At 39.3% G+C, this 144,179-nt stretch overlaps 2 protein-coding genes across 8 annotated transcripts; both read left to right on the top strand.

The window, feature by feature from the left end:
- Nucleotides 1-41,165: 41,165 nt before the first annotated feature.
- Nucleotides 41,166-97,913, top strand: LOC120538880 (erlin-2-like). Of its 6 annotated transcripts, none has more exons than XM_039768460.1 (13): nucleotides 41,166-41,287; nucleotides 50,292-50,375; nucleotides 51,269-51,393; nucleotides 62,568-62,649; nucleotides 63,099-63,145; nucleotides 67,338-67,399; nucleotides 70,107-70,232; nucleotides 72,875-72,948; nucleotides 77,108-77,166; nucleotides 77,610-77,701; nucleotides 86,531-86,620; nucleotides 87,977-88,056; nucleotides 95,772-97,913. In XM_039768460.1, exons 3-13 carry the CDS (start codon nucleotides 51,287-51,289, stop codon nucleotides 95,925-95,927), a joined length of 975 nt encoding a protein of 324 aa, XP_039624394.1. In that variant the 5' UTR covers nucleotides 41,166-41,287; nucleotides 50,292-50,375; nucleotides 51,269-51,286; the 3' UTR covers nucleotides 95,928-97,913. The 6 variants fall into 6 exon arrangements, with proteins under 6 accessions (XP_039624394.1, XP_039624390.1, XP_039624391.1 ...); XM_039768456.1 differs by having other exon boundaries at nucleotides 50,292-50,352; nucleotides 51,266-51,393; XM_039768457.1 differs by having other exon boundaries at nucleotides 50,292-50,352.
- Nucleotides 97,914-109,913: 12,000 nt separating this feature from the next.
- LOC120538881 (cholesterol 25-hydroxylase-like protein) lies at nucleotides 109,914-129,179 on the top strand. 2 transcript variants are annotated; one of them, XM_039768462.1, is made up of 3 exons: nucleotides 109,914-110,107; nucleotides 114,217-114,863; nucleotides 128,112-129,179. In XM_039768462.1, exons 2-3 carry the CDS (start codon nucleotides 114,442-114,444, stop codon nucleotides 128,485-128,487), a joined length of 798 nt encoding a protein of 265 aa, XP_039624396.1. In that variant the 5' UTR covers nucleotides 109,914-110,107; nucleotides 114,217-114,441; the 3' UTR covers nucleotides 128,488-129,179. The 2 variants fall into 2 exon arrangements, with proteins under 2 accessions (XP_039624396.1, XP_039624397.1); XM_039768463.1 differs by having other exon boundaries at nucleotides 114,221-114,863.
- The last annotated feature ends 15,000 nt before the right edge of the window (nucleotides 129,180-144,179 follow it).

Below are 144,179 nucleotides of genomic sequence, written 5' to 3' on the forward strand. Positions count from 1 at the left end.
CCAGGTACCTTATTGCTGGGCTCTAGTTATGTTAATCCATTTTGAACTACTTTGTTCACCTATCTGTTTAAATTAATCTATACATCGATGTGTATTTATTATGTAAATAGTCATTTGTCTAATTGCATTTACCTATGAACTTGTTACAACATTCTGAGCCTGCACTCAGTGAAGATCACTATACAAAAATAAATTGAATTGATTTGAATTCATCTGTGCTTTTTGTCTTCCTCTTTCATTGTCAACTGGCCAACTCTTTTGATACCTGGATATACTGTATGGACCACCTGGGGGGTGTACCAGCCACCCTACCCAACACAGACAGACACGGACACAAGTGCAGGTGCAACATACCTTAATTTTTCATGTGGGAACAGCTTCCACTAGTTTCCCACCCTTACAGCACACTTCTTCCTTCTTTCCAACTCACAGTCCTTTCTTGTCGCCGCTGCCACCACCACCACAACCATTTCTCCTCCTCCTCGTCCTCCAGCAAGCTTCGTCCTATTCCACCCGACTTTGGCCACTGGAGTAGTGGCTGCTGACCCCTTTTTTAAGGCACTCAGAAGTGCTCCATGTGCTTGTTGACCGGCTTCCGGCAGCACTTCTGGGTGTGGTGGAAGTGTTGCAACACAGGGCTCCAACCAAGTCCAAGTGCCCCCTGGCAGTGGCCAGGGAAAGGTAATGCCCAGAACACAGTCTCTCCTCCGGTCCTTCGGATACAGGGGCATCCCAGCAGGGCAAAGGTTAGGGCCATCCATCACAACTGTTTAGATGACTTCTGTTACATTTTAAACAAAGTTTATGTATCGGTTCATTGCTTTTCTTTTAAAACTATACAAAGTCTGCCTGTGTCCTGTTATGTTCACACTATATTCTATATTGTTTTCTATCAATTATAGCTCAGTTATGTATTTAAATACATTCATGCATTCATGGGGCTTGAGAGTGGTGACATGTTGCATGTTTATTGGATATGGAAGAAAAAATTTTACTCTGCTCTGTACTCATGACAATTCTATAACAGCTACTACAACTACGATACTGCCATAACGATCTTTTTGAGATCCCTATTTATGTATTTAGTTTTCTCCCCTTGCTGAAAGTATTGTAGAATATTGCTGTTCTGGCCTTATTCTTGACATCACGCCTTTTTTAGGTGAAGAGTGCAAGTTACCCTTGCAGCAAAATGATTTCCTCCACTTGACCTCCTATTTGTCTACTCTTATTTGAAGCTCATTCCCTTTCTACAAACTTACACAACTTGTGTCTTTTTCACATTTATCTTCGTGTCATACTTTTTGCCTTCAGCGCTTACTGTGTTCATTAGTCATTGTCATCTCTCCTCATAGCTAATCACCATGGCCGTGTGCCTTATAATTTTGTCCCTCATTGGCGCCTCTCTGATTCTCATTCCATCCCTGACATTTTGCATCTGTTCAATCACCATTGTAACTCATGTATATAAACCTTTAAAAAAATCAAAAAGAGCTTATAAAGTGCACTTCTAATACTTTTATTCTATTTTATTTTATTACTTTTATTCTTCTAATACTTTTGTGGTGGCTCTGAGGCTAGGGATCTGCATTTGCAATCGGAAGGTTGCCGGTTTGAATCCCGCAAATGCCAAAAGGGACTCTGCTCTCTTGGGCCCTTCAGCAAGGCCCTTAACCTGCAATTGCTGAGTGCTTTGAGTAGTGAGAAAAGCGCTATATAAATGCAAAGAATTATTATTTTAAACTTTTTGGCCACTTTATTACATTGCAGTGCCTATAAAGAGTTTCATACCCTAGTACGTTTTCACATGTTATTATTATAGATCACAGTGGATTTAATTTTAGTCTTTTAATGCTTATCAACAGAAAAAGAATATTTAATATCAAAGTGAAAACAGATCTGCAAAAGTGGTCTAAATTATTTACAAATGTAAAACAAAATAATAATTATTTAATGTTATAAAAAAGGGTGAATATGAACTCAGTCTACAGTCAACCTTTGCAATTTGCAGGTATTGGGGCACAGCAACTCTACAAATATGAAAATCCATGAATATGTTGAACAACACAGACAGAGACACACACACACACACACACACACACACACTATGAGAGATTGAAAGATAGATTCACCTTAATATTCCCAAGATCATCTCCTTCACCGGTATCCCTAGATTTTTGAAGAAATGTAAAACCATTTGGTGCTGCTTCAGCTAAGGGAATGCTGTCAGGTTTACTGAGCCATGTTTCAGTAAGAAGACACAAATCAGATTTAACAGAATAACAGGTAGGATAAACAACATCTTATAATTTAAGATCACAAGGCAGTGCCCTGATCAGTTCATCTGGCAATTTTGCTGCTATATTTTTAGATAAAATAAAAGATCCTTTCTGGTTAGGGTGAAGACCATCTCTCTTGAAAAATCCAGGCTTTGGTGTAAAAAGAAATGCAGTTCCTTTTTAATAAAACTAATTGCTGCAAAGCAATATCATTAATGTCAACATGTAGCGATTAGGTAGACACTTCATCATCTGCCGGGAAGGCCAATTTAGTCTCAGTGTCAGATACCTTTGCTTTAGGAGGAATTTTACTTAAACTGATGGGTTAACATAATTTGGAATTTTAATATTGCACATTAAGGAGTCACCAGTAATGAACTGATTCAAGCCTTCACAGACAGGCTGCTGAGTGCTGTGTATCTATTCTGGGTCCAAAATGGTGACCTGTGGTATTGGTGGCTCCTGCTAAATTTTGACTTTGACTTTTTAGACCCACATTTCACTGATACCCACTTAGTATGGCCTGGGGAGAATGAAGCTGAATCAGAAATGGCTCAATTGTCAATTTAATTTTTGGTTTCCCTAATCACTATCAAGTTCCTAACACAGATTGATGTACCTTATAAACTGGCCACTGAATACATATGCATTGTTGAATGTTTTACAGAGGATACAGTAATCCATTGAACCATACACAGATACTGATCAACCTTCTCAGAAAAAAAAATCCTAAATTATACAGCTGATGACATAAAGCTAGCTTAAATATCACAATGTAAGCATTTAATAACAAAAACACTTAAAAATGTTAAGATCCTGGACAATGTCACTCTTTCATGCCAAATATGAGATAAAATAATGTTTGTGAGACTTAAACTGAACACTGCGACAGAAAAGTTGCAACCACAGGCAATGGTCCAATTAATATGAGATATTACACTGGGGAGACATACAAATGATTAGATTTAATTGTCTGTTATGCCTTAAATAGCCACTGGAGGGCCACTCATCGGGCTTGCTATTAAAAGACAAAAAGAAGATGAGGTCAGATGATGGTGACCTCAGGATACTTTTAATGCTTTTATGTCATAACAACAATGCCTATACACTAGGATAATCAGTCATATGAATGAATTTGATAGGGGTGAATCATTGACTATCATGAGGACAGGTGGCCGGTTTGACATATCACAGTATATTTTGGTAAGCAGATGTGACAGCAAGTTGAAGCTGGATATGATGTTTCTGTGAATTGTCTTATGTCCGTCAAGAAGCTTTGAGGGTGTCCAAAGAAGTAAAAACACATGAAGAACAGCAGATCATGTGACAGACCATTGCATAATCGTGATCAAAGCTATGTACCTTCTGTAGACCTGTGGTATGCCAGATGAATCTGGATGGAACCAGGGATTTCCAGTCTCAGGCTGCAGGTTTTTGCCCCGGCCACTTTCACAATCAGTGTGTAATTTTACCTCTGATTGACTTAATTATTTACTTAGCTGCTCCTTTTTTCCTTCTCAAATTCTGCATTTGTAAAAGCACTGTAGTGTAAGATTTACATCCATGTGTAATTTAGACATCTTAGTATTTTTGCCCTAGTTTTAAGTTCTTATCTTTTTTTCATTTTCTTGCCGATTCAACTTTATCTAAAGAATTTGCTTTCTTAATTATATCCTAATAATGACAATAAAAAAATGAACAAATTAAAAAAACAGGGTAAACAGTACAGAATTATAAAACTTTACACCTTAAATGCAAATTTTGTAATATAATAAGTCTGAGTGTTACATGAAATAATTCTGTGCTTTTAATCTTGTTTATTAAGAATTTAATCATCATCAATGCCATCATTATAATTTTCATTACACTTTTGCAGGTGGTCTGTTTACTTAAGACGTTGTCACACACGTGTGCATGGGAGCCAGCCACAGGGACCAAAAGAAGGGAATTCCACGCCTGGCCAGGGGGTGCCAGGGTGCATTCAACCCTCTTATTTTGTCCCTGCAGACCAGACATGGGAAATCCTACCTGAATACGAAGACATCACGTCTGCCTCGGCTCTGAGGATGACATCACTTCCTGTCCCAGCCCCGAGGATGACATCACTTCTGCAAACCTCCCTATAAAACCCCTCTCCCTTCAACTGTTGATCAGCTCTGTTTGGGCTCTGCCATGGATGGCAAACTGTCCAGCTCCATGCCTACAATAGAGCCTACCGTCCTCACCAGTTTGTCCAGGCATGAGGCGTCCCTCTTTTTTATGCTGCATCCCCAGCACACCACCGCGTAGAAGAGGGCGCTCGCCACAACCATCTGGTAGAACATCTGCAGCATCTTATTGCTGATGTTGAAGGACGCCAGCCTTCTAAGGAAGTATAGCCGGCTCTGTCCTCTCTTGCACAGAGCAACAGTATTGGCAGTCCAGTCCAATTTATCATCCAGCTGCACTCCCAGGTATTTATAGGTCTGTACCTTCTGCACACAGTCACCTCTGATGATCACGGGGTCCATGAGGGGCTTGGGTCTCCTAAAATCCACCACCAGTTCCTTGGTCTTGCTGGTGTTCAGTTGTAGGTGGTTTGAGTCGCACCATTTAACAAAGTCCTTGATTAGGTTCCTACACTCCTCCTGCCCACTCCTGATGCAGCCCACGATAGCAGTGTTGTCAGCAAACTTTTGCACGTGGCAGGACTCCGAGTTGTATTGGAAGTCTGATGTATATTGGCTGAACAGGACCAGAGAAAGTACAGTCCCCTGCGGCGCCCCTGTGCTGCTGACCACAATGTCAGACCTGCAGTTACCGAGATGCACATACTGGGGTCTGTCTGTGAGATAGTCCACGATCCATGCCACCAGGTATGAATCTACTCCCATCTCTGTCAGCTTGTCCCTTAAGGTGCAGAGGTTGGATTGTGTTGAAGGCGCTAGAGAAGTCCAGAAACATAATTCTGTGTTTATGGCACTCCATGCAAACTCATGCGAGAACACATTGAACCAGAGGCCAGTCAACAAACCAAAAGAGAAAAGCTAGATTATTACCCAGGTTGTATTATCATTTTTCCCACCCTCATTTGAACTGTCCTTATATTTTGGGTATATTATCTATAATACATAAATAAATGTATAACCTTTTCTCCTACTTGTTCTGGTATTCTGTCCTGTTGCCTGAAGTCTTAAATATAAAATGTAGTACATTTAAAGCTATAGCAGGCATTTGGGGGCATTTTATTAAGGACTACATAATAAAGAGTATAAAGGGAAGAATAGGGTCATCCTAGGACTCTACCCTGACAAAACAGGATTTTAAAAAGCACTTCATTGAAAATGATTAACAGGAAGCACTATTGGTCACCTTTCATTTAAAAATATTTCCTTTTGTACGCACCATGGGACCCAACTTTGTGTCCTGACATTTCTTTTACATTCCACTTCAGGGCAATTAGTGGAAAATTTTGTTCACCCTGAAATAAAGTGGTATCTGCATATATAAAGAGATCTGAAGAATCAATGCCATTTTGAAAGGTTAGGAAATGATGGATCGCTGCTTATCTTCTGCAGTACACATAAATTATTTAAATTGTCACATCTTTAACAGATAGATAGATAGATAGATAGATAGATAGATAGATAGATAGATAGATAGATAGATAGATAGATAGATAGATAGATAGATAGATAGATAGATAGATAGATAGAACTTTATTTGTCCTCAGAGGGAAACTTGGCTTCTTACAGAACCTCTTTAAATAAATAAATACATACAACAACAACAACGTTTATTTATATAGCACATTTTCATACAAATAATGCAGCTCAAAGTGCTTTTCATGATTAAGAAAGAGAAAAAAGACAAAATAAATAAGAATTAAAATAAGGAAACACTAATTAACATACAATAAAAGTAAGGTCTGATGGCCAGGGAGGACAGAACAAACAAAAAATCTCCAGACAGCTGGAGAAAATAAAATCTGCAGGGGTTCCAGGCCACGAGACCACCCAGTCCCCTCTAGGCATTCTACCTCACAGAAATGACCTCAATCAGTCCTCATGGTATTCAGGGTTCTCATGGAAGAACTTGATGATGATTGTCATGTGGACTTCTGGCCTTTAATCCATCAATGTAGGGACATCAATACCTTAACAACATTCAATGAGGACACGTTTAGCATTGTCACCATCTTCAACATTGTCAGCCATGCGAATCTTACATTTTAGCTAACATTAGTTAGTCTGTTAGCTGGCTAAATTAACCTGATCACAATCCATTATCAAAAACATTAACCATCACTCACAGTAAGCAGATGTGTGATGCTTTGTTAAACGGTGCTGTCAAAGTGACACAATTTTTATGGTTTTGCATTTTTTCATGAATTTACCAGGAACAACCTTGTGAGTTTTGCTCTGGCACTTCTGTGGTGTTTCTTGGAGGTGTAAAATCAGCACACGGTTCTATTTTGAGCCAACTCTGACCCTGCTGTGTTGGTGGTATATGGTCCTTCACGTTTGCCACGTTTGCTTCGCAGTGGCCAGTTGTACATCTTGGTTTGACATGCAAGTAAGAATTTCACTGTACTTTTTACATGTGGCAATTGTGACCTGTAGGGAGCGTAGCAGAGCCCCAGACACCCAGACACAACTAGACCACACGGTCACGGTTTCAAAAAAAGACTAATTTTATTTAGCAAAGTGCCTTTTACAGGTTCTTCTTCCAGTCAGCACAATCAATCCCAGTCACAATTCCTTTCATTTTTCTCTGTTCTCCTCCACACAAGCCTTGTTCACAACCTCCTGACTCCAACTCCCTGCTTGAGGTGAGGCGGCTTTTTTATGTTCGATCCGGTGGTATTTCCAGGACCACAGCATTGCACAGCAGAAGCTCCATAAAACAGGAAGTGCCATCTGGTAGCACCCAAAATCTCCAACAGGGCTGCCTAAACTAAGTGTGAAAACCTTTACCATGTCAGAGGAGCACCATCACCTATCATATTAGGGGATGAACTGTAACCTGATAGACAGCTTCCCCCAGTCCATCCATTATTTCTCCTCCTCAACTGGAAAAAGAAATGAAGACCATCTCAGCCAAGTTGCACCTCAATCTACAGCCGGGGTTCCCTGAGTGGGAGATGACATTTCATGGGGTGTGTCAAAGAGAAAGGCCGTGTCGTGATTCGCCAAAATTGAGAGAGGTGCGTTGTTCGACTTTCAGTTGGTGTATTGCAGTTATGCCGTCATTTGTAGCTCATTTATTAGTTTGTGTTCCTATTCTATCATAACAAAAGAATTGAGCACTGCACCCGCAATTGTCATCTGTGAATGAGCTGCAGAAATGCATGGTTTCATGAGTTCCTTGCTACGGGTGGATCATTCATAAAGGCAAATACTTTTTCAAGAGAATGGAATTTGGAGTTTGCAATGGAGGTATAGTATTGATTTCTGTGTAAAAGTCACTGATTTCGAGACTTGATTGGCGTTATTTTTGCAAATTGGATGTAACACCTGCTGCTTACACTCAGCCCATCTCTCCTGTTGGTGGTCCTGGATGTAGCGCAGCAGTATCAACTGTGCAGCACATCTGTTTTTAAACTGCAGTGCAGGTGTTATTAGGGACAAAGCTCATTGACTGTGATTCATTGCTTAGTGGCGCACTGGCACACATTGCTTCATCCCTCAACTGTTGATTACGAATTAAAGTACTCATCCCACTCATGTTCACTCTGACGATTCATTAATGTACAGCTATATACAGCTCTAACATCATTGTTAAGTTTTCTGACGACACAACAATGGTGTGTGGAGTTATGATGATTGGTGGACTGGTGCTACAATCTGTCTCTTAATATGGACAAGACAAAAGAGATGATTGTTGACTTCAGGAATGCCCATGCTGTCTACACCCCACTGTACATTGAGGTCTCTGCAGTGGAATTGGTCAAGAGCACCAAATTCCTTAGTGTACATCTGACAGCTGACCTTGCATCGGCAATCACAACCAAGAAGGCAGAGAAATGTCTACACTTCTTTTGATGACTGAGGAAAGCAAGCTTACCTATCTCCATTGGTACCATATTCTACAGGGGCATCATCAAGAGCATTCTGACCAGCTACATCACCATCTGGTTTGGGAACTGCAGTGTCTCTGACCACAAGATCCTACAATGAATAGAGCACACAGGAGAAAAGACCACTGAGACCTCTTTAACCTTCATTAAAGATGTGTTCATCAAATGCCGTATCCAAAAAGGATTGTGAAAGACCGCTCCTACCCCTCCCATGGTCTCTTTGTATTACTTCCACATGGCAGAAGATACTGCAGAATTTGAACAAGTTCTGCCAGTGTTTCTACCATTTGGCTTTCTGGACTCTGAACTCCATTCTGCCCTTTAACACTCAGACCTGATCCTAGTAGTCTGTCTATTTACAGTAAATCTATTACTACTGTTGTCTCTATTATTAGTTGTTGGTTACTGCTAAATTATTTATTAATGTCTATTTACATTTTTTACTATTAATTTATCTATTGCTTAATCACAAAGTGGCCCCTGAAAAAACTGTTAAGAAATCCTCCAGCACTATTATACTGTACATTGGAAGACCCAAAGAGTGTCTTATTTAAAGAGAACATGAGAGGATGGAGAAAAACTAAACTGATATTCCGCTATGAAATATTAGGCAAAAATAACTGAATATAACAACACAGTCCACCTTAACAGGCAGTCCAATTACTCTAAAATTATAAATGAAGATGCTAATAATCCAAGAGTTTTATTTCCAACTATTGATCTTCTTCTAAACCCAGCTCACTCAATGGAATTCCTCCTAAAAAACTACTAGTGAAACTTGTGAGGCTCTTACTATATTTCTTAAACACAAAATAAATGATATTAGACATAATATAGTACATCCCCCAAAGATAATTCTGTTGAACGCCAATATGTCCTTTTAAGCGAGTTACATTTTTTCACTGAAGTAGATCTACCCAAACTACGTAGAATAGTTTCTCAATTTAAGCTCTTCACCTGTGCCCTTGATCCAGCACCAACAGGCTTTTTCAAAAATAGTCTCCAATGTGCTAATTGATAGTGTACTTGACATAGTGAACTCATCATTAGATGCGGGGGTCTTTCTTGACTGTCTTAACTGCAGTTGTTAAACTTCTGCTCAAGAAAAATAATCTCAACTCCTCTGCCTTTGACAACTTTAGACCAATTTCTAACCTGCCTTTCTTAAGTAAAATTCTGGAAAAGGCCATAATTAAACAGCTAAATGATTATTTGATTAAACATTCTGTTCTTGACAAGTTTCAGTCAGGTTTTAGAACAAACCCTAGTACAGAAAATGCACTGACTAAAGTACTAAATGATTTGTGGCTTAATGCGGTATCTATTCTTGTTCTCTTAGACTTGAGTGCAGCATTTGACACCATAGACCACACCATTCTTATAAATCACCTTAGACAATGGGTGGGCTTCTCCAACAGCATCTTAAATTGGTTTGAGTCTTACTTAACAGATAGACTGTCCCCAAAAGGCGCTCATATCGTCAGCGAAGACATCTCTCTACACTATATAAAAGAAAAAGGCAGGTTTTCTTTCTTTACATCTTTTTTCCTTTTATCCCAAACCAAAGCCTTTCTCTCTTAACACAGAGGACAAAAAAATAATTTTCTTTAATTGCTGGTAATGCCGGTAAGGCACATTACCAGAGGCAGAAATTTGGACGTTCACATAGAAAATGTAATTTCTATACCACAGCCCTCATGTAGCGCCTTTCAAAAGGGATCTACTATTGAGAGATCATCCATATACATTTTAGCAGCTGTTAGTACTACTGTTGTGTTACACAGTCTTTAAAATGTAGTTTACCCGAAACCACTCCAGTAATGCTCAATGTAGCTTTACTTCTTAAAACGTTAATGTTTTACTGTTTAATAACTTATAGACTACATTTTATTATTTTTCCATTGCACTCAGTGACCAAAGCTATACACACACATATAGACACATACATACATATATACACATATATATACCTGTATGTATGTATGTATGTGTATGTACAGTACAGGCCAAAAGTTTGGACACACCTTCTCATTCAATGTGTTTTCATTATTTTCATGACCATTTACATTGGTAGATTCTCACTGAAGGCATCAAAACTATGAATGAACACATGTGGAGTTATCCATCCATCCATTTTCTAACCCGCTGAATCCGAATACAGGGTCACGGGGGTCTGCTGGAGCCAATCCCAGCCAGCACAGGGCACAAGGCAGGAACCAATCCTGGGCAGGGTGCCAACCCACCGCAGGACACACACAAACACACCAAGCACACCCCAGGGCCAATTTTAGAATCGCCAATCCACCTAACCTGCATGTCTTTGGATCGTGGAGAAACGGAGTGCCGGAGGAAACCCGCGAGACACGGGAGAACATGCAAACTCCACGCAGGGAGGACCCGGGAAGCGAACCCGGGTCTCCTAACTGCGAGGCAGCAGCGCTACCACTGCGCCACCGTGCCGCCATGTGGAGTTATGTACTTAACAAAAAAAGGTGAAATAACTGAAAATATGTTTTATATTCTAGTTTATTCAAAATAGCCACCCTTTGCTCTGATTACTGCTTTGCACACTCTTGGCATTCTCTCGATGAGCTTCAACAGGTAGTCACCTAAAATGGTTTTCCAACAGTCTTGAAGGAGTTCCCAGAGGTGTTTAGCACTTGTTGGCCCCTTTGCCTTCACTCTGCTATTTTGAAGAAACTAGAATATAAAACATGTTTTCAGTTATTTCACCTTTTTTGTTAAGTACATAACTCCACATGTGTTCATTCATAGTTTTGGTGCCTTCAGTGAGAATCTACCAATGTAAATGGTCATGAAAATAAGGAAAACACATTGAATTAAAGTATCTATCTATCTATCTATCTATTAGAAGGTGTGTCCAAACTTTTGGCCTGTACTATATATATATATATATATATATATATATACACACACACACACCTATCTACATTATATATACACACACATACATACACACACACACATATATATAATTTGTGTGTGTGTATGTATGTATGTATGTATGTGTATATATATGATGTAGATAGGTATGTATATATATATGTGTATATGTAGATATGTATTGTGGTAGATAGGGGGCGCTCTGGTGGCCTGGGGGTATTGGCTGGGATGATAAGCCGGCCAAATATCACAGTACTCCTCCCCCAGCGGAAAACCGTGGTTTTCCACGATGTGTCCCCCGAGGGACATCTCCCCCCAAGGTGATCCAAAGACCAGGTCACAATTGGTACTCCCGTACAAACCTAGGAGGAACAGAATAAGTATAAGCAGTAGGACATCCTGCCCTCCAAGGACAACCTTTCCACTCGTGGCCCAGTCTACGGCATTTGTAGCACAGCCGCGGTCCCCTTGGTAGTCTCTCTCGTTGGGACACGAAACACCTGTGCATTTCTGGCTCCGCCCTTGTCTCCGCTGGGGAGAATTTCCCCGGCCGCCTTTGCTCTCTCATGGCCCTTTTCCACATTGTCAGGAGACCTCTGTTCTATTTTATAAGCCTCCTGTTTCCTCTGGGGCTTATATACAGTCTGGGTCTCTCTATTACAAGAAGAGAGCCCTTTTACTGTTTGCACCCCTTTACTTTTATTAATAATTGGTGGCGGCGTCTTTAGGGCTGCCTTGCTCCGGGAGTCAGCACTATCTAGCTGTTCCGGATCAATTAGCCATTCCGCCGACCACTCAGTTAACGTACCGATCTCGCTTGTAGGGCACATAGTGTACTGGCACCCGCTATTTATTAAAAGCGGGCCCGGTTTACACTGCGTCCCTCTTGTTTTATTTACGGTACGGGTTTCACATACCTGTACCGCCACATCAAGATATATGGGAGGCTCTCCACCAAACTGCCGCATGTAATCCCTCAGCTTCTCCAACGGCGCTTTGGCTGCCGCTCCCAATTCCCCGACGATCTTCTCAATGGTCGTCAGGACCTGTAAAAAACTTGCTACGGGCTCGATTAGTTTTTTGAGCTCCTGTACATCCACAGATTGAATTACTTCGACTGGCAGAAGACTTACTTCCTCGTCTGTCTTTCTTGCCGGCCGGGAGCCAATGAGCACGCCCGCTTCTTGCACGTGCTCTGACGGGTCTCGTGGAGGCTTCTGGGACTTGGAGTTCTCTTCATAGGTTGAGGATCGGGCCGCTTCTTTTAGCAGGCTGTGGTCTGTCTTATTTATTATTTTTGTGACCTCCCGATCAGCCATTTCCCGACCCTCCTTACCTTTTCGTGGGGTGAGCGGTGCCTCGCTCGCCTCCCCCTTCCCCTTCGGAATGTCCGAGTCCTTCCCTTCGGGCTCGAAGGCGCAAACAGCGGGACGCGGACCTTCTCCTTCCCAGAATGCACTGGGTTTGCCGCTTTGTCCCTCATCGGCTGCCATCATGCGGAAGACATCTCGTAGGTGCTCCGGCTTCGACAGGAGTGTGCCATCGTCTTTGGGGCAGTTTCCTTTTTCCCGCGGAGCCTCCAGGGGATCATCTCTGAGGTACATGCACAGAACAAAGTGAGTAATTAGAAATGGATTATCCATAACGTTTCCGGCATGTACCTCAGAGTAATTGCGGGTCCCTGGAGGTTTCTCCTGACTTATAAGGCCGCTCCTTGACTCCTCCCGAGCGTCGGCCATTACACCTAAGGCACTACCGCTGGCATTGTCGCTTTGCTTGCCCTTCTTCTTCCCCATTTTGGACTCGGCTTTCTTTATGAGTTCCGACGATGCTGTGGTGATTACTGACGCCGTAGTCTGTTCAGGGTTCGTTTCCCACAGAAATTTTTGTTTCAGGTCCTCTCAAAAAAAACAATGCTAGAGAATCCTGCCGACTACGCCACTGTGGTAGATAGGGGGCACTCTCGCTCCCTTGAACCCCTGTCCACGACTCCAGAAACCAGGTAAAAGTCCAATCTTTGACTTTATTTAATCTCCACAGAGCACAAAGCACACTCTCCTCCACAATACTCATATACTAAACATAAATACACAATAAACCAATCCTCCAGCTCCCAGACGCGTTACCACCCTTCCACCCAGCTCAGCTCGCCGTCTGGAAGCTCCCACAGTCCTTTTATAATCCCTGACCCAGAAGTGTTCTCAATCCCCAGTCCATGTGATCCTCAATCACTTCTGGATCTTGTAAAAGTTCTTTTCTTCACCCCGGAAGCCCGTTGCTCTTCCTATGACGAGCTTCCGGGTCATAGGGCACAAATGAGTCCTCGGTCCTCCCTGCAGCACCCTCTTGTGGCCCCTGAGGTATCCAGCGGGGCTGAGAATAAAAACTACACCGTCCATGATTCCCTGCTGGTCTTCAGGGCACCTCCATACTGCAGGGAGGGCTCCATCTGGCGGCCTGGGGGTATTGACCGGGATGATAAGCCGGCCAAATATCACAGTATATATATGAGGATATGTATGTGTATATATATATATGTATATATGTATGTATATATATATATATATATGTAGACTCAAACTGATTATAACAGCAGCAATCGAAGCTGTGCGAAAACACTAAAAAGGAGGCGTGTCAGACGTCGTGGTACATTTTCTGATGCAGCTAGACGAAAACAACTTTGTGACGCTGCGGCCAAATACACAAAAAATTACTTTGACAATCATGTTACGATATTTTCAAAATGTTTCCTTTTCTTTTTCTTTACTTCTTTAACACACTACTTCTCCGCTGCGAAGCGCGGGTATTTTGCTAGTGATTTATAAAGCATTAAATAATCTCGCTCCATCCTATATTTTGAAATGCCAGTCCCCCTACACTCCAAGTTGTAACCTTAGATCTTTGAATGGTGGTTTGGTTCACAGAATCCAGCAGCAGTATACTGATTTGTTTGCATCTTCAGAAAGTTCACATGAGAAACACAGCCCTAAAAGAGAGAAGAAGGAGTTGACTACTAACAGATAAGAAAAACTTTTTCACACTCTGTCTTTGGAAATTGTAACACAGCTGTCAATGACACAAATACACCTCTGCCTGAGTTTATCATAAAATTTCAGAATTTGTAGTCAGTAGTGTACATTTTATTAGATGATCACTTTTTTGTTGTCCTGTCTTCATTTGAGCATGTAGTGGTGCTACTGGGGATTGAAACATCAATTCCCAGCAGTCCCTGCAGTTGCTCTTATTGGTTATCTACTTAGGGTGCAGGGGCTGTTGGGTACAAGGAGGACGGCACAACATTTAAAAAGGGGCTAGTGTTACCAAAAAGAGAGAAGTATTTTGTGTTTCGTGTCTAAAGTTCCTGTCTGCCTACCTTCCATTGTGATACCTGTGCTTTCTCATTTTTGTCCTGGATTGTTTCTGGGGCGGGGTCTGGATTATCTACTGTCTGCCTGTAATGTGAGGACTGTATGTAGATTTACGGCCATCCTGTGAAGAAAGGAGCACTCCTGAACCATCCACTCATCTTCACCATTTCAGGAACTACTGGTAGGACTATCTTTACAATCCCCTTCAATGTGCGGATCTCTGGACTATTTACCTTTATCTTTACATTACATCCATTGCCATTTTTCCATGGACTTTAATGTGTGTGGTTATTGTTGTGGTTTGTTTTCGTGTTGATTGTACATCGCCGTAAGGGGAACTGGGGTGGAATTGTTGTTTTCATTTATTATCAATTTGTTCTTTATTTGCTGTTTTATTACCAGTGGCTTTTTGTCTCTGCTTGTGACTGCGTGATGGTCTGGTGGAGGCTGGGTGCGTCCCTGGAATTGCCACTAAAAAAATAAATAAATTGCTGTCTCTTCAACGGTGTGAATCTTAGCAGCACCGGACCGCTACAAGCAGAATTCACTAATATAGTAGCCTATATAACTTGAGTGGCTGCCTGCTTCTGTGTAGTTACTGTATGTGTGTGAAGTAATCATATGAGTGACAGTTAAGGGCGTGTATTTTTATTGTACAAATATAGTGACCTCTTCTGGTGTCGGTGTAGCTGCAGGACAAGGGAGGTTTGACTCTCCTAGAGATTGCTCAGTGTGTTTTACTAAAAGACACTCATTTTAAAGAAGACTAGGGGGCTTTGCCTCCTGCTCGGTTTACTTGTCAACCCCCGGGCCTGCACTACACGCTAGCCTCTTTACTGTTCAGCTGCTCACATATGGGGATGCGAATGTACAATTTAAACAGATTGTTATTTTCATGGGAATTGTTACATATGCATTATAGAACTATTTTACATTACCAGGAGTAATTAACCATATTAAAAAATAGTAAAATGTAATAATTTGAAAGTAAATTATGTTTCATGTTGCGTTAGAGTTATTGTTGCATAATACGATTTTGTTCTGTTTGGCTTTGAAATTAACACGCAAATACTTTTTAAACTTACACTTTTACTGCAAAACTTCAGTAAAACAATCTTTTGACTTAAAATTTCATCAATATCGCATTGAATTTTGATTCAGTGTTTGGACTTTCATCGTGACAAAGCAACGTATAACTGCCTGTGATTGAATTTAATTTCTTTCTGTCTATTAAATAAAACAACTTTTTCGAATGTTTGGCTCTTAGATTTGTTAATTGTCTTTGTAAAAGCTATTCTAATGGGAAACTGTTAATGTTTTAATACGAATGGCATATCAGGATCTCCTTTGTTGTCTAATGTTATCCCCTAAAGATGTACTAAATCACCTTTCTTGGATACATCCTTCTTTCTACAGTAATTCGTGCGGTAGTGTTAACGGTTGTAGATATTCTTCAGGATATTGTAAGTTAATGCTTTCATCATCCGCATGATCACCACCAACTTTTTCAGCATAGTCTATTGATACACATTTAACCAATTTGTAGTGTAACCGATCAACATTTTTGGCGTTAATTCATTTGATTTTATCGTTTCTCGGTGCTTGGATTGCCTGTGTACTCATTTTTACTGATAACCCTTTGTGATGAAATTCTTCAATAAGATTTGGACATAATACGTCTTCTTTAATTGGGAACATAAAGTGAGGAAAACATTAAAATTTATAAGAGCTGATAGAACAAATACTGTGTCTGTCAAAAGCAATCACATGAATGAGAGGTGAGAGTACCGTGTGCGTGGTTGAATATGGTTGAGAGGAGGGTGTGACTTGAAAAAATCTCATGGCCAAAGTCTCATCTCGCAGGTCTTGAAAAAAGTCTCATCAGATGGGATTCATTTTTGGGGCCTATTTAAATTAATTGTAACAAAGTGTTCACATTATGAAAATGTACTTTACAAAGGGGTTTTAGCAATGGACTGACTCCCTTGTAAAGTCGGGGCAACCTGAATGCCTTTCCTGTTAGTGTCCACTCCACTGAATTAAGATAAAATTATTAAGATGTCTGCTCAAACTGAAAGTCTATGCTTCAAGTTGCAGGTTCTTGGCTCATATGTTAACGATGATACTATGACACACACAAGAAGAAAGTAGCTTAAATAATTTTAAGTTTGTAAGCACGTTGTTGTTGATATGTAAAACACAGAGAACATACATTTATGATTTTAATGTTTAAGTACACTTAATTTCAGATATTTAGAAACTTCTACTTGAGTAATTTTCTCATGGCCAAATTTTACTTTCACTTGAGTCACTTTTCAGAAAGATATCTCTAGTGTTAAATGCTGTGCCACTGTTTAATTTAGTGATTCAAAATTTTCATAATACTGGTGCATTATATTTACACATACATTCCAACAAAAGACTGTAACAAGTATGGTCCCCTTTAAGAAACGACCAAGTAAAACATCATTTCAAAAATGTATATTGTTCATCTATTTTCTGAAGAGTTGCAGGCTTGCAGTGGCAGAAATCTATTTTGGGAGCACGAGGTGTAAGGATAAAACAATCCTATGAATCTATTGCTTTCAGTTTATTTTTTATACAGTGCTCTTCACCAACTGTAGGCCAAAAGCACCATAAGAATGTCACAGGTAAAATACAATTACAAACCATACAAATGACTAATTACATAATGCAGACCATTGGTGTGGGCTGCTCAACTCTGAAGACCAAGTAAGGAGATAACTGAAGAAGCTACACACACTCAAGGGGGAGTCAGTCCTCCAGTTCACAAGGCCTGTGGTGACCAACTTTGCGGTGTCCTCTGTCAGCTGTTCAGTCTGTCCCTAAGGCTTCAGAAAGTGCTGCTGCATTGGGAAACATCCTGCATTGTTCCAGTTTCAAAGACCAGTGGCACTTACGTCTCACATCATGAAGAACTTTAAGAGACTGGTCCTGTACTATAAGAGCCCTCCTGTGCTAGACCACCTGGGCCCTCTGCAGTTTACCTATCAGACAAAGATTGGAGTGGAGGATGCAATTATCCACCTGCTCCACAAGGCTTATTCTCACCTGGACAAAGCTGACAGCACTGAAACAATTATGATTTTGAGTTATCCAATGCCTTTAATACCATCTAGCCATCTCTGTTAAGGGGTAACTTCAGAGATATGGAGGTGGATGAGCCCATGGTGTCCTGGGTAATGGACTACCTGTTGGGCAGACCAATGTTTGCAAGGCCCATGGACTGTGTTTCTGATATGGATGTGAACAACACTGGAGCACCACAAGGAACAGTCCTGTCTTCTTATCTCTCCAGTCTGTATACCTCAGACAATAAATACTGTATAACACCAGGCCATGTCACTTGCAGAAATTCTCAGATGAGGTGTACTGATAAGGAGGGTGAAACAAAGTATAGGAGTCAGGCGGAGAACTTTATTTTTTAGTGTAAAGAGAACTGTCTGCATCTTAGCATCAGCAAAACCAAGCAACTGGTTATTGACTAAACAGCCTCTATGTCCAGTCACTATTCTGAAAGTGGATGTACAGGTGGTCAACTCCTAAAAGTGCTTGGGGGTCCACATTAACGATAGGTTGGACTGGTCAGAGGAAAAATATAAGAAAGGACAGAACAGTTTCTTTTTCCTTAGGAGATTGCATTTATTTAAAGTGAGTAGTGACAACCTTCATATCTTCTACACTCTGTGATGGCCAGTGTGATTTTCTACACTGTGGTGTGCTGGGCCGGTAACATCACTTCAAGGGAGGCCCACTGAATCAACATACTAATGAAAAAGGCAGGCTCAGTTACAGGACACACTCTGGAACTCCTGGAGGTCTTAGCAAAGGAGAGGATTAAAACAAAACTAAGTGCCATTATGAACAATACTGCACATCTTGTCTGTGACACACTAACACTGACATCTTTCAGCCAACAAATTATTCAGCAGAAGTTTGTGAAGAAACACTACTGGAGGTCTGTCACACCAACAACAATATGGCTGTATAATGCCTCACTGAGACTGTAAGTGACAAATCAGAGGTTTTTGTTCTTTTGAAATTTTCAACCTTTTTAGTCATTCTGGTGTATGTTCAGACTATAGAGTTGTGTGTGTATATTAATTAATAAATGACAGTCAAGGACATCAGTGGAAATTAAGGGGACGTGTTTTTAAAACTGAAGTTAGGAAGCACTTCTTTACAGAAAGAGTTGTGGGACTCTGGAATAAACTACTGAGAGATGTGCTGTAGTTGCAGCAGAAACCTTGACAACCTTTAAGAAGAATCTGGATGAGATGATGGGACACCTTAGCTATTAGCTAAACCAACAGGCTTGATGAACTGATTGTTCTCCTCTCATTTGTCAAATTTCTGATGTTCTTTGTAATCTATCTTGTTATGTATTTATTTATTTAAAAAGCTTATGTAAAAAGCCAAATTTCCCTTTGGGGACAAATACATTTCTATCTATCTATCTATCTATCTATCTATCTATCTATCTATCTATCTATCTATCTATCTATCTATCTATCTATCTATCTATCTATCTATCTATCTATCTATCTATCTATCTATCTATCTATCTATCTACTCTGACAGAGTAGTTGAAACACACAGTAAAATACATTTCAAATTGAATGATGTGAATGGATTCTAACAATACATCTAAATGAAATCGTGTTAGTGTCACCAATCAATCTAACATCCATATCTTAGGAATGTGAGTGGCAGACCAGAGCTCCTGGAGAACACACACATTCCATGGAGAAACTGCCTGGGCTGAAATTTGGACCCAGACTCTGGAATATGAAGAGAGCAGAGCTACCCATTAATATATGTAATAGCTAAAGACGCTTCATTTTTTGACTGCAGTTCAGGTGCTCTTGGTTTTTCACTCTTGGTGAATAAAAAGACTCAGTTCAAACTGTGAATCACATCTGACGCTGTCAATTCATCTGCCGCATGTGTCCAGGGAGTGAGGGTGGAGAAAGCAGCGGCCTGCTTTTGGAAGTGTGTATTTATGATTCGCCCCAGAGTCCCGTTGCTGACCCGACCTGTCAAAGGTGATTAATGAATGCCACAAATCAGAGCTGCCTCTGTTGCCAGCTTCACACCACTGTGTTCTCTCTTCAAGCTCCTAACTAGAACTGACAAATAAGCCTGGCTTAGCCAATAGTAAGAACCTCTTCAGCCTGATATGCGCAAACAGAAGGGCAGGAAGAACCAGAGACAGAGCAGGAAGCCACAGATTTGGAGAAACTTCTATTACTTGTTAAAAAAATAAGATGAAAATTGTGCCTCACCAGAAGAGAAAGCCACAGGGTCTTAAGCTCAAGGTTGTTATTAATATTGGGTATATTAATGATGTTGACATAGTATCACGAGTTTTCCTGTGATTATAACATGGAAAAAGCCAAATGTATTCTAGAACACGGGAGGCCTGTCTTAAAGTTGGCAAAATTCATAAGGAAACTCTCATCATATACACACACACACACACACACACACACACTGACATAACAGTTTATGTAACCCAGTTCAGATAAATGTATGATACACATGAACGCCTAAACATCCATCAAAGCAAGCCTTTCCAAAAGTATTTAAATGGCTCAGCTCTCAAAAATCAAGGACGAAATGAATGAAATTGAAAACAAATGCATGAACTATTCAATAGTGCTATTTAAAAACCTGAAATGTTCATGTTTAAGACAAATATAGAGATAAAGATCCCATTGTGGCTCTGTTAAGGAGAAGCAGAACTAAACAATTTGGCTTGTCTAAACAAACATTAATATAAAAATGACTTCAGAACCCTGAAGTGTTGTTAGCTCCCACCTACATAAATAAATATAAAAGATGACAGCCCCACAAACATATCATAAGTTTCTTTAACAACCTATAATGGTGCTAAGTAGTTCTATTAAATGGACATTGTGACCGGGTGGACAGAATTGCACAAGCCATTTCGAAATGTTGGGGTACCGAACAGGTATCCCTGTTTGATTGGCACAAAATAACAAAACAAACTGTGCTCAACAACACCAATAACAGAAAATTATGGTCTGTTGGCCGGCTTAACAGAAAAAGTTCCTCTAAGGGGAAGTTAAGGTTTCATTTTGGAGCTTGCTCCACACCACGTTCAGGGCCAAAAAGCAGGTAACCTGCTTTTTTATAAACTGGCTCTGGGTGCTATGGTCAAGTCAGTTGCCCTCTCCTGGTGGCATGTCAGAGCTGCAGATGGAAAGAGAGAAACCGTTAGTGTGACTAACCCCCTTCTCGTCTCACCATGGTACTGCTTACCTCAGCAGAGCCAGGAAGGTGATCCTCAGGCAATGTAAAACTTGAGAAAGGGTGCTCATCTTGCAAATGATCTACAGCAGTGGTTCTCAAGTTCAGTTCTGAGAGGGAACCCTGTGGCTGCAGGTTTTTGCTCCAACAAGTTTCATAATCTGTGACTCATTTTTTTTTTAATTAATATCATTTCCTAATTAGCTGTCTTTTTGGCTTCCTCTCTAATTTATCATTCAGAAAAGTGTAATACGAGGAAATTAAGAACTGATGCTTAACTCTGTCATTTTCTCTTTAATTTAATTTTTCTAATTGTATCGAAATAAGGACAATTAATTACAAACATAGTAGACACCAGGGCAAGTAACACTGAATGCTAAAGGGCAGCTCTTTTCGTGTTACCCTCTTATGTGTTTAGATAGATAGATAGATAGATAGATAGATAGATAGATAGATAGATAGATAGATAGATAGATAGATAGATAGATAGATAGATAGATAAGGCACTATATGATAGATAGATAGATAGATAGATAGATAGATAGATAGATAGATAGATAGATAGATAGATAGATAGATAGATAGATAGATAGGGGGCGCTGTCATCCTCTTGAACCCTCGGATCAGACGCCAGACACCAGATAAAAGTCCAATAATTATTTTTATTTGAACAATAACATGCACAAAGCTTCCTCCACTCCACAATACTCCTATAATAATCAATAATCCAATACACAAACAATCCTAAACTCTCCCAGGCGTTGTCCCTTGCAACCTGACTCAGCTCAACCCTGGGATCTCCCACAGTCCTTTATATAGTCCTTGACCCGGAAGTGCTTCTGAACCCTCAGTCCATGTGACTTCCTAGCACTCCTGGGTCAGATCAAAACTCTTCTTTTCATCCCGGAAGTACATCATTTCTTCTGTCGCTGTGACTAAGATGTACTTCTGGGTTAGAGGAAAAATAGAAGTCTCTGAGTCCCCCTGCAGCATCCCCTGGTGGCCCCGACGTTATCCAGCAGGGTTGTACAGGAAAACTCCAATGTCCACGATGCCCTGCTGGAATTCGGGGCATCTCCATGTCGCAGGGATGGCTCCCTCTGGCGGCCTGGGGGTATTGGCCGGGATGAATGTCCTGCCATAGTCCACAATAGATAGATAGATAGATAGATAGATAGATAGATAGATAGATAGATAGATAGATAGATAGATAGATAGATAGATAGATACTTTATTAATCCCAAGGGGAAATTCACATACTCCAGCAGCAGCATACTGATAAAGAACAATATTAAATTAAACAGTGATAACAATGAAGGTATAACAGACAGACAATAACTTTGTACAATGGTAACGTTTACCTCGGCCCCCATCCCCAGGTGGAATTGAAGCGTCGCATAGTGTGGTGGAGGAACGATCTCCTCAGTCTGTCAGTGGAGCAGGACGGTGACAGTAGTCTGTCGCTGAAGCTGCTCCTCTGTCTGGAGATGATCCTGTTTAGTGGATGCAGTGGATTCTCCATGATTGACAGGAGCCTGCTCAGTGCCTGTCTTTCTGCCACGGATGTCAAACTGTCCAGCTTCATGCCTACAATAGAGCTGGACAATTTGACAGTTTACTGTCTGTGCCACCTGTCTAGGATGGGTTGAAGCCTAAGTAATCAACGTGTAGCATCTATTTGAATGTACTTTGTAATGCATGTAATAATAGCAGATGGGCATTCCAACAGATGGTGTATTGCAAACATTTGTAGTCAAGCAAGACAAGGTTGATTCCTATGGGAATCAAAAGCTGCAGTTTTGAACTAGGCAAAATACACCGAATCCTGCTTTGCTTTGCAGGCTTCCCAGAATTCACTGCACTTCTAGTCACCACAACAAGACTTTCAAGCTGAAAAAATTAAAGTATCTCCCATACAATACCTGTCTCACAGAATCATTTGTCCAATTGTCTTGTCTTTTATGCACAATGTGTACATTTCATTCTAAAGGTTTCTAGTTTTGCTTTCACAGTCTACTGTAAATGCATGCTGTCCAAGTTACTGATAAAGTAGTGACAGTGTGCTGATATAGTACATTGAAGCAGGCTGCCATTCCATGCACAAATGGTTCCTGTCTTTTTACTATTGGCGTCAGGGTTTTACTTAGGTTAAGAAAGTAAATGGAAGGACGGACAATCAAAATGGCAATCCATTCATTCATTCATACAGAAACCAACCCTGGGCAGTAGTCCATCCCATCACAAGGCTCATTCACGTGCACACATTCAAACATACATTACATCAGATCAGCATGGAATCATTAATTAACCTAATATATTGTAACAACCTGGAGGTTCAAAAGATGGAGGAACTGATGTAGCCACTTTGCAATAACTGCTGGTGAGCAGCTCTAAATAGGATCTTTGGCATCTTCAGAGACCACTTCCAACAGCCAATCAGGTCTTCAGCAGCAACACATGCTCCCACCTGCTTCGTCCCTTTGCCGCCCAAGTCTGCATCACTCTGCTCACTTGGGGTAAGAGGCAATTCGTATGCCACACTATCTCCTGACTCTGTGAGCAAACCCAATGCTGGTGCCCCAAGACTAGCCAGAGGTTGAACATCTGAGCCAATGAGCTTTATCAGCTGGAATGGGGTCACAAATGCTCTATATGTGCTGTGTCTGAAATGCTGCTGATCATGGAGCTGCTTTTTATTGCCAGGTATTCCAGATGTTTCCGTGTCTTTGGATAGGTCTCATCCACTTGAGAAGAGTGCCTCTCTGAGGTCTGTTACTCAGGGGGACTACAATGCCCTCATCCTCATGGGTAGTGCAGACTTCATCCACCAGTGGTGCATGCTGATCTGGTTTCCCTGCCTGATGTGAGTTGTTGTGAGCATGAAGGGTATACTAGCATTAGTGCTAAGCCAGTCCTCTATCTTGGGGTCATTAATCAGTACTTATCCCACCACTGCCACCAGTGTAACGACCTGGGGGTGTAATAGATGGAGAAGTCTAATTAGCCACTCTACACTGGTTGTTGTCGAGTGGCCCTAAAGGGACCTTTGGCTTCTTCAGTGGCTGCCTTTGCAGCCAGACCAGACCCAGGGGTGCTACACTATACATCCTCAGAATGTAATACTAGTAGTAGGAGTATTGTCACATGTACAGATAACACTGAAATTCTTATTTGAATGTATGAACAGCATAGTGCACCACACCATGAAATAAAAATGTGTTAAAACACATACCTGCATTTTTGTTGAGCTTACTGAGTGAATAAATCTGGAACTGGGAACATCATTTGTTCAGTGAAGCTCCCAATTCTGGATGACAGAAGATAACCAGAATAACTGGAAAAAACCCATGTAGGCATGGACAGAAAATATAAACTCCACACAGCCAGTCAACCCAGCAGTAGTTTAACATAAGTATCACAAAAATAACACTAGATGGCAGTTGAGAGATCGTTCAATGCTGGTGCCCAGTCACAGCAATCAGGCAACAGAGGTCACATGAAGTTATGGGTGTGCCATCTGGGAGGAAGTCTGATGCATATATTGAAAAATTACTGAGTAATAAAAGAAACTCTTGACAGTTTTTAGAGTAAGGCGATTATTATAAAGTGCAAGAGAGACATTCAAAAGCACACTCTGCAAACACACATGCAACAAACTCAGTTCATTAAAATAAGCAACATATATATGCTTATATTGTGGCAGACGGCCTGGGTCTATGCCCGACTGGGATGACCCTTCAGTGTATATTCAGGGGGAGCAGCCCTGGACGGTGCAATACCTCCCCTTGGACACTAGATGGCCACCCCCTGGGTTGGAGCGGTGCCTCGGTTTTCCGCAGGGCTCCATGGGAATTGGAGTTGGGTGCAGCCCTGTTGGGTCCCGCAGGCACCACCAGGGGGCGCTGCAGCTGGGACTCCTGAGCCTGTATGACCAGTGTATTCGCCACACCTGGAAGTGCAGCCGAAACTCAGTGATAAACCACCTGGAGCACTTCCAGGTGGACTATAAAAGGGCCCAGCAACCACCCCACTCAGGGGCCAGAGTCGGGAGGAGGAGGACTAGGCTTGCAGGAGGAGTGGTGATACAAAGGAGAAGAGTGTTTTGGGTGTTTTATTTGTGCTTGGGACTGTGTTGTGCCTGTGGAGATTATGGGAAAGACGTACTCCACAGGTGAAGAAAAATAAAAGTTTATTTATTTTTATACATGCCTCCGGTGTGAGTCTGCGTCGGGTCAGGCTCCTACATAGCGCCTTTCTTACTATATATATATATATATATATATATATATATATATATATATATATATATATATATATATATATATATATATATATATATATATATATATATAACATAGTTTACTGTCAAATAATGCAGAGTACATGAAACATGTTTTGCCCTTATTTGGGCATATCAGGCGTACACACTCCATAGCACCCCTCTCAGGGATCGAACCTCGGATGTCAGTGTCAGAAGTGAAGTCTCTTTACACTGTGCCATGGCGTGTGGTTCATTTATTTGACAGCCTGTAGATCAGAGTAATTACATTCATAGCATCCGTTGTCTGAGTCCTGATCTGATTGTATGGGTGGTTACCTACCAGGTAATGTATGTGGTTGGTCTGCCAGTCTGCAAACATCCACCACGGGTGCCCTCTCAGTTGCGAGAAGGCAAATAAGGGCGAAACACGTGTCATGTACTCTTTGCATTATTTGACAGTAAACTATGTGACATTCTATGATCTGCTTCTCGCAACTGAGAGGACACCCATGGCAGATGTTTGCTGGCTGGCAGACCAACCATATGCATTACCTGGTAACTAGCAGTGAAACAGGACAAACTTTAAAAATCAATAAACAAAAAGGTATAGCTAGCTAAGCGGAGGCAAGGTACGTTCCAAAACACAGAAGTAGACTGACTCCCTACTCCTGACATCATGCATCCCCCTCCCCTCGGCCCGAAGTCTCTGTCTCGGATTAGCGTGAATATACCACTCCAGCAAGTGATTCTTAACGCAATGAGAGAAGTCGCAAAATCAACCAGAATGTTCAAGCAAATTATAGAAAAAAACCCGATCTAAATCCGTTAAGTAGTTCTCTCATGAAAAGCGGACAGACATACAGACAGAAAGACAGATGTTGGATTTTATACTGCATAATAAATATATAATGGCATTAGAAGGTAGCTGAGAATAGGGTTTAAATTCTTGACTCAATATAAATGAACCATTATGAGAATGGAAACTGACAAGTTTTGCCAGGTTAAATAGCCTGTTCTCATTCTTATGTCATGTAGAATTAACTCTAATTACAGGTGTATTGTTTATGCTGAAGCATAAAAGAATCGGTTTCTGTGTAGTATACACTGTAAAGAACTGGACGTGAAAGTCACTGAGTCACTCTATGATCTTAAGACTTAACCTAAACAGCTTGGGTTCAAATTGAATGAAAATTCATGGGACTAATCAATGTTGCATGCGTGTATAAAAAATCCAGGACACTTGAAAATAAAATTCAATTTGAAATTAAGAGAGAGAAATGCACTATTCATTTTAATTGGGGAAGTGCTAATGCTTTGTTAAACAAAAAAAGCAATAACAAATTAAAAAAAATGTTATCATAAAAGCCTTTTCATTCTTTGCATGTGACTGACTGCCTCATGCTCATGATCATCACATACGTTTTTATTCAACTAGAACCCAGGTTGCTTAAATTATTTTTTAATATTATGGAATGATTCATTGATGAAATATGAACCCACTGTCTTGGGATTTCAACTTTAGTAGTTCTTTACAGTTTGTGTCTTGCACAGTACTCCTATTTTGTCTTTTGGCAAAAGTGATGCCATGCTAGACTCAAATATAAAGCAATTTTCAAAGATGAAAAAATATATCTGAAGACCTGAGATGGGAAAGAGAGGGATGTAGTACATATGGTACAATTCCAATGGGGAACATGACTCTAACCTTTTTGTAACTGTTATATGGACACTGGTAAATTGTATGTAGCTAAACATTTTACATGTCAAAATTGAAAATATCTGTGCTCTCATATTTCTGAAACATTTGGCACGTCCCCTCACATCCCCCTATTTCCAAACTTTCTTTTAATGGCCACTCCTGTTTATGTTTTATTATTTAAGTAGTCATAGGTAAAGACATGACTAATATCTGATTAGCGTAACGTCAGGATCATTTTTGCTCTGAAACCTCCTTAGAAGCAGCACATGAGAACCAGTGCAAATTCTCCCTTTTACCTATTTTGACATTTACTTCCTCCCTCCCACCATATCTACAGCTCCGGAAAACAAAACAAAAAACTACAGTCAGAAAAATCAAGCGTAAGATTCAAATTAAAGGAAGCAACTACAGAAACTGTTAGGAAAAGGGAACAAAGTGACTATTCAAAGAACTGACAGGTAGTGGAAATGTGAAGCTTAAACAAATTAATGTTAATGTCTTTGTGCCTGTGATGTTATGTGTTGATGAAACCATCAGGCACAGGATGATGTGGTGCAAAGCTTCAGAACAGAGGCAAGTCCTGCTTTGATTCTTGTTTGTTGTGCTTGTGGACATTGACTTTGGGCGTGTGTACGACAGCTCAGAAAACAGATGAAGGATTTTCTCCCCACACTAGCTGACCTTCTCACAATTCAAAACGGATGTTCTCTATCTGTGTTGATGTATGACTAACAAGGTGATGGCTTTACTGTTTGTCCAGGCAGCTAACCATCAAGGTGACGGAGATGTTTATGTCTGGTCAGTCTAGCTACAACATAAGCAGTAGCTACGGTATCTTGTCTGTCAACCATTTCATCCAGCAAAAGGTACAAACAGCATTTTGTTTTCCGCTCAGCAAAAGGTGGTTGCTGATAACTTCTGTTCTCTCTTTTGCACATCTGTAAAAAATAACAACTGTCTCTTACTTTGTTTTGTTGCTACCAATATAAGGCAGCAGCTGCCTTGTCACTATTCAATCAATCACCCAACAAAGAGAAATGACTGTCTTGTTTCTATCCAAATGGGTGCATGGAAAAATAGAGAAGCTGTCTTATTTCTGTCTGGCTGCTCACCTTGTTAAGTGAAATGACTCTGCTCAATGGAAACAAATGAAGATAAAAACTGGAAAATAATTGTGAATACATAAACAAAGAAGGCCTTGACTACAGAAATGGGATAGTAAGTAAAAGTCAAACTAATGAAATCAGGCCTTTCAAAGGAGAATCAGAAGAGCTGAGATTCTATCAGGCCTAATTTCATATGAAAAATAGTCACTGCGACGTCACATGCTGACACCTGTGAAAAGTTATTTGAAATTACCATTAATTTTTTTAATGTTTTTAGAACTTTCTCTAATATTTTAAGGCTAAGCTGATTATTGTGCATTGTATAATATTTATTATCTGACATTATGATTTTTGTTACTGTTTTTCTTCTCCTCTTGGTATAAACTTTTGGGTTATTTGACCTGCTGTCTCTTTTGGATTTACCTCTTATCTCCTAATCCTTCCACACTGTTCCCTTTGGGCATGCCATTTTTTTAATCTCTGAGAGAGATGGGTAATCATGCCAACTATAATATTTTTTTTTACATTTTGTGGCTATCTCTTACCTGGAAGGAAAATAAGAAACTAAAATCTAGACTAAATGACATGAAAAACATTTCAAAATAATGATTCAAATGCACAAAACACACTCAACCGACATAAAATTGATGGTTCATCATCATCTCCGTCATGGCCTAGCTACTTACCCATCTGAGACTTGTTTTCATTCTGTGTTCTGCAAGCCTGCTGGACTTTGTGAGTAGCAGTTGCTTATCTGTTTAGTCAGCAGCCCTCTTCAGAGATTTGCCATGAAGCTCTCATGGAGGTTTGGCTAAGAAATTCATCTGTCGCCTTTTTTGAGTTTCCAGGCTGACTATTTCGTTCTCTGCCCTTAACCTTTGCTATTTTGCACAAAGAGATGTACTACTTATGGTCCTTAGCATTGTTCTCCATCATGATTTTGTATATTACCTAGACTCTCAACGTCTGCCACTCAAAGGTTATAAAGTTACATACTTTCATTTTTTTCTCCCACGTGGACCGTGATTGCTGTAGAAATCAGTTATTACAAAATTATATCAACAAGTGTGATGCTTAACTCTTTGTCAAATTAAAAGCAAATGACCTTGTTTTTTAACTGTAAGAAAAATGTTAATTTTTTTCTACATTAAAACAATATAAGAAATCTTTTTGTATAGATTTATAGAATGTGGGTTAGGACTTTCTCAGGTAAGCAAAAAACAAGTCAATTTGCAAGCAGTCTAGCATCAGTAGATCCATCATTGCAAAAGCTTGTGACAAAAGCAATGACAAGTGCAACAATTTCGGACAAAGATGTGATGACATTGTTTGTAGTCAGGCCCTATCCACTGTCACACACGTGCACTTGAAAGAAGGTCAGTAGGCTTAAATAATGTTGTTTCTTAGCCGGACCTGGGGTTGGAGCTGTCACCTGACCCTCTCTCCTTTTGTCCCTCTGCAGACCAGTAGAAGAACCGACCAAACAGTGACATCACCAACAACCCTCCCTCTGATGAGGTCACCTCCATCCTTTCCTGATGACCGCTTCAAAACCCACCTACCAAACACATCACTTCCTCTTCCAGCCACCCTGGTCCATCCCCTTCCTGTCTCTGCCATATAAATGCCTCTACTTTCCATTTACCACTTAAACGTTATAAAGTTACATACTTTCGTTTTGTCTCCCAGGTGCACCGTAATTGCTGTTACTCGATTGTAACCACATGTTTTTTTTTTTTGCTGCATTTTTCATTATATGGGGTGGCCATCCTTATTAACACCACAAAATACTTTAGATAATTTAAATTTTGAAATTTTCTTTCAATACATACAATTTTACCCCATGCATTGCACAAACTGAAACAATCTATATGTTATTAATATGTGAATTACATTTCTTGTCTTGTCTAATTATCTCAGGTATGAAAATAACATGATCAGTTAGATGAAGTCTGCCCTTTCCCAATCTCCTGCGATAAAGAAGTAAGCTAAATCTGTTTTATGATGTAAATATAAAGTAGAGTCAAAATATGCAACCAAAGGATATTGTGAAAAAAAAAACTCTGGAATAAAGTTTCAGAATAAGGAAGTTGGTTATCACAAAATGTATTTCCCATTCCTGAGACGCCATCTGAGTCAGCATTGTCAAGTGTAAATAATTTTCCACTACAACTTTAATCGAATGCCCCTGTAAAGTCAGCATCTGTGAAGGATGTCACTCTGTGGTCTAAAATTACTTGATAAGACCTTTATGCAGCGTCTGATCCACAACTGCATGATTGCATACTTCATGCTGTATGCATCTGATTAGCTGTATGATAAGGCAGAAAGAAAAGAAAATAAGAGAGTGATTTGTACTTTGATAAAACTAAAAGAGGGATGCACAGTGGTGCAGTGGTAGTGCTGCTGCCTTGCGATAAGGTGACCAGTGTTTGCATCCCGGGTCCTCTCTGTGTGAAGTTTACAAGTTCTCCCCATATCTGCGTAGGTTTCCTCCCATGGCCCAAAGACATACAGGCTAGTTGGACATGCAATACTAAATTGGCCCTAGTTTGCAGTTTGTGTGGGGGTTTATGTGAGTTCACTCTGTGATAGACTGGCACTCTGTCCAGTGTTTGTTCCTGTCTTATGCTAGCTGGATAGTCTCAGGCACTCACCCCCAAACCCTGTTCATGACTAAGTGGATTAGAAAATGACTGACTGACCGAAAATAAATTATAACATACTGGTCTTAAGGACAGCATGGTGGTGCAGTGGGTAGCGCTGCTGCCTTGCAGTTAGGAGGCCCAGGTTCGCTTCCCGGGTCCTCCCTGCATGGATTTTGCATGTTCTCCCTGTGTCTGCGTGTGTTTCCTCCTGGGTTTCCTCCCACAGTCCAAAGACATGAAGGTTAGGTGCATTGGCGATTCTAAATTGTGCTTGGTGTGTGGGTGTGTGTGCCCTGCGGTGGGCTGGCACCCTGCCCGGTGTTTGTTTCCTGCCTTGCACCCTGTGTTGGCTGGGTTTGGCTCCGGCAGACCACCGTGACCCTGTAGTTAGGATGTAGCAGGTTGGATAATGGATGGATAGATGGACGTTGGTCTTAATTGAAACAACACAGGTAGGGCAAAAAGCAAGCATAGTGCATCACCCAATAATATAATATATATAATAATTACAATAAAGCATGATGGCATGAGCTTGAGAGTGCCGTGAATTACCAGGTAGACATTTTTTGATACATGAAGTAAAGACTGATGCTGTCAAATGCAGTCACATCTGTGAGGAAACTAGTCTGTAATGACCTATGGTCTGGGGTGGGGGAGATTTTATTTTTCAGCAGTAACATGATTCTAAACACAAAGCAAAAGTAGAGTTACAACAGAAAAAAAACAAAAAAGTGTATCTTAAAGAGGCCAAGTCAGGCAAAGTCTAGACCTGAATCAAGCAGGAAATCTGTGGCAAAGCCTCAAGACTGTAGTCTGCAGAGAATCTTTTGCCAACTTGAAAGCATTTGAACAACTCTGGCAAGAGCAACGGATGAAACCTATACCATCCCACTGAACAAAGTTGGTAGGTATATCCAAGACCGCCCATGGCTGCTGCAGCTACAAAAACAAGTCTTTAATAAATGTAGTCTCAAAATTTCAGAAGACGTATACAAAAATACTAAGTGCAGAAACAGCCTTCAGCGTATGTATGTTTCTTCCACATTTGTGTAAACTTCTTAGTTCAGACTCTTAGGATAGCTGAGGTGATTAGTCCTACAGTAACCTGAGGAGCGAGGAGTTAACTGGCTGTTCTTTTAGCACAATCAGTAGCTATTTGCAGTTATATATTGTCACATATGCATGCTGATGACGTGTATTGGGGGCTGAGAGCATGATGACGAAACTCATACACTGACTGCATGAGAGTGAATGTGGAGTCCTACAAGGAGCGATGACAACACCTCAGGAAGACCCATTTCCTCTGATGCCAGAGCCATATAAGCATGGCTGGAAGTCAGCATTCAATTGTTTTGCAAAATGAAGGTTATTGCATGTGGCAGACTGACCGGAAACTAAAGACTTCATACAAGGGACTCCACAACCAGGCAGAAAAAGAAATGTATGGAAGACCCAGATGCACAAGAGGATAAGTAGTTCAGAGGCTGTAGGTTGAAAAATCGAAACCTTAAAGGTTCTCAGTTAAAGGTTCCTGGAAATTTGTATCTTCAAAGCAAGCATGCCAGTGGCAAAGTCTTAAAATATTTAATGAAACTAACTGAATTAAAATGAATAGATTTTGAAAAGGCAGTATGGTAAGTTGTCATCAGCCTGTGTTTTTTATTCACTTTTCAATGCATTTTATAGAGGCTCACACACAAAGTCATCACAGATATATCATGTTTAATTCCTCCCATGCTGACATAAGAATAAGTATTTAAAATGACCACAGAGGTCTCCACCAAAAGAAAACCGAGATGCCAGCTCTAATTATGTAATTATATTGGACTTCCAAATAGTAAACTTATGGAAATTCTGGTAAGGCATGAATATAAATACAAACACAAAATGACAAAGCACAAAAAGATGAGAAATAAAGGCAACTGTTTATAACCTTGGTTAGAGCTAATCCCCAATGGTTCAGTTGGTCCACAGAATAGACCCGGTCCACCTGCTCTTTTTAGTTCCATCCAACTTCACTGAACTGCCTGGTGGAGACAGAGTTAGTGAGGATGGTGTTAGAACAGACCATGTGATGCACGTGTATTTGAAAAACTGTGACAAGAGCTAATATTTAAAATTCTGAAATGCCCATGTCTAAAACTAGAGAGCAAAGCCAAAATGTAAATTATCAGAAGATTTTAAACCAGTAGGCATACTAAAACAAATATTCTGACTTGAAACCACACTACCCTGAAGGTGAGCTGCAACAAAAATGCAGACATGAAGAAGTACTCTAACCTGAAAGCAAGTTCTTGCCAAAACCTTGACTCAAAACCATGTAATACCTGAAGGCGAGCTGTCACAAAAATCCAGACACGTGACTGCCACAAAAATCTGAAACAAAAACCACAGTGAGTCCAACAAAAAAATCACTTGGCATTTGCCCTCGAGTTCTCATGCTGAAGTTGTTTGACTTCTGGATCTGGAATCTGAAACTGGAATGCTGCAAGGACTGATAAAGCTGAACATCAGTGATGTAGCCCGTAGTGCTCACTGGAAAGCAGCCCCTAGTAAAAGTGCAATATGCCCCAGTAACACAACAACAAAATGCTATAACTACAAAATTGTGGCATGGAGTGCTTAAAAATACACAATAAAAATTTTACTGCTCCCAAACTAAATTATTAATGCAAAACACCTATTAATATTATCGGAGATTACAGCTTTCCAAAGACTCGAAATTTAGCAGGAGAAAAAATAAACTGGAACAAAAAATGAATTGTAACAAACTGGATCATTTCCTAACAGCTAGCAACAGTTGGCTGGAAGAAAAAACCTGTAGCCACAAGGGGTCCCTAGGAACTGAGTTTGAGAGTACAGATGTACAGTATGCCATAATTTGAATCAAATCTAAGCTCTTTTTATCAATGATTCAAAAAAAAATTTATATTTAAAATGTACAAAATTTTCTAAATTTTCAGAAATGCTTTTCAAATAAATATCAACAGCAAATAATTGTCATTACGGTGGCGCAGTGGTAGTGCTGCTGCCTCGCAGTTAGGAGACCAGGGTTCGCTTCCTGGGTCCTCCCTGCGTGGAGTTTGCATGTTCTACCCGTGTCTGCGTGGGTTTCATCCCACAGTCCAAAGACAGGTTAGGTGGATTGGCGATTCTAAATTGGCCCTAGTGGGTTTGTTTGTGTGTGTCCTGCGGTGGGTTGGCACTCTGCCTGGGATTGGTTCCTGTGTTGGCTGGGATTGGCTCCAGCAGACCCCTGTGTTTGGATTCAGTGGGTTGGAAAATGGATGGATGGATAATTGTCATTAAAAGCAGTTAAACTTTTGTAAAATAACCAAAAATTGCATCTATTCTATATATATAAAATCCTAAACCTAAAAGTGGAACGAGTTTGTGCAACGATTTTATGTGACGTTTTTTGTCACGCTTTAAATCAGGCTTATTTTAAAACCTACATATATATGTTTGGTATCTTTCTTTTCAGAATTTACTGAACTTTAATGTGATGTTGTTAGATTTTCAGATTCTTACTCCATTTTTTAAATTCTAAACTAAAAAATATCAAGAACTCACGTCCCTGTTCGAAGGCTACGCGAGATGCAGATCACGTGGGACAACAGCACTAGCAAGCCAGCAGCTGATCGAGCAAAGAGGAGGTTAAAAAAAAACTGTATTTGTTCCGCATTGTATCAACGTTTAAGAGGGGGTTTCAGAGGAGCGACCGCATCTCCTTGGGGTGCATTCAGGCCCTCTCTTCACAATGCGAGCGGCAGAGATGCGAACTGGCTGGTGCGTAGCGCAGGCAAGAGGGGTTGGTGAGCAAAGCGAGCAGCAGGTAAGCCCCCTATGAACTGTAATGGAGTGACATCCCAATTAAGTCAGTTTATATGTTAATCTTATTTGGATTTAGGAATGTACTTCAATCTAATAAAATGCAGGGAAGTAAATAATTCCTTTTTAAAGTAAATCATCAAAAACTTCCCAGTTTATATAAAAGGCATGTAATAATTCTGGTTCTTTTTACAGAGTCAAATAGCACATATACACATGTACTTAGGGAAGAACCCATAAGTGCTTTTTAATTCCTAATTAGTTTGTTGACACGTAACACATTTTTATTGTTAAATATACATTTATTAAACACATCTGCTCTTTGCAAGTATATGACTGCTAAATAATTGGCAAAGTCATGTGTACTTACAATATTTAAAGTGGGCAGCCTAGTATCTGTGGATTATGTGCTTGTGATTCAGAGTAAGAACAACCAAGACTGAAGATCTAAGTGATTTTTAAAACAAAATGTAGCTTTCACCACGTATTCTGTTATGAGTACACCAAGAACCCCTTGCTGAAGGTTGCATAAATGACGGTATCACAGAAGTACTGATATGGGACATCACCCAGAAAACATGCAGCCAAGGATAATTCTGTGATCAAAGCAGTTTCTTCTGATCAAAGTAGAGTGATCAGAACCAGACCATTAATGAAAAGGGATGAAACAGACAAGTTATACATAGTAAAAGAAAGATTACGCTTGGATAACTGACAACAGTTGTACTGAAAAAACATATTACAGCACACAACTTGCCAAATCTTCTCATGAGTGGGCTTAGGCACACACCAAGCAAAGCAACAACAACAAGCTGCCTCCCCTCTACTCGCCATTCTACAGTTGAACCAGGGCTGGACAGGCCAATCTGATGTGACCCTTCTATCCAAGGATTGAGTGATTACTTTATCGGAAATTACAGGAGAGGGTTAGTTACCAGTTTATAAAATCATATTACTTATATTTTAGTACTAATGACTAAGAACAGAGATGCAGTATGCACAGCTAATCACCAGCTCTACTTAGAGTATGCTAAACTGTAGTACTGTAGTGAGTTTTCAGCTGGGATTTAAAAGCTGAGACTGAAGGGGCATCTCTTATACTAGCAGGCAGATCATTCCGCAGCTTCTGGGCCCTGTAACTAAAAGCTGAACCTTCCACTTTTATTTTATAAGTCCTTGGAATCATAAGAAGGATGTATCTTGAGATGTTAATGTGTGCTCAGGTTTTATAAGTAATAATAAGTTCAGATAAGTTAGCAGGGCCTTGGTCATTTAAGGCTTTATATGTTAAAAGGAGAATTTTGAAATATACCGTAAATTTGACTGGGAGCCAGTGCAACAATTTAAGAATTGGAGTTATATGTCTTGCAGCAGCATTTTGAATTAACTGGATTGGCTCCAGCAGACCCCCGTGACCCTGTAGTTATGATATAGCGGGTTGAATAATGGATGGATGGATGATTTTTGGATTTTACTGAAATACGCTCATGATTGATCCAGGATATAGCAAAAACTCAAAAGTTCCAAGAATCATTGTCTCTCATCAATCTGTAAGGGAACAGTGTATTTTGGTGCCATGTACTGGGCCCATGCAGTGTTTAAATGAAAAGGGATGTCCAAATATCCCTCAAAATCTTTGGATTTCCTTCATGACTACAGTCTATTCAAGTGAACATAATTCCTAGGATAGGCTAATACTCATTACCACAAGGGGAGGATATTCCTGGAATGACTGCAGGAATGTAATAGTGAACTGAGTTTAATAAGTTGCCCTTACCTGTTAGAAGGTTTCAGTTCAACTAAACACTAGCTGGCTCTGCCATTCACTGTAGAGATCCACCACCCACTAATTTTCAACAACAAGATATAATCAAAATCAATCTGATTCTTAGTGCCATCATTTTGACACCATGTCAAATCCATGCTCTGATGAATTAGGTTTGTTCAGATGGGAAATGCAGTGCCATATCTTGCAAAGTTGGTTTGCAGAAGTTAATGCTCTTTAAAATTTGGCCAATCACTGCCGACATGGAGTTTGTGCTTTCTTCCCATCTTAGGATTTTTCTTTAGGTACTTTGGTATTCCCCCCATGTCCCAAATATGTAAAAATTAGGTTGTCTATTTTAAATTCTTACAATAGGTATAAGTGACCCCTTTAATGGACTGATCTTCTTGGTCAGCTGTCACCTGGTCTTTCACAAGGATCCACACATTTTCAGCTGCTTCATCCATTTTCTGCAAATTCACACCACTGGATCCACCTCACACCACTCACCTGTGGTCAGAATAACGTCATCTACCTCACTTTCTCCAACTCCTTGAGCCAATCCAAAGCCATGATCTTCCTGAGATTTGCCAGTGGCAACATGGTCAATCTAATACACTTTAGCAGCAGAGAAATGTGTCTGAAGTGCTCGCTGTTAAGGATTCTCTGTCCATGCTCCATGTCTCCTGGTTCATCATGTAGAACCCCCTCCTTCTGATAGTCTGTGCTTACCAGAGTTGCAAATCATGGACATTAAAATATTTTATTCATTGTAATAGTCTTTGACATGTCAGGTAATAGTGATGCTATCTAACCATTCACTCTCAAGAAGATATACGTGATGTGTGTTCTAATTCAGGAAGAGAATAGACAACACTTAAAAATTATAGTAGGTGTCTTTGAATAAAGCATGTCAACCAGATACAGTTAGTTATGGCATTTGAGCATGCAGCCAGTGAGGAGAGAGGCTAAGAGAGCAATGTTCACTGCACAGGTAATGGAAGAGTAACAACAGGCACAAAAGCAAATTCCTATCTTTATACCAATAACATCAATGCCAGGTAGGATTTGTAGGATTTTCAGCCATAGATGGGGCACTGGTCCGTCACAATGAACTTTCATATGCAAATCCACACCCTCTCATAAATTAATCATGTGATCATACGCTTAAAGATAAAGATAAAAATATGGGGAAATGTATTTTTGCCATAAGCAAGGAAGCACTTCATGACACAAAGGCTTACAGAAATCTGGAGCAAAAGGCTGGGCTAATTGTGTAGTTAAGGCAGAAAATTCAACAACTTTTAAAAAGGTCCAAAGGAATATGGAAGTTTTGAAAATTCAAGGATAGATAAAATATTTGTACATTTTAAGTATTAGCTAAAACAAAAAGATTGATGGACTACCCTGTTTCTTGTCTGCCTAACTTATTTTCTTACATTTTAGACTACTCTTGCAGCGAAAACCTGGGAGCAGGTGGCAGGATTGGCATCCAGCCACCATAAAAAACCTAACACCGTTCCAGTATGGTGCTAAGGTGTCACCCATTGCACAGCTGCACTCAGGTCCCAATTGGGTGGTTCATCATGTGGTGGGCGGCAATGCGCATGTTCCCAACCTCTCTCTCTCTCTCTTAGACTTTGAGCGTGCAGCATTAACCCTGCCTCCTCAATGCCACCACAAGGCTGAAAGTAGCTATTTATTCGGCTTGCTACTTACTTGCAGCTACTTATTCATTCCTGCCAGCTATCTATTCACACAGCTTGTGTAAATCAGTTATTTATTCAACATTAAAAGCAAGACAAAATATTCTGAAGCATATTACGTTACTCAAATTGAGCCAGGCAAAACTCAACTTCAGTTAAACAAAGGTATTTGTCTAATCTCAAAACTGTGAAAATTAGCGTGGCTCAATTAATTTAATCCTTTACAGGGCCCACTGAAAAGTACAGTAAATTCTGTTTGTTGTGGTTACATGTCAACTTTGCCAGGCAATTTGAGGTAGGTACCTGTGTTAGGCCAGGCAAAACTCAACTGAAGTTTAACAAAGGCATCACAAAACTTTGAAACTGAAAGTGGCCCAACAAGATATGACTCATTTGTTTCCATGGAGCTCCAAATGTGGTATGAAAAACCTCAAGTCATTTCTAATCAGTTTTGCTGAAGATTCCATAGCTATAGGTTTATGGAACAATGGTGCACTGGTAGTGCTGCTGCCTCAGAGTAAAGAGCCTAGTGTTTGCTCCCGTGTCCTCCTTGCATGGAGTTATCGTGCTTTCCTTGTGTCTGTGTGGGTTTCCTTCAGGTGTTCTGGTTTTCTCCCACTGTCCAGACACATGCAGGTTACATGAACTGGCAATGCTAAATTGGCCCTACTGCATGTCTGGTTTGTGGTCGTGAGTGTTTGCCTTGCGATGATCTTGTACCCTGTCCAGGTTTTGCTCCTGCCTTGCACCCTATGGAAGCTGGGATAGGCTCCAGCCCGACCTGTGACCCTCGTCTGGATTCAGTAGATTAGAAAATGACATGACCTATTCGTTTAATTTTTTTATCATGAAGGTGTTACTGTATTTTCCTGCACAAAATATGGTTCAGAAATGGCATAAAAAGATACGGGTCTTTCAGGTTTAGAGTGCCGAAAATAGGTGGGGAAACCCCAAAAAGCTTAATGTCTTGCATAACTAACCATCAAGACGCACTGAACAGTATATCATATGTTGGGGTTTTCTGATATTGGTGAGTCAGAAGGCACCAGAAATAAAAAAAAAAAACTGAAGTGATTTAAAAGTGTTCATAAGTAATTCTTATTAACACCAACATATCAATTTTAAAATGAATTGTACATCTATCTATTTTATAAACTTGCTTTATCCTGATGGTTACAAGAAAGCTTGAACCTTTCCTAGCAAGTACAGAGGACGATTGTTAGAAACAATCCTTGGATAGTACACCACTTCATCATAAGGTATGATATATCTGCTGCACAGTATTTTGTCATGCTAATGAAGTTGAAAAGTAACTAGTTTGCACAAACGCTGAATATAAGTGGCTGACTGGAAGTGATTAAGTAGCTGCGAATTAGCAGATGCATATTGCCACCACATACTGTAGTTTCTTTGGGGTTTCCCATTTCCTGAACAAAACTAAGGGACACCTTAGTGCAATGACAATAGGGCTTTTTGTAATGTTGTAAACAAAATCAAGCTTTCCAAACACATAGCGCCTAAAACATTGTGACAATAGCTTCTGCAACAACAAGTGCATTCCACATTTTTTTTTAATGTACATTTCAAGTTGCTTCTGACAGCATGAAGAAGTTGCTTGTCACTTAAAACCATGGTGCGGAATTCAGCACAGGACATGTCAAAATTCAAAATGACAAGAAGTTCATTCTTGGTGAGCTCTAGGGAAGACCTGTTTCTTGTGTCAGTCCATTTTAAGGCCATCTTTAAAAATATCCTTTTCACCATCTTTGTAGATGATAGTTTGTTCAGGATGAAGTACAGTACAGACAGCATATTTGGAAGATCTGCTTTCTGAAACACACCTATTTACAGTGCAGATGTGCTTTTGAAAAAACTTGTTTCGGACTTCGAACAATTCAGAGTTCAAACGGCCTTCTGAAACGAATCGAGAGAGAGAGAGAGAGAGAGAGGATGATCTTTTTGCTCCTTGATTTATTTATTTAGCTAACATACCCTTGTATATTTTATTAAGAAAAAAAATCTGATTACATTTGTTATTTGCATTTTAGTTTATTTTCATACTTACAGAGTCACGTAAAAAATACAGAAGACTGCGGTCTGTATTGATTTGTTAAGGAACGCAACATCAAATACGGAATGATTTCATAAAATTTAGAACGAGAGGCAACCTTAAGTTTCTTCCCCACCTACCCACATAAAAATAAATGAATAAAAATGTATACCAGTAGTGAATACACTACAACTCTTTTCACTGGAATTTGACTTTTCAACGTCAAAATATATGATATTTACAATAGCTAGTTGTTACATTATAGACCACGGGTGTCGAACTCCGGTCCTCAAGGGCCGCAGTGGCTGCATGTTTTCAACCTAACCATCTTTTTCATTAGTGAGCCATTTTTACTGCTAATTAACTTATTTTGCTTTAGTTTTAATTAACTTGACTCAGGCTCCTTAGTTGTTTTTTTTCCTTAATTAGCCAAACAATAATGAGACATCAAACAAGCCACCATATGACCAGCTCACCTGTGCCCATCACACAATATCTGAAAATAAAGAAAGGTGAAAGTCTCAGTAAGGTTGATCTCTCAGGTCACCAAAACATTTTGATGGTGTTCTTAGAAAAAACAGAAAAAATCAACAGATCTGGAAATGTCTGCTGTGGCAGAATGAGAGCAGCAACAAGCCATTGAGTTAAATGACGGGCTTAATCAATAGCAAGAATCAGCTTCTCATTAAGAGATTGGTTGGAGTGAAATTGGTTGAAGTTTGAAATCCCAGTTTAGCTGGTCATCTGTTGGCTCTTTTCACGTCTCATTTCTGTTTGGCTGTTAATGAAGAAATAAATCAATTCAGAGGACTGAATCCTTAAAAACAGGGCTATTGAAATGAAGGGAAAAGGAGTTAATTAGCAGTGAAAACTACTCACTGATTAAGAAAAAGGGTTGGAATGAAAACCTGTGGCCACTGCGGCCCTCCACGCCCGGAGTTCGACACCCCTGATATAGATTGTAACACCTAAGAATATTCAATTCACACAACTAACCCACTTAATTTGCTCATGAATTGTGTCTTGTGATTTATAACTCGCTTTTGTCAAACTTGTCAACTAACTAAACGCAAGTAAATGTAGAAATAGCTTAGCGTTTCATGTGCTCCCACGTCGCCAGCTCCTTCTTGCCTTCCTTAGTAGAGCACAATCAGTCCGATTCTGAGCATTAAATTCGACTTTTTTCGCGGTTCTTGCGCGCCCTCTGCTGCCAATTGCCTGAAATCTGCTGTGTGCGGACCTGAAGGAGACAAGCGGGCGCAGCTTGGTGACGACAATGCGCGCGACGACAATACGATACCGATCGAAGGGCAGCAGGCAGGTAACCGTTAGCATTATGGTATGGTATAGTATAGTATATTACATGAAGTAAGTGTGTATGACAAGAACGTGTACGTGGGCGTTCATAAAGCCGCCGCTGGAGTGTAATGCTGACTTGCTTCCCTCGGGTTGTTTTTCAGTATCCTCACGAACGCGTTCAAAGGTATCCTTTGTTTACAAGGCACTAGTTGATTAGTTGGTGACCTAAAGTGCCCCTCCATTATGCATTTGGAAATCAGAAAAATGACTGAAAAGCAGAGGCTTGTTCCAGAGTGGCAATATGTAAAGTATTGTTATTTAGATAAAGTGTTTTTTTAACGGTAGTGTTTTACAGTTGGTTAGGGTGTCCTTTTTGTCTTGGAACCCCAGATTTGCCTGGTCGATTAGAAAAAACGTATCTAGTTTGCTTTTCATGCAGCCAGTTGATGATGATGATGATGATTGCTTTGCAGCAGATTAATCAGCTCTCTTTGACAGGAGATAACATTACTTTAGTTACCCTGTCAAACTGTTAGATACATCAACAAGTGGCAGTACAGCAGTGGTCGAACCCAAGGGTTGGAACATGTGATTAGACAATCTGGATAGGCTTACTTAACCCTGGCCTAATGCTTTAAAGATCGGTGTTGATTTTCACAATTCATAGCAGGTACGTGGATTGCTTGTTTTACTGATGTTTTCAGTTATGTCTGAATGTTTAAGAAGTCACTTGCCTGCACTGACACCATCGTAAATGTGAGATCAACGGGGCAGCCTTTCAGTTCAGTGTTGACACTGCTTCCTTTTATTTCATAATGATTTAAAAGTTTGACCCAAAATGCACATACAATGTGCCGTTATTAAAGACATTTAGACCAACTTATTATGATTTCACTGCATCCGCAAAGGAGAGAAAAAAAAAAGTTTACTTTAATCGCGACTGGTATTCATTGACCACTGGATCCTACTTACAGCATTCATTTGGCGTATAGCACTATAAACTTACCAAGTCGGAGTCCACCTACTCACCTTTGCACCATTGGCATTTTGTTTTATTGTATCTATTATTTTTAACTCACTACATTGTACACGTCTTTTCTGTGTGTAATCAGTTAACTTAGTAGTTTGCTGGTAAACATTCAATTTGTCCTTTAAACAATGTCTGCTAAATAAAAATTGTGAGGACTAAAAAAAGGTCATTATGAGGTAATATTTAGTACGTTCTGTTATTTCTTTTGAGAGACACAAATAGACTGACAGTTTTTCTGCTGTTTAGCTGGGGAAGGATACAATAAGGACTGCATTTAGTGTGTTTAAGTATTTCATGGTTGATTTTGTATGGGCTTCATATGAGCATTAGGCAGTGCTAGGTGTGTCCATTTCAAGTTTCTGCTTGATCGCCTCAGTTTGTATGCACAGGGATTCCCATTTTTGGGAAAAACTGTGAATTCAAGCATCCTTTCATTTTGAAGACTTGCATGCAACAGTGTCATAAGCATTTTATGCTTTCCAGGCACAACAAGGACAGATAAAAATATATTAATGTAGCAAAGCATGGTGCTAATGCACATTGTTCGTAAGGATTTAAGCTCATTTTTGTGGCTGATTTTATGGCTCGCTGTTACACCAAGTATTTCTCACCCAGCCATCAGTTCTAGAATGAAGGTAAGACGATGATGTACATTCTTCCCTTTTATAGGGTGCAGCTGTGTGGGATTTCAATGGCTCTTATATTAAAATAAATGTTGTCCGAGAACTGGTAGAATTTTTTACTTTTAGGTTTTGTTCTTGCTGTGGCTGATGTTGTTGTTACCATAATAATAAAAATAATGTATAAAGAAGTACAAACTTATGTAATATTCAGAATTATAAACTATTCAAACATTTACTTATTTTTTCATTTAAATATTAAAACCTTATTTTTTGGCTAATTTGAAAGCCCTATTTAGTATATGTGAAAATGGAAATTTTAATACATATTAAAGTTTATGTTTAGTTGAATTCTGAACATTTTTGCCAACTCCAGTAATCCAATTAGTGCTTTCCACTCCATGACTTCAACTCCACCTCCACATTCCTACTCGGTACGTCATAAAATTAGTTGAATTATTATATCTGTAATTAGTGGATTAATACATAATAAATTAGTCCTTAAGGATACATATTCTTTCACTGTAAGATGCCACAGTTTAGTATAGACTTTGAAAAGCTAGCTTCAAAATTAAAACAAAAAGTTGTTCAAAGCAAGCGACCTGATTATCCAAAAGAACTTACTTCATGTAGGGTGTGTTCAAAGCCATTTCAAAACTAATGGACATCCCTCCGAGTTTGGTGCAGCCTATTTTAGGAGAGTGTAATGATCCTAAGTTATCATGATACTGTCCTTGTAAATTGTAGTCTCCAGATAACAAGTGGCATTTCTTAAGAGATGTGTCTCTGAATGAGTTAGAGAAATCAGTGGCTGCATTCAAAGATTATGTTCATGGATCATTAATCTCCCAAGAAGTTCCACAAAGAAGGACTTTTATGTGAAGTCCTAAGGAAGAATCCTTGGCTGAAAATAAGTCCATAATAGGTGATAAAATAACATCTTCAGGATACAGCAGTTATGTGCTGGAATATATTATGGACTAATACGAATAAAGAAGAAGTTGGCCCGAATGTTAAGCAGATTCTTCAGCAGAATTAAACACCGCACTCTAGCCAGGTCTCAATACCTGCACTGTTAAGTAGTGTGGTAACATCCTGTGACAGGAATGGCCATCAAGAGTAGACACAGGCTATCTTGTCAAAATGGGAAGAAATATGAATTAGGAACCCCAAAGAGAATTATTGAGCTTTAATTATTAAGCTTTCATTGATAAAACTCAATCTGATGGAGTAGTTTGTGTTTCAGACATAGCACACTGCTTGAATAACATTGTGATGTCTTAAGATGAGGACTCTTGTGTATTTATAGACTTTTGAATTTAGTTGCCTTTTTGTTTTGATTTTTGTTCTGGTATGGGTTATTATATGCCTTCGTATAGCATGCTTTATGAAGCAAACAAATTATTTGCTGGAACTCATTTTGTAAAGAGAGATTCATACAGTTTGAAAAGTGTAGAGATGTGCTTAATGGAAATCCTTTTACATGTAGGGGTAATTGAGTTCAACTTATCCTTATCTACCTTGTTGGTTAGTGGACAGGTTCAGAACATGTAAAAGTTCATATTTATTGATAAAACCCTCTAACAAATTGTGCTGAGTTAAAGAGGATCTGTTTTGTACAGTTACCACAGATACTTAGCTCATCAGGAATTACTTGTTAATTACTGTCAAGATAGTCCCAGTATGTGTTTATGTCAGACATTTTTAATTTTACATTTTAATAGCATATTTGTTTAGCTGGGTTTGTATCCATACTTGGTCATTATATAGGGTTTGTACATTTCCTCCATGCACAGCTAAGTTTCTTCCAGGTTCTTACTTTCCTCCCACATCCCAAAGGTGTGTATGTTTGAAAGTTAATTGTTTTCTCTAAACTAGCATCTCATTGAGGTTTGGCTCCTGTATTGTGCCTGTTGCTATGAGGACAGACTCCACCTTCCAAAAATTCTGTAATAGATAAAACAGAATTAGAAAATAGATGGACTTAAAATGCATGGCAGAAATGAGATGCAACAGCAGGAGACAAATTATTGGCAGAATAAAGTCAATGCAGGTATGACAACGCAATATAGGATGTAGCTGCATTCTAAATTCAGTATTATTAAAGGTGACAAGTTTAATTTCCAGGTTTGTAATGAGTTTATAAACATTTATTTAACACCAGTAACGGCATACTGCACGATAATGTGCAGTGAATACACTTGACTTGAGCATTCATACTCTTTCACTGTACGCTTAGCATTCGTTTGCTCAGAGGTTGATGCGCTTGCTGCTTCCTGAGCAGTTCTTCTTTTCACCACCCTAGCGGCCTGCTGCTTCTCTTCCTTCCTCGGCATCTTTTCACGTTAAAACTGATTGTTAGTTTTTGTTTTGCAATTACTTAGTAAGTTTTCTTTAATTTTTCACTTAAGCTGGCACTTAAGTCTTCAATCTGCCTCATGAATGATTAAAGATATGAAGAGGTAGGGGAAGTGACCGCGAAGGTGATAGGGAATGAGAACGGTGCCCATACACATGCACCGCATGGCCGCCCTGCTGTGCGCTGCCGAGAGTTGCTTCTACAATAAAATAAAATAAAAAAAGAGTAATAAAAATCATCACCCCGAAAGCGGATAGTAGACGCCACGTAGTATATGTGTACTAAATTTCAAGTCAATAGGTGAAACGGTTTATGAGCTACAGGTGATTTAAAATCCTGTACAGACAAACGAACAGCCACAGTAGCTATTGAAGATGACACATTAACAAAAAAAGTTTCATTTTGTTTGCTACGTGTAAGTAACAAATTGTATCTATACTAGAGCCATTTGCATAAACACCACAATTCTAATTAGGTATAAGGTTTAGAGTTATAAAATTAACATGTCTTCTCTAATTGTAAGATTGGTTACACGCCAACAATCTTTGTTTTATATAGCATCATTAATGATATGTACAATCAAGAGGCAACCTATAGGAATAACAATATTATAATATACTTAGAAAACATAGCAGTTGAACAGTTTGATCATCTTCTTCTTCTTTTGGCTGCTCCCATTAGGGGTGGCCACAGCGGATCATCTTCTTCCATATGTTTCTGTCCCCTGTATCTTGTTCTGTTACACCCATCACCTGCATGTCCTCTCTCACCACATCCATAAACCTTCTCTAAGGCCTTCCTCTTTTTCTCTTCTGGCAGCTCTATCCTTAGCATCCTTCTCCCAATATACTCAGCCTCTCTCCTCTGCACATGTCCAAACCAGCACAATCTTGCCTCTCTGACTTTGTCTCCCAACCATCCAACTTGAGCTGACCCTCTAATGTACTCAATGCAAATCTTAGCATCTTTAACTCTGCTACCTCCAGCTCTGTCTCTTGCTTTCTGGTCAGTGCCACTGTCTCCAAACCATATAACATAGCTGGTCTCACTACCGTCCTGTAGACCTTCCCTTTCACTCTTGCTGATATTCGTCTGTCACAAATCACTCTTGATACTGTTCTCCACCATTCCACCCTGCCTACACTCTCTTTTTCACCTCTCTTCCACAATCCCCATTACTCTGTACTGTTGATCCCAAGTATTTAAACTCATCCAACTTCGCCAACTGTACTCTTTGCATCCTCACCATTCCACTGACCTCCCTCTTTCTTTACACACATGTATTCTGTCTTGTTCGTACTGTTGTTTATTCCTCTCCTCTCGAGAGCATGTCTCCACCTCTCCAGGGTCTCCTTAACCTGCTCCCTACTGATGCAATCCCACCTGCACCTTAAACGCATCCATCACTCCTACCACAGACCTCACCACTGTCACACTTCCCTCGTACATATCCTGTAAAACTCTTACATACTTCTCTGCCACTCCTGACTTCCTCATACAATGCCACAACTCCTCTCACCCTGTCATATGCTTTCTCCAGGTCCACAAAGATGTAATGCAACTCCTTCTGGCCTTCTCTAAACTTCTCTATCAACACCCTCAAAGCAAACATTGCAACTGTGGTGCTCTTTCTTGGCATGAAACCATACTGCTGCTCACTAATCATCACCTCACTTCTTAACCTAGCTTCCACTAATCTTTCCCATAACTTCATGCTGTGGCTCATCAATTTTATTCCCCTGTAGTTACTGCAGTCCTGCACATCCCCCTTATCTTTAAATATCAGCACCAGTACACTTCTTCTCCACTCCTCAGGCATCCTCTCACTTTCCAAGATTCCATTAAGAAATCTGCTTTAAAAACTCCACTGCCATCTCTCCTAAACACCTCCATGCTTCCACAGGTATGTCATCTGGACCAGCGGCTTTTCCATTCTTCATCCTCTTCATAGATGTCCTTACTTTCTCCTTGCTAATCTGTTGCACTTCCTGATTCACTATCTCCACATCATCCAACCTCTTCTATCTCTCATTCTCTTAATTCATCAGCCTCTTAAAGTACTCTTTCCATCTGCTCAACACACTCTCTTCGCTTGTGAGTACGTTTCCATTTTTTTCCTTTAATACCCTAAGATGCTGCACATCTTTCCCAGCTCTGTCACTCTGTCTAGCCAATTGGTACAGGTCCTTTTTTCCTCCTTAGTATCCAACCTCTCATACAACTCATCGTACACCTTTTCTTTAGCCTTCGCCATCTCTCTCTTCACCTTGTGCCTTAACTTCTTGTACTCTTGTCTACTTTCTGCATCTCTTTGACTATCCCACTTCTTCTTTGCCATCCTCTACCTCTGTATACTCTCCTGTACTTTCCCTTTCCACCACCAGGTTTCCTTTTCCTCCTTCCTCTGTCCAGATGTCACGCCAGGCACCCTTGTTGCTGCCACCTTTATTACATCTGCTGTAGTTTCCCAACTGTCTGGTAATTCTTCTCTACCATCCAGTGCCTGTCTCACCTTCTCCCTAAACTCAACCTTACAGTCTTCCTTTTTCAACTTCCACCATTAGATTCTTGGCTCTGCTCTCACTCTCTTCCTCTTCTTGATCTCCAATGTCATCCTGCAGACCACCATTGTATGCTGCTTAACTACACTTTCCCCTGCCACCACTTTGCAGTTTTCAATCTCCTTAAGATGGACTTTTCTGCATAGGATGTAATCTACCTGTGTGCATCTTCCTCCACTCTTGTACGTAACCCTATGTTCCTCCCTCTTCTTAAAATACGTATTCACCACAGCCATGTCCATCCTTTTGGCAAAATCCACTATCCTTTGACCTTCTGCATTCCTCTCCTTGACACCATACCTATCACCTCTTCGTCTCCTTTGTTCCCTTCACCAGCATGTCCATTGAAATCCGCTCCATTCACCACTTTATGTCCCTTGGGTACATTGTTCATCACTTCATTCAACTCACTCCAAAAATCTTCTTTCTCATCCATTGCACACCCAACATGCGGGGCATATGCACTAACAACATTCATCATCATAACTCCTACCCCATTTCTCCTCCCAGACACACTATGATAGAACAATTTGAATCCACCTCATAATCATTACTCTGTCTGACACTCTTTTCACCTCCAAAACACTCTTGACATGCTGTTCCTTCAGAATAACCCCTACTCCATTTCTTCTCCTATCCACACCATGATAGAACAATTTGAATCCACCTCTGATCCACCTGGCCTTACTCCCCTTCCATTTAGTCTCATGCATGCACAATATATCAACCTTCCTTCTCTCCATCATATCTGCTAACTCTCTCCCATTACCAATCATACTGGCAACATTTAAAGTTCCTACCCTCAGTTCCACTCTCTTTACCTTCCTCCTCTCTTCCTGCCACATCTCCCCCCTCTTCTTCTTCTTCTTCTTCTTCTTCGGCCAACAGTAGCCCAATTTCGGCCAGCACCCTGTTGGCTAACATTATTGGTGGTGGTCGTTGTTAACCCAGGACTCAACCAATCCAGTGTTTTGTATTTTTATCCGCATATTGATTTGGCAAAATTTTACATTGGATGCCCTTCCTGACGTAACTGTCCCCATTTATCCGGGCTTGGGACCAGCGTTAAGAAACACACTGGTTTGTGCATTCCCTGTGACTGGGTTAGCAGTTGAACAGTTAATCTGATAATTTTAATAAACACACCCAGCAGGTGTAAGAAATTAATTACTGGCAGACACCAGAAGGTTATCAGGAGCAGGCACAGGCTGTCTTGTCAGAATGGGAAGAGATATGAATTGGGAAACTCAAAGAGTATAAATTACCTCTAAGGCATTCATTTACTGCTCTGCTAAGGTTAAAAAAAGAACAGCAAAAGCAGAAATGAAGATGTATAGAAAAATTTTAAAAACACATACATAGTCAAAATCCAGAAAATAGCTGTATACCAATGCCCAGTATCAATACTTCCATCCATCCATTTTCTAAACCTGCTTGTCCAGAGCAGCATTGTGGGGAAGCAAGATATACCTACATCAGGGCCCAATTTAGTAACAGCAATTCAGTTAACGTGCATGTTTTTGGACTGTGGGAGGAAACCTATATGAGCACAGAGTGAACATGCAGACATGCCTTCAAACGATTTCTGGTAGTAACCCAACAAGAATTTCAAAAATATTCACAGTCTTGGACAATTTTAATACCATGGTCCTGGCTTAAATAAGGGCAGTTTCATTTCAAATCATCACACTTTTGGACCTCATCAACACAGATTTTAACAAAACTTGGCATGTTGATTTGGTCATATGAGTAACACATGGAACTGAATCTGCACATGTCTTGGATCAATATTAAGGGAGATTCAAGCTAAGAATGTTACAATGTGTTAATCATATTACCAAATCAGTATGCTAAGTTTAGTTAAAATCTGTCACAATAATATCCAAAAGTGTGATGATTTGACATGGAATTACTCAAAATATCATGTGTCCTAACTTCCAGAAATCACAGCAGGACTATAAAATAATAGTGGCCATTTTGTCCACAAATGTGAAATGAAATACTTCAGTTAATCTTTATTATATACACACTAACTGCTTCAAGATTACTGGCCTCTCATTTGCTGTATATTGTTTTACATTTCCTATTTCACTGACACTCAAATAGCAAACTTCTCTACAATATTACATTTTCCAAAAATAACGCATCTTAAAGCTGCTTCTATTCCTAAGATCTGCATCCCAAAGCATTTAGGTGTAAATGTGCAATTATATGGTTTATGTTAGGTTAGAAAGTTCATACCTTGGAGTCTACAGTATTATAAGTTCTCCCTTCAGATCATCTGGGTTGTATAATTCACAGCTACTCAAAGCTAAAGTACATGTCTAGAAGAGTGTATCAAGACTAAAGAATAGTGAGAGCATGGTAAAGAAAGGCTTTGTCTGAGAGAACAAGGTAAGGGAAGGCTGACATTCCTGCTTAGTGATATTTTTATTTATTATGTCTTTGTTTCTAAGGTTACTTTGAGTGACCCACCTAGCAAGTGCCCTTGCTCTCATATACCTGTGAAGGAGGCAGGTGAGTGAATATCCTAACTTCTTGTAAGTTCTCATTAATGGATCAATCATGATAATTTTCTTTGTGGATGGCTACCTACTTTTAGCTTCAGTTATAATAAACTCTTAATAAGCTACATATGCATATCTGTACATTCATCCTCTTCACTTCCACAGTTTTTGAACATGGCTAAGGTGTTGTAATGTAACTGTGGCACTTTCTAAGAAAGTTTTTCTTCTTCAGTGTGTTTGTAATGACAACATAAAAAACGGATAAAGGTGAATATTTAACAGTATTCAGTACACTGAATCAAACACCATCCATATTGCTCACCCAGCATGAATCTTTCTGAAAATGGACTATATGTCTACTGCATAATACTGACAGCTATTTATTTAGAAAGTTTCATGGCCTTGCCTCTGAAATGCTCAGTTAGCATTGTGACACAAAGTAAGCTGAACAAGCTGCCTGTATATTCTTCAGGTATGAGTTAGACATTTTAATTTAGTTGTATGATAAAGCACATATTGGCAATGTTCTATGCTTCTGCTCAAGGAAGTGTGAAAACATAATGAGGCCAGTAACAAAACATTGGAATATGAAATAATTTCATTGCTTTTCACGCAATTTGTTTATTTGGTTTTGTTATAGTTTCCGCTTGATTGTTCTTTTTAATCACTTGAGAAAATAATGACTCTGGTAATGAGGTTGGATCTAGTTCATATTAGTGTAATTTCTTAATTTTCTTAAAAGTTTTTGGTTTTATATTATGTCAAGCCCTTTATGTTATGTTTTATGATATGTTGAGCCCTTTGTGGTTTAATATTAGATTGAAATTATTTTCAAGAAGGCAACTATAGTTAATGATTTTTTCAAACTATTTAGTTGAATTTCAACAGTAATCGTCAATTGTATAACCTTTTCTCTCTTTTAGTAGATATATGAAACACAAATTATGGCTCACTTTGGTGCTATTGCATCCCTTGTTCTGGGATTTTTGGCTGCAGCTTTAATTTCTTCTTTGCACAAAATTGAGGAGGGGCACATTGGAGTTTATTACAGGTCAGTGATATTGAGTTTGGCATTGTCAGAAATTTATCCTTGGAATTCTCAGAAAGCTTTCCTTAATTATTTATTCTGGTTAATGACAAGCAAAACCTAAAACCCTTTTATACTTCAATCTGCCATGCATCATATTTTTTTTTTCACACCAGGATGTCCAAGCATAGTTTGAAAGTACTTATTCAGGTTGTGCTAGGGTTCAAGGTAACAGTCATCATATTTTAAGATTAACTCTGACAGGTTAGGTTTAAAAAAAAAAAAACATTATGCAAAGGAAGTTTTGTAAATTGGAAATAAGTAAAGCAATCACTGGTAGCATGTGTAGCTAAGAACTTTCAATAGGAATTTCTCATTAATCAGTTTATCTCCAGGTCTGATGATCATTTGCTCATGACCAAATTTTCTCAACATGTACGACTGTTTAACCTGCACATGAAGGTTTCATCTAAATTATAATATGGTTACACACTCACTGGCCTTACTTCAGCCTGTTTCACTGTTGGACCCTCCTCTTCCTGTACACCGCCTGTAAAGCCAGCCACTTGCTTTTCCCAGTCAGTCTTATCTTGGACTCATTCATTTGAGACTACTTGGTATTCCTCTTATTTTTGAGCCAGTGTTAATAATATATGGAGTGGAACCCAAAACCTTTCCCTTGTCTGTGGCGCTTTTATTTATATATATATATATTCTTTCCATTTGAATAAATAAACACTTTGCTAAAACATATTGTTTCGTTGCTGGTTCAAAAAAAGAACAAATTCAATGACCCCTTTTTCTCCTCTTCTAAACTGGTTTCAACCATACCCCACAATGTCTTCTAAAACTTTATTTTTCTCATTTTCTCTTGCAACTTGCCTTCTGACTTCTAGAACCTGAAGAAATCTTTCTAAATTAAGATGAATCTACTTTATTGGCTTGAGGACATTGAAAATGATATAATTCCATGTTTAATGTAATTTTTGTAAATTATAGCCTGGGTATGATGCTAATCTGCATCGATCCCTGCATGTAGGCCCTCCAACCTGCAGGGAAAAACTTGGGGGTTGGTGGCAGAATTGGCACTCCAGCCACCATAAAAAAAACTTCATACTGTTCCACTCCTTCTAAACTAATGTGGTGCTGAGGTGTCTTCACATGGCTGCACTCGGGTCCTAGTCTGGATCCCGAGTTGGTTTGTCGTGTGGTGGGTGTGGCAATGCACTGTATCAGCACATGCTCCTTACCTCCTCTCTCTCTCTCTCTCTCTCTCTCTAGCCTCACATAGATTTTTATTAGGCACTTTATTATAACAATTCATAAAATTATCAAAGATATTTATCTGTTAATTAGGATGTAAATTTGAAGAAAATGCCTTAATTAACAGATGGTTGTTCTTACAGCTGTTCTTTTCAGAGATCTGTATGGTTAGCAGATACTAGCTAATTTGTCAGACAAACATGGGTTTAAACTTTAATGACAAAGAAGCCTTCAATATGTACTTCCTAGGCTCCCTTGAAAACATCAAACAAAAGATACCAGCAGACACTGCACAGGATAAAAGGTGTGCTGCGGCCTGCCAGTTAAACACAAGACATTCGACTGTTCGTATTTCTAAAAAAAGAACAGAAGGCTTTAAGATTGCTACAGAATGACAGCAGCATTGTTATTACACCACCCAACAAAGGAGGTGCAGCAGTCGTAGTGAACAAAGAGCACCACAAAAAAAGAAGTGTTCTCTGACTACCTATGAGCAGTTAACCTGTGACCCTATTAAAACCACCCTAAATAAAATCAACACCACCCTAGGTAAACTCCAAAATTATAACCGTTTAAACTTACAAGATTAGTATAAAATGAATTTGAATAATGCAATCTGTCTGAAATTCTATGGCCTCCCAAAAATCCACAAGACCCCTTTAAAATTCAGACCTTTGCTCAGCCTAACAGGTGGACCAACTTTCATATGCTCAAACATTTAACATATGACTCGGATTATTCTGTTACTAGAGCTGAGATGGCATTACAGCGCCTGAAGAATATATCCATTGCAGATGATGAGATTATAGTCTCTTTTTAATGTTGTGTCGTTATATACTATGATCCCAATTCATCTGGCCACAGAGACTTTACTGATGAAACTTAACAATGACACCTCCATAACGTCACAAACAAACCTGACCAATAAGGACATAATGCAGCTAATATCACTTTGTGAACAAACTCACTTCCATTTTAATGGAAAATACCATAGACAGAAAGAAGGCATGCCAATAAGATCTTAGTTATCAGGACTCTTTGCTGGAGTGGTTATGCAGTTATTTGAAAGCACGGCTCTAACTCAGCCCAAACTTACTCAAACTATTCTGGATATGCTATATCGACGGTACAGTTATCATACTAAAAAGTAATCAACTGAATGAATTCTACAGCCACATCAACTCGGTATTCCCCTCAGTCATCTTGACATCTCAATTGAAACAGGTAACCACGGCGGTTTAATTATGAGTGTTTATCGCAAGGAATGTTATGTAAACAAAATACTACACTTTTCCAGCAACCATTTTTTATTGCATAAATGGAGTTGTGTTAGGACTTTATTCAAAAGGATTAGCACTAGCGTTGATCAGTGAATTTCGCCAAAGCATTATTTGCAGCAAATTTGCTGTCTTCACATTCTCCCTTGCTTGTCAAATTATGCACTGATGGTTTGGCCTGTTTAGGAGAATATTTTTTTTATATTTATATATATATATATATATATATATATATATATATATATATATATATATATATATATATATATATATATATATATATATATATATATATATATATATAAATACCGGCACCCCATAATGCTTTGCGAGGCTAGTGCGATGTCCTCGGGCGTTGTAATAGTCAACATTCATGGGACTGGCCCCCGGGTTCCACATCAATATAAGCGAAAGAGGAGTGTGTCCTAGCATGCATAATATTTAGGCATGTGGCAGGGCGAGAGTGAAAACAAAATTTGATGGAGCCTAATACCCCATAAACAGAGACTTAATGAAATAGTATTTATAGCGAAAGGTTTATTACTATTTACAAGACATTGCTATCTTTTTTATAGAATAAAAAGTGCAAAGCATCAGCACAGACAGTTTAGAGCGACTTCAGTGCAACTTCAACAAGCAGAACAAGCCAGTGGTTTCAGTCATGACACACCATTTTGAATATTCTGTCTTTAAAAGACCTACATGTTTTATCTGAATTTTAACTATGATTTTGGTATTTCCAATTTGTTTTGATGAAATATATGATTGCGCATCTCTGGCTACATTCTTTTTTCATTTGATCTCACAGAGGCACAGTGGTGCAGTGGCTGGTACTGCTGCGGCATACCTCAGGTTACCTTTTTGGCCACAGTAATGAAACATATACAGCATAAATAAGGAGTTATCTCTGCTTGTGATGTTGTAATGTATTATTATAAACATTTATGATTTTAAAATATTGTGTCAATTGCAAATATCCAAAGCGCTTGGCTAGATTGCTGCATAGAGTAGATCTACCTACTTTTTTAGTTGTAGTTGATGTCTTTGATTTGCCAGCCGTCAACTGGGTTTGTGAGCAACTATGATGATGATTTTAAACGGGCCAGAAATTATCAAATACTAGACAGTAAAACCATCTGACTGAGAAATATTAAAAGCCATTTGGCAAATACAAGTTATTACCAGAACCAAGATGCTAAAAGCATAACTCAAGCTGATAAAGAAGAAGGCACGTGCCCTATGCATGCATAATAATTAGCTATGTGCAAATAAAAAAGAAACCTTGAAAGAGACTCTATGAGATAATAATGACAAAAGGCTTATTACTATTTACAAGACATTTGTATCTTTTTGATAGAAGCAAAGTGCAAAGCATCAGCACAAACAGTTTGAAGAGCCTTCATCGCGACTTCAAAATATAGAACAAGCCAACAGCAAAAATCATGACATGCCACTTTAAATTTTCTTGCCTTAAAAGGCCTACATATTTTTTTCTACCTCTTGACTACGATTTTGGTATTTCCTCTTTTTTTTGATGAAATCTTTGGTTGCACATCTCTGACTGTTCTTTCTTCTTTGATATCAGTGAGGCACGGTAATGCAATGGTTGGCACTGCTGATGAACGGCTCAGGTCATCTTTTTGGCCACAATAATTGGTCTAGTATAGCTGGCAGATTTTTCCTTAGCCTTCAGGGACACTTCAAAGACGGGCGCACCATTATAATCCAGTCAAATCTAGTTCAGTTAGTCCTTCCCCACATTTCCGTGATTTTGGGGAACTCATGGTGAAGTGCACTCAGCAATGTTTGCACATCACTAATTAACACCCATTGTAACACAACACAAAAAAGAATGAAGGGTGTTATCTTTTTCTTGTGTTCACATCAAACTACCCCAACACATTTATTAAACAGTGCCTACCAAGACCTCAGCAATCGGTCAACTCCAACTTGGTCCCTCACTGCACTTACCACATTCTCCCTTATCATTGTGGCATGTCAAAAAGTACAGCACATGTCCTGTCCAGATCAGGGATCAAGATAGGGCACAAACCACGATTTCCAGTGTGCACTACATCAATTCACAGCCAAAGTGAGATGCAGTCTGAATGAAACATGTCACCTCCAGTTATGAGGTCATGGCCTTTCTTGGAAATAAATGATTTGTTTGCTGCAGGTAAGTGGTGTGCGGCTAATGCAGCTGAAGGAGTTTAAGCCCCACAGAGTCTTGTTTACAATTATGGATAGAGGTTCAAAAGTGGCAATTTTATGCATATTTTACCAGACTGTAAATGTAGAAGGAAAATGTTTTTATATTAGCATAGAGAATAGCAAATTAACATAAAGAGCCATAAAAAGTAATTAAAAGCTTCCAAAACATTAGATTAAGCATAAATTAGAATGTTGAGAAAATAAGGTAGGTCAAGTGAATATTTAACTAAAAATCAGTCATTTTGCAATATTTTTAAGATCACAGCAGAATTGCTAGTGCGAGAAAAGAACAGATAAGGAAAATAAGATTGAGAACACCTGTGTCAGAGATAGGAAGCTAAAAGAATGATACCACAGAGAAAAGATGGCTCTGAAAGGCAGGTACGAGGCAAGCAGAAATATTGAATCAGCAAAGATGGCAAAAAGGCATTGCTGCCAAGTTCAGTTGATGTAATGCAAGGAAAATGACAAAATATGTTCTATATATATTTAGAAAATTAGTAATACTAGCAATTAAATATAAATCAAGCATGCCACGCAAATGATTAAATAAAGGCACACGCCATAGTTCAATTTTAATTAAAGCTTAAAGCTTTAGGCCACTATTATAAAAAGTTTGGAAAGCTTAAAGGAAACCCATATATGGAATTGAAGCATTGGCCAGTTAGAGAAAATGGGAACAGCATAGAAAAATAAAAATACCAGGAGAGGGCCAGTGATAGGAAAGTAAGGAAATAATAAGGGTTCCCATGGGAACTCAGATTCAGCCGGACAGGAGTAGAGGGAAGGCCAGACAGGAATAGAAGTGAGTCAGAGAAGATGAGCAAAAGAGCTCATTTGAGCGAGGTTGGAAAAGATAGGAAATGACATAAGAAAAGCCCCAAATTGGTAAGAGGAAGCCATCTACCCAGTCTTAGACCAATCAAAATACGCCGAACAGACACCAAGAGGAACAATGGACAGTAAAGCCAGGTGCAGAATGAGCTAATTGAGCAAGGACAAAGTGATAAGAAAATGATATATAACTTTTGAGTCCGGAACTCTTCAGGGCTTAGCTCAATTTGGCTGTATTGGGTTGAGTCCTTGTTTTTTGTGTTGATTTATTGCAATAAAGCTTTGAAACTCTGTTTGACTATCCCGAGTCCTAATAACCTTTATTTTTAGGTAAAAAGCCTTATGATGATGAATTTTTCGCCACGGCATAACTTTCAAGTGGCAGCTTCCTTTTTTAGATAAATCTTTCTAGATACAGAATTGTTTCCACTCCAAAGAACCAAACTGTGAGTGCAAAAAGCCAACATGAAGTTCTGGGTCAGATTTCCTTATACAGTGAGGGAGGACCTTTAGCAAGAAGTCTATTTTTGGATTGAGAAGAACAAGTTGATATGTTTGGCTCCAATCAGGTTTTTTAAAGCCAATACCGATCACTGATTTCATGTTACTTGATTGACCGATTCTGATAACTGATTCCTTTTTTTTTTCATTATCCCTTTAAAAAAATTACACTAATTTCCTGCATAACCAGACAAATTGAAGTCATTTGTCCTATATTAAAGTGTGTTTTTATAATTAAACTATAGACCACAGGTGTTCACTGTTCATTTTTTATTAATAAATTAACTTCTGTAGGTGTATTGTTCAGTAAACGTAAAATACTAAAATAAATAAAATTTCCTTAAAATACACGCTTTAATAAAATACATGCAAGAATATTTATTCATAATGTATATGGCATAAAAGACAATAAAATGCTCCTCATAATTACAAGCTGTCATATTCTTTAGTTTTTCTGTAATGTACCTATCTGAAGCACTGCTCAAGTAAAAAAAGTAGTTTTCACCATTTCTCTAACAAAAAAAAAATATATGTATATACAGTATCTATATACTGTATATAATTCACTAAGGCAAGACAACCATGGAAAGCACGCCGGAAGGGGCGTGGATTCACTAAACGCCGACAAGTGAGACACCTATGGCGCACGCAGGAAGGAGCCACGCCCACCAACTCCAAGACCATTGGATACGACAACAACTCGCAGGGCCACGCCCACCAACTCGGATGCGACGACACAGAAATTTATATTTCATCTGTCGTAGAGGCCACATGCAGCGCAGGTCAGGTTAATGTCATGTGCATGTCATGCACCACCGAGCTACGTTGACTGTTCATAGAGGCATGTTTCTCGCGGAGGTGAATCGCCATATGCAGCGTGTGAAACGGTTTGCGAGGGGTATCCCATGGGATCCTTAAAACAATCCTTTACAACTGAGGTTAAAGCACAATGAAGTAAGCAGTCTTTAAAAACCGACTTTTCGGTTCGACGCACAACCGCATGCACCATAGCAAACTGTTTTACACGCTACATACGGCTATTCACATCCGCGACAAGCATGTGTCTTCTTAGATGCTCCTGCAGGAACACGGAAGACGTTTTCCTTCCCACCAACACTCCTTTTTCACCAGCCGGCGTCTACCCTCGCTCTCTAGGCATTCACACTGCCTGCCCATTTGCCCAGACACAAAAACTCACCGACCACCCAGTTAGTCCCTTTCGTCTGTGGTGAGAGTCCACATGCACGTCTGAGCCACACAGCGTTTGTTATGCCACGGATTCACTATTGTGTTGTATTTTGCTCTCTCCAGAGTTCCATCTTTTCATTCACTTACTGTTGTATTCTCACACCAACCCGTTTTAGACATCCGTGTCTTTCCAGAAGTGTTTAGCATTCAATAAATAATTATGCATGAGATTGACCGTGTGTCTACCCAGCGCAGACATGTGTGAGTAAGCCGTTGAACCCCATTCGGGCTGCAAGCTGTAGAATTCCCACTAAGTGTGACTCATACACTCCCATTCATGGATTATATATAGAAAAGCAGCCAAAAACGAGGGGTATCCCATGGGTTCTTTAAAACATTCCTTTACAGCTGAGGTTAAAACACAATGAAGTAGGCTGTCTTTAAAAACTGAGTTTTCGGTTACGACGCACAACCGCATCCACCATAGCAAACTGTTTTACACACAGCAATTCGCATCCACGACAAACATGCGTCTTCTTTGATGCTCCTGCACTTTGTTCACAATCCCCTCCCACCTCGCTACTACCGTGGTCGGGTGTCTTGGTGGATTATATATAGAAAGCCAGCCAAAACCGCACAGAGCAATGAAAAGTCTAGAGTTCCATCTTTTCATTCACTTTCTGTTGTATCCTCAAACCCTCCCTTTTTAGACAACTGTGTCTTTCCAGAAGTGTTCAACCATCAATAAATAATTATGCAGCGTTTGTTATGCCGCGGCTTCACTATTGTGTTGTATTTTGCTCACTCCAGAGTTCCATCTTTTCATTCGCTTACTGTTGTATTCTCACACCAACCCGTTTTAGACAACCGTGTCTTTCCAGAAGTGTTTAGCATTCCACACTCTGCGCCATGCACCCCCATCCCTCCGTCTGGCAGGAGGAGGCGCGAGGACAGTCCGCCAGTTTTCAGTCACGGACGATTGTGTGTTGGTTCGTTCCGTGCATTGTTACAGTGTTGCTTTTCTTGTTGATTTATTACATTACCGATTTTTCAAATGTTAATTTTCTCCCTATGCTAAAAAAATCATTAAAAAACCGGCCTGATTATGAGGTGTAAGGTACGCCGCGGGTTGGCTAGTATGTATATATTCATACAATGAATTAATTAATATTGCCAATGAAATGCTGCTTAAAATGTGAATATACATGCACTTATACATATACACACGTGGACAAAATTGTTGGTACCCTTCAGTCAATGAAAGAAAAACTCAAAATGGTCACAGAAATAACTTTAATCTGACAAAAGTAATAATAAATAAAAATTCTATGAAATTTAACCAATGAAAGTCAGACATTGATTTTCAACCATGCTTCAACAGAATTATTTAAAAAATAAACTCATGAAACAGGCCTGGACAAAAATGATGGTACCCCTAACTTAATATTTTGTTGCACAACCTTTTGAGGCAATCACTGCAATCAAACGATTCCTGTAACTGTCAATGAGACTTCTGCACTTCTCAGCAGGTATTTTGGCCCACTCCTCATGAGCAAACTGCTCCAGTTGTCTTAGGTTTGAAGGGTGCCTTTTCCAGACAGCATGTTTCAGCTCTTTCCAAAGATGCTCAATAGGATTGAGGTCAGGGCTCATAGAAGGCCACTTTAGAATAGTCCAATGTTTTCCTCTTAGCCATTCTTGGGTGTTTTTAGCTGTGTGTTTTGGGTCATTGTCCTGTTGCAAGACCCATGACCTGCGACTGAGACCAAGCTTTCTGACACTGGCCAGCACATTTCTCTCTAGAATCCCTTGATAGTCTTGAGATTTCATTGTACCCTGCACAGATTCAAGACACCCTGTGCCAGATGCAGCAAAGCAGCCCCAGAACATAACAGAGCCTCCTCCATGTTTCACAGAAGGGACAGTGTTCTATTCTTGATATGCTTCATTTTTCCGTCTGTGAACATAGAGCTGATGTGCCTTGGCAAAAAGTTCAATTTTTGTCTCATCTGTCCATAGGACATTCTCCCAGAATCATTCTGGCTTGTCCACATGTAGTTTGGCAAATTCCAGTCTGGCTTTTTTATGATTTGTTTTCAACAAATGGTGTCCTCCTTGGTCGTCTCCCATGAAGTCCACTTTGGCTCAAACAACGACGGATGGTGCGATCTGACACTGATGTTCCTTGAGCTTGAAGTTCACCTTGGATCTCTTTAGAAGTTTTTCTGGGCTCTTTTGTTACCATTCGTATTATCCGTCTCTTTGATTTGTCATCAATTTTCCTCCTGCGGCCACGTCCAGGGAGGTTGGCTACAGTCCCACGGATCTTAAATTTCTGAATAATATGTGCAACTGTAGTCACAGGAACATCAAGCTGCTTCGAGATGGTCTTATAGCCTTTACCTTTGACATGCTTGTCTATAATTTTCTTTCTAATCTCCTGAGACAACTCTTTCCTTCGCTTCCTCTGGTCCATGTTGAGTGTGGTACACACCATGTCACCAAACAACACAGTGACTACCTGGAGCCCTATATATAGGTCCACTGACTAATTACAAGATTGTAGACACCTGTGATGCTAATTAGTGGACACACCTTGGATTAACATGTCCCTTTGGTCACATTATTTTCAGTCTTTTCTAGGGGTACCATCATTTTTGTCCAGGCCTCTTTCATGAGTTTTTTTTTTTATTAATTCTGTTGAAGCATGGCTGAAAAGCAATGTCTGACTTTTATTAGTTAAATTTCATAGAATTTTTATTTATTATTACTTTTGTCAGATTAAAGTTATTTCTGTGACCATTTTGAGTTTTTCTTTCATTGACTGAAGGGTTCCAACAATTTTGTCCACGTGTGTATAATCATTTTACGCCATGAATTGCATTACAGCTTTTTGCTGTTAAAATATACATTTGCTATATTTATACAGGTGCTTTTTTTTTCTTCAGTGTATCTACTAGACATTTGTGATTCTTGAGGTGTAATTATAAAATATGGATTACCATTTCAATTATCTAGTGCTTGTTTCTTACCAAAACTTATTCTGTATGAAACAGCAGCAAATAATAAACACAGTGCAAATCTTTTAAAAAAAAAAAGCCTATTGTTTACTAAGCAGCAATTTCAGATTCATCTTTATTTTTGCTTTTAATCAATTAAAAGTGTAAGCTGCTGGATTTTAAACAAGCTTGCTGTCCAAACTCAAGTGGTGTCCGTTTTAATTTAAAGGACAAAATAAAAAGGTCTGAATTCACTAATGTAGCTTTTCTTGCCATTTGTCTAGTTGCACAGGATGACTTTTTTCAATTTATTACTTCACTTTTTTTAACGTAAAGGCTAATATACCAATCACCTCTTGTTCACTGATAAAACAAGCTTCCACTCACTGCTCTTTGTTTACACTGCAGCAGCTAATTGGTTGGAGCAGCCCTAGTACTTAGAATGACTTAGGTGGCATATTCCAGTAGGTAGATCCAGACACACTGTGTTTATCAACCTTGGAGAATCTTGGAATTCCTTAAGAAGTGCCAAAGACAGTTGCTGCGCATAGGTTTATCTGGTTTGTTCAATTTGACAGGTTGCCATTGCTGTTCTCATTAAAAAAGGATAAAACGTGAAGTTAAGTGTTTTATGTTATCCAGTAAATCTAATAGATTTACTACATTTTATAAAATATGCAAAATACTATTTTCAGAAAAAAACTTGCTTTCTTCATCTTTTGTTGCCTTGTAAGGTACTACGTATCTGTGATGATATTAAATGAAACTGTTAATAAAATTATTTTGAGCATTTCTGAATATTTATTGTAATGTTTTTGTGTTCTGGGTACTTTTATTTTTAACTGTGCTATATTTGTAAATGTGTGTAATGTTATGAATTTGTTAAGAGAAATTCATCATATTATTTACCTGTTTCTTTCCATAGGGGTGGTGCACTGCTAACTACAATCAGTGGGCCCGGCTTTCACCTCATGCTTCCTTTTATTACCTCATTCAGGACCGTGCAGGTAATACATGTACTGGATTACTGCATCTCATAGATATCTCAATGATGAGATCCCATTCATGTTTTGAAAGCTCTTTGTGGATCTTGGCTTTTGGAGTATGTTGAAAACAAGAGGATATTAGAATAATCCTACAGGAACAGTCAAACATTATCTGAGCTCAAATAGAGCCACTTTAATTGATGTCAGCTGTATACTAACTACTATTTGAGATAAGACATATGCTGATTGGTTGATTCTGAATGCAGCGACATCCTTGATTATTAAGGGGTGGGTACACTAATGCAACCATATTTTTGTTTATTTTTTTCCTTTTTTCACTAAACAAAATCCGATTTGCTTTGTACTTCTTTGTATATACTGTATAGCAGTTTTGCAGTAAAGGTAAAGTTGTTATTTATTTATTTTTTTTACACTTTGGCTAATTTTTTTGGGCATTATTTCATTTACAGACAACCCTGCAGACCGATGAAGTAAAAAATGTACCCTGTGGAACAAGGTAACAGGCCCCCCACATTAGTAGCTTTTATTTTTTAGGGTTCCTTATATCTACTGTTTGTGAAAGATGGGTTGGCGAAGGTAAGAGAGGGATGGAAAAATATTAAATATAAACAGAGCAGTGCATGGAAAAACAAAGCTTTTAAAATGAGAAGATATGCATCTCCCACTGTAAAACCACTCTAAATTAAATTACCATTGCAATATTTCCAGTACTGTTAATGTATTATAATCTTCTTCTTCTTTCGGCTGCTCCCATTAGGGGTTGCCACAGCGGATCATCATCTTCCATATCTTTGTGTCCTCTGCATCTTGTTCTGTTACACCCTTCACCTGCATGTCCTCTCTAACCACATCCATAAACCTTCCTCTTTTCCTCTTCCCTGGCAGCTCTATTCTTAGCATCCTTCTTCCAATATACCCAGCATCACCCCTCTGTACATGTCCAAACCAACGCAATCTTTCCTCTCTGACTTTGTCTCCCAACCGTCCAACTTGAGCTGACCTTCTAATGTACTCATTTCAAATCCTATCCATCCTTGCCACAACCAGTGCTAATCTTAGCATCTTTAACTCTGCCACCTCCAGCTCTGTCTCCTGCTTTCTGGTCAGTGCCACCCTCTCCAACCCATATAACATAGCTGGTCTCACTACCGTCCTGTAGACCTTCCCTTTCACTCTTGCTGATATCCGTCTGTCACAAATTATTCCTGACACTCTTCTCCACCCATTCCACCCTGCCTGCACTCTCTTCTTCACCTCTCTTCCACAATCCCCATTACTCTGTACTGTTGATCCCAAGTATTTAAACTCATCCACCTTTACCAACTCTACTTCCCGCATCCTCACCACTCCACTGACCTCCTTCTCATTTACACACATGTATTCTGTCTTGTTCCTGCTGACCTTCATTCCTCTCTTCTCTAGAGCATATCTCCACCTCTCCAGGGTCTCCTCAACCTGCTCCCTACTATCGCTACAGATCACAATGTCATCAGCAAACATCATAGTCCACGGGGACTCCTGTCTAATCTTGTCTGTCAACCTGTCCATCACCATTGCAAATAAGAAAGTGCTCAGAGCCGATCCCTGATGTAATCCCACCTCCAACTTGAATGCATCCGTCACTCCTACCGCAGAACTCACCACTGTCACACTTCCCTCATACATATCCTGTACAACTCTTACATACTTCTCTACCACTCCCGACTTCCTCATACAATACCACAACTTCTCTCGAGGCACCCTGTCATATGCTTTCTCCAGGTCCTCAAAGGCACAATGCAACTCCTTCTGGCCTTCTCTAAACTTCTCCATCAACATCCTCAGAGCAAACATTGCATCTGCTGTGCTCTGTCTTGGCATGAAACCATACTGCTGCTCACTAATCATCACCTCACTTCTTAACCTAGCTTCCACTACTCTTTCCCATAACTTCATGCTGTGGCTCATCAATTTTATTCCCCTGTAGTTACTACAGTCCTGCACATCCCCCTTATTCTTAAATATCGGCACCAGTACACTTCTTCTCCACTCCTCAGGCATCCTCTCACTTTCCAAGATTCCATTAAACAATCTGGTTAAAAACTCCACTGCCATCTCTCCTAAACACCTCCATGCTTCCACAGGTATGTCATCTGGACCAACAGCCTTTCCATTTTTCATCCTCTTCATAGCTGTCCTTACTTCCTTCTTGCTAATCCGTTGCACTTCCTGATTCACTATCTCCACATCATCCAACCTCTTATCTCTCTCGTTCTCTTTATTCATCAGCCTCTCAAAGTACTCTTTCCATCTGCTCAACACACTCTCTTCGCTTGTGAGCACGTTTCCATCTTTATCACCCTAACCTGCTGCACATCTTTCCCAGCTCGCTTGCTCCCTCTGTCTAGCCAATCGGTAGAGCTCCTTTTCTCCCTCCTTAGTGTCCAACCTCTCAAGCAACTCATCATAAGCCTTTTCTTTAGCCTTTGCCACCTCTCTCTTAACCTTGCACCTTATCTCCTTGTACTCTTGTCTACTTTCTGCATCTCTCTGACTATCCCACTTCTTTGCCATCCTCTTCCTCTGTATACTCTCCTGTATTTCCTCATTCCACCACCAGGTTTCCTTTTCCTCCTTCCTCTTTCCAGATGTCACGCCAAGCACCCTTCTTGCTTCACCCTTACTACATCTGCTGTAGTTTTCAAGCTGTCTGGTAACTCTTCACTGAAACCCAGTGCCTTTCTCACCTCCTCCCTAAACTCAACTTTGTAGTCTTCCTTTTAACTTCCACCATTTGATCCTTGGCTCTGCCCTCACTCTCTTCCTCTTCTTGATCTCCAGCGTCATCCTACAGACCACTATCCTGTGCTGCTTAAGTACACTTTCCCCTTCCACCTCTTTGCAGTCTTCAAGCTCCTTCAGATCAACTCTTCTGCATAGGATGTAATCTACCTGTGTGCATCTTCCTCCACTCTTGTACATAACCCCATGTTCCTCCCTCTTCTTAAAATACCTATTCACCACAGCCATGTCCATCCTTTTGGCAAAATCCACTATCCTCTGACCTTCTTCATTCTTCTCCTTGACCCCATACCTACCCATCACCTCCTCATCTCCACTGTTCCCTTCACCAACATGCCTATTGAAATCCGCTCAAATCACCACTTTGTGTCCCTTGGGTACACTGTTCATCACTTCATCAAACTTACTCCAAAAATCTTCTTTTTCGCCCATTGCACACCCAACCTGCGGTGCATATGCACTAACAACATTCATCATCATAACTCCTACCCCATTTCTCCTCCCAGACACACTATGATAGAACAAATTGAATCCACCTCCGATCCACCTGGCCTTACTCCCCTTCCATTTAGTCTCTTGCACCCACAATATATCAACCTACCTTCTCTCCATCATATTGGCTAACTCTCTCACCTTACCAGTCATATATTATAATGTATGGTACAAAATAATTAAAGGACAGTAGCAAGTAAATGTTCAGTTAATATGTTAATTGAAAATAAATGTTTTTATGTATGTGTTCTGTGCAAAGGTTGCACTTGGACCACGCTTTTAAGGGTAATGTTACACATTTCAAGTTTCCTTACTCACTGGGCATTAACATTACAGTAGAGTGTCGTGTACAAGTTAAACCACATTTGAATGCTGATTGGATGGTTTATATCTCATTTTATAATAAACTCTTTTTATTTCTCAACTACAACTCTACTAAAGCTAGTAATAATACAAAACAAAAGCAGTGTTCAACCACAATGGCTGTGGCTGCCTTCAATTAACATCATTGAATTTGAGGGAAGTAAACACAAGCCGTTGAGTTTGTCTGGTAAAGCAGGAGCTAGACAACAACCAGTTTTGTTTTTATTATCATCATATGAGCAGAGACATAATGGAAACTGGGAGCGAGACAAAGACAACTTGTTTGATTTTTTAAAATGTGATAAAGTACCTACCAGAGTTTTACGAGTAGTCTAATACAATATGTTAAAGTGCAAGATCATCAACAGTTACTTCTTATGCTGGATGGTTTGTGGTCATTTACTTCAAAATTTAACTTGTAAGTAATAGTTAAATCTTTCATCTGGAACCATTTTTTATTATATTAATTACTTTGTCATCTTTTAACAGAAATGCATAGAAACATTTGTGTTTGAAAACAATGCACCATTTCAGAATAAGCAATCTTACTTTAACTCATTTGATTCTGATAACAGTCTGAACTAAGATACTTGGATGACAGTATAAAATATAAAAGAATGAAGGAAGTGAAACTTTTTTGGAGATATGATCAATGCCTTATTGTAAAATATTTATGGATCGGTTATTATTTTACAGTAATGATATTCATAGCATACTTTTTTCTTGGCCTTTGGTGGGCCAATAAAGTAGACCATAGTTATGTAAACTCTCTCTGCCCTCTTATATGTGTTCTTGATGATAATGCTTTTGTTGATTGGAGTAAATAAATGTGTTTTCACAAGTTAACCCCATATTATTTTTCATTGTGAGACTAACAGTATTATATTGCATGTTACTACCACTTTAAGTGATGACGATTGCATTTTCAGAAAGACGGTTATAAATGGCAGCAGTGACATTATAATTTGACAGTTGACCTAATTAATTTTTATTTTGACCCAAGTTTCATGTTACGTTTTTCAAATTGTTCTGATGCACCTTTCTTCTTTCAGTGGTGGAGTGATGATATATTTTGACAGAATTGAAGTTGTAAACTTTTTGGTGCCATCTGCTGGTAAGACGTTGTTTTGTCATTCAAGATCCATCCATCCATTACCCAACTCGCTATATCCTAACTACAGGGTCACGGGGGTCTGCTGGAGCCAATTCCAGCCAACACAGGGCACAAGGCAGGAAACATACCCTGAACAGGGCGCACACACACACCAAGCACACACTAGGGGACAATTTAGAATTGCCAATGCACCTAACCTGCATGGTTTTGGACTGTGGTAGGAAACTAGAGTACCCGGAGGAAACCCACGCAGACATGGCGAAAACATGCAAACTCTATGCAGGGAGGACCCGGGAAGCGGGTCCCCTAACTGCAAGGCAGCAGTGCTACCCACTGCGCCACCGTGCCGGTCATTCAAGATCAATAGGGATCAATAAGGGTACAAGCCTATGGGAGAGACAGTGTAAAGATAAAGGATGTTTAAATACAAAGTCAACTACAATTCTTGTGCTTTCACACAGTGCGCTATTATTAAAATATTTATATTGGATGGCTTGGTTAATTTTCATTAAAAGTTACTAGTTTAATTTTGTATTGCAGAAAATTTGTGATTTCTTTGTGATTTGCTAATAATATGGGCTTTCTGCAAAAATTAAGACTTTATGACATTTTTAGTCTCATCATGTTAGATTTACCATGTTTTTTAGATTCTTAGTTACATTTAATAACACTGCCCTCTTATGCTATTTTAGAAGAATGATTTTCAAGCTTTCTGCTTAATTAAAATTTTGAGACAGCTGAAAATCTCCCAACTTCTCAGCAGCCTTACTAGTAGATATCCACATAAGTCATATCCTATTAGAACCCAATATGCTTGGAGTTCACAAGTACCATCAGACTTTGGTTAAAATAAATATAAAGCAAGAGAAATTAAGATCATTCAACTGTATTACATTTTAAACATAATTATTGAATGTCTCTGATTAGACATAATGTAATTTTCTTTTTAACTTTCCTCCTTTGCCTTGTTTTGGTGACTTTTTACAACATTATACATAAGTATACACTCTCAAGAAAGAGTGGTTTTCACTCTGGCAGACAGTTTCGTTTTTAACAATCTTTTAATGTTGAAGGGGTTATTAGTGCTGTCTCACAACTTCAGGTATGAAGGACTGATTCCCCACACAGTCACTATTGTATGGGCTTCTGTTTCGTCCTATGTTTCAGCAGTGTGCATGTCGTATAACTTAGTCTAGTGAGGTTGTGTGCTTCAAATTGTTAGGAAATGTGCCCAGAACTTATACCAACCTTATACTTTTTGATGTTGGAATAGCCACTGACCCCCACTTTACTTTGTACCAGATAAAACATTAAAAAATGTGGAGTATTTTTAATTGTAAAATTAAATTCTGTAATTGATATATAATTATATTTATTTCACTTCATTAACTTAAAATGTACAATTTACCTTTTCTAGTCCTGATTATAATTGGAGGATTTTGAGGAGGCAATTTAAGACATCATACATTAAGTATTTACCACTTTTTGTTAAAAACACATGCAGATATGTGTTAAGTCTGCTTGTAAATTTGAGTTAGAAGCAAAAATTGCCAAACATCAATTCCTCAAACAGTATTTTATAATGCATTTTAAATTACAGTATAGGGGTAGATCTGTGAAATGGCAATACTAACCCTGGGGCCCCATGCCATCCTATACCTATAATATAGTTTGCCATAAGCACAATACATATGACTTCTTTTGACTACTATGGATTTTCCGTTTCCGTCTTTTAGATTTGTAATTCTAACCTCTGAAACAATAAGTGTGATGCAAAATACAAAGTCATCTTGATATTTGTCTGATATATTTCACAGAAGGGCTAGCATATTTTTCAACCCAATCATTCATCAGACTGGTTAGCAAAGATTTATGTCAAATTCTGGCATTCATGTAAACTTTGGAAATACAGTTGAAACTGTTATAATGAAAAAGTATACTGTATGATCTAGTACAGTAAAATTAATTTGGATGCTTTTTTTTAACTTTTCAGATATTGATCATTCAGACCAATAAATTATTTACTTTCTTTTTTGAATATCCATCCATATCCAACCCGCTATATCCAAACCACAGGGTCACGGGGGTCTGCTGGAGCCAATCCCAGCCAGCACAGGGCGCAAGGCAGGAAATAAACCCCCGGGCAGGGCGTCAGCCCACCACAGTTTTTTGAATATGTTAAGTAAAATTTAATAGTCTGTGATCACTGTGTTCCTGAATTAAATATGAAAATGTTACACTACAATGTTAATGTTTCTAGATATTGATGATAAAGAATGGCTAAGTTTGAGTACTATTGATGTCGTACTGTATGTTATGGTTATACTGTACTGCATTAAAAAGAGATAAAAAACTAATTGTAATAATAACAACTAATTTATGTATACTTACTGTAAATATCTAATGTCTTTTAATGCTAGAATCATATTTTTGTAGTCTATAAGCTGCACTGAAATGTATTTCTCATCTCCTAGCTTGATTCTACCATAGCAGCATTTAGTTTGTAAATGCCAGAATGGCATTTTTTTAAAGGAAATATCTCTAAATTTTGGAAGTATGTTGTTATGTTGCTAGTAATAGTTTTCTTGTTTGAAAGAGTTTCCTCTATAGCTAGTAATTATTGTTTTTATGCATATATTTATAAAAGCAACATTCTTCCCTGTTATGTTTTGCCTATTAAACCCCTCCTGTTCTGTTTTCTGTCCAGTGTATGAAATTGTGAAGAATTACACAGTGGATTATGACAAGTCACTAATATTCAATAAGGTCCATCATGAGCTGAATCAGTTCTGCAGTGTGCATACACTTCAGGAAGTCTATATTGGTCTATTTGGTAAGAAAAGCATGAGAAGATATTAATTTCATTTTTTTGGCTATAGACAGTTATTAATGTGACACTTTGTCAAGCTGTCATTGTACAATGGGACAGAATATTCCATTGTTTTTACATATAAATATATATATATTAAATTTAAAGGTATTACACTTCATTTACACCTTCCTTAGACATATGTTATATATATAAATATATATACTGTGTACACGATCAGATTGTGATTCAGACTACAAATGTATTGATATATATATATATATATATATATATATATATATATATATATATATATATATACACATACATATACAGTATATTTTATTAAAGCTGGGAATTGATAAAAATGTAATGAATCACAACATTGTATGTAATTAATTCTGATTAATCACATCTAACATTAAAATATGTAATCATAAAATAAGTACTTAAATAATGAAGTAAATCACAAAAATAATATATAATTAAAACAAGGAAAAAAATTAACAGCATAGCTTACATTTAAATAATGACCTTAAACCTGAACCTAAAATATTACTTGAGAAAGTACAACCTGAATTTGAATGCCTTCCTAAAAGGTAAAGCACCTACCTAATCTTTTTAGTTAGCCAAAAAAATGTGTCATTTTGCTTGGCTTTTCTCTACATTCATAATGGCTAACATAGTACAACACCCTAGTACTACTAAGCACCTACAAAAATTACAACAAAAAAAATCTTGCATTAATTCTCAAACTGGCATAGTATATAAAACACAGACGTCTCAAAGAAAAACTAAACGATTAAAACAATTGTAGATTTTGAATGTACTGCTAAAGACTGATTTAATTGGAAGTGTAAGCATCTCAGAAATGGGCATACATTAAAATTGTATTAAAACTGTGCAAATATTATCCTCAATTGTTCATTTTCATCAACGACTTGAGAATTATACTCTATACAAGTGTATTTCAACTGGTGCACTGTGGAAATAATAGTGTAGTGCCCCTAGGTACTGACCTGAAAGAAGCACACTCCTCAGAATACACTTTAGCAGCCAGGGGAATTAGAACATTAGAACACTCTAGACGAGAACAGGCCATTCAGCCCAACAAAGCTCGCCAGTCCTATCCACTTGTTTCCTCCAAGAAAACATCAAGTCGAGTTTTGAAAGTCCCTAACGTCTTACTGTCTACCACACTACTTGGTAGTTTATTCCAAGTGTCTATCGTTCTTTGTGTAAAGAAAAACTTCCTAATGTTTGTGCGAAATTTATCCTTAACAAGTTTCCAACTGTGTCCCCATGTTCTTGATGAACTCATTGTCTGGGCTCCACCTGCAGAGCCAAGGAACAGTTCATAGTGACAGGGGACGTACATTATTTTGGCCGAATTGTTCATAAGCAGTGCCCAGGCTAATACTCAAGCCTAGGATTCTGGGGCAGTATGTGACTTTTCCATCACAGAAAATTTAAGTACTTATTTAATAAATAATAATAATAGTCTATAGTCTTTTTTAACTGAGCACTTTCTATGTTTATATTCTGCCATTGCTTAATTTTTGAAATGTATAAATTGGTGTTCTGTATTATATCTTATTGGCTGCTTGTAGGATCAGTTGTAGGGCCAAACCAGACACCTTGGTTTACCGTTTAATGCCTAACAATGAAAAAATATTTTTTTTGGATAAACTGCAAAATAGGCTATACAAAATATTATAATTGTAAACATTTAGCTTGCATATAGTATATGGTGCTTTTATACTCAATACTGAAAAAACATATGAAGTAGAACATTTTAAAAATATTAAGAAAGGTGAGACCTTTTAAAAAACAGATAAAATGAGTGTATATATTTGCAAAGAATACTGTAGAAGTTTTAGATTAACCTAAACTGCAATAATGAGAAAATAATCAAAAAGAAGAGAAACTGTACAATATTGAAAAATGCGAAATTTAATTGATGATACTTTTGTTACTGTACTTGTTGATGCTGTAGGATAATTATATTCTACAGTTGCCACTTAGCTTTTACTACTCGTCTGATCAGTTGAATAAAGCATAAAGGCAGTTAAATTAGAGTAAGATCTGTATTTAGTTCAGTGGTATTATTATGTCATAAATTCTAGATTTCAGGTAAGAAAATTCTAACAACAATAATGATAAAGTATAAGAAAGTATTATTTTTTGAGTAAGCAGTGTTCCAGAACAGAAGTAGGGGGCACTACAGTTTTATAAATAGACAGCATGTTGACCTTAAATAAGAAACTGCATTTATAAGCCAACATTATCATGGACTTTTGTGGAAAAAATTACAAAGTTTCATAATTAAAATATAAAGCTACATATTGAGTCACATGTGTTACATTATTATTAACAGATTTATTTTATTAAATACATTTGACCCCTAACTACAGAGGAAAATCAAATTATTTACTTAAGTAAATAACAAATCCAAAAACAGCAATTCTATTTTATTATTTAGTGTACTCAAACATACCCTGCAGTGAAATGTTATAGCTGGAAAATTAATATTTAGGCAAATATTAAATTCTGGTTGGAGACTGAAGCATATGTGCTATTTGTCTATCTTCATGTTGGTATGAGGATGGGTCTTAATGATGCTACCTCCTGGTCTTAATGATGCTGCCTCCTTGCTGACTCTTCAGATCAAATTGATGAAAACCTGAGGACAGCATTGCAGCAGGATCTCACTACAATGGCACCAGGACTTATTATCCAGGTAAGGCAAAAGTGTAATTTTTATGTAATCTTTTTATTTCCTACTTTTAGCCTTTTCATATCCATTTGAAATAATAAGGGCAAGTTTAAGTAATATAGGCTGGCTTAGACCAAGCTAATGGAAGACAACCTTTTTTTTTTTTTTTTTCTTTTCATTTTTAACAATATTTAGTTGTAGACAGCATACACCTTTTATTTTTGTTAGTCCATTATAGTTGTGTGGTGTGACTCAGACGTGACACTCTACAGGTCTCTGAAACTCGCTACAACAAAATCAAACTAGTTTGATTTTTCTTGTAGAAAGTTGTAAAGGGCAGGGCTGTTCTGTCTGTGAGAGTTAGCAGCTCATGTGTGCTTGTCTGAAAGTACCATTCAACATTGCCCACAAACAATGACAAATATAAAAACTGTAAGAGGAGGCAAGCAGGCATTTTGGGCTGTGCAAGAGAAAGGAGAGGCTTCTTGACATTTGTAACCTGGTTTGATGTTTCATGTTAATCATACCACAATAAAGTGGAAAAAGGAAAGAGACCGATCAAGACACTGGTTTATACTAGTGTGCTCTATATAGATTGGCTACCAGAATGAAGTAACATTAGGATGCAACATGAGAGACAGCTCTGATCCGTTTTTTTTCAGGCCAATACTGATCACCAATTTCATGTTACTTGATCGTCCAATTCTGATACCGATTCCAATTTGATTTTCGTTATCCCTTTAAAACATTTTACACAAATTTCCTGCATAACCGAATGCATAGAAGTTTTATGTCATATATTAAAATGTATTTTTACAATTTAACTATTGACCACTGGTGTTAACTATTAATTTTTTATTAACAGATAAAATTCTGTAGGCTTATTTTTCAGTGGCCATAAAAATACTGAAGTAAATAAAATTGATATGGGCAATTAAACGCTACTTAAAATGTAAATATACATGCACTTATACATTTTAATCATTTTAAACCATTAATTGAACTACAGATTTTTGCTGTTAAAATATACATTTACTCCATTTATACAGGTGTGTTTTTTTCTTCAGTGTATCAACTAGACTTTTGTATTCTTGCAGTGTAATTATAAAAGATGGATTACTACTTTAATTGTACAGTACTTGCTTCTTACCAAAACTTATGCTGTATGACACACAGCAACAAATAATACACATGGTATAAATCTTTAAAAAAAGCCTATTGTTCAGTAAGCCGCAGTTTCAAATTCATCTTTATCTTTTAGTTTTCCAAATAAAAGTGTAACATTTTACACTGTCCAAACTTAAGTGGTATCTGTTTTAATTTAAAGGACAAAATAAAAGTCTGAATTCCTTAAAGCAGCTTTTCTTGCCATTTGTCTAGTTACAAAGGACAACTTCTCTGATTACTTTTTTTTCAGTTTATTACTTCACTTTCTTTAACGTAAAGTCTAATATACCAATTGCTCCCATTCACTGATAAAACAAGCTTCTTCTTGTTGCTCTTTGTTTACACTGCGGGAAGTCTGGTGCAAAAAAAAAAGATGTCACTGGCTGAACTACAGTAATACATTGCATAAAGGTTATCAGTTGACCTCAGATGGTGAATCTCGGCCCCCACTTTTACTCAACTCACTCACTCAGCACTGATTCCCCACAAGGCTGCGTGCTAAAGACCATTGCTGCTTGCCCTCTATACCCATGACTGCAGTTCAACCCACCCTAATAACATTACCATCAAGTCTGCTTATGACACTGCAGTGGTTGGATTCATCTCAGGGGAATGAGTCTGCCTACAGAGTGGAGATCCTGACACCGCACACCTTGAATCCCTCTACATCAATGGTGATAGCATAGAGAGGGTTCCAGCTTTTAAATTCTTGGGTATCTTCATCTCTACTGACCTGCCTTGGTCTATAAATACCAAAGCAGTCATTAAAAAGGCACAGCAGCAACTTCACTTTGTGATACTGCTTAGGAAGAATAATCTGTATTAAAAGCTGTTAATAAACTTTTACCACTCCTCCATAGAGAGCATGCTGATATACTGTATATGTTTTTATATGTAATATTTTACTGTTACTTCTTTAAATCTTCAGTTTTTTTTTTTTTTGTTGAATCTGAAAGGAGTAGCTTCTCTGTAATTTCGTTATACATGGTGTAATGACAAAAAAGGCTTCTAATCTATTCTAAAAACTATAACTAAATTACTGTAAAGCTGAGAAAAGCATGAGCTGCAAATACCAGTTTTTGGGATCAGCCTTTTTACTTATCACAGATCAAGTCTTTTTTTTAGTAAAAATGGGCCGATTTTAATCGGCGGCCAATTAATAGGAGAATCTCCAGTAATCTCCCTCAGCTAGTGCTAGTGGTATAATTTAACACCCACACAGGCAACAAGATTAAGCAGCTGCAGTAGTTAAATATGACATGACCTCATGACTTGATGTCAAGTTTGGTAGTGTGATGACATCTTTAGGATGTGTAACATTCATTACCAGCCCTTTTGAATAAATCCCCCCTTTTCACTTGAAATTTACTACTTTTGCTAGTGAAGCAATTAATGTGAATGTATTTAAATCTGACACTGAGAAAATGTGTTTTCTTTTGTGTTAATTTAAAAGAAATGCTATTAAGTCAATGGCAACATTAAACTGTACCAGTTTTACTCATTATACATTTGTGTATTTGTGTGTCCTGCCATAAACAGGAGCATTTTGCTCCCATAATATATTCAACTATAGCACAGCATGAAACTGAGACATGAAAAACTCACTTAACAAAATGAACAGAATTTACCACTAAATAATACTGGACGATGTCCTGTAATATTGGTTTCCTTGATATCGTCAGCAAAAGTGCTGAGTAGGGTATGCAAAGTGTGGCACTCACCAATATGGTAGAAGGGGAAGTCTCCTGGTCAGGAAAAAGAGATCAGTTTGGCATTTAGAGTGAGCTGTGAAGTAGGAGGAGGAAAGTGTGGTGAAGTTCAAAGAAGATATGCTTAGCAAATGTTCTACAAATCTCAAGTACAGATGCCAGGCACTGTGACTGCATGTGTTGCTTCACCAGAAGTAAAAAAGAAGGCAGAAAGAAGTAGAGGGGAATGTGGAATCCTTGGGTCCAAGAGAAGCCTGGAGCAATGGTATCCCCTGTTCAGTTAAAATGCTAGAGCAGCTCAGTTAATAATTTCCTTACGGCCAGAAGACAGAGGGGGTGGACACTGTACATAGTTCACGATATTACTCGTTTTCACTTGCTCTTTTCTGATTAGTCCTTACTTCTGTTCTGTTTTTCAGCCTCACTCCTTTATAAAAAGTTCTTCCCTTGGTTGTCTACCTTTGAGACTCCTGTGTTTTCTTACCTCTACTCACAAAAATGTTACTACAGTATATTCATAATGAGAAAACATAATGTGCAACCTGTAAACATTATTGCGGTTTGTAATAGGTTAAGGTAAAATATAATACAGTATTAGAGCTAATGTTTGGCCATGGCTTTATGAGTAAATCAATAATAATAAAATTTAAAAAACAAATTACAAAAAAAAAAAACACAAAATTGAAGCATGACCTACTGATTAAAAACATTAAAAGATATTTCTGAGTGAAACAAATGGAATATCGAAAATAGTTACATATACCCAGTATTCACAATATTCCTTCTGAATACCTGTTTCAATTCAAAGGAATACAGTTTCCAGAAAAACTGAGTTTTGCAATGAACATCAACAGAACCAAAATGTCAGTTAGTAGGAAAAGCAAGAATTCATCTATATCAGGAATGTTTTAATCATGACACATAGTATTTCTAATTTCATACAATTAACTGACAGTACTATAACCAAGGTTGTTGCAAACAATACTCAGTAATAATTTTTTGTTTTGCTTTATTTAGCTGTTTGTTTAGTGTTACCTAAATATGAAATGCAAAACCAAATTGTAAATGTGCATAATTTTCTGCCTATGCTTTGGCTAGAATTCTTGTTACAATTTTTTGCTTGTTTCTTTTTAAGCATCAACCATCTTTATATTTTCAGTTTGTTCTCATTTTAGGTGATACTTCCTGGGCAGGTTTTTAAAATCTGGCACAAAAGGTTCTTCTGAAATAAACTGACCACCTCTTAATTTAAGCTAGTGCATTATAGCACATTGAATACACAGATCCAGCCCTTCTTTTTCTTACAGGCAGTTCGAGTCACAAAGCCTAACATTCCTGAGACAATTCGCAGAAACTATGAAATTATGTGAGTGTTTCTGTTGCATTTATTTTATTCTGTTGCCATTTTAGAGTAAGCCTGAATTAGGTTAATACCTAGTATCCTTCCATGGTGTGCTTGTCTCAATTGATTAAAAAATGTGGATAATTCCATCTTGACAGTGTTAATGGTAATACAATTCAAATAACTAGAGTGGTGAGTGTAAGTTAGAGTTGGCTATACATGATAAACAAATATGTAAAATAATGTGTATATGATAAAAAAACAAAGTTACATTATATATTAAATATATTACTAATGTGGGGAGGTATGCAGAAATATAAATCCAGCCAAAAATTGAGAGGTCTCATGCTCATGGGGCTGCACTCCATCGCAATCTCTGCACTGTTTTATTTTCTGTTTTCAGAAGCACACGCTATTGTTGGCTTGTCACATTTCTGATGAACTCTTGTGTCCTGGCCTCCATCTAGGGAGAGTGAGAAAACCAAATTGCTGATAGCTGCACAGACCCAGAAGGTTGTAGAAAAGGAAGCTGAAACAGAAAGGAAAAAAGCTGTGATTGGTGAGTTAAGCAGAACATGAAAATATTTCTAATGCAAATAAACTTAAGAACCTGCATTGTGACCCCATATTCTTATATTCATTCCTTACTTCAAGATGATGATAAGAGTTAATTCTTGGCTTAGGGTTTGATAAACATTCAGACAATTTCTCTCTTTCTTGTGCATCAAGCTCCAGCAATCTGGAGCAGGGCACAATTGTCTTTAGCCCCATCATTTGATGGTATTCTGTGAAAACTTATTTTATGCCATAAATATAAGAACATTTCTAGTCATATGTCAGCTACTGTCTTGCATAAAAAGACAATCAAAGAAGAAAAAAAATCAAATCTGCAGGGATTCCAGACCATTAGACTGCCCAGTCTCCTCTGGGCAATCTACCTAACATAAATGAAACAGTCCTCTTTGGATTTAGGGTTCTCACGGAAGGACTTGATGATGATGGTCACGTAGACTTCTGCCTTCAGTCCATCAATGTTGGAGCATCATGATGATTTGAGGAGGTGGTGGTGGCCCCTACTCTCTCTTTTGTTTCTTTTTCCAGTTTCTTTGTGGTGGTGGCGTTCAAAGCATCATGATGCTCCAACAATGATGGATGGATTAAAAGACAGAAGTCTACGTGACCATCATTATCAAGTCCTTCTGTGAGAACCCTAAATCCAAAGAGGACTGATTCATTTATGTTAGATAGAATTCCCAGAGGGGACAGGGCAGTCTAATGGTCTGGAATCCCTACAGATTTTATTTTTTTCTCCAGACGTCTGGAATTTTTTTTTTGTTTTTTCTGTCCACCCTGGCCATTGGACCTTACTCTTATTCTATGTTAATTAATGTGGACTTATTTTATTTTCTTATTGTGTCTTATTTTTCTATTCTTTATTATGTAAAGCACTTTGAGCTACTGTTTGTATGAAAATCTGCTATATAAATAAATGTTGTTGTTGTGGCGCAGGCCGCCACCACAAAGAAACCGGAAAAAGAAACAGAAGAGAGATTTGGGGTCAGTACGGATTTTAGAGCCACTATGAATAGTTATTATGATGAATTGAACATACAGAGTATCAAGATTAAGTTAAATTGAAGTTATAAAAAGCCCATGTTAAAGTAATGTGTTTTCAGCTGTTTTTTAAAGTGCTCTACTGTATCAGCCTGGCGAATTCCTATTGGCAGGCTATTCCAGATTTTAAGTGCATAACAGCAGAAGCCGCCTCACCACTTCTTTTAAGTTTAGCTTTTGGAATTCTAAGGAGACACTCATTTGAGGATCTAAGGTTACAATTTGGAATATAGGGTGTCAGACATTCCGATATATAAGATGGAGCGAGATTATTTAAGGCTTTATAAACCATAAGCAGAATTTTAAAGTCAATCCTGAATGACACAGGTAACCAGTGTAGTGACATCAAAACTGGAGAAATATGTTCGGATTTTCTTTTCCTAGTTAGGATTCTAGCAGCTGCATTCTGCACTAGTTGCAAATGATTTATGTCTTTTTTGGGTAGTCCTGAGAGGAGTGCGTTACAGTAATCTAGTCGACTGAAAACAAAAGCGTGAATTAATTTCTCAGCATCTTTCAATGATATAAGAGGTCTAACTTTTGCTGTGTTTCTTAAGTGGAAAAATGCTGTCCTAGTGGTTTGATGAATATGCAATTTAAAATTCAGATTACAGTCAACGGTTACCCCTAAATTTTTTACTTCCGTCTTAACTTTTAATCCTAATGCATCAAGTTTATTTCTGATAACCTCATTGAATCCATTATTGCCAATTACTAAAATTTCAGTTTTCTCTTTATTTAGTTTGAGAAATTTACTATTCATCCGTTCAGAAATACCAGTAAGACATTGTGTTAGTGAATCGAGAGAGTCGGTGTCATCAGGTGCTATTGACTGGCACCTAAATTATTTTGTATTGATCACAATGATATTAATATGTCAAATGCTGTTTCTCATGGGTAGTTTAATTTGGCAGTGTTCTAGTGACAACAAGTGGAAGAGCGAGATACCAGTAGTAGAAACGGAACACAGGAGTGTCAATAACAGTTCATAATTATTAGCAGGCTTCGATATTTTTGCTCTAATTAGGGTTTGCCAGTCTAGTCGTGATGCTGAGATTGATGAGGCATTCCATACACAAGCAGACAAATTATTACACAACTCTGGGGCTCTGTAGCTAAAGGGTCAGCTTTTGACAGTAGTTTTATTTATCCTTGAAAGTATAAAACATATGAACTGAACAAAAGCAGTGATCCTGCATTTGATGTAAATGAAAACACAAAATTTTTGTGAAACATTCAAATACTGACAGCTCACTTTGCAATATTTTATACATAAATAAAACCACCCTTGTTTATGAACAAAGTACAGTAGATATGCACATACTCGTTGAAAAAAGCAGATTGAAATAATGGAAGGCAGGAAGTGCGATGACTCAACCAGTGGTTAATTTTTGAGCAACAGGAAATGTTAAAAATAAAGTTAATTCACCCATTATTTTGAGATTGGGAGTTAAATTAATATTGTATATATTGGTCTTTACTGGTTAAGATATAGATGTGCTTACAGATAAATACCTATAATTTACTTCAGGGTGCAATAAAACGTGTATGTAAATGATGCTTCTTACCATGTGCCAGTTGCTAAATGTTTAGACCATGGCTTCTTTCATTTTCATTGGAAAAAACAACTGTTCTGTACTCCTATAATTTTTGTCATACCAGCTTAAACAATAAACAGATCTACTGTTTAAAGAAAAACAATATACTGTACTTAGTAAATTTAAAAAAGAAGTTAAATAATTGAAAATACCATTAACAGATGTAGTTGTGTGTATATGCGCTTGAAATGATGAGCGTTAAATCATTATGTGTGTGGCTCTGAATGATTTTATAAAATGTACTTAAATGTATTCAGATTTCTTCTGAAACAAAGGCCTTGCATAATTTTGAATAACTTTGTCATCTGCTATACAGAGTAAGTAGATCCTCCAGATATGTTAACTTAAAATCACTTCTTGGCAGTCTATACTTTTTTTCCAGAAATCATGTAATTTTGTGTCACTGCAAGAGAGGGTTCTCTTTATCGTTACGAGTGTGTTTTTGTCCTACAGTTGTGGTATTTGGCATCTTTTCTGTACAAGGGCACAGATTGTTCCTAAAATACTACCATGATAATGATAATGTGACTATATGCCATATGCTATATGACGGGAGAGGACGCTGGCGTTGAATGTTCGCCGCTTCTCCCTCTGAGTCTGACTTTGTAGTATTGTTTGTCGTGAATTTTACGCATTTTTTATCAAATTTTTGTTGTCTATTCACCTGTTGTCTGGACTTTCTGTTTTTATTGTTTGCCGTGGATTCTACGGATTTTTATCAAGATTTTGTGTCTACTCACCTGCCGCCGGGAAATTCTGCTTTACCGTTTGTTGTGGATTTTGCGGCATTATCTAGATGGTATATTTTTCTTCCTGTTCAGTTGGAATGGTGCTCAGCTATTCCAGTTTACAACTTCGCCGACTAAATCCTGTAACCAGTGGCGGCTGGCCAATAGAGGGCGCTAGGGCCGCCTCCCTGAACCACACACACAAAATAATAATTATATAAATTATTTAAATGTATAATTATATGATGTGATATATTAGAAAATCTTCTGTAAAAAATAAATGTTTTCACCATCACCATATAACTTTCTGCCTGTCAGCACGCCTCAATTTCAGCTGAGGGGCGATCGAGATATCGCCCAAAGGAGGCGGGTCTTTGTAGAATTTAGTCAAATGCTGATTCAAGATATAAATATATTCAAGATGTGACATAAAATTTAGCCAATCAGCGCCCTCAAATCTTAACTGAAATGGGCGATTTTTCTGTCGCCCCAAGCAGCTAAAATCAAGGATGGTCTGTAGTGGCGCAATTTTCAATTAACATTATGTGACAATGGTGGACTCAGGTGTTGTTAATTCCGACACGAACCCAACTCTGTTCAATCTCTACTCCAATATCCGCTTGAGAAGAGAACTTTGGCAGAAAAACTGAAGGTAAAGGAGCTGGGTCCAGATCAGCCTAACCTCTTAATCAGACAGCAGATAAGAAAAAGGGAAGAAGTACACGCAAGCTACTCTTCCAGTTGGTACACCAAAAGGCCTGGCTATGTGGATGCGTTTCTGCTAATGCCTTATTTTGTTTCCGTGCTTGTTGTTTAAAGCAACTGGGACAGATCCTGCTTGGACAGTTACGGGAGTGAGAGATATGAAGCACCTGTCCGAGAAAGTAAGAAAACATGAGAACACCAGGACACACATGGATAATTCCGTCAAACTAGCCATTTTGGGAAGAGTAATATATATATATATATATATACTGAAATAATTGATCAGACATGATTTAATAATGTTCTTTAACTTTGTCTGCATTGCAATAAATCATATTGCTTTGATTTGTGAAGAATTGTTTGAGAAATTGTTTGCTGTACCACAGCCCCACCTCAAAACATTTTCACCAGCCGCCACTGCCTGTAACCACTCCTGGAATTAACATCCACATCATTAAAGAACTTGGACTTCTTCGCCGTCCTCGTTACATTCATAGAGGCTCTGGTCGGAAGTTCATTTTCAATAAACAGCAAAAGTGCACTGCTACTAACATTCCATCCTTTTGGTCACCTGTCGACGTGTGATGCGTCATCAGAGCACCGTTGTTTCAAATACTATAAACATTAGAAGTATCGCGAGATCTCTTCGCTCTTGCGTGGGAAACAACCGAGCCACTGTGAGAAATACCGCGAGATCCTTACATCCCCGGCTGGATTTATTTTGTGGAGCAGATTCCATGCTGCGTGGAGTGGATTTTAATGCTTTGAGACCTGTACTGAGATTTACTCCAAAATCGCTGGTCAAATTTGAATTGTTTAATACTCAATCCATCAGCAATAAATCCTCACTGATTGAAGAACACATCAGGGAGAAGGGACTTGACTTCATGTGTCTAACAGAAACCTGGCACCAGTCAGAGGCTTACTCTGCCTTAAATGAAGCATGTCCATCTGGCTACAGTTATTTGGAAGCAGCTCGCAGCACTGGGCGTGGTGGTGGTTTAGCCATCATCTATCGTCAGGTAATGGGGGTGTCCCCTATTTCGTTACCTGTAACATCTTCCTGCGAGTGTCTTGCATTTAAATGCAAGCCCCCTTTTCCCATGACTGTTCTTCTTATCTATCGACATCCAAAACCTAACTCTGCTTTTATTCCGGAAATGACTGATCTTCTCACAACATTGTGTGCCACCTCTGCCAACATCATAATCCTGGGAGATATAAATATTCATATTGATAATCCTAAAGGTTATCTCACTGTTGATTTTCTTGAGTTGTTAGATTCCCTCAACTTACAACAATATGTTGATGTCCCCACACACTCTAGGGGTCATACACTTGACTTGGTTATTTCAAACTTTGCTTTAATTAGTAAGTTACAGGTTTATGATCTTGGTATTTCAGACCACAAAGTAGTGTCAATGGAGCTACCCTTTTTCTCCCCTCGTACCAAACCAAAACGGCAGATTCATTTTAGAAATTTGAAGAACATCAATGTGGATGCCTTGGCCCTGGACCTTAAACTTCTTTCCACTGATCTTACCAGTTCCAGCTCTGTTGATGACCTCGTTGATCTCTACAACCAGTCTCTGAGCAGTCTCCTTGACTTTCATGCCCCTTTAACGTCTAGGTCCGTCTCATTTTCGTGCTCAGCACCATGGTACACCTGCGAGCTGCGAAAAATGAAGGCGGCTGGGCGTGTCCTTGAGCGCAAGGCTTCTGGGTTGACTGTTCACAAACAGGCCTATAGGGAACATAGAAGGGCGTATGCGGAAGCTTTGAAGGTTGCACGGTCCAGATTCTATTCTACCATCATTACAAATAGCTCCAGGGATCCAAAAAAACTTTTTTCTACTATAAATCATCTTCTTAAACCTCCTTCATGTGCTCATTCTGATGCCACTGATGAGAGGTGTAATCTGCATATCAATTTTTTCAGACAAAAGGTTTATAACATTCGCTTAAACCTCTCTACCATGGATTTTCTGTTATCCTCAACTGTCGACTTGCTGCCTGAGACTGTCCAGCCCCTTTGCTCCTTCTCTGTTGCCACACGGGAAGAGGTGGAGGACGTCATCAGGAAAATGAAACCGTCTACCAGTTACCTGGACCCTTTTCCCTCAGCCTTGCTGAAGGCCAACATTTCTGCTATTTCTACACTTATCACCAGGATTATAAACCAATCCCTTTTGGTTGGCCATATTCCATCAGCACTAAAAACTGCTGTCATCAGACCACTACTAAAAAAACCCACCCTGGATCCTGAAGTTCTGTCTAACTATAGACCCATCTCTAATCTTCCATTTGTTTCTAAAGTTCTGGAAAAAATAGTTGCAGTACAACTTCGTGATCATCTCAAACTGAATAATCTGTTTGAAAAGTTTCAGTCTGGTTTTCGCCCTGGCCATAGCACCGAAACAGCCCTGGTCAGGGTCACAAATGACCTTCTGATGTCAGCAGATACTGGTTCTCCTTCTTTACTCATTCTCCTTGACCTGACAGCTGCTTTTGATACAATTGATCATGATATTCTTCTTCACCGTCTGCAATACACCCTTGGACTTTCAGGAACTGTTCAAAATTGGTTTACATCTTATTTGACCGGTAGAACTGAGTATGTCGCACTTGGCAGCGCAAAATCTCACACCCATAATGTTACCTGTGGTGTTCCACAGGGCTCTGTGTTGGGCCCCATCTTTTTCAACATTTATATGCTCCCCCTTGGAAGTGTCATTAGCAGACATGGTTTTCTTTTCATTGTTATGCCGATGACACTCAGCTTTATCTTAGGACTACTCCCACCTCCTCTACTGCTCCTCTGCCAACATCTGCACTGACTATTTGTTTGGAGGAAAGAGAGGCATGGATGAGGCTCAACTTCCTTCAGCTAAACAGATCTAAAACAGAAGCCATTTTAGTTGGCACACCACACCAGCTTCGTTCCACTACCATCACCAGTATCACCTTCTCTGGAAAAAAGATACCTCTTTCTACATTTGTTACAAACTTGGGTGTTAAAATAGATTCTCAACTAACTTTTGACACCCACATTAAACATCTCTGTAAGTCATCTTTTCACCATCTCAGGAACATTGCTAAACTCCGTCCAACAATTACCCTGGCAGATGCAGAGAGGCTTGTCCATGCCTTTGTCTCGTCCAGGCTGGATTACTGTAATGCGCTCCTCATTGGGATTCCTGGCAAGAGTATCCAGAGACTCCAGTACATTCAGAACAGCTGCCAGGATCCTGATGAGGGTGCAAAGCATGACCACATCACTCCTATCCTGAAAACCCTTCACTGGCTCCTGTACCACTTAGAATTGAGTACAAGGTTTCCCTCCTTACCCATCAGTGCATTTATGGATCTGCTCCCCTGTATTTACAGGAACTCCTTATCCCTCATACTTCCTCACGCACCCTCCGCTCTGTGCATACCAACACTCTTCAAGTTCCCAGAACTAAACTTAGCAGTATGGGTGATAGAGCCTTTTCTTCGGTGGCGCCAAGGCTGTGGAATTCCCTCCCCGACTACTTGAGAGCCCCACAGTCGATTGATGCCTTCAAACAAAGCCTAAAACTTATCTTTTTAAAAAGGCTTTCTGTTAAATTATTTCTATAGATTTTTGTTTGTTAATTTTATTCTTCTTTTGTAGCACTTTGAGATTGTTAAATATAAAGCGCGATATAAATAAAATTTATTATTATTATTATTATTTATTACCACTATAAAAAAAAAATAAAAAAAATAATCGTTTGAAAATAATGATAGTATTTAAACTAACGTATGTCCTGTTGAGTTACTTTATAATACATTAATAATATTACTGTTTGAAATTTCAGAAACGTTTTCAATTGTTATGTCAAAATGTGGTAGACTAAGCAGGTGTTTTTGTGTTTGTATTGGAGTCTTCTTCAACTGAATTGTAATTGTTGAAATCTATAAAGTTAGTCATTTGTGGACAGTAATTATTTAATAACTCAAATATTATGTATAAGGGCACCCTACTATTTTTTTCCAGTCCAGATGAGGTATTTACTGTATTTCATATGTTAAAATGATTCTTTTTTGTAACTGCATAATTAATTTGACAGGTAGATTTTAAGGTGTATAGAGAGAAACTAACAGTCATGAAATGGCTGACATTTAGCAAGACTAAATTTAATTTTGTCCACACTATGGAGTCTTGATATTTTACAGGCAAATGAGGATGTTTTTTATTGGAAATTTCTACAACTTAGGGGATAGCAAGAGGCTTTTCCATAAAACTAAAGGGGAAAAAACATTAATTTTGTTTTTTACTGTCATAATGGGTAGATACATTCACAGATGTATGTCTTTCTTTGTTTCTACAGTGAGACTGCAACAAATACACCACTAGACTTTTTTGTGTTTTTTCTGATTATTTAATTAAAATATTCATTCAATCATTTTCAAATCTCCAGAGTCCAATTCAGCAGTTTATGTGGTACTATAATACTAAAATTTCACTTCGCCAGGTTATATGTTGTATTTAAAAAAAGGCACTTTCTACCACGAACATGTTCTAGAAATAGTAAATCACTCCAAACATACAGTACACACGTAACTGCCTTTTACACTCCTTGCAAAATGGTACTGTGCTTTCATTTCTGTTCGCTCTCATTGTATAGTTGAAGGATGATAATTACTGTGTCATTCTACATTTTTTAGATTGTTTGGGCTATTAGATTAACTAATCAAATATCTTCAAAAATTTTTCAGAGGCTGAGAAACTTGCTCAGGTAGCAGAAATCAAGTTCAGCCAGAAAGTCATGGAGAAGGAGACGGAGAAGAAAATCTCAGAGATTGAAGGTGCGCCATATTGTTTGTTCTAAGAACAACAAGGAGTTAAATCTCTGCTGCTGCATGCTACAGGAACTGGATGGCAAACAGAAATGTCATCTGCAGCAAGTATCAGTAGCTGAGGTCTAGTTTTGGTGCAGACAGTGAACAAAAGTGTGGTTTCAAGTACTCGGCACATCATAGATTTAGAGTCGTATTACAAGAAATCGACTACATGACAATTGTAAGTTAGTTATTTTTAAATATGTAGACCACTGCTTATGTAAGTTGTTTGCTAGTTATTTAAATTTGATTAACTATACCACCATACTTTTGAACTACTCTTGTCTAGCAGTCATAGAGTGTTTAACAGAATACCAATCAGTCAGCCATTCTCCAACCCACTGTATCCTAATACAAGGTCACGGGGGGGTCTGCTGGAGCCAATCCCAGCCAGCACAGGGCACAAGGCAGGAACAAACCCCGTGCAGGGAGCCAGCTCACCGCAGGGCACACACACCAAGCACACACTAGGGACAATTTAGGATCGCCAGTGCACCTAACCTGCAAGTCTGTGGACTGTGGGAGGAAACCAGAGCACCCAGAGGAAACCCACACAGACACAGGGAGAACATCTATCTATCTATCCCAATTTACCCTGTTGTATTCTGAATCTCCACTGCAAAATGATCTGCATTGCAAACATTCTCTAGAAAGTCAAAAGCCTGTGACTATTGTATGAAGTACATTTTTTTTTTTTTTTATAACAAACGGCCACCCAGTCTCATTCTGGGTTTTAAAACACATACAGAATAAACAATCCAGGCAGTTGTCCAATACTGAGGCAATAATGTGTAAGTAATTAATCTGGTGCAGATTTTTAAACTGATGCTGCCCCTTCTCATTTAAGCTGTATCTCATGCTACTGGTTGACATGGTGCCCTAAAAATAAACTATATATACATATGATTAATAAAATCCCCCCCCCAAAAAAATAAAAGTTTCTCACACTAGCAACTTTGGCATTTATTGACTAGCCACAGGGAAGTAGTTGCACTACCCACTGTGCCACTATGTCAATGTGAAAGTGGGTGTTTTTGTTTTATTACTTTAACATCAAATTCATATAGTGACTTTCAGGGCAAAGTTTACTTCACAATTGATGTTAGCTGATTCCAAGGCTGAATGTCTACGAATCAAATAAAGTCGGGAGATGAAAGGATTTCATATCCCTTACTAGTAAAAAAAAAAAAAAAGAGTCGAAGCTGAATTTGGATATAGCTTAAATACTGGAAAAAGTGAGGTTTATAAAATAAAAGGTAAATATGTCAGAACAAGATATTTTAAATAGTTATTCACAATAATCGCCCAATTCTTTATTTTCAGATGCTGCCTATGTAGCAAGGGAGAAGGCACGGGCTGATGCAGAGTATTACACAGCTCACCGGACAGCTGAAGCAAACAAGGTATAGCCTTCACAAGCATGTGATTGGATCTTTTTTAGTATATTTATATATATATTTTTTCTTCATTTCTGATTATTTTATATTATTTTTTGCATGGTGAATGGAATTCATTTATTTTAGAACTTGTGGATCTTTCACTGTGTTTTCTGTCATTCACTGGCAAATTTTTTTCAGATTATTTTATAACAGCTTGCACAACAAGTCTTGAAAATAAGTGTTTTATGTGTTGTTGCTTGTTGATAAAGTATTGTTTATATGTTTATGTGCTGTTGTTGGTATTTAACAAATACACAGAATATCTATGGTGCCTTAAGGATAGATTTAGGAGCCAAGGGTATATGAAGTCTCATTGTAAGTTGATATAATTTTTGGAAACACTCTTTTTTTTCTTTTTATCGTATTAATGTTTGTTTCTATTTATTTTAATGTTGTAAAGTATTTCATGAGAAAATATGCACATACTCCCTCGTTGACTAGTCATATCAATTTCTAACCTGCTTAATTCAGATCAGGGTCACGGGGGGGGCAGGTTGGTTTGTTGTCTCCGCGAGCATAGGGCGCAAGGCAAGAATAAACCGTGGACAAGGTGCCAGTCCATTTGATGATTAGTTTTTGAAAAAATATATTTTTAGGTGGCTTAAGAGTTTTGCACTGTATTAGGTATAATTTTAACCAAAGTTATTCTAAGAAAACATAATCCCTCACCAAGAAGTAATTATTTTTTAACAAAACCACATGCCATGATTATTGGCACACCTAGAAATTCATATGAACAAAGTGTAACTGAAGCATTTTTCCATTTATATCTTACTCTTTAAAGTTGATAAGAGTATGGTAAGACTTTCAAGCAGTAATTCATGATTTCCTGTTTCACTGGGGTATAAATAATGTGGTGGCACAGAGGTGAAATTCCCTTATTCATTCATCAACATGGGAAAGACAAGATAACACACAATTTAAATAAAAGAAAATAGTGTTGACCTTCATAAGTCAGGGAATGGTTATAAAATAAGAGTTGTTACTTGCTTGAAAATGCTTGTATCTACAGTTAAGACAAAATGTTCAAATCAACTGGAACTGTTGTTACTAGCTTGCCTGGAAGAAGACCAAGGTTTATTTTGCCCCTATGCACATTGAAGGAAGAGATTAAAAAATCCTTAAGGATCATTGTTGGGAAATGCAGAAAAAAGTAACATTTTGTCATCACCATGCCAACAGATTATTTTAAAAGGCATTCCAGGAAAAAGCCTTCCCTGCCATTTAACCACAAACAACAACACCTTGCTAAAAGTTGCTGGAACTTTGATTTGAACCATATCCTATGGTCAAACATAACAAAAATTGAGCTTTTTGGCAACAATCGCTCAAAGTTGGTTGGGCATAAAGAACCAGATTCTCACCTTCAAAAATGGTGGACGTTCTGTAGTGTTGTAGGGCTGTTTTTCCTCCAAAGTCCCTGGGAACCTTGTTAGGGTACTTGGCATCATGGACTTCATGAAGTTCCTGGAGATTTTAAATATAAATCTGTTGCCTCTGCCAACAAACTAAAACTGGGTCATTGTTGCATCTTCCAGAACAGTTATCCATAACATATGTCCAAGTCAGTGCAACGTGGTTAAAATGACACAAAACCAAGCAAGTTTCTGCTATGCTTGTCTCAGTCTCTGGACATAAACCCCATTGGAAACCTGTGGGGACAGCTGAAGAGGAGAGCACACAAGAGGCAACCTAGGACCCTGGATGATATGGAGAAATTCTGTAAAGCGAAATAGTCTCAGATTCCCTCTATAGTCTTCACCTTTATAAGATGTTATACATGTTTTGCTGGCATTTCTTGATGATAGATTATTTTTTTCTCAGAATACATACTTCAGTGAAAGGTTGGATTTCTCTTATTTCTTTCAGTATGAGATTAAGGTAATTCACCAAAAGGTGTAGATTTTTAGAACCTTTCTTAATCCTCTTTACCTGGGGTGCCAATAATTGAGGTGGGGAGATATATATTATATATATATATATATATATATATATATATATATATATATACACACACAACAAATATGAAAAATTAGGGATGCTTCAATCAGGTTTTTAAGGCTGATACTGATCACCGACTTCATGTTACATGATTGAGTGATTCAGATTTTTTTCCCCTTATCCCTTTAAAAACCTTTTTACACTGAGCTCTTGCATAACCAGACACATAGAAGCCTTATGTGCTGTATTTAAATGTATTTTTCTAGAATTAAACTATAAACCACAGGTGGTAACTGTTCACTTTTTATTAACAAAATTAATTTCTTTAGGCTTATTGCTCAGTGACCATAAAAATACTAAAATAAATCAAATTTCCTTCAAATACATATTTTAACTAATAAAATAAGTGTTGTGTTAATATAAACTTTAATGATAATAAAATTATAAACGAAAATCCTGGAGAGAAACAGTAGGGCAACGAGACGTGATCTTCACGTTAATATCACGGAAGACACTTAAAAGACCCGTGAGACTAAAGAGATTGGCCACGGAGCGTCTCGCGGGGACCTTAAACATGAGACTTTGTGCCAAGACATTGACCCAGGACCGTCTTGCGATGACATAGAACATGAGATTCTTGCAAGACACGCCCTACTTACAACCAAATAAGAGCACGGGCAGCAACACACTCAGTTGTGTTTTTGCTTTGAGCACACGCAGATCCAGGGGTCTCAGCGCATATACGTATATGGACAATACGTTATAAATGAAACTTAGACAACTAAGCCTAGAAGAAAGCAGCGTGGAGAAAAGAGACTCAGAAAAGTGTTGGAGAGACAAAAAAGAAAAAGAATAATCCAAATGCAAACTCAAAAAATAAGGAAAGTAATTATCAGCCCTGAACAAGTGGAATTTGAAAAAAAAGCATGTCTAATCCGCACGTTGGCACTATACACATGTGGACCAGGTTAGAGATTATAAAAGTAATGATAAGTAATTGTCAGCCCGGAACAAGTGGAATGTGGAAAAAAAAAGCATGTCTAATCTGGACATTGCCGCTATACACATGCAGAGCAGGTTAGAGATTATGAAAGCAGTGGAATTCGAAAGGCGCAAAAAAAGTTGGCGCAATACACATGTGGAGAAAGTTAAAGAATATGAAAGTAGGAAAATTAGAAAGTATTAAAAAAAAAAAAAAGAAAGTAAAGATCGCAGTAGCACAAACAAATAGAAATTATTACTTGAAAAAGGGAAAATAATCACCACGGACCAGGTGTCATTGGAAAAAAAAGCAGGATAAAGCGAGGTCAGAAATAAACGACAGAGTAGAAAACAAAGTAAAACGTCAGAAAGAGGTTAAAAAACAAGGGGGCTCAATAAGCTCTTAAAGCACAGAGGAAGCAACTATTTCTGTATTTCTTTGTCTTCTGCATTCATCTCTACTGGCTTATCAAACTTATTATTTTAGGTATGTTTACAAGCCTTAAATTTTACGCCGTTTGCCTTGCACTCTTTCTCAGGAATGGGGGTCGATTTTTTCTTAACTCAATCATACTTTGTGTAAAAATTGATTGATTTGTATGGAATGATTGCAATAACGTTAAAAAAAAAAAACAAAAAAAAACAAGGGGGCCAAACACATGCATAGCAGGTTAGAGATAATGAAAACTGCAATTCAAAAGACTCGGAAAAAACATAGGCGTGAAACAAATGCAGAGCAAGAAACCGACAGTGTCAAAGCAAAGAAAACATCACATTAACACAAAGAAAGAGAAATTATCACTCAGAGAAATAATGAAAAGGGCGAATAGAGATCGAACATATGGACATAGGTGATATGTCAGAAGTATGTAAATATTGTAAAGCTTTGAAGATTAAGTCAAGAGAATTTCAAAAACTGAGTTTTCCTCACATGCATTTATTGGTTATTTTGCAAAAAAAATTATTAACTGCTGATGATGTCGATCGTCTTGTCTGTGCTGAAATTCCTAACAGAGAAACCAATCCTGAGTTATGGTACAAAGTCATTAAACACATGTCTCACTGACCTCATTAAAAAGATTCAGCATGTTGGGACTCGAAAGATTCCAAATATTCCAAAGAAAAAAAAAAATTAAAAGTGTGTATCTGGAAAAACAAAAACGGGGGTTGGCGAGCGAAGTGAGCAGGTGGCAAAGCCCCCTAGTATGGCAAAGCTGCCGCGTATGTTAAACAAATAAAGCACACACACTGGAAGCTGGGCTCACAGTGAATGGCCTAGCCACGGCCGCGCATGATAAGAAATAACGACACCATTGCTGGGGTGTTGGGTAGTGCTGATTGGGTAGTCGCGGCCGTGCACATAAAATCCGTTGCTGGGGAGACGCCACACATACAATAATCAGCTGCACGCCAGCACAGATTAAAATACTCGCTGGGGAACTAAACAGTATTTTCTGGGGAGACGCCACGGACACGATTATCAACTACACGCCACACATTACATCAGTTTCTGGGGACACTCTGCTGATTGCCCACTGTTGTGACAGAAAATTAAAGTCATATTATGGACATCAAAGCCAGTATTACCGTCAGAGAAAATTGCAGGCATTTTACGGAAATACAAACCAGTATTACTGCGAGAACAGATTAAAGACACACAATACAGTGACGCATATTACAGCCTCATACAAGCCAGTATTTCTGTAAGAGAAAATATTACGGACGTATCTACTAACAACATGTCACCCAAAAAAAAAATGGACATGTCAAATAGGACAAAAGACAAAGACAATCAAATCCTATATAAGCAACATCTCCTGGAAGAACAGTCATCTCAACAAGTAAATATCAACAAAAGAAAGGCTGAAAGACAAAAAAAAAATACGAGCAAACAGATCGATTGAAGAAAAAGAAAATGACCATCAGAAAAACACTAAAAGAGAAAGACTCAGAAGAGCAAACCTTAGAAAAAGTTGACATTTACTTGCCAGAACCAGTATTCAGCCACGGTGTGTTATATGTTGCATTATCAACAGTTAGAAGTTTTCCAGATGTTGTTGTCAAGGTTGTAGATGGTCCTGAACAAGGCAAACTGTTGCCAAACTCAGACAGAATATTTACAAGAAATGTTGTCTATAATGAAATTGTATAGAAAAATTTAATGAGGTGAAAAAATAGAAACTTTTACCTAAATATCTTCTTCAGATATTGTGTCTTACAGATTGTTACAAAGTTTTACACTAAGGCAATATTAATTATACTTACTGTATTGTCATATATGTTTCTATTTTATTTTTATTATTATTTTACTTTAGGCTTCTTGCAAAAATATTTTTGACAAAAAAAATTAAGACAAGAAACAGAATGAGGTCAAGGTCCTTTCCCATTTAATATAGACTGGTCCTACTAATGTTTATGCAGTACTGTTCTAGCGCCCGTTATTGTAACAGGCTTAATGTCTTGTATACAGTATATATATTCTCACACAATCAAATAATTGATTGCACTTACAAATTTTAATTATTTTAAATAATTAATTGCACTACAGCCCTTTTGCTGTTAAAATATACATTTACTATATTTAGGCAGGTGTGTTTTTTCTTCAGTGTATCAGCTAGACATTGGTAATTCTTAAGGAGTTATTATGGATTACCATTTTAATTATGTAGAACTTGTTTCTTACCAAAACCTAAGCTGTATGAAAGGTAGCAACACATAATAAACACAGTACAAATTGTTTAAAAAGCTGCAAATGTAACAAATATAAGTTGTTTATCAAGAAAACACAAGACTAGCATGCTTAACTGGCTTATAAGTATAAGATAAATTTTGCTGTTAAGCTAACAAGCCTATTCTTTACCTTTACTTTTTCCAGTTAAAAATGTAAGCTGCTACAGTCACACTTATCTTGCTGACCAAACTGAAACAGTGTCCATTTTAATTTAAAGGACAAAATAAAAAGGTCTGAATTGATTAAAGTAGCTTTGGGTGACATTTGTCTAACTGCACACTTTGACTCCTCCAATTCCTTTCTCTCAGTTTATGACTCCACTTTCTTTAAAGTAAAGGCTGATACTCTAATCGCCTCTTGCTCTCTGCTATATTGAAGAGACTGTACTGCTAAAACACTTGCTGCTCTTTGTTTACTCTACAGAAGGTTTGCAAAAAAAAAAAACTTGCATAAGGAGCACTACAACTAAATTACTATAAAGTTTAGAAAAGCAGGGGCTGAAATGATCACCGATCGAGTCCTTTTTTAGTGAAAATTGGCTGATTTAGGTCAGTGGAGTATCCCTATGAAAAATATACATACAGTAGATAGTTAGACAGCAAAAGTCTATCTGCTGCAAATAAATGAGAACAAGGCTGGAAGTTCATTGAAGCAGGTACCATTCAATTATGTGAGCACCTCATGTTCTGCATTTATCATCAAGCCTGCCTAATCTAATACAGTGTTTCTAAGCTAGAGACTGTTCAGGGAGCGTGTGGTGCAAGGCAAAACCCAGCCCATGTGGGATGCCAAACAGTTGTACGGCATACTCATTAACTCATCAAAAATGAAACATTGGCCATGGAGCGTCTCGCGGGGACCTTAAAAATGAGACTTTGTGCCAAGAGATTTGGCTTTGAGCACACACAGATCCAGGCTTGATGATGTGGGATGCCAGTCAGTTTTATGGCATACTCATAAACTCATCAAAAATGAAACATGTATTCTACTTTAGTTGCTTTAATTACAGCAAGATGGCATGTGCTGCTTGAAGTTTTCAGTTGTATTCCCAAATACTTTTTTTTTGCCCATGATGAGGATATTCCAGACTTTGGAAATTAAATGTTAATTATTTATTGATAATTACTTATTATTTATTATTGTTAATTACTTATTTAACTCCTTGATATGAAAGAGTAAATTTGCATCTTTCCAGACTCCAGAAATTACTGTATGCCTGTTTAAGAGTTGTCATAATGTTTGTCAGATCTTACCATAAAGCCATATTGATGAATGTGAAGGTGCAAGCTACACATAACGGTATATTTATTTCAGTATTTATAGCTTCAAACCATCCACACTCTTACCATCTCATACCAGCCAATGTTTACATTTCCTGATCTGTAAATTTTTGGGAATGTGAAAGTAAACAAGATAAAACAGAGGAATTTGACGTCTTCACATACAAAGTGCTTGGGTTCAAATTTGGGGCCACTGGTACTGTGATTCAGCAATATTAACCAGTGAACAACAGTGCTACATCTACAGGAATTCAGTTACTGTAAACATATATTTCCAGTAAATATTTTCAGTAAATTGGACAACACTTTTATTTACTGTGTGTATCTAGACAGATAATGAAATCTGCATGAAGCTTAATCCTTACACTGTGTTCATTTGCTGACCCTGTGTTGTGCCTAACTGGTCTCTTTGGACCCAATTCTAAAACTTCCCTCTAGATGTGAAATTTTCAATCCAAAATATTTTATATTGATTGATCATGTTAACCTGTCATACCGATTAACCCTAATTTTCAGAGAATAGATGACTTTTACAATGTTTTATGGGTTGAACAGGTGACATATAAGATGCTATTACTGAATCCAAACACAAAACCAGGTCAACTTTGATCTAACAATGTAAAGATTTAATTAAGAGATTAATAGTTTCTTTTACACTTATAGTGTCCACTTTCAGTGAAATCATATATGTTGAAGCTAACACACTGAATATTTCTCTGGTCTTTATCTTTTCTTTCCCACTATAGCTGAAGTTGACTCCTGAGTACCTGCAGCTAATGAAGTTCAAGGCAGTAGCGGCAAATTCCAAAATCTACTTTGGGAGTGACATCCCTAATGTATTTCTTGACACGATTTCCCCATGTCAACAGATTCCTGCTGCAGATAGCATCCCTGAGCATTAAATAATTCAACAGCATAAGTGTACAGGACTGCTTCATCTGTGTTTTTTCAGAGGATATCTTCAGAGAAACAAGACCGGAATTGTTGTGTTATTTTTCAAGAGTATAAGATCAGTATTTTTACTTTCTTCCAGTAAGAAAATAGGCATATACTGAATAGTCCACTGTGCTCTGAGCTGAACAGTCACCAATGATGATCCACACACTTCAAAATATGAGAAGCCCGTCATCCTCTGCAAGAGAAGTATAACAACTAAGAAAAACAACGTTGCCAGTTTGGAATTAAAATAAATGCTGAGAAAGACAGAATGAAACTAATGCCAAAACAGTGAGATTAACAGAAAAACATTTCATAAAAAAGGAGGAAATTTTCCACAAATAGCTCATATGCCAGTATAAAAATAAAGGAGACTGTTGTTTGTAAAATGAAAAATATGCCCACTTTTGGTTCATTACAAATGCAGACTGTTTGAAAGACACTGATTCACATTCAAGATAATGAAACAAAGAAAAATATGAAGTGTGGTTGTGATGTCTTTAGTCCAATATGCTTTTATTCCTTAGTTTCTTTGTGTTATGTTTGACCAAGATTATACTTGAAAATCAATGAGAATCTGTGTGAAAGCAAGACGTCTCACATTTCCTTAAGAAAATGCCGTAACTGATGAATGTAATATGGTGTGTGTGTCACTTCTTTGCAGAAGTTTGAGGCTTGCAAAGGAGTTAGGTGAAGTGTACAGATTCAGCTTGTTTTTAACATAAAATGTATACCCCCTAGCAGTAATACTGGCAGTGACCATAGTACATTTTATTGGGTTTTTAAGTCAAGATCCAAATGCGTAGTATTAGTAGACTGTACAGATTTAGAATTCAACTTATAAAGCAGTCTAGAATTTTAAACACTATATATAGAAACTATGAGACTATATACTACAAAAGGAAACAAGTAGGATATGTCAGTTCTCTAGGATGCTGCGAGGCCTTCATTCAAAATGTACTTCCTCTATATGTTGTACCTGGCCTGTTCTAAATGAATATTATCATGCCAGCAGAAATGCCAATGAATTCTGTATTCTGTTCTTTAAACTGTCAACTACTTTCAGTGACCTAAATTACCTCATTTGTGCTGGGCTCCTACTCACATGATTAGATGATTCAGCAAAGTTTAGAAGCTAAGCTAAGAATGTAAAACCGCCACACTTCATACACTGTCCAGTTTTCAAGTCCAACTTCCTCCTCTAAATAATGTTTTCATATTCCTGATCATCCACACTTCATGTTTATTTAAAATTTTATATACTGCATCCCAATAAGCCGTTTTTGAAAATCTGTTTATTCTGGGTAATAGGTAACAGAATTTAAATGTTAACTGTGTTGTTTATTTCTAATCTGAGTGAGTTAATGTTTAAGCTGTCCAATAACAGAACTTTTCATCTTTCATTTGCAGTTCCAAACATTTGATTTCCAAAGAATAGGCACAGTTTTATTGGTACTTTCCAGGCTGACCTCAGAATGTCATTTTGTCAATTCCACAGTTAATTATGGATTTTTTTCCCCCTATTCAGTCACAATGTAGAAATTAGTCAGGTTTCCCAGGAATTAGGAATTGAATGATTCTGCATTTTGCTATATTTTTTAAATATTTTAAAACCTGTTTTTCATATAAATGAACAGTTCTGGCCCTGAGTGGAAGTATTAATAATTTTGGACATTTCCTAATATTCAGCAACATGGTACTCAGTTTAGGTATCGGGACCAAGTGTGGAGTTAATGTTAATCAATAAATATCCTTTTGAGATATTTATGTAGTATATTTTTTTTTTTGTAAGATGCACTTGTTTTGTTTTTATGTAGAAAATATAAGGAAACTGATTCAGAAATTATGAATATTTACAATTGATTCTTTCAACTGCTTAATATAAAAAGACTTGAATGTTTTCATAAAGAAAGTTATTAGAAATAAAAACATATACAAGAAATGAGCCTAAAGGTGGTTTGTTGAGAAATTATTTCTATGATTTCTAATTGTACAAATGTTGGAACAGCTCAGAAGTATTCTGGTTATACGTAATGTTGGGGAAGCACACAGATGAGGATTGAAAGTGCAGGCACTGAAATTGTATTAACTCACTTGTGTACAGTAGGTGTCCTGGGACTCTGCAGGGTGTGGAAAAGAGAAACACTGATTAGCAGCATGTGTTCCGCATGAATATAAAATATAAATTGTAGTACACAATTTATAAGACAAGAATGTATGTCTTGCACACAAAATACTTTTATTACAGTTTTATAAATAAGGGACACTGGGTAAGAAAAAGCAACTGCAAGGATCCATAGGATGTTTGTTTTCTTAGGGCTGTAGTGGCTGAGGCACTGGATTCTAAACCACATGGTGACCTGTTTGGTCTTTGCCTTGTTTTGTGACTCTGTGCAAGTCAGTTAATGTGATTCTGCCTCCAGTATAAAATGGAAAAAAATATGTGAACAGTTGTACTATGTATCTGTAATTGTAAAGCATCTTGGAGTTCACTTTAAAATGGTACTATTTAAAATAAAGATTGTTTACTTGATCTTCATATTGGATAAATTGCTCTAGGGTTTGAGTGATTGTGCATGTGTAATCTAATGGCCTGGTCTCTTTTCCACAAACTGGTTCCTGCATTGCGCATGAAGCTCCTCAGATAGGTCATTGCTCCCTGCAACACTCCACTGGAAAAAGCGGATCTAGAAAATAGAAATAGCTAGAGCTTTCATTAAAGAGTAATAATTATGGAGGAAAAGAGTTTGTGAAATGTTAACAATACATAACAATAAAATGATATGTGAGCATAACAAAATGTGTCATGAAATGCTTTTGTTGGTTATTTGTTTTGGTACTTAATTATTTATTGATTTATTTATTTCAGTGACATGAAAGCTGTCATTTTCACCCATCAAAGTTGAGTCAGTGGGCTGTAGCGAGTACTGCGTTTTTCAGTGCTGTGCCTTTATGTATCTACATCAATCCATAATTACTGCATGGGGTGGATACTTTAATTCAAGAATCTCCGAGTTCATCATCAGGAGTCTGCTTATGAGTGCCTGCTACATGTGTGACCTGTCATGGCAGAAGATTTGTGTCCACTCTTCTGATGATACATCAGTCAAAACAGAACTTGTTAGAGCCCACCCTTCTCAACTCCGAAGGGTGAAAATGACTTTTCATTTAAAATTTATGCTGTCATTGAAATAAAGAAATAATTAAATACATAAATAGGCAACAAAAGGATGTTTCATGACACAGTTACTTATGCTTACATTTATTGAGCAGGAATCACAACCTTATCATAGTGGAGAGGTTTGGGTGACCCTGCAAGCAATTTTGTCTGGAACAGAAACTCTTAGTAAGGCCTTTCAAGACAAAGTGATCCCAGGTGAAGGATCAGACAAAGACCATTTAAAGCCCCTAATAATACAGACCTGTAAATTTAAAAAAAGAGCACTCTGCCTGTTATGGGTTTACAGGGCCTCCTCCTGGAGTGCCCGCAGGCGAGCCCCTGGCAGCTGGGCCTACCATGGGGCCTAGTTGGGCACAGACTGAAAATGCTACATGGGACTGCCCTCCTGTGAACCAACCTCTGGCAGTAGGAATAGGGGCTGGGTGCAATGTGACCTGGGTGGCAGTTGAATGCAGAGGACTTGGTAAACTCATGGGAGCTGGGGTTTGTGGGTGAGGAATAGAGATGCCAACTATATATATTGGGCTCATGTCCAGTCACTTGCTTGGTTCTGGAACCAAACCCCTTGAAGGAGGTTGGACTCTTCTTTACTCTTGAGTTGCCTGGGGGGTAAGGCATCAGGTGGGAGGGGGCTTCTTATTGAGTCCCTGCTTGGTTGATGCCATGTTGGTGTTTCCCCTAGAGAATGAGAGGGCTGCTTCTGTGTGACTGAAGGTCACACAGAGTAGGACTCTGCATATGTGCCTGTGCACAAAATGTCAGTTTGAAGTACCAGGCCTTCTTGGGGTCACTGGAGGGTATCCTGGAAAGAGTCCCAGCAGGGATTCCGTAGTTCTGATTGATTTCAGTGCCCACATGGGTAATGATGGAGACATCTGGAGAGGCATGATTGGAAGGAATGGCCTCCCTGATATACTGTAAACCCAAGTGGTGTTTTGTTATTGGACTTCTGTGCTTGGCATGGTTTGTCCATAATGAACAAAATGTTCAAACATAAGGTGGCTCAAAAGTGTACCTGTTACCAGAGCACCTTAGGCTAAAGATCTATGATCAGTTTCATAATTTTACCATCAGATTTGCGGCCGTATGTTCTAGACGCTCAGATGAAGAAGGGGCAAAGTTGTCAACTGATCATCACCTGGTGGTGAGTTGGATCAGGTGGCGGGAGACCAGCGTGTAAAGCCCAAGTGAGTAGTGAGGGTGGCCTGGGAAGGTTTGGGAGAGGACCGTGTCCAGAAGACAACAATAACCTCCGAAAGAGCTTTTCCCACATTCCAGGGGAGGCTGCGGACATAGAGTCTGAATGGGCCTTGTTCAAAGCAGGGCTGTGGAGTCAGAATCTGAGACAAATTTGGGTACCTGGAGTCAGGGTTGGAGTCCGCAAAAATGTACCGACTACAACTCCTCATAAGTTTAAATTGTAATGAAAAAAAACACAGCAAGTTTAAATGTCCCATTTCACAAACAATAGTCATAATTAAGTACAGTACTTCTCTGATGTAGGAATAAAGCCCAGTGCATAGTTGTGTTACTACTAGTGTAAAGTTCATCTGAATTATTATACAACCTGACATTCACATATTGTAATCTGGATTATGGTACATTACAAAAAGTGTTTTCATTTCATTTCAGATATAAAGTGTTTAACAAGTTCATTTGAGTGTAAACAAGTGTAATGATGTAGGTGTAGGTGTGTGCTATGGCCTGATGTGTGTTCAGGGGTTTCTGTCTTTTGTTTAAACTGGCCAATACAGTAGAGAGTCCGCTTCTTAGCCAGCAGCTCTGTAGTTAAATGACATGTATGTTGCCTTCCTTTAATCAACATGGAAAATACATCAGCATATTAAATACAGAGGAGTCGGAGTCAAAGGATGTATCTACTGACTCCACAGCCCTGGTTCAAAGCCTCCATTGTGGAAGCGGCTGCATAGGGCTATGGCCTGAAAGTCATAGGTGCCTCTGTATGAGGAGCTCCTGAACCTAAAGGATATACATCTGTGGAGGAGGCAGAGCCAGAAGCTGATGGGAGATCAAAGCCCATTTCGTTGAGAGAGGTAGTTAAGCAGCTTCCACAGAAACAAGGTCCCAGGGGTGGATGAGATTCTCCCAGAAATGCTGAAGGTTCTGGACATTGTTGGACTCTCATGGCTGACACACTTGTTCAGTGTTGCGTGGTCATTGGGAGGTCTACCTTTGGAATGGCAGACTGGGCTGGTGGTTCCCATTACTAACCGAACAATATACATATATATTTTATATCTTTCCCTAGTGGTACGGCAATAATTCTAAGCAGAAAAAAGAATCTGCAACATGAATAGAAGATAATGCTTTAGCTTTGGTTTAATATCAATTTAACACAATAAAATAATAGTCAAAGAAGAGCAATACTCAGCCAAAGAAGATGCAGTTGGGGTTTCCTGCAATCAGTGCTTGTCCAACTTCGAAACAGACTTTGGGAAAGAATTTTGGTCCTAGGCACAGGCTGGAGCAATGTCTTCCATTCAATCATAGGTGAACTCTGGGGTCCCATACAGTTGTCTGAGTTTTAATACTTTCTCTTTGAACATGCAACCTCCAAACATGGGTATAATGTGTTTGCTGACAAGCACGATTAAGAAATAGCGCACGGTTACTGCAGAGGTTGCTTGCTTAGGAAACTTTGAAATAGCTGTCAACCCTGACTAAAATACTGATCATGGCACATCAGCATTTTAATACTTAACTCATCTCATCTCCCTGTCAGATTCACCACGTAGGTTGAATGTGTATGAATAACCTTCACGGATCACAGTGGCACACTTAAAACCTTTGCCTTGAAGGGTAATCTCTTACTATTGGCTGTACTCCTCAGCCTCCCAGGGAAAGCTTATGCCGGGGTACTAGAAAGGAGACTCCCCCTCAGTGGTGGAACGTCAGATCCAGGAGGAGCAATGTGGATTCCATCCAAGCCGTGGAACAGTGGACCACCTCTTTATCCTCATGAGGATTCTGGAGGGGGCGTGGGAGTATGACTAATCGGTCTACATATGTTTTGTGGACTTAGAGAAGGCATATGACAGAGCTGCTTGGAAAGCTGTGGGGGGTTCTGTGCCCCTAATAAGGTCTATTTGGTCCCTGTATTATCAGAGTGAGAGCTGTGTCTGCATACTTGGAAAAACATCAGCACTGTTTCTAGTGGGTGTGGGAATCCACCAGGCTTGTACTTTGTCTCCTATCCTGTTTGTGGTTTTCATAGACAGGATATCAAGGTGCAGTCAGGGAGGGGAGGGGGTCCAGTTTGGTAAACCTTAGAATTACATCACTGTTTTTTGCAGATGATGTGGTTCTGTTGGCTTCATCGGACTGAGAGCTCCTACACGCACTAGGGCAGTTTGAAGCGGCAGGTATGAGGATCAGCACCTCCAAATCTGAGGTCATGGTCCTTGGCAGGAAAAAGGTGGACTGTTCTCTTCAAGTGGGAGATGAGTTACAGCCTAAGTTGGAGGAGTTTAAATATCTTGGGGTGTTGTTCACAAGTGAGGGCAAAAGGGATCAACAGACTGGGGCAACGAACGCAGTTATGCAGTCGCTATGCTGATCTGTAGTGGAGAAGAAGGAGCAGAGTCAGAATGTGAAGTTCTTGATTTACCAGTCGATGTATATCCCAACTCACCCATATGATCATAAGCTTTGGGTAATGACCAAAAGAATGAGATCATGGGTACAAGTGGCCGAAATGAGCTTACTCCACAAAGTAGCTGGGCTCTCCCTTAGAGACAGGATGAGAAGCACAGACATCCAGGAGAGGCTCACAGTAGAGCCACTGATTCTCCACATAGAAAGGTGCCAATTGAGGTGGTTCAGGCATCTGATATAGATGCCTCCTCGTGGAGGTTTTTACGAGCATGAACAGATTATTTATTGCAAGCATTCGATCTTGGTATCCAAGCCAAGGTATGGTGGAATATAGTTGACCAAGTGTCTAGCTTACACAGTTGACTGCTCATTAAACTTCTTCATCTAGAGTTTAAAAGGAGTAAAATGCAATGTGCTAATACATCTCAGCCATCTTAAGGTAGAAATGGAAATTCTTTAGAAGATCTCTTTAAACTGAAGAGACGATGATGGCAGTATATGTAAGGCAGATGTTCCTTTCTATTTACCACTCCAGAACTCGAGAAGCTTTCATATTGACACACAACAAGGTGACATGATAAGGTTTCATATTTAATTTGTTCTTGGTTATATCTCTCTCTGGAATTTTATTTTTCCCATCAGGGCATTTCAGCACTACAGAATTCATTTATGCACTTGAACTTCACATGAGATTAGCATTTGGCAATGCTGATTTTGTTTTACGTCTTTTCCTGCGCCATTTTGCTTTTCAAGGGAGATGCCATTTTCTAGGATCTTGGTGTACTGTTGCCACCATGGGATGACTGGAGATCATGAACCTGTCAACATGTCAACTGTATAAAGGTCAGTACTACTCACTGTTCTAGTAACCGGGTTTGAAAAGAAAAGCCTTTTTTATTAGTGTGTGTTTTCATGTTTCTTGAATAAAAAATACTTGCATTGTTTTTTTGTCTTTGAAAACAATTCTTGTCTTTTTGTTTTTAAAACAGAATGTATTTTTTTGTTCACTGAATTTTCAGCTTGGCTCACAGTTACAGATTTTATCACTTTTTTTCTTGGTGTCTGCTTCACCATTGACGTAACACATGATTGCCTTTGTGGTAGCCCACTTGACTGATGCTTCTGGAAGCCACCATGCAACAGAATTTGAAAACTTACGTGAAACTCTGCTGGTTCTATCTACTCTATAAACTCACATTAGGCCGACATTAAATTTATATCCAACTGTTTTTCTTCTTTTCCACATATGTAAGTTCAGATTTACATTTCAGTTGTTTTTTCTCCAGAAATCCTGAATTTCTTAAAAGTAAATTTCCTCACACATGGGGTCTGCACTCAAGGTAGCCCATTCATTTTTTTACAAAGGCATCACACCTCTTTTTCTTGTTTCAACTGCTCTCGTTAGGGGTCGCCACAGCGGATCATCTTCTTTCATATCTTTCTGTCCTCTGCATCCTGCTCTGTTACACCCATCACCTGCATGTCCTCTCTCACCACATCTATAAACCTTCTCTTAGGCCAGCGGTTCTCAAACTTTTGTATTTTGCGCCCCCCATTTTCTACCTGGAATAATTCTGCGCCCCCTGCATAATATAAGATAGATGAGAATAACCCATAATACAACTAAGAAAGGTATGATACTCGTGCGGTGTCACAGTATCCTATTATTTTTCATGTGTTCAGATAACTTCGACGAAATAATTGTAATTTATTTTTTCATATGTGGTTTTGATAGTAATTGTAAACCCAAAAACAAAGAATAATTCTTATTTAATTATTTTTTATGTAAAGAAACGATTAAATATGTTTTAATTTGTAAAAGTCTCGTAAACGAGGACACCGATAAAGTCAATCTGCACGAGACAAAGGTATTTTCGTCCAACAAATATTTTACCGCTGTTAGCTGTATCATGAAAATAACCCAATACGCAGTAAATTATTTACCTCAATTTGGGAATATTGGCAACACTGCCAATGTGGTGCAGTCACGCTGCATTATCACCTGATCTACTGTTACCCGAATGTTCGCGACAGATACCGATACGTCTCAAACTTTTTGAAAATACATATTAGTCATTAGATCTATGCCTTAGAAATGTTTTATTTTAATTTTAGTTATAATGCATTGTGATTATATGCTTGCTAATTTAAATTTGAAATAAAAATGTAAAAAATTAATTTTGATGCCTTGTTCATTTATTTGACGCCCCCCCTTGTACAGCTTCAGTGCGTCCCACAGTTTGAGAACCTCTGTCTTAGGCCTTCTTCTTTTTCTCTTGCCTGGCAGCTCTATCCTTAGCATCCTTCTCCCAATATACCCAGCATCTCTCCTCTGCACATGACCAAACCAGCGCAATCTCACCTCTCTGACTTTGTTTCCCAACCGTCCAACTTGAGCTGACCCTCTAATGTACTCATTTCTAATCCTATCCATCCTTGTCACACCCAATGCAAATCTTAGCATCTTTAATTTTGCCACCTCCAGCTCTGTCTCCTGCTTTCTGGTCAGTGCTTCCGTCTCCAGCCCATATAACATAGCTGGTCTCACTACTGTCCTGTAGACCTTCCCTTTCACTCTTGCTGATACCCATCTGTCACAAATCACTCTTGACACTCTTCTCCACCCATTCCACCCTGCCTGCACTCTCTTTTTCACCTCTCTTCCACAATCCCCGTTACTCTGTACTGTTGATCCCAAGTATTTAAACTCATCCATCTTCGCCAGCTCTACTCCCTGCATCCTCACCATTCCACTGACCTCCTTCTCATTTACACATATGTATTCTGTCTTGTTCCTGCTGACCTTCATTCCTTTTCTCTCTAGCATATCTCCACCACTCCACGGTCTCCTCAACCCTCTCTCTATTATCGCTACAGATCACAATGTCACCAGCAAACATCATAGTCCACGGGGACTCCTGTCTAATCTTGTCTGTCAACCTGTCCATCACCATTGTAAATAAGAAAGGGCTCAAAGCCAATCCCTGATGTAATCCCACCTCCACCTTGAATGCATCTGTCACTCCTACCACAGGCCTCACCACTGTCACACTTCCCTCGTACATATCCTGTACAACTCTTACATACTTCTCTGCCACTCCCGACTTCCTCATACAATACCACAGCCCCTCTCGAGACACCTTGTCATATGCTTTCTCCCAGTCCAAAAAGATGCAATGTAACTCCTTCTGGCCTTCTCTATGTAACTTCTCCATCAACACCCCCAGAGCAAACATTGCATCTGTGGTGCTCTATCTTGACATAAAACCATACTGCTGCTCACTAATCATCACCTCTCTTCTTAACCTAGCTTCCACTACTCTTTCCCATAAGTTCATGGTGTGGCTCATCAGTTTTTTTCCCCCTGTAGTTACTACAGTCCTGCACATCCCCCTTATTCTTAAATATCGGCACCAGTACACTTCTTCCCCACTCCTCAGGCATCCTCTCACTTTCCAAGATTCCATTAAGCAATCTGGTTCAAAACTCCACTGCCATCTCTCCTAAACACCTCCATGCTTCCACAGGTATGTCATCTGGACCAACGGCTTTTCCATTCTTCATCCTCTTCATAGCTGTCCTTACTTCCTCCTTGCTAATCTGTTGCACTTCTTGATTCACTATCTCCACATCATCCAGCCTCTTCTCTCTCTCGTTCTCTTCATCAGCCTCTCAAAGTACTCTTTCCATCTGATTAACACACTCTCCTCGCTTGTGAGTACGTTTCCATATTTATCCTTTATTACCCTAGCCTGCTGCACATCTTTCCCAGCTTGGTCCCTCTGTCTAGCCAATTGGTACAGGTCCTTTTCTCCTTCCATAGTGCCCAACCTCTAATACAACTCATCATATGCCTTTTCTTTTGCCTTCGCCACCTCTCTCTTCACCATGTGCCTTATCTCTTTGTACTCTTATCTACTTTCTGCATCTCTCTGACTATCCCACTTCTTCTTTGCCATCCTCTTTCTCTGTATACTCTCCTGTACCCCATTTCACCACCAGGTTTCCTTTTTCTCCTTCCTTTGTGCAGATGTCACGCCAGGCACCCTTCTTGCTGTCAACCTTACTACATCTGCTGTAGTTTCCCAACTGTCTGGTAATTCTTCACTGTCATCCAGTGCCTGTCTCACTCTCTCCCTAAACTCAACCTTGCAGTCTTCCTTTTTTCAACTTCCACCATTTAATACTTGGCTCTGCCTTCACTCTCTTCCTCTTCTTGATCTCCAGCGTCATCCTACAGACCACCATCCTATGCTGCTTAGCTACACTTTCCCCTGCCACCACTTTGCAGTCTTCAGTCTCCTTCAGATTGACTCTTCTGCACAAGATGTAATCAACCTGTGTGCATCTTCCTCCACTCTTGTATGTAATCCTATATTCCTCCCTCTTCTTAATATATGTATTTACCACAGCCATGTCCATCCTTTTGGCAAAATTCACGATCCACTGACCTTCTTCATTCCTCTCCTTGACACCATACCTACGCATCACCTCCTTGTCTCCTCTGTTCCCTTCACCAAAATGTTCATTGAAATCCACTCCAATCCAGGGACTTTCTGTCCCTTTCATCCAACTCACTCCAAAAATCTTCTTTTTCATTCATTGCACACTCAACTTGCGGTGCATATGCACTAACAACCTTCATAATCACACCTCCAATTTCCAGCTTTCCAGTCTTTTCACTTCCAAAACACTCCTGACATACTGTTCCTTCAGAATAACCCCTACTCCATTTCTCCTCCTATCCACACCATGATAGAACAATTTAAAAACACCTCCGATCCACCTGGCCTTACTCCCCTTCCATTTAGTCTCTTTCATGCACAATATATCAACCTTCCTTCTCTCCATCATATCTGCTTACTCTTTCCCCTTACCAGTCATACTGCCAACATTCAAAGTTCCTACCCTCAGGGCCACTCTCTTTACTTTCCTCCTCTCCTCCTGCCTCAAGACACGTCTCCCCCCTCTTCTTCTCCTTCATCTTCGGCCAACAGTAGCCCAATTTCTGCCAGCACCCTGTTGCCTAACAGTATTGATGGCGGTCATTGTTAACCCGGGGTTCGACTGATCTGGTATGGAAATTTGTATTGTTGTCTGCATATTGATTTGGAACAATTTTACACCGGATGCCCTTCCTGATGTAACCCTCCGCATTTATCCGGGCTTGGGACCGGCATGAAGAAACACACTGGTTTGTGCATCACTCTGGCTGGGTTAAAGGCACCTACGGCAAAATAATTCTTATACTTAAAACACTCACTGAAGTAAATATGCCTCACAACCTCTTGGCATGTTTCAGTTTTTATACTATATCCTCTTGATCCCTTCTCTCTTTACTACATGTGGACAGAGACCATACAGTAACTGACCCAAACATATAAGAAGAAACAAAACAAAAGAAGAATAACATAGAACTATTGCAGTGGTTTAACCATTTCAGATCAATTTGAATGTGAAAACTCACGCAAACCCCATTCACTTTTGTGTCTACAGATCCACCAACGCATTACTCAAGTTGCAGTCCATCTTGGTGGTTCTCAAAATGAGAGGCTTGAGGGAAATTTTGTGAGGTGGCCTGAAGTGGTTTTACTCTTCTATTCAAGCGGATGGAGTAGTGTGACACAACAGCAGACAGTGGTTCAGTAACACCCTTGTTTCTTTAAGAATTTTATTGTGGCAGCTCGTATATAGTGGTGGTACACTCATTATAGACATTCACACATTCTTGCAACAATTCTTTTATAGATACTCGGCAATCAAAGTGGCTTATGTTAAATTAAAAAAAGATCACATGTCATCTTTAAGTGACAGATCTAATAGATTGATTGAAATGGTTTGCAGAAGGATATAATAATTAATAAAGCAAGCACTTATTGGACAAAAAAGTGAAAAGCTCAAAAGTCAAGCTTATTTACTGCACCATGGAATAACATGCTTACTTATTGAAGGTGAGGTTTATCTGCTGTGTGCATTATGCTCACCAATGACAGTTTAAAATATGATAGCTATTTAGAGAAACAGCATCCGAGACACATTAAAAAATTAACAGAATTCTCTTATCTCAAGGACAGCAGCCTGCATGGACTGCAGGGAAATCAGAACTAAGAACAGGAAAATTTCTAACAAAGCACAAATGGTGTATTTAATAGCCAAGTGATAAAAGCCTCACACAACTGGTGAGAGCCTCGTTTGTAAATCTGTAGCTATAATAAGTAAAGTTGCACATGCGGCGATAAGTTTGTTCACCGTCATGAAAAAAATCCACCCCTTTGTGATACGAATTTGGGACACCTTGATGACCTGCTACGAGACATTAAAGGTCAACGGATTAAACGAGTCAATGAAAACGACCGATATAAGTGGGTCTGCTCAGCCATGTTTATTTATGCATTTAAATTCACACAGCTGTTAAAAGAAATAATGTATAATGTAGTGGAAAAGTTGGGGCAGTTATGACCTTCATGTCACATGGGTGCTCAAAAGGAAAACGGTTGGAAAATGGCCGGTCTAAGTGGTCAATCTGAGATGAGTTCCTAAACCTTGTTATATAGTAATGTTGTTCTGTCTTGTTCTTCCTGCTTTGAGTATTTTAAAATTGTGTAACTTATACTCTGTGTAGCTTGTGAAGTAGAATATGTTTGGTTTTCTTCAGGTTTAAGCTTGACAATTTCTGTGTTTCAATTTCATTTGTGATATCACTGTTACTTGGTTGATTATTTTATTTGTCCCATTATGTTATTTTTCCAACTCTTTTGTGCTGTTTCACCAAGCCTGGGTAGGGGTTGGAGGCACACAGATCTAATGGCCCAGGAGTTCCCAATTGCATTTTTCTGGTATTTCTTCCTTCCAGGCCATGATTTCCTTCTATTACATCTTGTTGTAGCAATCCTAATGGAACTACCATATTCTGTGCGAGTTATTTCAGGCCTTTGACCCTTTGACTTGATTCTTCAACAGTGACATTCTTTTTCCTTGGAATTCCTTCTCTGAAATGTACAGTGAATCACCAGTGAGGAGAGCTGTAAATCGGAGTATTAAGTAACTATACAAAGTAAAAGCGTGGGAGACAATTTGTTGCCAAAACTTTGCCTGTGTCTAATTCCATGCACAGAAAGTCATTAAAGGATCTTTTAGCGGATGGGACTGCCGGCAAACAGCGGTCGCATTTGTTTGAACAGATACTTCACTACACCATGCTTACATTCATTATAATTTAGAGTTAATTTTTTTCCACTCAAACGTCATCTCCAGAGGCCACAATAAAATCATCGTGCTAATTTCCTTAAGGGGGTCAGATTTCTGTGATAAATGCTGGAGTGGTTGATGTAAGTGACAATCCGTGTTGAGGTGAGTAAGCGTCTACTGCCATGTTTTCTTACTTTGAAAGTGCCGAACATAACAAAGTCAGGAGACAATTGATATTGCGCCATGTGAAATATGAAAGCAATGGCTTTTTTATGTTTGGCTCACCTTATATTTTCTCAGAAAATCTTTGTGTGGCTGTGTGAGTATTGCTTTAATCCTTTCATGTGACCTCCCTGATGAAAACTAACAATCTTCACTACGAATACTTTGTATACCACAATTAACAACACACAGGCAAATGAAAGCCCGGGCTTCTTTGAGTTTTGTTTTCCATCTGTTTTCTCAGAAAATCTTTGTGTGTGAATGTTACTTTTGTGTTCCTCCAAGTGACCTCTGTTATAAAAAAAAAAAAGAAATAATCTTCAGTGTAGTATTATTCGAAATCCTTAGAACTATGACTACCATAAGTAACAACACAAAGGAATTAAGTCACTCGCTTAATCTTATGCAGTGGATATGATCGTAATGATAATGATACATTTTACTTAAAGAGTACCATTGCCATCTTTTAAACACCTCACAAGTATGAATGCAGAGTATAATTAGTATATCCGGGGCAATTTTTTTACAGCCAGAATGGCAGAACTTTAAATGAGTTACAGGTAGAGACTAAACTGGAAACCTTCTGGTTTAAAGTTCAATACTCTAAATCAGGGGTGCCCAACTCCAGTCCTGGAGGGCCGCAGTGGCCGCAGGTTTTCATTCTAACCCTTTTCTTAATTAGTGATCTGTTTTGCGGCTAATTAACTTCTTTTGAATTAATTTTAATTAACTTGGTTGGTTTTTAATGAATTGCTTCATTTCTTTCCTTAAAAGGCACCCAAACAGAAGTGAAATCCGACGTGAGTGAAACAAGAGAAGACCAGCTAAGTCAAGGCCTCAAACTCCAACCAATTTCACTCCAACCAATTGCTTAATTAGGCTCTGATTCTTGTTGTTAATTAAGCCTGTTCTTTAATTCCATGGCTTGTTGCTGCTCTCAATGTGCAATACCAGACATATCCGAAATTGTGGACTTTCTCTTTTCTAAGAGCAGATCAGCATTCCATAGACCTTCACCTTTCTTTATTTTCAGATATTGTATGATGGGCACAGTTTCTGGTCCTGTTTTGGCTCATTTTGTACCTCATTATTGTTTGGCTGCTAATTAAGGAAAAAGAAACAATTCAGGGGTCTGAGTTTTCAAGAGCACAGATGTCAAACTTGAGTCCTGGAGGGCCACATTGGCTGCAGGTTTTCATTCTAGCCATCTTCTTCATTAGTGACCAGTTTTTGCTGCTAATTAACTTCTTTTGCTTTAGTTTTAATTAACGTGACTCAGGCCCCTTTAGTTGTCTCTCTTTTTTTTCCTTAATTAGCAGCCAAACAACAATGAGACGCAAAACAAGCCGCCACATGACCATCTCACCTGTGCCCATTACACAATATTTGAAAATAAAGAAAGGTGAAGGTGTCAGTAAGGTTGATCTCTCAGATCACGAAAACATTTTGAGCATTTTAAACAGACTCATACCCTTTGTAAACAAGATATGAATCCAAAAGGAATAAATACTAATCAAAACTGAACTACAGGGCATGAACATTACAGTTTGGATAAACATAAACTGCTCTGCTGTAAGGTGAATTCCACAAAAAAAAAAAAAAAACCTGTAACATTTTTAAACAAATTACTAACATCAAGTTTTCTCCAATATTGCACAAAGATACGGGTTGGACAATGGATGGATGGATAGCAGAAAAAAATAAAACAATTGTAAAATTTCTACAGAGGAAACTTCAAGTTGTGCAACAGAATCTCCAGTCTGTCCACAGCATCTGGATTCAGAGCAGCATAGTTACATGTTAGAGCATTTCCTCCAGTGCTGAAAGCCCTCTCAGAAAGGTTGTTTGAGGGATGCACAGGTACTTTTTTGCAAGTTTTCCAATTTGGGCAAATGTACCACATATACTCGCAGATAAAGTCAGGACTTTACCGTATAATTTCCGGTATTTTATAATGTCAGTCATATAAGTTGAATGTGGAAAACTCACGTTATTGATCCAAGAGATTATGATATGCTAACACCCACCTGAGAGAGTAACCACGGACCACGCTGCCTTTTTTCTATGTATTGTGCCTACATGACCACACGATAATACCCAAACTATTCTGAAGCAACATTTGTTGTATCTCACACCCTCATACACCTTTATCGTAAGAGCATTCCTTATTTACGATGGAGCATTCGATCAGAATAAAATATGAAACTGGTCTTAAATTAAATGTCATTGGAGTAGCGAAAGAAATTGGTAACTGCGGTGCTGCAACAATATTCGATGCATCTGAGAAACTGATGTGAGATTGGAGCAGGCAAGAAATTGTAAAAAAGAAAAAATGAAGTGTCGCATTTTTGAACGGGCGCATAAGTCGAGGTCTGATTTTATGATTGATTTTTCACATTTCAAGACCGACTTATACGCGAGAATGTATAGTACTTCTTGAATTTCCCTTCACTCAAGTGGATTTACATCAATTTTCACCTCAGGTATCATCAAGTAGCTCTCTCGTCAACAGTGTCCAGGACCATATGGTTAATGTACTTGAGAACCAGTTTTTCTAGGCACTTCATGGCGACTGGTGTGAGTGCCACTGGCCTCAAGTCCATTAGGGTGGATGTGTCCGGTCTTTTGGGGACTGGTATGATGGTGGAGGATTTGAAAATACGGGGGACTACTGCCTGGGATAATGACAGGTTGAAGATGTCAGCATACACATCAGCTAGTTGTTTCCCACAGGCCTTCAGAACTCTGGGAGAAACTCCATTGGGTCCCACAGCCTTGTGGGGGTTCACCTTCTTCAGAGCTTTCAAGACCTGTGTATGTGTCACCTGGAAAGCAGTATCCGTGGGGTCACTGGGGGCCTTTCAGGGTGTGTCTGTGTTCAGCCTGTCGAACCTGGCATAGAAGGTGTTAAGGCTGTCTGGAAGGGTGGCATCTCAGGGGTCTGTGGTTGTTTTTATAGTTCTCCTGTAGTTTGTGACAGATTGAATTCCCTGCCACATGCTGTGCATATTGTGGTTGAGGTAGCAGCCTTTAAGTTTTTGTGAGTGAGCCCTTTTTGCTGCTCTGATGGGCTTCTGTAGCTCGTACCAGGCTCTCTTATACTCCACTTGATCTCCTGACTTGGAAGCATCCCGCCACTTCCTGATTTTCTGTTTTATGTCCCCATTAAACCAGGGTTTTTGGTTGGGGAACATACACATAGTCCTGGGAGGGGCACATATGGACGTGCACCAACTAATGTAGTCACTCACAGTCTGTGTGTATTCATGAATATCGTTAGTGGCCTCTTTGAAAATGCTCCAGTCTGTGGCGTCTAAGCAGCCCTGCAGACTATGAATAGAATGGTTGCAATGTACATGCAGGTACAGCATCTTCGTTCCACTTTACCATTGCTTTAACATTGTTGTCATTATTGTACCTACTTTCTGTGAGAGTGTTTTAAATAATGAAGGAAAAAAAGGGCTTTGGAATCAAAGACCCCTAACCAAGTTGGCTTGCAAAATAAAATGCGGCCAATAAGCATATATTTCTTACGGAGATAAAAATAATTTGTTCAGACTTTTTTTTCTTTTGCCTGACACCTACAAGGCTCTGTACATCTGGTGTGCCGACCGTGAATGCCAATGTGATTGTTTGTGCATGTGCAGTAGTCTGTCCTGTTAGGTTACGCGAGACAGTGGGTGAGTGGACTCTCAAGGCATGTTTTTGATTGTAAATTGGCATTGGGTGTAAGAGAAATCATGCCTACGGCCAAATAATGTTGGATAAGTGCAAGCTCCCTGGACCACAGTATTGGTTAAAGTGGGTTCAGGTGATGTATGATTGGAAACATAAAATAGTGTGTGCTAAAACTTAGTAACCAGATCTGAATTTGCAACAGAGCAAATTTAATTGTATTTTAATTCGAATTATACAATAAGGCAAATGTCTACTTTGCTTTAATGTATCTCTAATAAGGCTGTAATTAAAAGAAACTACTGGAATGGATTTCTTTGAGTCAGAGTATAGTTTGTTAAATGTTTTGTTTCTCTCTGTCTCTTTTTCCCTAGTTAGCTAGCTTTCTTAGGAAAAGTCCCGTCAGATGGAAGACTATAAATGGTGGGTTCAGGGAAATTATTAGTGCTTCAAGAAAACCAGGGACAAAAAAAGAGGACAGCATTATTCAGATGTGACTTTAAAGCAGAAAGACAGAACCTATTAGTGCACATGCAGTTTGAAGCAAAGGTTCTTTTAAGGACACTCTGGAAAAATCTTACTCACTCAAAAGCTCTGCAATGAATGGCACCTGTCAACCCGGTGATAATTTCCTCCTGCAACCCATCTGGGCAGCTATCCGAAGTCATGAGGACTTGCTGCTTTCCAAGATCTTTCCTACATGCTTTGTCTTCTTTGCTCATTTGGTGGCTTGCTTGTACTTCATTTTGTTGGACTTCATGGCACCTCATGTCCCCTGTCTTTGGCACTATAAATTAAGTAGTCAAGATTCCAGAAACACAAAAGCACTATGGGAATGCCTGTGGAAGACTGCCAGCAACCAGGTGATGTGTGTCCCATCGGTCTCTCTGCTCTGCACCTATCTACACCCACAGAGACTCCCTGACAAGGCCCCCTCATGCTTTTGCCTGGCATTTGAGGTCGTGCAGTGCCTGCTGCTGTTTGATGCCCTCTATTTCTGCTGTCATTTCCTGCTACATAGGTAAAACAACTTTTTTGTACTCTTTAGGAGTTGTTTTTAGTACATTTTGTCTTAAAACGTAATTTATAACATGATTCATTATTGTACAATATCAATTTTATTTTGTATGTGGTCCCGAGCTGCCCTCAAATTAAAAAAAGGGAACATAGCTGTTTGATCTCACTAATAATAATAATAATAAATTTTACTTATATAGCGCCTTTCCCATGCTCAAGGCACTTATATATATATATATATATATATATATATATATATATATATATATATATATATATATATATATATATATATATATATATATATATATATATATTGTAAACCTGGCCCGGACAAAGACAGGTGGACATGTTGTTAAAACACCACCACACGTTTATTAAATACAATATTTACAACAAATGGTCACACAGACCCAAATAATGGTCACTAAGACCCAGTCCAAACAGTGCACACAAACCCCAAACACAGTCCTGGCCACAAATGCCTTTCTTCGGGCCAACTCCACTCTCTTCTGCCTCGTCCTTCTTCCACCCGACTCTAGCCTCGAATGAATGGAGACGGCCCCTTTTATATGATTCCCGGATGAGCACCAGGTGTTCCCGGCATTCCTCCTCTGGCCACGCCCCAGCGTGGCGGAAGTGCCGGCTGTCCTCCCGGCTGCTCTCCGGGCCGCCCTAATTTCCCCAGCACTTCCTGGTGTGGCGGAAGTGCTGGGGTAACAGGTCCAAGGCATTGGGCCTCCTGGCGGTGACCACGGCCCCTACAGGGTGGAGCTTCCATGCCCTGTACCCGTGGCCCCCAGAGCAACCCGGAAGGCCACCCCCACGTGATCCAGGGTGGGCACAGACCCACATCCGGTCCCTCATGACGTCCCGGCCGGGTCATGGCCCCTGGCATCCCTGACAATATATACATATATATACTGTGTATATATATATTTTTTTATATATAAAACTACATGTAGGTATGCAGAGGATTGCAAAAATTGGGAGCAAATGCAGCATACTAACTTGATCAGGGTAACATTGTGAATGAAGCAAGTGAAAAACTTTGTACATCTTGTTCTGGTGTGGCATTTTTAACTCTATGCTATAAGAAATTACTTCCGTATATACTTGCAGATAAGTCGAGACTTGATTTTACCCTATAACTTCTGGTATTTTATAAAGTCGGTCGTATAAGTTGAATGCGGAAAACTCACAGTATTGGTCCAAGAGATTATGATATGCTAAAGCTCACCTGAGAGAGTAATCACAGAGCACACTGCCTTTTTTTCCTTTGTATTGTGCCTACGTGACCACACAGTAATACCCAAACTATTCTGAAGTGTTGTTTTCACTGATTTGTGTTTTTTGTATCTCACACCCTCATACACCTTTATCGTAAGAGCATCCCTTATCTATGATGGAGCGTTCGATCAAAAGAAAATATGAAGCTGGTTTTAAATTAAACGTTGTTGGTTTGATTTAGAAATTGGTAACTGCGCTGCTGCAACGAAATTCGATGTGTCTGAGAAACTGATGCGAGATTGGAGGAGGTAAGAAGATGTAGTAAAAAAAAATTCTTTTTTGAACAGGTGTATAAGTCGGGGTCTGATTTTATGATCGATTTTTTGGGTTTGAAGACCTGACTTATACGTGGGTATATACAGTAAAATAAAATGATTGATAAGTAAGGTCCAACTTGTGAATTGCCACAACAAAGCCAGAAACTGTTGTAGGCCACCAAAAACTCACACAAACGCCAGACCTGCCGTATTTTCAGATCTGGGCTCACTGGGTTGCCCTTACACCAGGCCTCAACAGAAATGGTAGGGTTCAGTTGAACATAAGCTTAAAATGGGACACCAGCTTTCAAAGTTCAAAAATACCTTCTGTAAATATATTATTAGAAAAGGCAGGAAGATCACTGTCAAACCTCAGGCCCACAATAATAGAACAAAGTTTCATTAAAATTAAAGAATGTATGTGAAAAATTCAAAATAAAGGTTTTGCCTCTACTGCAAAGAAATCCAATTTTAACTTTAACAAGAGCAGAGGTCAAAAATGCGAGAAATCAACTATCAAAACTAGAAGCTCAAAACTGTTAATCAAAATCAAAATGCAATGTTGAACTTTCTGTTCAACACGCCGAGACAGTTCCCCAAGCTGCACTGTTAGGTGGCCCTGCCTCCTTGGGCTCCACTTTAAGTAGAAAGGGCAGATAACCAAAACTAAAATATCCAATATTAACATAATAAAGTAAAGCAAATGGAATCTCTCTCTCCCTCTAATATATATGTTTAAAACTGAAAGATTACTGACTCATTCATTCACTAAATTACTCATCAACAACAACATTATTTCCCATTTAGTTAAAAAGCTTAAATTTGGCAAGATTGCACATCCAAGTCAGTACGTATCCGCTAAGAAAGGACATTCACATATATTAATACTTAGGGTAAAAACACCTCCTATAAAAGAAAAACAAAATACCTCAAAATCTCAAAAATGCTTTGACTGTTTTGATTTAAATTTGGTGATGTTACAGAAAGAGGAATATTGGCCAACACATTTTTTTTCTATACTAATAAAAGGCAAAGCCCTCACTCACTCACTGACTCACTCACTCACTCATCACTAATTCTCCAACTTCCCGTGTGGGTGGAAGGCTGAAATTTGGCAGGTTCATTCCTTACAGCTTCCTTACAAAAGTTGGGCAGGTTTTATATCGAAATTCTACGCGTAATGGTCATAACTGGAATCAGTTTTTCTCCATTTACTGTAATGGAGATGAGCTTCAACGCCGTGGGGGCGGAGTTTCGTGTGACATCATCACGCCTCCCACGTAATCACGCAGTACATAGAAAACCAGGAAGACCTCAAACAAGCGCTCAAGAAAACATGCATTATATAATTGAGAAGGCAGCGAAACAATAAGAAGCGAGCGAGTGACATATACTACCATATATTCATGAGTGTTGTCAGCTCGGAAAGAAAGCACGATGTAAACCTAAACTTTAAATTAAGTTCATAGACAGGCTACCGCTGGCGTTTCACATACACACAGGTAATGCGGGATACAAGTTTAATGAGAGGACGAGGATATAAACGAGTTTTGATCACTTTGTAACTAAGTTAAAATTGTAGGTGAAGGGGTGTGCTTATGCAAATTCGAGAGACTGTGTTTGTGGGGATTGACAGTTAAGGCGGTGGGGAGTCACGTCATCATCTCCCCTCCCACCTCATTTTGCTCTGAGCTGAGCTCCGCGGCTAACGCTGTCTTCCGAAGCAACTTCGTCAGACTGCCACCAAATACTCACAGAAAAATCCACAAGTTAATACACACGCTGTCTCTATAGAGTTTCTACACACTGAATCCTCCAGGCACTACTTACAAAAGGTCACATTGACAATCGTGTTACGTTATTTTTAAAATCTTTCCTTTTCTTAGCACAAGCACAGCCGAGAAGCTTGATGCATGTGCTCCATAACGCGTTAAAAATAATGCATTTAATCACACTTTGCATTACAAGCAAAGGGAGCTTTTGTCAATGCATGATTTCCTGGTACACGGATTACATTGATCAGCATCCCGATTCATTTTACCCTCGCACCACCTTAGTTTGAGAAGAAGTATGAAAAAATATGAGGTTAACAAAGAAAAACAGATCACCAATTCAAACTTTATGAATAATCGATTCGCCATCAATAATTGTTTTGGTAAAGCCATCCTCCTTTCATTTTATAATTTTTCCGCCACTAGCCATGATTAAATGAACGGTAAAAAAGTAAGAGCAAAGCGAGGGTGACTTATTTAGGCAGGCATATATATGACAGCAACACTCATGACAATGTCAATCATGTTACGCTATTATTAAAATGTTTCCTTTTCTTTTTCATTACTTCTTTAACACACTACTTCTCCGCTGCCAGGCGCGGGTATTTTGCTATATATATATATATATATATGAATGACCTCCAAAGAGAGCTGAGACTTTTGATATCATGAACGTGTCTGCAAAAACTGTGGTCTCCTGCCCTGCAAAAGTCGAGCAGCCAGCGCTGCGGCATAGCTGTGCCGCCTTTGAGACGCTGACTGCGCTTCTGCCTTAAGTCAAAGTGAGCACTTTTAATTTTTTTCATCCTCCCCCTGCGCTATAGCCCAGACAAGTGCAAACACGGACCCCTTTTCTACATCACGGCAAAATAATATTAAGGCGATTCAACAATCGAGGCGAGGCACAAATTTGAACGTTCACATAGAAAATGTAATTTCAATGTACCTGTACTTCTTAAAACGTTAATGTTTTAGTGTTTAATAACTTATAGACTATAATTTATTATTTTTCCCTTGCACTCAGTGACCAAACCTATACACACACATATAGACACATACAAACATACACACAAGTATATGTATGTGTATATATATATATACACACACACACACACACACACACACACACACACACACACACACACACATACATACACACATATATATAATTTGTGTGTGTGTATGTATGTATGTGTGTGAATATATGATGTAGATAGGTATGTATGTATATATATATATATATGTGTATATGTAGATATGTATATAGATATGTAGATATGAAGATATGTATATATATATATCTATATACTGTATATATCTATATATATATATATATATATGTCTATATATATATATGTCTACATATATATATGTATGTATGTATGTATGTGTATATATATTGTGAACGCTGGCCCCGGCACAGACAGACGGACAACATTGTTTCACCACACACCATTTATTTTCACCAATATATCTACAGAAATGGCTCACGTGCACCCCCAGTGCCTTCTTACACCGATTTCCCCAAAGTCCAGGCCCACAGTCTCTTGTGCCTTCCTGGCCGCCTCCAGTCCTTCCTTTTGCTCAGTCCACTTCCACCCGACTTCCACCAATCACTGGAGGGAGGCGGCCCTTAAATAATGCCCGGATGAGCCCCAGGTGCTTCGCCTCTAGCCACGCCAAGCGTGGGCGGAAGTGTCGGCTGTCTTCCTGGCAGCTCTCCGGTGCCACACAAAGTCTTCCCCGGCACTTCCTGGTGTGGCGGAAGTGCCGGGCTCCCGGGATAATTAGGCACCGGGGCGCCGCCTGGCGGTGGCCACGGGTCCCTACAGGGCTGGGCTTCAAAGCCCTGTACCAGGCCCCTTGCCTAACCAGGACGGACGCCCCACTCCGCCTGGAGGAGGCACTCGCCTCCTCCGTCCTCCAGCGCCCCGCCGGCTCCAGCCCCAACCGCAACCGCACGGGATAAACCGGCATCGGGCACCGCCTGGCGGTGACCACGGGCCCCTACAGGAAGGGCTTCCATGCCCTCAACCCGTGGCCCCCAACAGAACCAGGACGGACGCCCCCTCGCGGTCTGGAGGAGGCACAAGCCCTAGCTAGCGAGGACACGTGGGTCCGAACGGCACAACCCGAAAGGGCAGCACGTCCCCAGTGAGGGTCCTACTATGTCCCCAGGGTCCAACACGGCACCCTGGGACATCTGTCTTCGGCACCCTCGCCGCGCAAACGCCCCTGTGGTCTGCGCCGCTCGCCTCGCTGTTCCCCAGCGGGTCACCGTAGTCCTCCCGGCGTGGAGCACTCGCGAGCGCCCGCTCCAGGAGGGCAGGTCCCTGTCGACGTCGGCCTCAGCGCCGCCGGGCTTCGCCTGTAAAATAAAGGAAAAGAGGGCCAGAAGCACAGCCAGGACACTCATCCCGGCGCCCGTCGGTCTCCGTATCGACCGTGCTCCTGCCCTCCGACAGCCCCAACTTGCCTGCGAAGTCCTCCGCCGCAGGTTCCATGCCCGTCCGTTCGGCCTCGGCACCGCTCTCGCAGGCAGCTCGTCCAGCCGCCCAGGATCTCCTCTGCCCATCCAGAGGGCGGCCCTTCTCCGACGCGCACCCAGCGCCGCGTCCTCTCTTATCGGAGGAACCGGCATTCACCCTTCGGTTCCTCCTTTTCTTGGACGCGCTGACGGTCTGGGGCTGAGCACAGCAAAAGCTCAAATCCAGCCCCGTCTGCGCCAGGCAGAGCGACAGGAGACAGCTGCAGGCTTGAAGCGCAGGGCGCTAGGACCCAGGGCACTCAGCAGCCCCGATCCTACCAGCCCTTGCGTGTTCGAGCTCCTCGCCCGCTAGCTGTCTGCACCGCCGCACCCGCTGTTGGGAGGTTGCCTCACCGAGCCGGTCGTCCCGTAATCGGTCGCGGCCATGTTCGGCGAACCCCCCCCCTTGCTCTACGGAACGGCAACACTCACCACTCCCGCCGTGTTCTGCCTGCCTCCGGTTCCAGCGCCCGCGCCGATCCTCCGTCTCAGTCGGTGGCTTTCTCGACGCGACCGCCATCTCCATCAGCTGCTCACACTGGCGGCGAGAACACGAGCAGTTCCTCTAAAGGCGGCTTGGCGGGCGAAGGACTCCTCCGACGCGACGCCGAGCCGCTGGTGGAGAGAGAGACAGACGTCGGTGGGCTTACCTGTCCATCAGCTCCACGCGACGCCTGCCTCCTCTGGGCCACTCCCTCTGGCCCAATCGGGTCTCGGTTTGGCACGAGACTGGCATTCCTTGGGCCCGCCTCTATCCAATCATCGGCGGGCACGCAAGACACACCGCCAATCCGTGCCTGTCAGCGGCGGGACCACCGCCCGCTGCCATCTTGTCTCCCTGCGCTGGGTGCGGAGGCGTGCCTCCTCACCGCGTTGTAGCTGCAGTGATTCCTCGAGCCGCAGCGGCTCCGATTCCGCAGCCTCCTTTGCTGCCTCCGTAGCCGCACTGCCGACAGCCCGTGGCCCGGCGCTCCTGCCACAGACGCGGATCCGGTCTGTCCCTCCCTGTGGAAAACAAGGTATGACCGACCCCGAAGGGCCGATTACTGCAGGGCAGGGCACTCACCTCCCGGATCCCGTCTTGCCGAGGCCCCCACCTCGGTGTGGCCTTTGCGTCGCCACGCCGGCCTGGCTGTCCGTGTCGACAGCGCGACTTTCGGAGCCCGCTGCCCTCCAGCGAGGCCCGCTCCTCCTCCGCACCCGGGGATGGCCTCTCTTCATTCCGGCGGCGGTTTCCGGGGTAAACGCCTCGCTGGGTTGCGTACGGGCGCTCCCGCGCCAGTGTGTGGGTCGCTGCTGCGCTGGGCCGTTCACAAAATATTTATAAAGACGGGGTCCCCCCCTTTTAGCAGGGTTGGCCCCACGTTGGGCGCCATTGTGAACGCTGGCCCCGGCACAGACAGACGGACAACATTGTTTCACCACACACCATTTATTTTCACCAATATATCTACAGAAATGGCTCACGTGCACCCCCAGTGCCTTCTTACACCGATTTCCCCAAAGTCCAGGCCCACAGTCTCTTGTGCCTTCCTGGCGCCTCCAGTCCTTCCTTTGCTCAGTCCACTTCCACCCACTTCCACCAATCACTGGAGGAGGCGCCCCTAAATAATGCCCGGATGAGCCCCAGGTGCTTCCGCCTCTAGCCACGCCAAGCGTGGCGGAAGTGTCGGCTGTCTTCCTGGCAGCTCTCCGGTGCCACACAAAGTCTTCCCCGGCACTTCCTGGTGTGGCGGAAGTGCCGGCTCCGGGATAATTAGGCACGGGCGCCGCCTGGCGGTGGCCACGGGTCCCTACAGGGCTGGGCTTCAAAGCCCTGTACCCGAGGCCCCTTGCCTAACCAGGACGGACGCCCCACTCCGCCTGGAGGAGGCACTCGCCCTCCTCCGGTCCTCCAAGCCCCGGCCGGGCTCCAGCCCCAACCGCAACCGCGGGATAAACCGGCATCGGGGCGCCGCCTGGCGGTGACCACGGGCCCCTACAGGGAAGGGCTTCCATGCCCCTCAACCCGTGGCCCCCAACAGAACCAGGACGGACGCCTCGCGGTCTGGAGGAGGCACAAGCCCTCCTCACGCCCTCCTGGGCGCCCCGGCGGGGCTCCAGCCCGGGCCGGGGGCCACAATATATGTGTGTGTGTGTGTATATATATGACAGCAGCAATCCAAGCTGTGAGAAAACAGTAAAAGGAGGCGTGTCAGACGTCGTGGTACATTTTCTGATGCAGCTACCGAAAACAACTTTGTGACGCTGCCGCCAAATACACTAAACAATTACTTTGACAATCATGTTACATTATTTTTAAAATGTTTCCTTTTCTTTTTCATAACTTCTTTAACACATGACATCGCTGTGAAGCGCGGGTATTTTGCTATATATATATATATCACAGCAACACTCATAACAGTGACAAAACAATTACTTTGACAATCATGTTACGTTATTTTCAAAATGTTTCCTTTTCTTTCTCTTTTCTTCTTTAACACACTACTTCTCCGCTGCCAAGCGCGGGTATATATATATATAGATAGATAGATATATATATATATAGATAGATATGAGAACAACATATATATATATATAGATACATAGATATATATAGATAGATAGATAGATATGAGAACAACACTCATATCAATGACAAAACAATTACATTAACAACCATGTTACGTTATTTTTAAAATTTTTCCTTTTCTTTTTCGTACCTTCTTTAACACACTACTTCTCCACTGCGAAGCGCGGGTATTCTGCTAGTTTGCCAATAAATGTATTATTTGTCAATATTTAATTATATTTTGCTAACTTACATGCTGTGCACTGTGCTTAGAGGTGAATTATGCAAATGAATGATGCAGCAGAAATGACTGACAGCTTCACTAACCTGGACAAGAAAAACGAGACATGATCACATTTGCAGTGTACAGTCATGTATAAACTGAAAAGAAAAAGTTTGGCGAAGGTCAAGAAAGATGCAAACTCAATGGTTAGCAAGAGCACTATAAACCCTAATGCCAGAGCCAGACACTGTGTCTGTGAGTATTAGTGTTGCTTTACTAGAAGCAAAAAGGTAGTGTGAAAGAAGTAGAGGAGGAAGTGCTGTCCTCAGATCCAAAATAGAGAAAATTATATCTTCTTCTTCTTCTTTCGGCTGCTCCCATTAGGGGTTGCCACAGCAGATCATCTTCTTCCATATCTTCCTGTCCACTTCATCTTGTTCTGTTACACCCAACACCTTCATGTCCTCTCTCACCACATCCATAAACCTTCTCTTAGGCCTTCCTCTTTTTCTCTTCCCTGGCAGCTCTATCCTTAGCATCCTTCTCCCAATATACCCAGTATCTCTCCTCTGCACATGACCAAACCAGCGCAATCTCTCCTCTCTCCCAACCGTCCAACCTGAGCTGACCCTCTAAGCTACTCATTTCTAATCCTGTCCATCCTCATCACTCCCAATGTAAATCATAGCATCTTTAACTCTGTCACCTCCAGCTCTGTCTCCTGCTTTCTGGTCAGTGCCACCGTCTACAACCCACATAACATAGGTGGTCTCACTACCATCCTGTAGACCTTCCCTGTCACTCTTGCTGATACCCTTCTATAACAAATTAGTCCTGACACTCTTCTCCACCCATTCCATCCTGCCTGCACTCTCTTTTTCACCTCTGTTACTCTGTACTGTTGATCCCAAGTATTTAAACTCATCCACCTTCGCCAACTCTACTCCCTGCATCCTCACCATTGCACTGACCTTCCTCTCATTTACACACATGTATTCTGTCTTGTTCCTCCTGACTGTCATTCCTCTCCTCTCTAGAACATATCTCCACCTCTATTGTTGTCCGTGGTTACAGCGTAAGTAGCAGGACTTCAACCCACAACCTCAGGGTTTGATGTCCTGGGTGCAAAGCCTTAACCACTGCACCACACTGCTTGCCAATAATATTAGCCTTTGATTTAAACCAAAAAACTGTATAAAGAAAAAAATTTAGTTACATAGTACTTCTGATACATCCGATTTACTGTTGGCACTATAACTGAGGTCCATTGTTTTATGAAATTTCCCTAGTGAAGCTGGGTAACATACTTTAGCTAAAATCAATAATGAACAATAGTATGACCTAAATACAACAAAGATAAACCAAAAACACTCTAAACAAAATATATAAATAATATTCAGGCAACAAAAATATTAAATAGACAAAAACATACTTGAGCCAGGAATGAGACAGTGGCCGGCCAGAACACGTGACTTTTCCAGCATTCAGCTGTTTAACAGTTTTTAAATAAGTGATAAGTTTAAGGTCTGTGAAGATGGCAAATATATTATTTCCATCCTCAAGCCAGTGCCTGCATTGGAAAACTTTTACAATTCCCTAAATATTAAGTTTTTCATAATATATTTTTCCATTGCTTTATCTTCTGGACAAGATAGGGTATAAACATTTCCCTTAGGCAATGGAGCACCAGCCAGGAGATTAGCAGCACAATCAATTAGTCAAATGAGGTCAAACACTATATGACATGTTTTTGTCCATTGTTTGTTATAAAAATCTGAAAAATCTTGATATTGAAGTGGGAGAGTATCTGTGGTGAAATGGAAGATTGACATACATGAGATGTATCTGTGTAACAGCTAGGCCACCATGAAACCAATTCTGTACTTAGCCAGTGAGTCCATGTGGGATTACATTATCCTAGTCAGGAAAGCCATAAAACTAGTTTTAGTATAGAACTTTCAATAATAAAAAACAAGATCCTTTCCTTTAATACATTAAACTACAACGCAATAAAAGTGGAGTAAAAAATTCTAACAGGACCTCCTTTGATAGAATGAATTTATATATTATACTTTATTGGGTAACTGTTGTACCTTTAATTGCTAAACTTGATCTTGAAAGTTTATGAATTTTTCTTTTTCCCCACAATTAACTAAAGTCAAAAGTTAAAAAGTCAACCATTTCAAATGACTGGTACCTGTAAAAAATAAAATAACAGAAGCTAACTGGCTCTTTTTGAAGGATATGCAAGGTAAGCGGTTCAAACAACAGCCTATACGGATGAGGCTCAATACTACTGTGTTCTGGGTGGGTGCTGATCACACTGGGTTTAGACCCTAATGAGGCCATTTTGTATTTCTTTCATTTTCACTCTTAGACATGGAAGTGTACTTTTTGGCGGGTAGTGACTAATAGGGCAGAAGTGGCCTGGTACAGGACAAAATATGTTTCAGAACCCCTTCAGTACAATGTAAAGACCTCTCTTTAAGAAAAAACAAAAATAATACTATTTTTAGATGTTTTCAGCTTTTATGTTTTACAACAAAAAACCTTCCTTTTGGATTCCCTGTTTTGATAGATTGCAGTCATTTCATCTTTATAAATAGGGATTCCTTTCTCAGAAGATCAGAGAACCGTAGACCCAGCCCAACTAAACCCATAAGAAACTTTTAAATTTGAAATCTGAACCTTTAACTGGTCCCTCTCTTTTTTTTTTTAGGAGATGCAAACAGATAGAGAGATGCATTGTCATAGATGCCCACTGTTTTGTCTTTGGTATGTTTGCAATATTTTTGAATGGATAGGCAGAAAATACCGTGTACTGTATGAAACAGGTATTTTATAAATCTTTAGTATGTTTTGAAATGGTGGACTGTAACAATCCAACTAGAAAATATAGCGTTAATATGTTTTGCTTGTGCACAGACAGTACAGCTGCCCTCCACATCATAATTGAATTCAAACCAAAATGGCCAGCACAGAAGTATTATAATAGACCATACTTTATAACCATGTGGGATAGTAAAATGTAGTCTACATGTTTTTAACAAAGCGGATTGTTTATCACTTCTTTTTCGGTTTCTTACAATGAAAAGGAGGCATACTTGCACTTAGAAGTGATCAAATAAATCCAAATGGATGGAAAGGGCATTTTGGCCGATCAGGGGAAAACGGCACGGTCTTGAATCACTATAGCCTACGTACATGTCCCTGCTCCCAGACCAATAAGCAAATATCATCACATTCATACACCTCTGGTGATGTGCTATAACTGCTTAATGTTACTGGAGAACGAGGAGATTTCGGACGAGCAGTTTTGGTTGAGCAAGCCAAGTGCATGAAATCCTCACTGTAGTTCATGCAAGTTGCATGACTAGTTGCAGATGCAGAGCTCTTTAGTTGGGAATCTTTCTCTGCTACAGCACTGGCCAGATCCACATTTCACATATTCAGCGGTGCTTTTTGAGGCAGGCCATATAGAAGATCACTCTTTTCAGCTACAGTTGCTCTTTTGGCAGGTACATTGTGTGCTGTGTGCTATGATACTATGGGGATCTCCATGTAAGATATTAAAGCACAGGTTATCCTGGAAAAAAATGAAAACACAGTAAAATATGATTTTTTAGTAAACAGGTGTCTGAAGCTTCCATTTTTGGCAAATTGATAAGACCAAATCCCCCATCCTCCCGCACAGTTTTTATTCAAGGGGGTCAACTGTGTCCAAATGGTGTCTTATCAGAGGTTCATTGCAGAATGCTAGGATGAAGCTTTACCCTCAATTTCTGTGCTGTGTGATGGACCGCCGGCAGCTCATCCCGGCCGACACATCCAGGACGCCAGATGGCATCTTCCCTACAGCCTAGAGGTGCCCCGGATTCCCGCAGGGCATCATGGAATATGGAGTTTGGCTTCACAACCCTGCTGGGTACTCTGGGGGCCACCGTGTGATGCTGCAGGGAGATGAGGAGATTTTTGTTTCCCATATAGTCCAGAAGTACTCCCAAGTCATGGAGACGCAGGAATAGAAGTACTTTTGGACTGAAGAAAAAAGTAATTCTCCATCTGACCCGGAAGTGCTGACAAGTCACGTGAACAGAAGAGGAGAAGCACTTCCGGATCAAGAACTATATAAAGGATTATGGGAGACCCAGCAAGCAGAGCCGGAGTTTGGAGGGAGTGTGACGGAGCTGCTGGGAGGAGAGGAGAATTATTGTGTTTGATAGTGTGCATTTATTATTATTATTTATTATTTGTGTTTACTTGTTTATGGTGGTGGAGGTGCTTTAGGGCACTTTGAAGAAGAAAATAAAAATACTTCTGGGTGCTTTTAAACCAGTGTCTGCATCTGTCTGTTGGGTTTCAAGGGGCAACAGTGCCCTCAAGCATTCACATATTGACAGCTGCTACTATCTGTATACGTGACCCTGAGTAAGTCACATCATCTACACGTACTCCAATGGAAATGGTTTTCATAGGCACTTTTGATTTTTAACTCAACTTGCACTGAAGTGGTAGCTACATAAACACTTGTAAATTGATTTATGCCACACTTTGATTAATGTAGATGGTTTTATATGCCTTTTGCACATTTGTATGTATAACTCATCTTATATGTCTTGTTTCTTTTTATAGAGTACCTTACCTGTATCAGAAGGTTCACAGTGTGCACCATCAATACCAGGAGACCTTTGCTCTAGTGGCCCAGTACTCCAGCCCTTGGGATGCAGTCATCTTACAAATGACTGCTTTCTTTTGTACCGTCTTGTTGCACTGTCACCCACTGAGTGAGATGAGCTTTCACCTTTTGAACATTTGGCTCTCGGTAGAGGTTCATTCTGGCTATGACTTCCCTTGGGCATCTCACCGCATGGTACCGCTGGGACTTTTGGGAGGGGCTCCTTTTCACAATCTGCATCATCAACAATTTAAGTGCAATTATGCTCCATATTTCACCCACTGGGACAGACTATTTCAGACATTTGTACAGACATCAAAAAAACAAATATAAATATCATAGTCTCCTTGTTGTTTGCTATTAATGTCCTTTATATCATCTCTATGTCTTGTTATCTGCCCATCTTTCTCACCTAATTGAGAATGGAAATAGAGCTGTGAGTCTAGAGATTTCTCTCCAGACAAGAGAAACATAAACCTGGAATAGGAGGCATACACCTAGATGATGAGGAAAGAAAGACAGATATTGCTGAGCAGGGTAAGTGGCCCAGACATCCACACATATTAATGGATCGTATACCCTCTAAAGACATATACATGTCTCGATATACTCCATGAGTGTTTATAACAGGGTAGTCAGATTCCGGTAGCACCTGCCTTCTGAATATGTTGCAATGGAGCTTACAGATTCAATATTTCCCTGTTATTAAGCAATGTTAAAAGATTTTCAATCATGTGACAGGAGGAGCATGAGTCTTTACTCTAGCATTTTATACATGTGCAAAAGCCTTTGAGTCTCTCTGTAGTATTTTGGATTCTGTTTGTCTACTGTGTCTTTTTGATTACCATTATATGTTCCTTTTCCCTCACTACATTTGACCTAATGCCTGATTAACCCAAAACCTACGCAATCACAAATGAAATTAAAAAATACTATTTGCTTTATCTGCTTGCCATGCCTTTTCTCCTGGTAGATTCTCTAGATCTGTCCTCTCACTATGGCACGTCTGTCAGGCTTAATGGGGAAAACGCTCCACTTTCTGAGCTCCTGGCTCAGTTTCCTTACTGAAGAAGCAATGTTTGGGGCTCGCAGTGCAAGAGAACATGTGCGTTATTTAGAGTATATTAGTGTTGGTTGTGAGCATTTGGCTAAGGGCACAATAACTATTGAACTGAACAGTGTATATATTGATCAATATTAAATTAGTTTATTCTGTTTTTCTAATCACAAAAGTGAGTCTTTTATAAATACTATAACATTTACTTTGCAAATGACAAAAACTCAAGAATCTCAAACAAAATTCAAAGTCAAGAACTTGGATATAGAAAAGGCCCTTAAAAAGAATTGCTTGCAACTAATTATTTATAACTCTATAATATATACAGTTTAACATTCTCAAACCAATCAAATCCAATTTAGAATCACAGAGGACAATTAATAATAATAATATATTTTATTTATTAATAATATTAATAATAATACATTTTATTTATATAGCACCTTTCCCATGCTCAAGGCACTTGCAGAATTTACGAAAGAACAGTAGGGTATACAGTACGTATATGGCATTGTACAAACCAGATAAATAAATAAAGAAGATTAAGATAGTAAATTCAGAGAAAAGCCTACAGACAACATAATTGATGGCCTAGCAGACACACCTACAGGTTACATGAGCATCTTGACAGAGAGGTAAACTGAGAGAAGGATAGTAAAGTCAAGGAGAGCTAAAAGCCTTCCTGAACAGATGAGTTTTGAGTTGTTTTTTAAAAGAATTCATGGAGTCAGCTAAACTAATTAATTTCGGCAGGTCATTCCATTCTGGGCGCTATACAGCTGAAGGCCCTGTCACCCATGGAGTGAAGATTAGTGTGGGGCACAACAAGATTGCCAGAATCAGAGGACCTTAGTGGGTGGGCAGGCACATAGTGATGGAGATGGTCACTGATGTAGTTTGGCGCAAGGTTATTTAAGGCTTTGTAGGTTATTACTAGGATTTTATATTCGATTCTGTAAGACACAGGGAGCCATTGAAGACGGAGCAGGATGGGTGTGATGTGCTCGCTGCTGCTGGTTTGAGTAAGGACTCTTGCAGCCAAGTTTTGAATAAGCTGGAGCTGTGATATAAGATTAGAAGGGGCACCTGCCAGTAGGGAATTATAATAATCAATGTGGGATGTGATATAACCATGGACAAGTTTCTCAGCATTAGAAAAGGAGAGGAATGAGCGTACACGGGATATGTTACGGAGGTGAAAGTAAGAAAGTTTCTTAATGTGATTTATGTTGTCGGAATAAGAAAGGGAAGAATCAAAAAGTACACCAAGATTCTTTGCAGTAGAGGCAGGTCTGATGAGATCACCGCCAAGATGGACTGGGAAGGACCTCATTTTATTAAGTTGCATTTTAGTCCCAATTTACAGGAGTTCAGTTTTGTTGCAATTTAATTTTAAAGAGTTCTGCTCCATCCAGGTATTAATTTCACTGAGGCAGGTTGTGAGCTGAGAAAGCTCTGATGAAGTTCTACTTTTAACATTGAAGTAGAGTTGAGTATCATCTGCATAAAAATAATAACCCAGTCCAAAGCTATGAATAATATGGCCAAGGGGAAGCATATAAATACAGCACTGGGTACAAGACAGAAATAATCCTGGACAGGGTACTAAGACATTGTAGGTCTTACTCAAACTTGCCAAGTTAGAGATAGATAGATAGATAGATAGATAGATAGATAGATAGATAGATAGATAGATAGATAGATAGATAGATAGATAGATAGATAGATAGATAGATAGATGGATAGATCACCTATTTATGTGCAACCACCTACTGTCATGCCACGAGATAAATACCCAAAATGGGTGTGATGCATATTAAGTGGATGGCTTGGAGAATGCTTAGCCTGATGCCACACACATTTAAGCACACGTCTTGCAGCTTAAACCCTGCAATCATCTGCAGGGAGGTGGGAGGTTGTTCTCTTGCTCTCACATTCTTTTCGTCTTTGTAACCCAAAGGTTCCTCATTTGCATCTTAGTAGTGGCATGTGCTTGAAATGCACAATAGAGTAAATTCTTGGACTGACATTTTGGGTTTTGCCTATTTAAAAAGGAAAGCTTCTCTTATAAAAGCTACATTCCACAATGTTAGAGCTTACTTTCATGATTGTTTTGTTAAAGACTCATACCTTTCTGCGCACCACCACTGTAAAGTTTAAGTATCGGTAGTCTTTCTATTAGCTTCACTCTTGCTGTGATTGTGGCCATTAGCTTCTCGTCTCTATCATTAAAAAAGTGTCACTCATAACACTACACATTTCTTGTTCAGTGCAACATTTTCAATAAACTCTGAAGATTATAGCACATGAAAATTTCACTAATTCCATTCAGCACTGAATGCATTCCCATTTGAAAGTTCACTGACTCCTGAGAACTTGTGTCTCTCAGGGTTGTTCCACAGACATTACACAAATAAAAAACAAACTATTCCATAACATTTTATTAATTTCACATTTTTCTCTTCCCTGGTCTCAAAAAAGTTGATTGTTTCCCAAAAGAATTTTGACGACTAACGTAATCAGGACACATTAATTAAAGCCAACGTTGTACTGAGATGTAATGGCAAACATTGCTGAGTCATTATCTTTCACCCAGATCTAATCAAGGATTAAATTCAGGACTCTTTCAATATTCCCTGCTCCCACACAGAAACAACTACTCATTTCCAACCACAGCACAGCTAGGAGGGAAGCAAAGTCACTTTTGACTTGTTACATTCAGGATCAGCCAAAAATTCCATAAACTACTAAACAGATAAAATGCCTAGTATCACGATGTTTTGATTTTAGGATCTGTTGTCACTTTTCCAGAGAAACAGAGACAGTGCTTCCAACATAAATTAAATATGTGAAGTAATTACACTTTAACAAATAGTGAATGTTTTGCAGACGTATACCCAGTCATGGATTGCATTCATTTTAAAGTAAACTGCACACACAGTTCCATCACTTTGTCCAGTTTTCCAGCTGATGCATATACCAGTTGTAGTGAAAAAAATTACAACCATGTGAAATGCCCACAAAGTACAAGGAAATCTGATTTGCACAGAGCAACAAAGAATACAAAATGAGAAACAATCCTGTATGGGACAGCAGTTAATTGCAGAACAGTAAGTCAGTCATTTTCCAACCCGCTATATCCTAACACAGGGTCACAGGGGTCTGCTGGAGCCAATCCCAGCAAACACAAGAACAAACCCTGAGCAGGGTGCCAGCCCACCACAGGGCACACACACATACACCAAGCACACACTAGGGACAATTTAGGATCACCAATGCACCGAACCTGCATGTCTTTGGACTGTGGGAGGGAACTGGAGCACCCAGAGGAAACCCATGCAATCTCCACGCAGGGAGGACCTGGGAAGCTCTTCTTACTGTGACGCAGCAACGCTACCACTGCGCCACCATGCCACCCTAATTGCAGAACATCTGGGGCCTCATGCATATCGCCGTACTTGCGTAGAACTCACACTATAACATGGCGTAAGCACAGAAGAGTAAATGTGCTTATGCACAAAAAAATCCAGATGCATAAATGTGACCGTTCGCCAACTTCCACGTTCTTCCGCTTCATAAATCCCAGTCAGCATGAAAAGTAACACACGTGCACGCACCTGCTGTCCAGCCCCAACTCCTGCCAGAATTACGCCTCTTTGAATATTCAAATTAACATAAATAGCCCTTAAGCTCAGCATTCTGTGAAAAGGCAATGGCAAAAGCATGGGGGGAAATAGAAGTAGTTCAGCGACTACCAAGTGGAGGAAAGGAAAAACGTACTATTTGTTGGTTTAAACAGTGGTATAAACAACAAAAGGAAGTTGATCGAGTGACAGAGTGTCGGAGAACCTCGAAAGCTCAAGTTCACAAAGTCGCACAGTGCCCGAAATTAAAAAGTTGTCAGATATCAAAGTCACTGTGATAAGGTGAGTTGTAGCCCACCATCTGAGTGTCACATGAAAGCTTATTAGGGTACAGAGAAAAAAAGCACAAAACGTCAACTTTAATCTCGAAATTCCCACTTTAACCACGTAGTTTATTTTGTCATTAAAGTAGAACATCATAAACTTCATCTTAAAATCGTTTAATTTATTAGTTTCTCAAATTCCATCGTAACTAAAGTAGCACATTAAATGCTTTGTTTTGTATTTGATCTTCTATGTGCTCTATGTGTGTGAATTACTATGTGCTTTTTAAACCGGCTTTCTCTTCCTCTGACAGAACACAGAATCCATTACATTTGTAATATTACAGTTCTCTGAATAATTAAAATACTGAGATTTATATGTAGTATCATTTTCATGATATTAGGAGTTAAAGCATGTTATTAAACATGGGAACATGGTGGTGCAGTGATTGTTCATGTCTCACGCAAGATGCTTGCTGCACCATGCGTGACCTTCGATGAAATAATTTATTGTAGCAGTACTGTCTCTTTCAAACGTACTAACCTCCAATTCCTGTCCTTACTTTTCTTTCTCCAAGTACCCAATCGCCACTCAATCAGCTCTGTAATAAACGTTAAGCCATCTGTAAGCTTAGAACGCCGATTCTTCAAAACTTTTAAGGAACATTGAAATATATTCATAGTATATGTTTAATTGTTCTATCCATCTATCCTTCCAGTGTCGCGTCAGCACCAGCAAGAATACAGGGCGATGCAGGAACAATCCGTGAACGGAGCACCAGCGCCTTGCTAGCGCAGCGACACTGTGTCCTCACATGTTTACTTAACAATATAGATTACTTAAATGAAGTTAAAGTTTTATCTGTATAATATAATAAACATATTTTGCTGCATTTCATCTTAAAAATGATATCATCATCATATGTAAATACGCACTTTATAAAGTGGCTCAGGTTGTGCAATATTATAACTGTATCGCAAGTTTACAGTGAGGTAATTGTAAACAGCTCTACAAGGAGCACATGATGGACTGATTGAGTGTGTTTATAGTTCTTGCAATGAAACTTTTTCTGACAGGAAAGGCTCTGAAGCGTTTGCCGTATGAGTGAAGTTCAATAGACAGCATGGCTGAGGCAGCATGTTTTGATGCTGTATACCGATAATTCTCTTTCCAATCAGCTGTTGTATAGCTGTGATTCACACTCGGATACAGTGATATAAATACTCCGAGTGGTGCAGTGAGAGTAATATGGAAAAAGATGATCCGCTGTGGGAACTCCTAACGGGAGGAGCTGGAAGAAGAAGAAGAAGAAGAAGAAGAAGAAGAAGGTGCAATGAGAGTAACAACACTAAAGCAGCTATTGTATTTAGAATAGTTTGACCATTATGTAGACCATTATATTGTTACAGGTTAATTACAATCAGATGCATTAAACTAATAAACAATATGCGGTTAATTTCAGTGTATTTATAAAGCCGCATCAGGGATGTGGATCTAAAAAAGAAAGGGAAAACACACAGGAATAGTAGCACTGCTTTGACGCTGGGTGCCGCCAGTCTGCAAAACCGAGCACAGAACTTGCGTACACCAGGGTATGAGGTACCGTGGAAATGCGCATGGCTTTATGGCAAGTTTAGGTTTTATACATCGCGATTTGAACGTGGAAACGGGCTTACGCAACATTTTTGTGCATACTACACGTTTACCCTGGACATTAATAGCCACATTCACTCATACTGAGTTGTCAATCAGGAACAGGATACTGATACTGATACTGTGATGTTACACACAAACCTTCACAGAAAGAGAATTCTTAATATCACTGATTTCAAAATTTTATTGAATTATTAGGAATCCTATATATACTATCACCAATCACAAACTATAGGTGCTGTGCCCACTAGTACTATTAGTACACCCCTTTTACTCACTTTCGTGTTTACTGTAAATGCTAGTCTCATTTCTTTCTTTAATAATCACATATTAGCCACAATGAAATATAGTGGCATTTTTCTCATGAAAATCCGGCTGGGACGGCTCTGGCTTGAGAGTGAGGATGTTGTCAGAAGGGATGGAGCCATACTGAGAAGCTGGCCATAAAATGAGCCCATGCAGAGAGTGTGTGTATGAGAGAGAGAGAGATGATCAAGTATTTAAAAATCAGAACCTATGACACCCACTCATCTGCTTAATTCTGTTGACCTGCTTATGTGGCCACTGGTGCGCCCCGGGAGGAATCCTGGTTTCAACCAGCTCGCAGAGATGGGGTAAGTGAATGCAGATGAGTGCTATGAGGCAGAAGGATCACCATGCACTTCCAGGCAGGGGTTGTCGAAGAAAATAAGATCATTGGAGCCACTGGTAGATCGGAGAAGTGTTGGAGAATAGTTAATGTAGAGACACCACTTGCTCATATGCAAGATTCTCCTTTGTTTAATTGATTTTAAAATCACCGTTTCTTGGACTGTGTTCAGTGTAATAAATATGGTATTCATTTTAGCTTTGTTGGGCAGCAGACAATTAGTATAAGGATCAAAATGTCTTGTACCCTATATACTCATGTATAAGTCGGGTCTTGAAACCCAAAAAATCGATCATAAAATCAGACCCCGACTTATATGCCTGTTGAAAAATGCAACACTTAATTTTTTTTTTTTACATCTTCTTGCCTCCTCCAATCTTGCATCAGTTTCTCTGACACATCAAATTTTAAGCAGTTACCAATTTCTTTCGCCACTTCAATGACTTTTAAATTTAAAACCATCTTTATATTTTCTTCTGATTGAATGCTTCATCATAGATTGTTGATGCTCTTACGATAAAGGTGTAGGGTGTGAGATACAAAAAACACAAAACAGTGAAAAACGTTGTTTCAGAATAATTTGGGTATTACCGTGTGGTCACGTAGGCATTTTCGCCATTTAGAAAAAATCTTGCAATATCATTGAAAACCAAAGCAGTTATCACAGCAATTCTCCATTACAATTTCCCAGACCATGAAACATCTGTTACATACCCTGATGTTTTTATTACATTTTGAAAGTACAAATACAATGTAACTATGTAAGTACACTTGTTTTTGGATCAGTGATAAATTGTTACGTTGTAATTATATAAACTGTGGAATAACAATGTCAACTGAGTAATTAACTATAACGTTACTTTGTATTCCACAGTAAGTATGGAGTAATAACTCATAGTTACACTGTACTTATACAGGTAATTACATAGTAGTTACAGTGTAATTATTGACAATTAATGTAAAGTGTTACCCATTTTACCATAATAAAATGGAAAATTCCTGCTCCTTCTTGGAGACAAGATTGAAATATAAGACAATTCTATCCCACTAATGTGTGAGATAGAAAACAAAAATAAAGGATTTGCACATGGGATGAGAAGTAACAAATCAATTAGCTCTAACCATTTTAATTGTTAGAGTCTGAAATCATCTTATAAAAAAACACTAAAAAATACTTTTTTTTAATGTAGCACCTTTCCCATTAAAACACTTGCATAAACCTTGTTGATATAATGGGTCTATACTTGTGGCATATAAAAAAAAACTTTTTTGTTACAAATTTCACAACAATTGGCTACATTCGTATCTCTGGCAAGTGTACAATAGTGATAAAATGAGGTACTCTACCCTTTTAATTTTTTCCATTTCAAAATAAAATGCTCAAGTTGGCATTCCAAAACATCCACTCTGGTCTGCCAGTAAAGTGGCTCGGCTCAATGGAAAGACAAGGCAGACTAGTGCTAGTGTGACATCTTATTTAGCAGCATGCAGAACGAGAAGAACAGGAGAGAATGGAGCTGTGGAGGTAAGAAGAAAATACTTCTTATTTAGAGCCTCCCTAGAGAGCTTAGTGACATGTGTGAAAGTTAAATACTGGTACACTGGCACTTAAAGGAGAGAAAGGTTTTAGACAAAGAGTGAAAAGGACTGACTTAGGAAAACCATTGAGAAAGGAAACTTTAATAGAACATATGTAAGGTAAGACAAAAGTTCATTATTATTTTGGAGATGTCCCTATAAGATCCAGACAACAGGCAGCATCATAAGTAAAGGTATTTTGTGGACTCATACAGATATCTGTTTAAAAATAAACCAGGGGTTATAATTAAAGGCCATAAAAGAATAAAAAATGTGCAGACTTTTATTGGTTGGTAAAAAAGTGATTTAATAAAGTAAAAAGATGCCAACAGTCTATTACACTGTGCCTGTAATCATTATAAAAATCAATATTTCAAACAAATATTAAAAAATTACTTAACAAGTCAATTTAAAACTGGTATTTATTTCCAAAAGACTTTATCAGGTTGCACAGGATACACTGCATGATTCCATGCATCTGGCCATCTTATTTCAGTTTTGCTTTCAAACAGTACTTTTAAAAGTTGTCAGAGACAGCTGGGGAGGAGACTCGGCCGGGATGCCCAGGAGGACCGGAGGAGGGCTTGCGCCTTCCCCAGACCATGTGGGGGCGACCGCCATGGTTGCTTTGGGGAGCTCATCCCTGTAGGGGCCCGTGGTCGCTGCCAGGGGGCGCCCCGCTGCCTTCGGAGCCCTGGACCTCAGCACTTCTGCCTCACCCGGAAGTGCTGGGGGTAAGAAGACTGGGGACACACGGGGTGCTTCCAGGTGCACACCCGGCACTTCCGCCACACAGGGGAGTGTCCACGGAGGAGTGTTGGGAAGCACCTGGCACCCATCCTGGCTTGCATAAAAGGGGTCGCCTCCGTCCATTCGATGGCTGGAGTCGGGTGGAAGAGGACAGAGCTCGGAGGAGAGGAGTGGAGGCGGACCAGAGAAGTGAAAGGCATTGTACTGTGAGGCCAGGACTTGAGTGGTGTTTGGTGCTTCGGCACTGGGTTGTACGCACTTATTTGTGTAAATATTGCGAATAAACGTGTGTGGAGTGAAACCATCATGTCTACCTGTCTGTGTCCGGGCTGTACCCCACAAAGTAAAATGACAAGCTCTACAGGAAGCTGAACAATCCACCAGGTAATCTTTCTAAATGAAGAATATGTACTTGTTAAACAACAACATCTTTCAACTTGATCATTTCAAGACTCATAATGAAAGGTACACTACCTAGAGAGCAGGTTCTTCATACTGTGAATGATGTGTCAATGTTTCAATGAATATACCGCTCCGCAGCTGCACTTCAGCTATATGGACCACAATTCACAGCGCCCCTCTCTAACTCTGATCTCACAATGGGGGCGAGTCTGAGGCACAGGGTACTTGTTTTTCCATCTCTGTGAACTACTGATCCAAGTGAGGATCTGTCCCACCGCAAAGGCACACAAAGGGATGCTGCAGAGGAAGCAAAGCTGTGCAAAGCTATTGGTGTTTTGGATAAAACTAAAGCCCTGCCTGTAGCTTGCAGCTATTAGATTTTTTCATGAATTAGATAATATTTAGATGGCTAAGATGTTTAAATGCTTAACGTAAATTAAGTGATTTCGGAGGTAAATTTGCTTTAAGTCTTTAATTCATTGGCTGCATTCCAGTGTATACAGCTTGCACTCGCAACTCTTGTGCTGTTGTACTGTAACGTGGCATAAGTGATTTGTTTCATGGGCGATGAGAAAAAAAATTGCCTACTTAAAAACAAACATTTTACAAAGAAAACTAGAGGGGTGGGAATTCTCATACATAGAACAGTACCATTTGTAGCATCAGATGTAGTATTGGATCCTGAAGGGAGATATGTGATGGTCATGGGAGACTTATCTAACTGTAAAATGATTTTGATAAATGTTTATGCACCTAATGTTGATGATAAGGAATTTATACAAAATATATTTGCATCCATTCCCAATCTGAACACTCATAAAGTTATAATGGCTGGGGACTTTAATTGTGTTTTAAATCCACTTTTAGATAGACTTCCTCCACAGGGGAGCATCTAACACCGCAAAGATAATTACAAAGTTTATAACTGATCACAACTTATTAGACCCCTGGAGGTTTTTAAACCCAAATTCAAGAACATATTGTTTCTACTCACCAGTACATCATTGCTACTCAAGGATTGATTACTTCTTTATAGACAATAACTTCTTGCCTAAGATTAAATCTTGTAAATACGATGCTATTGTTATTTCGGACCATGCACCTATGATCTTGGAGCTGAAATTACTAAGCCCCATACACTCACCCGCAGATGGCCTCAACCGCTTCTATTAGCTGACGAGAATTGTACTGAATTTATATCCAAACAAATCAAATTCTTTCTAGAGACAAATACATCCCCGAGATCTCTGCAGGAATACTCTGGGAAACTCTTAAGGCCTTCTTAAGAGGACAGATTATCTCATATCTTTCCCACAGAAATAAATCCGAAGCGAAGAAAGTAGCAGAGATAAAAAGCGAAATTACTAAAATAGATGAAGAACATGCCAGACTACCAAGAGACTCTACATAGAGGAGGCAGGCTCTACATTCAGAATTAAACCTCTTGACAACTAAAGAAACTGAACAACTAATTTACAAATCCAGACATCATTATTATGAACATGGAGAAAGCTAATAAGCTTTTAGGCAACAAATTCACAAGCAAGATGTATGCAACGCAATCTCGTAATTACTAACACGAACGGAGATAAAATCATCGAACACAAAAATATAATGCACACTTTCAGAGACTACTATAAATCCCTATATACTACTGAGTTTAAAGAAGACAATATACAATCTAATGCATTTCTGGATACATTACAGATACCACAAATTGACGCTTTTAGTGTGGAGGAACTTGATAAACCTCTGCATTATCAGAATTACTAGATGCTATAAAGTCACTCCAAGGTGGAAAAGCAGCAGGCCCTGATGGCTACCCTGCAGAGTTTTACAAGAAATTCTCCCTCAGCTAGCTCCCTCCTATTAGCAACATTTACAGAAGCCAGAGATAACCAATCTCTTCCACAAACCTTTCGCCAAGCACTAATCACTGTCTTTCCAAAACAAAATAAGGACTTATTACAATGTGCATCATACAGACCAATTTCACTTCTGAATAACGACGTTAAAATACTCTCTAAAATCATAGCTAGAAGGATGGAGAAAGTGCTCCCTCGTAATATCACAAGACCAAACTGGATTTATTAGGGGCCGACACTTATCTTCAAATCTTCGACGCCTGTTTAATGTAATATACTCACCAACTAAATCAAACACCCCAGAAATATTATTATCATTGGATGCAGAAAAAGCATTCGACATGATTGAATGGAAATACCTTTTACTATTGGAGAAGTTTGGGTTTGGCCCGAACATTTGTGCATGGATTAAATTACTGTATACTAACCCAGAAGCTTCAGTTTGCATCAATAACATTTGCTCAGACTACTTTAAACTAGAGCGTGGCACAAGACAAGGATGCCCTTTGTCACCTGCTGTTTGCATTGCCATTGAACCACTGGCAATACATTGTCGAAATACTGATCAGATAAAGGGGATTAGCAGAGAAGGACTGGAACAGAAAATCTCATTATATGCAGATGACATGGTACTGTATATATCGGACCCAGAAAATTCTGTGCCTGCAGTCTTAGCAGCACTCACAGAATTTCAAAAGATCTCTGGTCTCAGAATTAATCTGAATAAAAGTGTACTCTTTCCAGTGAATTCTCAAGCATATAATATTAGATTAGACACCCTACCTTTTATCATTGCAGAACAGTTTAAATACCTCGGGGTAAACATCACAAGTAAACATAAAGCTCTTTATCAACAAAATTTCGTGTCTGCATGGAAAAAATTAAACAAGACTTGCATAGATGGTCAACCCTTCATCTCACACTAGCTGGAAGAATTAACACTGTTAAGATGAATATTCTTCCTAAGCTCCTTTTTTTATTTCAAAACATACCAATATACATTAATAAATCATTCTTTAAGCAATTAGATTCAACAATAACCTCATTTATTTGGAATTCAAAACATCCACGCATCAAAAGAGCGACCCTACAAAGACAAAAGGCAGAAGGGCATGGCTCTACCTAACTTCCAGTTTTATTACTGGGCAGCAAATATACAGTCGATAAGAACCTGGACACAAATAGAAGAACATACACAGGCATGGACCGCAATAGAAGTAAAATCCTGCAGTACTTCTTTGTATTCCTTGCTCTGTGCTCCAATAAACACACGTTATCGGCAATACACTAATAACCCAATTGCGTTAAGACGGAGAAGCTTCTATCTGTGGCACCTCTGCAAGAGAACCACCTCTTTCAACCTTCACAAACATATGCAGTTTTTAATATCTGGAAAAATTTGGAATTAACTTGCTTAGAGATCTTTATATAGACAACGTCTTTGCATCCTATGAACAATTACATTCCAAATTTAACATTCCAGCTACACATTTCTTTCACTATCTTCAAATCAGGAACTTTGTTAAACAGAACCTTCCAGATTTTCCTCATCTTGCACCCTCATCCACGCTGGAAAAAATATTGCTCAATCTCAAGGAATTAGACTCCATCTCTACAATATATAAAATCATTTTACAATCCCTTCCTTTCAAAGATCCAAGAGGACACTGGGAAAAAGATCTCTCAATTAATATATCAGAAAAGGAGTGGAAAGTAGCAATGCAGAGAATTCACTTGAGCTCCATATGCGTAAAGCATACAATTATACAACTCAAAATTATATATCGAGCACATCTGTCTCGACTAAAACTCTCCAAAATGTTTCCAGGGCATGATCCAACCTGCGAACGTTGCAACCAAGCCCCAGCCTCACTAGGTCACATGTTCTGGGCCTGCACCAAATTAACATTATTCTGGACAAAAATTTTTAATTACCTTTCAGACATCCTTGGACTCACAATCCCTCCTAACCCATTAACAGCTGTGTTTGAGGCTCTTCCAGAGTGGCTTAAAGTGGAGAAGGACAAACAAATCGTGATTGTATTCACTACACTGTTGGCACGCAGACTTATTCTGATAAACTGGAAGAACCCAAACTCTCCTCTTTTAAGTCAGTGGGAAACCGATGTGTTATACTATTTGAAATTGGAAAAATCAAATACTCAGTTAGAGGATCCGTACAGACTTTTTTCAAAACATGGCAGGATCTAATCAGTAATATTTTAAAATAAGTTTATAAAGCACAGAGAATTTATTCATTTAGGTATGTTTACAAGCCTTAAATTTTACGCAGTTTGGTTTGCTCTCTCTCTCAGGGGTGGGGATTGATCTGTTCTTAACATAATTCTTCTTTTTGTAAAAGCTTGATTGCTATGTATGGATTGTAATAAAATTAATAAAAAAAAGAAACAAAAAAAAAACAAACAAACATTACACTAATGACTGCCAGAGGTATGCACTAAAATATACATCTTTGGCATTACACTTTTATAATTTAAGGTGTATTGTTTTATTTAACATTAAAGAATGTGGGTAAATAAAGAACATTACCCAACCTAGGGGAATAGTGAATCGGGACTATCTGCATCCTACCATAAAAAGCAAAAAAACAAACACTACTACTGTACTATTATGGGCTGTATGTGAACTGACTCTCCCTCATTTTTTAAAATAGCAATGAGAATACTAGCAGTTCCATCATCCAGTTACCTTGTTACGCAGATGTTTAGTCATGGAGGGGTGATAATGTGGCCACATTGTTCACAAATAAGTGATCACACTTGATTTTATGCAACTCTAATGCATTGGGGATTGTCAATATCCATCCATCCATCCATTGTCCAACTCGCTATATCTTAACTACAGGGTCACAGGCGTCTGCTGGAGCCAATCCCAGCCAACACAGGGTGCAAGGCAAGAAACAAACCCCGGGCAGAGTGCCAGCCCACCGCAGGGCGCACACCCACACACCAAGCACACACTAGGCACAATTTAGAATTGCCAATGCACCTAATCTGTATGTCTTTGGACTGTGGGAGGAAACCCACGCAGAAAAGGGGAGGACTCGGGAAGCGAACCCGGGTCTCCTAACTGTGAGGCAGCAGTGCTACCCACTACGCCACTGTGCATCCAATTGTCAATATATTTAGTTAATTAATAAATATCCAAGCTTATGTAAAGATATTACTTTATAATGAGAGTTGATTATATAACTATACTCTGAAGTGGCACAGCCTGTCCAAATTTATTTTCTTTAAATACTGTGCGTATTATACACAATGCACTTATGATAAAACTGTGTATTATCCATCCATTCATTCATTATCCAACCTGCTATATCCTAACTACAGGGTCACGGGGGTCTGCTGGAGCCAATCTCAGCCAAAACAGGGAGCAAGGCAGGAAACAAACCCCGGGCAGGGTGCCAGCCCACCGCAGGGCGCACACACACACACACACACACACACTAGGTTTAATTTAGAAACACCAAAGCGCCTAACCTGCATGTCTTTGGATTGTGGGAGGAAACCGGAGCACCCGGAGGAAACCCACGCAGACACGGGGAGAACATGCAAACTCCGCACAGGGAGGACCCGGGAAGCGAACCCAGGTCTCCTTACTGCGAGTAGCGCTACCACTGCGCCACCATGCCGTCCCAACTGTGTATCATTGATGGTAAATATATAAATTAATTCAAAGTAAAACACATTTACATGCCAGTCAATACTATTTCTTATTAGGAATTGTTTTCTCTGAGAAAGTACTGTATATTCCTAACGTAGATGTTAGTATACATTGCCATAATTAGATTAACTGCAGACATTGATGAAAATGTAAGATCATTTTTACTCAAGTCCTCTTAACTATGATTTGACTTGACTTGCTTGAATGAAATCTTTATAACTTAAAATGTGGTTTGAAACTTGAAGGTCAGGACTTGAAGCTTACATATGGTAAGACTAGTCCCACCTCTGAAGAGAGCATCGATTTACATGTAGAAACACAAAAATTGTATATTTAAAAAAATGTAAGAAAACAAAATCAGAGAAAAACATAATTTTACATAGATTACGAAAACACTAAGATTAATTTAATTAATCATATAAAAAGGACAAATAACATTTGAAAAGCAACAAAACCATTAAATAAACAAAGAACAAAAG

This window comes from Polypterus senegalus, chromosome 11 (genome assembly GCF_016835505.1).
Source record: "Polypterus senegalus isolate Bchr_013 chromosome 11, ASM1683550v1, whole genome shotgun sequence".
In the NCBI taxonomy this organism is placed as follows: Eukaryota; Metazoa; Chordata; class Cladistia; order Polypteriformes; family Polypteridae; genus Polypterus; species Polypterus senegalus.

What these genes read in the sequence shown, in the direction of transcription:
- LOC120538880 (XM_039768460.1), top strand. Translation starts at nt 51,287, where the DNA reads ATGGCTCACTTTGGTGCTATTGCATCCCTTGTTCTGGGATTTTTGGCT. An exon ending in GAAAATCTCAGAGATTGAAG is followed by an intron (nt 86,621 to 87,976) that starts GTGCGCCATATT and finishes CTTTATTTTCAG; the next exon opens with ATGCTGCCTATGTAGCAAGG. An exon ending in GGACAGCTGAAGCAAACAAG is followed by an intron (nt 88,057 to 95,771) that starts GTATAGCCTTCA and finishes TTCCCACTATAG; the next exon opens with CTGAAGTTGACTCCTGAGTA.
- LOC120538881 (XM_039768462.1), top strand. Translation starts at nt 114,442, where the DNA reads ATGAATGGCACCTGTCAACCCGGTGATAATTTCCTCCTGCAACCCATC. An exon ending in TGTCATTTCCTGCTACATAG is followed by an intron (nt 114,864 to 128,111) that starts GTAAAACAACTT and finishes TTCTTTTTATAG; the next exon opens with AGTACCTTACCTGTATCAGA.